This window comes from Pleurodeles waltl, chromosome 11 (genome assembly GCF_031143425.1).
Source record: "Pleurodeles waltl isolate 20211129_DDA chromosome 11, aPleWal1.hap1.20221129, whole genome shotgun sequence".
Taxonomy (NCBI): Eukaryota; Metazoa; Chordata; class Amphibia; order Caudata; family Salamandridae; genus Pleurodeles; species Pleurodeles waltl.
The window spans coordinates 123,297,025-123,441,203 of record NC_090450.1 but is presented as its reverse complement, the minus strand read 5'-3'; the positions used below and the strand labels follow the sequence as shown (position 1 = coordinate 123,441,203).

Sequence of the window (144,179 nt, the reverse complement as noted above, 5' to 3'; positions counted from 1 at the left end):
TAAGCCTGTATAATGCTAGATGGACCCTACACATCTGATTATAGAATGGATGACACCATTCAACAATGGCCGATCTGTTTAACTAAGATGGCGACTATTCTTATTCCACAACGGTCGCCATAGCAATGAGTATGCCACCTGTGTCAAATAATCTCGTTATCTAGATTGCCCAGGGTTTAAAAGCGGATGTCAAGCTGGGCTCAGTTTACTTTCTTTGCCGACCAGGACGGACATGGCTGATCCCTTATGTTATGGGGTAAGCGGTTACTAATTGATTGCAATTTCACGTGCTTCACGGACCTTTCAGGCAGTATTATCGATGACTAGGCATTTAAATTTAAATATACTGCAAATGCCTTTTCTTTGTAAATGTCATCCTGTGGAACGCTGTTTTGTAGTATGCCTATTAATTTCCTCTCCCATTAGGATAGTTTTGTAGTAATAACACAAATTAATAGCATATTAGTACATGTGTGGTGTTAGAATTTATAAATATATGTTTTTGTCTAAGCACTTGTAGGTTTGTGGGGTTATGGTTTATGAGCTGTGGTTTGTTGTAAAGTAGAAATAGCTATATTTATATATTTATTCTTAAAAGCTTTGGTTATTATCTTTAGAGTGCAATTTCTCGTGTTTTTTTAAAATTATATTATGGGCTCTTTTGGTAGTCTTTCTTAGTGGCATTTTTGGCCATTTATGTAGGGCTATTTGTTTATGGAGTTTGTTGACCTCTTTTTAAATTCTCCATCTTTTGAAAATTTTGAAAATATTAAATTTATGTGTGGGTAGTCGATAAGTTTGGTTGTTACTCATTTCTCAATCCGTGGGATATTACATAGTGTTGTCATTCTTTTTAGTAATAATAGGTTGGACATTTAATTCCAATAATATGGAAAGACAATCAGTTTAAAGACCATGCAATTATAAGGTGTGATGTTTTTGATATCATATTTATTTCTCTATATATAAAAAATGTATTATTATTATTTTTTCTTTTCATTATATTGTTAAAAATTACAGAATGATGGTGATATTATAAAAATCTTTAGAACTATGTAGATTATATCCTTTTTTTAAAAAACTGTGTTTATATTTTGTTTTTTGTATTTTGTCTTTGTAAATATTAGTAATATGTGTCATGTGATATATTAATATATATGTCTTCATCGACTATATGTGTGAATAACATTCCTGGTAGTATGTGTCCCTTGTCTCTTATGATTATGAGTTCTTTATGACCATAAGTATGTGTATTAGAGGTTTTTTTTTGGTATATATATTTTTGGTATGTTTTTGTACATTTTCTTTTTGTTGTTAAATTATTTTTGTATTTATTGTGTCTTTACTGTCCTGTTGTGATATATACATTCTTTTTGTGTTACATTTCAGCCCTGAAGAAGTCCTTTTGTGTAGGACGAAACACATTGGCTGATTGCTCGTTTGTTCAAGAAAAAGCCATAATAAAAAATAAAGATTTTAAAAAGGCAACGTTGTGTTACTGGACTTTACTGACTTTGCGCAGTGGTGCACTATCCATATCTTTTGTATGTAATCCTATCAGGATTGCCCCTGTGGTGGCAGGAGCCGTGATTTGTGCACAGGTATAGCCATAGATATTGGGCGACAATATAGTTCACGTATTAATATTTATGGTAGTCCAAGACAGGTGCATTTGTAAGGTTTAACCCGCCACCAATTCAGTAGCAGTTTTTTTTTTTTTTTATCCAGATACAAGAGTGGTATGCAACGTTTTCCCCCATTTTTCCAGGAAGATGGACAGCATACTAAAGGGACCTCCCCGAGCTTTTCCCCTCTATTTTAGATATGCATTCTTGATGCACAGGAATATTATCACATCTCCACCAAAACAAAGAAGCACTTAATGAGTACGCTGACCCCCTCACATATTTTCAGCATCGCCACAGGGAGGTGGTGGTCCCCAGGGTTGTGAGGGAGGAGAATGGGCCTCCCCCACAGAATTAAATATTTTGCCCTGGGGAGGTTGTGGGCCTCAGGGTGTTGGGGGAGGGGCAGCATTGCTCTGGGAGGAGGAGGTCTCTGGGGCTACGAGGGGAGCTGGGCAGTGGGCATTTACTTTTTCACATTCAATTATGAACTATGACGTGGGTTGTTGCATGCTATATTGATGACATACTGTGTGTTGTACTGAAGTAATATCTAATTTTCACATATATTTGACTGTAGTCCTGCATGAGGATTGTGTCTTGTTGCTGACAGCATTCTGCTTTCATTTACCATTGTGAGGAATAATTGTATGCAATGGACGATGATGTTATAATCTTCCTGAACGTATCGTACAGTTTGAATAACTTCACAATTTGTGTTTGAACAAAAGCATAAAACATGGCGCTGCCTGTGTCTCTGCCGGTTTTTGCATTTGAACATGCTGCCTGTTTTCTGTGTTTGGGGATGTTGTCAGGAATGATGCACTCATTTGGTGATCAAGGCCGCTACAAGACTGAAAAGCATCCATTTTTGCCAAATAAACATTTTGCAATTGATGACCCCAAGTGAGCGTTTCCTTGAGGATTTTGTTGTTGTGGAGATATATATATATATGTATGCCACATGTCTACCACTTGCAGATGCAACAGATGGTAGATTTATGTGGCATTGTGGCATTTGCCGCCTAATTTGCCTTTTCATTCTGCATAATTAAGGCAACCATGTTGCATAATTTTAGTGTTTTCATGTCACATAATTCCATTGACCCTAGTGATAGCACTGAGAGTTTCATAAGGAGCACTCCTGCTCATAAAGTTGCAGGGGCTACTATTTGATTGTGTGCTTCTTGAGATCAAAGGTAGATTTGTAGTTTTGGGGAATTACTTATATACTGGTGAATGCCCAGCAGCTCCACCAACAATAATGTTTTGAGTAAGCAATCTAAAAGGTATGCTGCAATATTGGGTATGTGGCAAGGTGAAGTAAAATTATATATTTTTTAGTCTTTTTTAGTGTCTTTGGAAAGCCTGCAGATTCAGGACGGAAGATAAGGTAAGTTGACTTTGTCTGTGTTTACTGATGCGCACATCTCACATGCACACACACACCAACTGTTTTAGAACAAAAAATCTCCCTTCTTCGTAGAACAGTGTTTTGGATGGACAGTTTTTTCCAGTAGCAGAGATTGCGTTTCGGTGGATGAATGCTACCCAGGCCCTAACTCGGGTTAAGGAGGACCTCTCTGAGGCAGGATTAGAAACTGTGCAGCAGATACTGAGACAGCATCAGAGAGAAAAGAAAATGGAGCAGAACCTAGAAGTGATTTTTCAGTTAGCAGAGTTCCATCTGGTGACTCATCTTCCAACAATTCTAGGGACATGATGGTGGCAGTCGTGCTGTCCCTTCGCAAGCACTTTCTGTGCTGCTGGGCAACCATAGCAGATTAGACCAACCTAAAGAGCAGGGAGGTGTGTCGGCAAGCACAGACGGAGTGCTCTCTTGGCAGAACCCCAATTTAGTTCAGTCCCAAATCCCGTCATTCACTGGCAACCCTGGATGTAATGTTGATACATCATTTTTTTTGCCAATTGACTAGATCCATTTCTTTTTGATTGTTGACTTCCTTGAGCAAATTGTGCAACAAATTATTTTGTGTGCCGAACAATTTGTGAAGGAGCATGGAGGCACTTCAGGGCATTATTCTAGAGTACACAAGTAGACTCCCACTTTTCTTGAGGAGTTGAAGATACTTTTGGGCCTTATGCTAAAAATAAGGTTAGTGCACAAACCAACCTTGCAGTCCTACAACAACATACGGCCCTGGAATCTGTTCAGTTTCTTCTTCTATGTTGTTGTATATACACCTGTTCACTATCTGAGCACGGCATCGTCTGCACAAATTTGGATATAAAAGTAAATGTATATTGTCTCTATATTTAAGATGTGTAAAGAATCATCATACAATATATTATGCCCTGTATCCTTGTTAGACCTGGCATCCTTGGTATAGTCTTCCCTGACTAATTGCCTCTACTTACCATGTTGTTGCTGTGTGTTGGACTCTTTTTTTCTGTTTTTGTTATTCTAGGCACTTTGCCACTGCTGACCAGTGCTGAAAGTGCAAGTGTTCCCTATGTGAAATTGTATGTGTTATTGGCTTTTCCATAATTGGCATATTTGATTTCCTAGTAAGTCCCTACTAAAGTGCACTAGAAGTGCCTAGGGCCTGTAACTCAAATGTTATTAGTAGGCCTGCAGCACTGACTGTGCCACCCACATGAGTAGCCCTGAAAACATGGCCCAGACCTGCCACTGCAGTGTCTGTGTGTGCAGTTTTTAAACTGCCAATTCGACCTGGCAAGTGTACTCACTTGCCAAGCCTAAACCTTCCCTTTTTATACATGTAAGGCACCCCTAAGGTAGGCCCATGGGCAGGGTGCAGTGTATGTTAAAGGTAGGACATGTACTTGTGTGTTTTTACATGTCCTAACAGTGAAATACTGCCAAATTTGGTTTTCACTGCTACAAGGCCTATCTCTGTCATAGGTTAACATGGGGGCTGCCTTTAAATATCCGAAAAGTGCAGTTTCCCTTTGAGAGCAGATAGACATTTGGAGTTTGGGGTCTCTGAACTCACAATTTAAAAATACATATTTTAGTGAAGGTGGTGTTTAGCTTGTTAGTTTGAAAATGCCACTTTTAGAAAGTGGGCATTTTCTTGCTTGAACTATTCTGTGACTGCCTGTTTGTGGATTCCTTGTCTGGGTCAGGCTGGCAGTTGGGTTGTTTGTGCATCTCCAGTAGACAGTGACACAAAGGGTGCTGGGGTGTAACCTGCATATCCTGATGGGCCATCTGGGCAAGGCTGGAGGGAGGAGTGCTCACTTCCACCTGAAAGGGCTGTGCCTGCCCTCACACAAAGCAGTCTCCAACCCCCTGGTGTTTGTCTGGGGCCAGGCCTGGGCATGGCAGAATCCTGTAAACAACAGAGTCTTTTCATTGAAGTTGGGCAACTTCAAACGCAGAAAGGGGTATAAGTATTTGATCGTAAACCCCAGACTTTAGATCACTTCAAGGATACAGTGGTTTGTTGGCCTATCCTGCAGCTGCTGCTTCTGCCTGAGGAAGGTGGCAAAGACTGGACTTTGTGGTATATTCCTGCTTGAGAGGTATCTCAAAAGGCTTGGACTGAGCTTGCCCCCTGTTCTAAAGTCTCAGGACTATCAGAGACTTCCTCTGCCAGCACCTGGACTCTCTGCTGAGACACCTGCCCTGCCAAGTGGTACCCTATCTATTTCCTCCGCTCTTGAAAGGAGAAGCTGGTGAAAAACAAAGAAGAACCAAGTGTGCCGACTTCTGACGACTCCAGACTGACGCCGCTGCTGGATCCCGTGACGCCACCTGCAACTGAAGCAATGGTGCTAGCTGGAGTGCGATGACCCCGCAGGCCTGATGCCGCCGCAGCCTGGCTGAAGTCTGCGACTCCGTGAGTCCTTAAGTGCCGTATGACAGACATCCAGGACACCTGACTTTGCCGCACCATTCCATGACCGCTGGATATTGAACCTGCCGGAAATGCGCGGATTCAACGCTTCGCACTGACGCAGCCTCACCTCCAAGTACCGCAGCAAGGACCCAACACCTTGCACCGACACCTTGCTTGGACAGGGGGGCAACCTGACTGCCAACCAAAGACCCCATTTCTAACAACCCTTTTTCAATAACTTTGGGTGTGATACAAGTTAGTAACTGAGTTTTCACACTTTCAAGGCAGAAGTAGAAGTGCCGCTGAATGAGTCCCATAGGACATTTGTTTGGTTTATTACTTTAGGAAACTTATGTAGTGTTCCCCAGCAGTTTGCCTTAGTTTCAATGATAGATATGTTCACTTAGTTCAAGGTACACTGATACTTTGTCTAAGTGAGGGTTTGGTGTGTGAGATGATAGCAGTAGTCATATACTAATTAAGGCCAATGTGTTTGTGTTTATGCCTATGTAACCTAGTTCCTAAGTTTTTACAGACAGGCATCTAAATGGTCCGGCTCAGGCTCATACCTCCTTCTATCACACACCACGAAAATGCCAGAGTACTCATTCTCCACTGTTGGCTTTGAGGTCTATCCATCAGGAAGGAGAGATTTTTAATTTTATCATAGTTACCAATTCGAGAACATATTCCAAAGACCATACTTATGGTCATGAGTGTGTACCTTTAATAGGCTTTACTCCATAGTGTTCCCTTCCTAACCCACTTCCCCCATACTTTGAGCCAGTTCTCCTTGCAATTTTATCCAAGGCTGCTGCAGCAAGGTACAGACAGCCAGTGCTTGCATTCTTTAACGGGCCATGACACCGGCATTCCTGTGAGCTGGGTTGGACACACACATACTGGAGGAAGGGAGAGCCAGGCTCTCTTGTGTACTTCAAAATGTTTCTTTGATTCTGAAAAGGTGACTAGTCTGTGGTTCTGTGGCACATCTCAGAAAGGAGATGGAACTGATAGGACAATCATAAAGATTTGGGTTTGGGGCTTTTGTAACCCTTTGATAGGCATTTATCAGTGAGGATGACATCCAGGTGTTATCCTCTAATCACACCTATGGCCTGTGTTGTTGGGCTAACAAGTTTGGAGTTTCTCCTGCTGTGACAGCCTGCTTCCTGGACAAAGGAAAAGACAGGAGTGAGCACTTCAAAAGTGGGCAATTTCCACAACACAACCTCAAAGATTAGGATGCTAAATAACACCTGTATCTGGAAACATTATTGTTCAGGACCCATAGTAGCTCAGGTCCCAGGAGGCTCCTAAAATTATCAAACTCTAGTTGAACATAAGTATAGAGAAGCTCAGTATGACTTCTGCCTGTTGTGACCACGACTGGAGTCAAGGACCGCTATTCTCCTTGCTGCATAACGGGACATCACCCAGGAGATTCAAGACCATGTGCCATGGAGACTGTAACACCAGCATCTGCCTGCCTGCCAAGACAAGTGGAGGAAGAGAGTGCCTGTAGGGAGAGAGGTCTAGTGGGGATCCTCTACAGTGGACCAAACTCAGGAAGACTTTCACATAACCAGAGGAGCACTGTGGAAGCCTTCTGCCTCACCCACAGCATCAGCACTTCTGCTCACCACCGGGTCACAGATGCGCACTCGGGCCTTTCGTACTGAAACTCCAGTGAGAGCAGGTAAGACTGATACCAGGCTGCTCAGCCTCTGGTGTAACTTGCTCTGACTGAAGCTCAATGTCAGTGAGCTACTTTAACTTTTGAAAAGCCATCATGGAACTTCTTAGACTTGTACTAACTAGCTGGATCTAGCGTGGAAGTTGCCCCCACATAAATGGGGAATAACCTCAGTCCCTTGACAGGTAAGTGGGATTCAGGATCCTACCCGGACATTGCTAGAAAGCCAGCCTTATGAGGACTGTGTATATGATATGTTGTATGCCATAATCCACATTATGATCGTATGTCAATACTACTTTTTTAATTAAAGCAAATATCAAGCTGGGTATTCATTTATTAGGGTTGCTGAGATTGTTTTAAGTCTTGTGCTTATGTAAACCTTGCACCTACCTCCCCCTTTGAGATGCTTTGGACTGCTCGATCCACACTACCAATGAGAGTCAAGTGTTGAATGGTGTGTCACACACTCACTTGGTTCCGACCACGGAGTTGATGCTGGACCTCTTATTTCCCTGGAGGGCAGTCTACGATCAAGGAACCCTAAACCCATAAATCATACACTGCCCTCAAGGGGAAGGGGGGTTGGGAAAAATTAAGAAAAGATAGACTTACTACACAGATCCTGCTCTGCTGCCTTGCGACACAGCATAAGAGGTTCTGCATTCCCTGGACCTTTTGTGTTGGTGTGGATTTAGTGCATTGGAAATAACAAGAATAGTTGACCAACAGTTCACAGTATACAAAGATTGCATACTAATTCACAATATTGTACACTTACAGGCTTTACTGCAAGTACTGCATGAGAGCAGGTACAAATCAAGATTCATTTTACATTAATTTCTCTGTACAAGTTTGTATACATACATATATAATGTGCTCTAATAAGTCCTCTTTTGTTCTTAGTACAACAATTTGTCAAGAATTACTCGTGGGTGGATTTCTGTTCTGATATAATTCAAGTTTAGAGCACCCACTCTGGAAAGGAGTTCAGAGCGCTAAAGCTATTGAAACAAAGGTAGTGTCAAATATCTGTAAAGGGAGCTTTCTCTGTTCAGAACTCAGTTTCATAGATAGTCTTAGGCTTAATCTAAGGACTAGCGCTCAATAACCTGTGATGAAGTACTTAGCCTAGTCTCTCCTTTTAAAACTGGAATCTGGAGAAAGTCTTTGTAGATGCAGGGCAGAGAGGCGAAGAGGATTGCTACCCTGGGAGGAAAGATCACAGAAGTGTTGACACTGTCAGTATCACCGGAGCTGCAGGGAGGTTTCGGATGAGGAAGACTAGAGCGCTGGAGGAATCCGATCAATTCAGGAGGTGGGTGCAGGGACGACGCTTGCTCAGGAGAAGAACAAGGCCAAGCACAGACTCGAGTTTCGGGTGCGTTTTAAATACTCTGGGGGTGTGGTTGACTCCTGAAAGGCGCATGGTTCACATGGGAGAGAGGAAGGTTCCAGTGGGCCCTGAGAGAGAACACCTGTCACCCTAATGGGTTTGACCTTTAATGCAAGCAGGTGCAATCAACCAACATTAGCAGGTGGAGTCAATAGGTCATGGCAGTTGAAACCAATAAATAGAAGCAGGTGAAATCAATTAACATTAGTAGTTAGAGTCAATAGGGCATGGAAGTTGAAACCAATAAACAGGAGCAGGTAGAATCAATTAACATTAGCAGGTGGCATCAATAGGTCATGGTAGTTGGAACCAATAAACAGGAAACACGTCTATTCTTCAAAAATGTGCACACCAAATTGAACAATGGTACCAGAATGATCTAATGGTCTGGGAAGGGGCCTGCCAATGGGGTTAAGTGTAGTGGGTCCATGGGGCCTTAGGGATGTTTATCCTGCTTTTGCAGGAGATCATGAAGTGCTATGGGGGAAAAAACAACATGAGCCCTGTGCGCCAGTTGCACTGTACAGAGAGCGCAAGAGGGTGTTGTGACAAAGGGGTAGTGTTTGGCTCTATTGCTCAGGACCCATAGCAGCTCAGGTCCCAGGACATCAACAATAAAGGGCCTCATCCCCCAAGGTTGGGCCCAGTAGCTCCTGCTTATCCAGTGACCATTTGAAAGGGATTCTGATAGCAATGCACCAGAAAAGTCCTGGAAAAGGAAGTCACACATACATTTCCAGAATAAGTAAAACATCTCAAGCTATTCCCTATTCCTCAATCAGGATTCAGTGAGGGGAAGAAACCTAGAAATTAGATATTCTATTCCTGTTAAATACACTCTGTGCTGGTTCATCGTAGGTTCTGAAGGGACATAAAAAGTAGGCTTTTCACATCTTAAAAATTGAAGCACAGTGATCATGATGTCTGTCAGTATGGCAGACTACTATAGTGCCAAGTAACACTCATTGTGTATGTATGAGCTTTATAAAATACCACAAAACAAATTGCAGCTCTCTTGGCACTAGATGAAGCCATCACACAGCACTCATCTTGTTAGATGCATATGCAGCATATAATATTGTCAACATAGCATCTTACTTAAAAAAAATAATTAAAAAAAATAAAAAAAGAATTGAGAGCTGAGATCTTCATGGGATCATAAATAAGCAGCTGGAAGCCAACTCTTCTTGAGACAATGGGGACAGGGAATACTTTCATTGGCCCATTGGAAGGCAAAAGTAAGTCAATCAGAACCAGGAGTCAAAATAAAACATATATTTTTGCAAGCTCAAAGGAACCCTAAATTGCCATATTTAAATCCAATGTCACCCTGAAGTGAACTTTAGGTGTATCAGAAATTTGCAAACATGTTGTACATTTTGGAGGTTCAATCCCTTCACACATGCCACAACTAAAAAGGCTATTTACCCCTAATTAGCAACTCTGAAACACTAGGACAATGGAGGTTTAATTCCATAAGAGATTTTTCTGCATGTGACGTGTAGTTTAAATTAGCCTTTTCAGCCTTTTCCCCTGTATAAGCAAGGACTTGTAGTCCAATGTAATCATATCTTAAGGTGCTCCTTGACCATATTTGGGCCCCACAGTTTCAGGGTGAAACGTTTAACCCCAACACAGGTTTTCAAGTAATGCCCAGGGTTAAACGGTGGAATCCCAAGTGCTGTCCTCGATTTCAGTGAATGTAGTCAATAAGGCTCTTGCATGGTGGGGAGGGGATCTTCCTAGACCTCTTCCACCTATGCCAGAGCGACACATACTTCAAGACCGCATTGAAGCATCATACAGCATCTTCAAGTACGTATTCCTCCCATCTCTAGCCTTTTTCTAAAGATTCCAAGACAGTGGTAGAGATTTTACTAAAAGTTAAATCCATTTCATGAATAACGCATGAGTGAATTGGAGGCGTAACTGAATGCTGCATTTGAAATGTGCATTATTCCTTTCTAAACTCTGCAAGACCCACGTTTGCTTGATTGTCTCGACTTGCTAATGCTAATAAATTCCAAACTGCTTTCTCTCAGCATAAATGTTTCTTTTGTAACTTTTGAATTACTTTTCATGATAGAAGCTTCCTATGCTAACAAAGAAGTTATAATTTCCAAATCATTATTAACCAGTTGACCTGCATAGGAATCTCAAAACTGGCTAAACTAATCTTAAAACTTGCTTCTTTATGAATAGGCTTACAGTGCGAAGATGTGTGAGAAAAGAGATGTATTGTGTGTTTAGAACACTCTTCGTTAGAACTAACCATCTCAATGGAAAATGATCCTGTCTCACGATGTTCCTGCATATTATCTGAAGAATTGTTAAACTTTTGTATCACTGTGCTATATATAAAATGTGTTCCAGGGAAAGAACTGCAGCAACCCTTTATTCATATGAATCATCAGCACTATAGGTTCAGATTTCAATCAGCAAGGATCAGATGCGTTTTACACAGCTCTGTGAAACCTCCAACCATTCTCTAAATGTCTTGCCTCAAAGGCTGTTACTTTTCCACTTTATGAAGTCTGAGAGTTTTAGAGGCTACACAGACTCAGATGCTTATTCGTTTTCTGATATTTTATGTTATCTTCGCCAAATCATGTATATTTGTTGCTGAGCCTTGACTGCTCCTTATTAGAAAACTCCTTAAGAGAAGACTGACAATGTTTTTCTGTATTAGAAACAGAGAATCACATTTATGGGACATGCCTTCTGCTATGTTCTATAAATTATGTTTGATTGATATTAAGAAAGAACCTATTTGAGAACTAATGATTAGGAAAGCTTTCAAAATTTAAATACAACTATCATTATTGACTCCTGAGAATAAAATTTACTTATTGCAAAATACATTGAATTTTGGAATGCAGTTTTTTATTTTATTTTGCTGTTCATTGGCAAGGTCCCCAAATTAAGGGCATGATTTCTGGAAAGTAACGGTGCACCCAGAGCAGCGCCTCTTTCATTGCTCCCCGTAGGGCCCCCCTAACTCTACCAGGTGTGCACCGTATAAAAGATATGGTGCACCTTGGTGGTAGTTAGGGAAACTAGCAACAAAAATGTTGACGCTAGTTCGGAGCTTTGCAGGACTAGTGTCAAAGATTTGGACACTATCCTGCAAAGCCAGTTGAGGCCAATTGAAACAATGGTTGGCTCCTTTTAACACCTGCTCAGAGCATGTGTTTAAAGTGCAGAAAGAAATGACATAGAGAAATCCTAACAGGGGGAATGCCCCCTTTGCATTCATTATGCGTGGCGCAGGCATAATGTAGCGCAAAGTGTTACAAAGTGGGACAATTCATGCATTGCGCCAATGCTTTAATGACAAGGAAAGAAACTGCAAAAATGAAAAAGGGTTGACATTAGATAAAGCCCGATTTCGTAGAACCTGATTGCAGAGATGGATGGAGTGTGGTTTATAAAACGATTGCAGATTGCAGTTGAAGAATTGGTGAAAAATGGGTGTGAGTACCAATAAGGTAAATCATCAAAATTGTGATGATTTATCAGTATGAATGACATTGAAAATTGCCTAATGTTTTGAAGTACACTGATATTTTTTTATATGTTATATTTGCCTTTGTTGAAGAAGAGAATAGTCTAAGATCCCGGGGTAGACAAAGAAGATATAGAATTTTGATATTCTTATCTGCTAAGAGAAGTGGAGTCGTGAGATGTCGTTCACTACACAAATAGATAGGGACCTAATAAATTGTTGTGATTGTACTAACTTTGATTGTTGTTTTTGAAACCTGATGTACAAAGGTGACAGAACACTAATTGGATGATTGTCCCTCAGGTCAAGAACATATTGTTATGAGTGGAAAATACTGATTGGTGTGAAACCAAATTCAAAATATTGATTGTACTCTTGTTCTCTTTAAAAGAAGCAGACAAAGATTGATGTTATTTTATGTTTTTAGACATTTCTTTTTGTCTTTTGCATGGTATCGAGAATTTGTAAAGGAGGGTGAGCTGCTGCGAGAATTGAGTTTTTACATCATATTGTGGCATGCTGGTATTGGTTAGTTTGTGTAATGCCACACTGTAATTGATTGAATTAAGTCAAGAGCTGCGCTGAGATTGATTTATTGAGCTACAGACCTCTATTGTGATTTGATAAAAAGGGATTCTGATATATGACGTACACTGGACAGTTTCAAAACAATTGAAACACTGCAATTTTGATTATCGATTCTATTTAAAAAATTGAAATCATGGCAGTTTTTAAAGTTTTTAGGAGAATAATGAGAGGTGATGCAGTGATTCCAATAAGGGTGAATGAAAAAAGCACCTCATGAGGGTATGTCAGCATATCATATGATGATTGATGAAGGGATACATAGATGTATTTGGCTTAGTCAATGTTCCAAGATCACTGAAAAGAGGATGCATTGAGTTTTCTTAGATGGGGTACCGTTAATTTGAGAATCATTGACAATTTATGAGAAAAACTTTATGAAATGAAGCCACCTCCTAGACTTACACAATTTGAAGTAATTAGCTCTTGGGAGAAAATGGCTAAAAATAAAGAGAAAAAAATGAACAAATAGGGCAATGAGGAATTATACAGATGCAATTTAGGATGATCAAAGACCGAGATGGAGGAAGACGGTCTTATATCGGAACTTACAAATGAGAAAAGTACAAAAGCTGGAGGAACTGAGAAGCCTAGAAGGAAAAAGATTAAAGGGGATATAGCAGCAAAAGCTGAAACAAAATCAGATACTGGTACTGATTCGGGTGATGATATTGTAGATGACCTATTAGCTATTCCTCTGCCACCTTATTTGGATCCTGTACCAAATAATGGAGCTGATTTGACAAATAATGTGACAATAGCTACAGCTCCCATAGATCTAGCTGTTTCACAAGTTACTAATCTGATGCAAGCCGTACCGCCTGCAAATGTACAACCCTTACTGACTCCGCTGATTGTGCCACATACTGTAATACCTCACCCGATATTTGCTCAGTCTGTTTCTATACAGCCTTTAAGTCAGCAAACAGTTGTAAATGATCCAGTTTAAATGGGAACTGCTCAGACAGTAGTACTAACATGTGCTTCATCTTCTGTGGTTATGACTCCAGTACAAATTACTTAATTGACTACAACACAGACAGTGCCTTCACAGGTTGTTCATACACCAACAACAGTAGTTCAGGAAACGACTAGAGGTTTACAAGTAAATGGGTTTATCCCAACCCCAAAATCCACAGATTGTGGTGTGGACACTCCCACAAACCATTCAAGTATCAGTAGAAAGAAGACAATTTGTCTTCACAACACAAACCATGACAGGTGAAAGTAATTTGTTAGAAGGTGGTATATTTCCTCCATGGTTTGAAGAGGCTGCAATAAATTGCAAGAAGACCGAGCACCAGTTCAAGTTCAAGTACTAGTCCAGTCTCAGAAAAAGAGAAACCATTAAATGTCCCTCACTTAAAAATCAAATTAGAAGAAATCCTTAGAGGATGTTTGGATCTTTATCACATAAACCAGTATCAAGAAAAAAAACGTAACTTTCCTGTGTAAAGAAATTATGTGAAAAGCTGCAGCTGTTCATGAAAAATGTAATGAATTGGCAAACAAATATGAGGTTGATATTTCTAAAAGTGTACCATTACAGAGAAGTTTTACGGTATAATTAGATGATCAATTGAAAATATGTGTTCTTTAGGAATGCAAATTCATTTAATTGAATTAATAAACTGTGTATGCAAATGGAGTGAATTTGACAAATTTGAAAATAAATGGTCACAAAAACATGAGAAAAAAAACAAACAGGCAGAAGAGTCTGAGGGAAAAAGAAAACAAATGACACTTTTAGAAAAGAAGGAGGCAACAACTGCTTATCCTTTCAAAGAGACAGCAGGTGGAGGCTATGTTCATGTCCCTTGGAGTAGGGGAGACCTTACATCATTTACAAACAATTTTCCGAAGCTGAGGGAACGTCCTATGCAGTGGTACACACAAGTCGAGAGGTTTGTCAAAATTTCAAAGGTGTTGTGGATTGATTTTAATTATTTTTTCGATAGTGTGATTTGGAGTGATTTGTGGGTAGAATGTAAGATTGCTGTTGAATGGCCATATGCAGAATCGGTGAGAGATCCTATCAGAAATGCACCTTTGCCTCTGGAAATATAATGAGGCAATAACATTTTTAAAGGGCAGAGTTCCTCCTAAGGATTTGGATTATTTGAAATTGAATCAAATTCAGTAGGAAGTTAGGAGCTTTTGCATGAATACTATGAGAGATTGATAAAGGCATTTCAACAACATACTGGATAGACGCATCTTGACCCAACAGATATGGGATTTTTCATTGCACAGTTTGTGCATGGTCTGAGACCTGGTTTTGTCAGCACATACAGAAGAATGGGATTTGTTAGCAGACAAGGGCCCTCATTATGAGTTTGGTGGGAAACACCACCGACCGCCATGCTGGTGGCCTCCAAAAGGCTGGCAGTGTCAGCGGAATGCATTCTGCCATATTATAAGAACAAAAAGCCAAACGGCCAAACATTGGCGAAACCTCCCACACCGCCAGGGCCAACGAGGGCAGAAATGCAGGACTAAGCAACCCGTCATCACCACACCAACAAAAAACCGCCTACCAAATTATGATCTGCAAATCAGCCCCGTGGTCATTCAATGGCGGTACGTACCGCCGCGGATAGTGATGGCACCCACCAACAACAACCTCATGCATTGGGTCTTTTAAAAGCCTCTCACCGGAGACACATACACACACACCACGCACAGCCACACACAGCACTATAAAAACACACAAACACACATTCCACAATCCTTTGCAAAGCCAATTGCACCATAGCTATTGCCACGAACACCACGCACACACTCTACACACCTATAACACAAGTCACACACACACTAACTACACAACCACCACCCCCCCCAAACAGGACCCACACTTACACACACACCGCACCACCCCCACCAACTCTCCCTCACAACACCACACACAGAACACACCATGACACCCCCTAAGAACCCCCGCTTCACTGATAGGGAAGCTAAGGACCATAGTGGACGAAATACTCAAGATCGAGCCGTAGCTGTTTGGGGCACGGGCACAGCAGATGTCCATTAACAGGAAGATGGAGCTATGGCAGAGGATTGCCAACAAGGTGAACGCAGTGGGAAACCATCCACACACAAGGGATGACATCAGGAAGAGGTGGAATGACCTACAGGGAATGTACGTTCCCTGGTATCACGACATCAAATTGCAGTACAGAAGACTTCCAGTGCCCCGTCTCCACCTCCCGAATACACTGACTGGGAGGAGAAGGTCTTGGCTATCCTGGACCCAGAGGGCCTCACTGGAGGACTGGACTCGGGTGAGTCAGATAATCAAACCTACCATGTATCCCACCTGTAATGCATAGCTACCCCTACCCCTCTCACTACTACTAAACACCCTATCCCATGCACATCCAACATCCCAAATTCAACACTACCTAGAATCCCTGCATGCCCACAACACCCCATCCAACTCACAAGACCTCCCTGTGAGCACAATGACCAAATTCTGTATTGGAATGTATGCTGCACTACATCACCCACAATGCACCACTGTTAGAAATGGGGTTTCTGGTTGGCTAGGGTATGCACCTCAGCCAGGCAGAACCTACCCACTCTAGTCAGGGCTTGGGAGTTACACGTCCAAGATAACCCCTGCTCACCCCCTTGGTAGCTTGGCACGAGCAGTCAGGCTTAACCTGGAGGCAATGTGTAAAGCGTTTGCACAACACACAACACATGTGACGCAAAATGTACACCACAAAGAGAACACAACACTGAGCTATGTAAAAATAATCTGTATTGCACAAAACATAATTAGACCAACATTACACGTAAGTAATACCCTGCTACCTTAGCAGTTGTCAGACTGTTACACAAGTTACTAATACTCTGCAGGAATATGCAGTTGTCACATTAGAACACGTAAGTACTCAGGATTCTGCAACATAAGCAGTAGTCAGGAATTACAATAAGAGGTATATGCACTTGTCATGAATAATCCCTAAGTACCCCTAAAAGGAACAGTAGTGAACATATGGCACAACATAAATAAAAATGTGTTTCTCTCAGTGGATCACCCTAGAACATCCCACCCTTCCAGTGACCCCAAGAGTACCTTAATTCCCAGTGTAAGGCCCTCCAGTGCCTGGAAGGTCGTAGTAGGGGTCCCCGGTTCTCCCATGCACTCAACGGGGGCCACATGCTGTTCTGTGGGGGAGAGGGGTAGCCAGCACCCTCTCTGAGATTCAAAACGGGCCCCTCTAGCCAAGAAGGGGGCCACAAAAATGCCCACAGGGTCAATCGTTGGCGGCGCGGGGAGCCTCTGATGAGACTTCCACCCCGTCCGCTCTTCCGGTTCGATGTTGGCCCTTCTGGGGGCCGCGTCCTCTGGGGGAGCTTCCTACTGGGCCTCGTCCGGCCCTTCCTCGGGAGGGGGGGCGACAGGGCCCCACACGATACTGTGGACCTGGTGGGGCAGGGAGGGGAGCCTCTGAGGAGGCTTCCGTCCCCTCGCCCGACGGAGAAGCTTTGCAATGAGCCTTCCCGGCTCACGGCAGCGGGCAGGCACCCGAAGCAGGTGCCTGCTGGTGCCCCGGGGGCGCTCCAGAGAGTGAGCTTGCCCCGGGGGTACGACAGGAGCACGCTTGCTCCTATTCTTTTAGTTACAAGTGCCCTGCGGGCACCGAAGACAGCGCAACTCCGACGCGCTGGATCTTACATGCAGGGGAGAGGCGCCGTGCAGAGCGCGAGGGGCACTCCGATAAGCCCGGGCTGCGGCGGTGATTTTTAAGGTTCCCAATAAAGCGCTTTTCACAGCACTCAGGTCAAATCTGCAGCCTGGGCTGGGGTGGTGATTTTTCCTTAGAAACGAAAGAGTGCACTTTGGAAATTGCTGTGGGCAAAGTGGTAGAAGAGTTGGCAGGGGTGAGGGGCCACAACACCCTGCCCCTGGGAGCAACAAAAACAAGAAGCACAGGACTGGTGGGCCCAGCTACAGGCCAGCACAAGGGGTGCAGATGGTGGCAGTTCCTCCAAGTGACCAGGCAGGGCACCGTTCAGCACAACAGCAGCAGTACAAGGTGGTTTCCTTTTGAGTCCATTCATCAGCGTCTGTGTCCAGTTTCCAGTTCCAAGAATGTTCAAATTGTGGGGAAAATTCCCCTGTACTTATCGTCAGTTCTTACAGTGTTTCACAATGGTAGGGAGAGGAGGTTCCAGCCAGTTACAACTGGTTCTGGGAGTGCCCCCTCTCTCCTTTCAGCACAGGCTCCAAACATCAGTGGGGGGTTAACGACCCTATTGTGTGAGGCCAGAGCACAGTCTTGACAAATGCAGGTGTACCCCGCCTCTCCCTTCTCTCAGCCCAGGAAGGCTTTACAATATGTAGATGCACCTCTGTGTCACCTCCACCCTCCCTGTGTTCAGGCTGTCTGAGAAGTATGCACAAAGCCCCAACTGTCAGTCTGCCCAGACGTTGATTGGAGACAAGCTGCAAAACATCAAAGTCATAAGCACAGATAAATGCACACTTTCTAGAAGTGGCATTTCTGTGATAGTAATAAAAAATACACCTATACCAGTAAGCAGCATTTCTTACCACTGTCACAACCATACCAAACATGCCTACGCTACCCCTCATAAATCAGACAATTCCCCTTACACATAAGTCAGGGCATCTCCAATGCAATCCTATGAGGGGGCAGCACTCACAGCAGTGAGACACCAGTTAGGCTGTTTGTCACTACCAGGACAGGCCACGCAACATGGCACATGTCCTGCCTTCTACATACATGGCACCCTGTCCAGAGGGCTAGCTAGGGCGTACCTTAGGGGTGACTTACATGTAGTAAAAGGGGAGTTCTGGGCCTGGCAAGTAAATTTAGATGCCGGGTCCCTGTGGCAGGAAACTGTGCATACAGGCTCTGTGCTAGCAGGCCTTAGATAGGTTTGACAGGCTACTTCAGTGGGTGGCGCAAGCAGCGCTGCAGGCCCACTAGTAGCATTTAATTTACAGGCCCTGGGTATAGGGCTACCACTTTACAAGGGACTTATAGGTAAATTAAATATGCCAATCAGGTAGAATCCAATCATACCAAATTTGTAAGAGAGAGCACATGCACTTTAGTACTGGTTAGCAGTGAAAAAGTGCCCAGAGTCAAAACGTCAGCCAACAAAGGTCAGAAAAATAAGGAGGCAAAAGCAAAAAGTCTGGGGAATGACCCTGTAAAAAAGGGCCAGGTCCAACAACCACCTATATCAAAACTAAAAATGCATCACACGTATCCCAAAGAACCCCTGCATAAAAATGACTGGGAAGGGAAGCACAACAAACAGGTGGTCAGTGCTGCAAGGGTAATGGCAATGACTGCATAGGGTGCAGGAAACAGAAGAGAAATACAACAATGGCAAAAACTACAAAAATTAACAAATAGAAAACAACAAAAATAGTCAGGGACACTATTATCAATGCCAAATCCCCTCCAGCACTGCCACTGCACCATCACCCACTAACCACAATTCATAACACATTGCAGGAAACTAAATACTCATTGATGTGACACACAGGGAACCACAGCCCATGCCACCCAGCCTGAGATGGCAAGAAGTGCAAGTCCCCCGCCAGAAGAAGAAGGCCTCAGTGAGGAAAGTGCAATTGCATGTCTGGTCCAAGAGGAATTCCCTGGCTCATCCCATAGCCCTAGGCAGTCATCCTCCAGAAGCCCCACCCAGGACAACACTGACACCCCACCACACAGCCACCATCATCACCAGTGGCCCAAGTCCCCACACCAGTGTCTCCAGGCCACGGACTGTCTGCCCACCTGTACAGGGATTGGAGTCACCACCCTCCACTAGGCAGGACGATGAAGGCCCCAGTGCAAGTAAGACTTGCCCACCTGAGGCGGGGACACAGACCCAGGGGGCTAGGCCCAGTAAGAGGGTGTCAGTGGCCGAGGGGGGTTGGCCAAGGAGGGATGCAGCTGCCCTTGAGGCCATGCCAGAGGTCCTGGGGGCATACCACCATTCCAGGACAGGATGGGCCAGATCCTGGCCACGTTGCAGGACAACCAGAGGCTGCATGTGTCACACCACCAGGAGGCCATGGAACAATGGAAACAGGTAAATGCTACCATTTGCCTCCATTGCAGGGGTGCTGCAGAGGTTGTCTTACATATTGCCAGAATTCACCACTCAGCAGCAGGACACTTCTACTATGCAGGACACCGCCAAGCCATCAACATCTGCAGCAGCCAGTGGAATGATGGGCCTGACAGAGGACACACAGGACACTAGCACCACTTCCCTTGTAGCCCAGGAAGTCCTTCGCAAACGTGGCTGGAGACCCAGACAAACCAGTGACTCTGCAGCCAAGACCAAGCCCACCGTCAAGAAGTGACTCTGCCCTCAACTGTCTTCCTTGTGTGCCACTGAGCCATCTTGTTGACTATCCACTGCCATTTGGTCATTTCACATTGACCCTATTGATTCTGCTTCTGTGCTACTAACAGCTGTGGGAATGTAACAGAGTATTTTGTTCACCATGTGCCCAATCCTGTCCACATTCCCATTCCTATTGTCTTGCACAACATCAATAGACAGCACCTGATCACACCAAAATATTGTTATTATTTCATACCAATGTAACTGACATCAAACATGAACCTAAGTACACACATCTTGCAGGAACACATTGTACAGCAGTGGTTTTCAAACTTGTTAATGTCGCGCCCCCCAAGTGGCAAAAAAATAAATCATTGACCCCCCTTCCCCTAGAATTTTTCATAACTATTCTATCAAGATGTTTAACAATGTCTAGACTTATTTTAACATTGCAGTTAAGTTATGTTGCCTTTTAAAAAATGCAATAAACATTTTTCTGCTTAAAACAAAGCAAAATTATCTGCATAATACTTCTTTTGGCCAGAGCCTGGTGCCCCCACCCCACCGAGATCATTTGAGGCCCCCCTAGAGGGGCCCACCCCCGTTTGAAGAACCCTGTTGTACAGAGAGGTGAATGGTAAGTACATGAAAATGTACACTCCAGGAGTGTTAAATTCATCCCTTTAACATCCATGATATAGCTCAGGGGTAGGACACTATAGTAACACAATTTTAACTGCATTGTACTAATACAACTTTATCCACATTTTCTGCCAGACATACACCCCCCCCCCATTACAGCATAGAGAACTAGGTTAAAGGTAGCACATATAACTAATTTGGGCTATGCACTACTCAGACATGTGTAAAAACACATTTTTGCATGGATGTGTATGTACAGTGACAAATGAAATTAGAACACTACATCCCCACCATAGTATATAGGAATGCCAACCTGCCAGGACAACTGTCAGCCCTTGCACCACCACAAGTGTCACATCCATGAAACATATCCAGATGAGCTCCAGACAACAGCCCTTTTAGTGGTATGTGGAGAAAAAAGCCATCACATTGTAATGAAGGTAATGATGATGTGTAAAACTACTGTGACCACTCTGTTCAACACTGTGTAGATGGCTAAAAGTGGATCCCCAAACATCCACACATGCATATACTTCTATCCACACAGCACTGTGGAGATACAGTCACCATCTGCCACTGACATCCACCCCAGTCTAGCTAACATCACAGTGCAACATGTACCTGAGAGTCACTGGAAGACGAGCTGTATTAGCTGGGTCCTGGAGTCAACTTCATTCCCCTCATCTTCTCCATCACTGTCATCCATCTCCTGAGATCCCAAGGGTGGCAGTGCAGCATCCTCCTCTTCCAATAGTGAAAATGTTTCCACAGAACCAAATTATGGAGAATGCAGCAGACCACTACAATCTGACACACCTTGTCAGGGACATTGCACAGTGATCCACCAAACATGTGCAGGCAGTGGAATCTGGCCTTCGTCAGCCCAATGGTCCACTCAATCACCCTTCTTGTGCAACCATGGGCATCATTGTACCGGTTTTCTGCATCTGTCCTGGGATTTCTCACAGGTGTCAGGAGCCACTACATGTTTGGATATCCTCAATTAACTGGGAAGAGGGCTAAAAGTTACTTCAAAACACACTTTGCTGCAATGCAAACAAGCTGACAGTCATGTATGACTTCAGATCTGTGTCATACACACCCATCTATTAGCCAGGCTTTCTCCCCCTGTAGTAGTGTCATCATGTGTGCCACATTGCTGTTCCTCAGTATGTAGGCATCATGGACAGATCCAAGGAATCGTGCAGCCACCTGTGAGATATACTGATCAGCAAGACAGACCAACTGTACATTCAGTGAATGGTAGTTTTTGCGATTCCTGTACACCTGTTCATAGCCCACTGTCACCTGAAATGACTCAGATAGTAAGAAATGTAGGACTGATAGTACCTGCAATGTTGGAGGGGTGGCATATGGGTTTCGTTTTGCAGGCATGAGCTTATGCTCCAATTGGGCACACATCTCACGGATTGTGTTACGGTTCAGGCGATAAGTGATGATGATGTGTCACTCATCCATTGTAGCCAGACCAACCAGAGGTCTGTAGACAGATGGAGCCCTCCCTCTCCACATGGGTCGGAAGCTATGGGGGACAAAAGGTAGATAGATGTTGGGTAGGACTAATTACTCTCTATTCACCTCTCACATCCACTGCATGTGTATTCCACACACACTACACAGTAACAGTTCCGAAGCAGGCTCTAACCCTCAATGGGCAATATGTCGTGATTGCTGTGGAAGGGACATTCAACAGTGTAGGCATACTTGCAACCATGATATGGATATAGGCGTTTGTCATGTCACCTCTAGCTCCCTGACTTTAGATAAAATGTCACCATATAGACTGCCCCTGTCCTGTTTGGGTACACGTTTTGTTCATAAAATGGCAGCCTCCAGTCATACAGGTTGTGGAGAGTAGGAAGTGACATCATACCACTGATGTATGTCGTCATGGCGGTAGGCAGTATTCACTGCCGTGAAAATGCTTAATGGTTAACATTGTTGTCTACGGGAAACAGGGGCCAATCAAGATCACAGTCGGCGGTGACAGTGCACAGTACAGCGGTCTACACCGCCATTTAGGTTTGCTTATGCCACTTGACTCCTGCACGTAAAGACGGCCATTACTCCACTGCGTGTGCTGCAGTGTCCTCACTCTGGTCCTGGAAATGGCACGGGCTACAGTGGAATGGGCCCCGGCCTTCACATCGTTGGAGTTGGAGAAGCTGGTGGACGGGGTCCTAGCCCTGTATGCAACGCTGTATGGGTGACCAGAGGACCAGGTGAGTGGTATTCATGCATCCTAGGAATGTGTGCCAATGCATGGGAGGTTTGTGCGCATGACTGTGGAATTGGGGCATGGATAGGTGCAGTGTTCCAGGGCGTATGTGCGTTGTAAGTTTGAATGGTAAATTTGCAGGGATTGTTGTATCCCATGTGTTAATGGTGAACCTCCACTTACAGCTACATTTCCCTCAGTGTATTACATGCAGGTTAGCTCCCATCAGAAGAAGGTATACTGGTGAGCCATCGCCAAAGAAGTGCGGACCCTGGGGGTATACAGGCGGAAGCGATGGGAGGACCTCAGACGTTGGGCATGGAAGATCGCAGAGGCCCAGCTGGGGACAGACTCCCAACGAGGAAGGGCCTGCATTCTGGCGGTGGCCAATCCTGTGTTGAATGGGTGCTTGAAGACAACACAGCAGCCACAAGGGGGTGAGTACCACCACTGTTCACACTGCTTATTGTGAAGTATAGTTGGGTACAAAAGGGTGGTTGGCAAGTAGTGGCTGGGTGGTACTCAGGTATGTCCATGCAGGTATCCCCCTTTCCTTCAGTGGGATTGTGTTTTCTGCGTAGAAGGGGTGGGTATTTTGCCATGTAACAGGTCCCATGGGTGGGCTAGTGGGTCTGATGTATGTCCTCTGAGACAGGACACATTGTGATGGGACAGCATCCCTCTTCCTTTTTCAAACTCAAACTATTTGGAAATGTAGGGGATGGATGGTGATGTAGTTGGCCAGTGAAGTGTAGGTAGGTAGTGTATTGTAGGAGCTAGAGCACCAATCTGAGGTACCTACCTTGATGTAGTGGGTGATGCTGAGGGATAGTGTCTGGGACGGATAAGAGTGCATTTGTGCCAACATGCCATTCAATGAAGTATTAACAGACTACATCCTTCTTTTTTCCAACCCCGTGTTCTTGTGTTCATGTGTACATTAGCATCATCTGGCGAAGGAGCAGAGGCACCGGTGAGTGGGGATGCTGCTGCCCATGGGACCCAGGAGGCTGAGACCATTGACACCGAGGGGACCAGTGGGATGGAGGGCGAGGACAGCACCACGGAGGAGGCAACTACCACTGCAGGTAGTGACTCTGACAGCTCCTCCAATGGCAGCTCCCTGGTGGTGATGGTGGACACTTCTGGGACCACTGGATCTGCAACATCTTCCGCCACCCCTATACCAGCATTGCCCTCCAAGTAGCTATTCCCCGAGGTGCCCGTGCCCGCTCACCCAGGAGGGTGGGTGTCTCCTTTGCTGCAGGCACCTCTGCCCCTGCCCCAGTCAGTCCTCCTGCCCTCAATGAGTAGGATATTGACCTCCTGAGAACCATCTCTGTAGGGCAGACAACCATTGTGAATGCCAACCAGGGGCTGGCATCCCAGATGCAGCAATGCAATGCCTACCTGGAAGGCATTCACTGTGCCAAGTCTGGCCTACAGAGATTTTTGTCAGGCTCTGGCCTCCTCTTTGACTGCAGCCAGTTTCCCTGGTTCTTCTGTCCCCCCTCCCACCTCCTCTGACCCTTCCATCACCCCACTCTCTTCACCCATCCCAATCACACATACAGACAAGCATGCACTCATGACAACACACAAGAAACTCAAAGAGGAACATTGGCACCACAAGTCCCACCACAAGCAGGCACACACCCAACATCCAAGTACATACACCACAACAGCCACTTCTCTCACCGCGCCGCCCACCCCCTCCACCCTGTCTTTCACCTCACAATGCACATCCACAGTCTCTGCACCCTCAGTCACTGCTACAGCAACCATTCTCACAGTCACCACAACTGCTGACATCCACTCATGCACCCCAGACACCACACCAGCACTCACCATGACAACTTTCACAGATACTTACTGCACACTTACCAGACCTGCAGACACCTGAACAACATCCATCTACACTAGCTGCTTGTCTACTCCCACTGTTTCCACCCCTCCTCCCAGTACAGACAAAAATACCCAAACATCCACGCAACAGCCATCCACCAAACATGAGCAGACGAAGCATGCACCTGCATCCACTAACAGCACGCCTAAACCACATACTTCCATTCCCTCAACTGCCACTCCCAAACCTGTCTCCAAAACCCCTCCATCTGCACCTAAGAAGCTTTTCCTTTCCCGTGTCGACCTTTTCGAACCCACTGGCCCACCCAGTATTATCCCTAAATGATCCCTTGGCCTCACCAAATCCACTCCTTCCTCGTCAGAATCCTCCCCAGTCCTTCCTTCAAAGTCCCGTGCCCCTTCCAAAGGGAGGAAAATAACATGTAGGAGGACTGATCCCACTCCCACCCCCCGTCCTAGCCCCCTTCCACGCCTTCCCAGGGAAAGCCCAAAACCCCACCCACTCCAAAACCTTAGCCAGGGAAACTCCCTCCCCGCCATCCCTACCCCTGCTCCCTGAGGTGCCTGCCTGCCCCATTGATACCCCTTCCCGGTGGATGCCATGGTTGTGGTAGGAGTCAAGTGGGGCCCTTGTGGGCCCAATGGGACTATTTGAGTGGACTGGCACATGGGCTTCGCTGTACTAATTTTTCTGCCTCCAGTATCTGGATCAATATATCCGGCCAACAGGCATGTTAGTGCAATGTTCTTCCGTAGTCCTGCGTTTTAATGTGGGAGGGTCATGTACACAGGTATGTGCTTTGTTTTCTCCTTCTGTGCATGTGTCAGGTAAGTGTCTAACTGTACAGATTGTGTACTTAGTTTGGGGGGGTGTACATTGGAGTGTGGTGGTGAGGGGGGGTGTGTGTGTGTGTATAAGGGTGTTGGTGTGCGTGGTGGCGTATGTGTGGAATGCATGTGCCATGTGGGTGTGTAATGTCCACTTCCCTCCCTTGTGTGCTAGGTGCCTGTACTCAACATTGTCGTCTTCATCAGTGGTCACAGTCCTGGAGGAATGTCTCAAGGATCAGCACTGGGAAGATTTCCAGTTCACACTCCATGTCGACCTCGGTGTCGTCTGTGTCCCTACGGTGAGTATTTCCTTTTGTATGGCTCACTTCCATCAGGCTTTGTGTGGCTGTGGTTCCGCACTGAAAATCCTGGTGGTGTGGTGTTTTGTAACACAGTGGGTGGGAAGGGCCTTTCCGCCGGCCTGAAGACGAGCCCCCATCGTCAACGGCGTCTCTCCCACTCTGACGGTAGCAGCGGTGAAATGGCTTGTCTGCTCACATTTTTCCACCTGACTCATAATACGGTGGTCCGGACCATCACCCTGTTGGCAGTCACACCTCCACCGCCAGCGGGGCGCTCCAACACTGCCAAACTCATAATGACCACCAATGTCTTTAGATGAGATTTTGAAATATGCACGGTATTACATTGATGAACAGGTGATGAAACAGCAGAAACTTAAAGAGAAGTTTATGTTGGTTCAGACGAAATTTGCACAAAGAGGGTTTCAGAATCAGTCATTTGTTGGAAATGGTGGTGCAGTACAGAATGTGAATGGTCCAAATAGAATCCAGACAGGTGGTCTTCAAGCAGGAATTCAAGGCGTTCAAGGAGGGATTGTCGCACAGGCTCTCATTATCCTAATGAGACTATTGGATTTGGGCAGCAGAATCACTTGCACTGTGGGGGACTGAGTCTGAACCCACTACAGGTGACACCTGTCGGCCTAATCCAGGTTTTGCTCCGGCTAACTAGCAGTGCCTCATCTCAACCCAAGAATAGACATGATTGGGCAACCGCGTGCATGACACAATTGACTCCTCAGGGAAATCGTGGTCACGCAGATCTCATCCGTTTCTCTCAGTTACATTAGTCTCACATACACAAAGACAATCAGGGTTCAATAAGGTTTTATTGAAGTAACTGCATTTTAGATAGTAAACCATGTATTGCAATAACTAGGACGATGAAGCATGACAGGATTGAAATTGTGACAAGGAGAGTAAAACATAAAAATAACGCTACCATATTGTCACTAGAATCGTTAAAAATAGCTCCTACCTAGGCTATGTTTGAGCACAGCATGTTAAGCTCTAATGCTGCCCTTCAGGTTCCCTGGGAAGACATCATCCTTCATACCTGAGCAAGAGGCCTGTATTCTATATAAGCAGATGTAGCAAAGCAATCAGCATACAGTCGTGGTCACCTGGCTGGAATCTCTCTCTAACATACAGGGGTCAAAGTAGTGTTTTTATAATAAAACAACTGATGTTCCAAGAAAGGATCCCCATGTAAGAATGTGTATGTTTCTATGAACACTAGAGACAAAGCGTTACCACGTTTGCCGGCAACCTATCTTAATGCAGCCTTGAGAAAAGCACAGAGTGAAAGAAATGTCTTGTTTAAGAACGCAGTGTTGGCCAAGGCAAAGAACAGCTAGATAGAGAAAAAGAAAACAAGACCGCAAATATGGCTATTGTTACATTTATAAAACAAAGCTGACTAAAATATGTCTAAGTTAAAGTGCACAGCGGCAGGCCTAGTTTGCTAAAATAACATGTATGAAGCTATAACTAAATGGCTACACAACAGGATAATGATGTCTTGAAGAAGAGGTGCTCCGATTGATCCAAGTACAGGTATTGATATTGCAACACTGAAGAAGATGCCTCCTTGTCATCTTTGTAACAGGCTTGGGCATTGGAAGCGTGAATGTAGGCTCAATCCAGATAGAACTAATAATCAGTTACAGGGAAGAAACCAAATGCAGATACGAAATGTTCCTATGCAGCAGGTACAAGTACTGATGCATAATTAGACTCAGGGGGTGATTCTGAGACTGGCGGGCGGCGGAGGCCGCCCGCCAGTCTTCCCCCGACAAAATACCGCTCCGCGGTCGCAAGACCGCTGAGGGTATTTTGAGATTTGCCCTGGGCTGGCGGGCGGCCGCCAAAAGGCCGCCCGCCAGCCCAGGGCAAATCTACCTTCCCACGAGATTCGGAGCCGGCGTAGTGGGAAGGTGCGACGGGTGCAGTTGCACCCGTCGCGTATTTCAGTGTCTGCTTTGCAGACACTGAAATACTTTGTGGGGCCCTCTTACAGGGGCCCCTGCAGTGCCCATGCCATTGGCATGGGCACTGCAGGGGCCCCCAGGGGCCCCGCGGCACCCCCTACCGCCATCCTGTTCCTGGCGGGAGACCCGCCAGGAACAGGATGGCGGTAGGGGGTGTCAGAATCCCCATGGCGGCGGAGCGCGCTCCGCCGCCATGGAGGATTCTCCTGAGCAGCGGAAAGTCGGCGGGAGACCGCCGACTTTCCGTTTCTGACCGCGGCTGAACCGCCGCGGTCAGAATGCTCGACGGAGCACCGCCAGCCTGTTGGCGGTGCTCCCGTGGTCGGTGACCCTGGCGGTCACCGAACGCCAGGGTCAGAATGACCCCCTCAATTTGTTCCCTTTCCTCAAGCACCCGTGGTACAAACAAATGTAAACAATGCAAGATTCAATCAAAATCAGTTACCGAAAGTGAATCAAAATGTGATCCAGAAGCAAAATCAGAATGCAATTTTGCAATTTCCTATGTTTAGCGATAGAGATTTAGATTCAGGCACATCACAATGACAGTGTTTGAGAGGAGAGTTAGATTGCATGCTTGGCACAGTATTAGAGGCAGGCTAGAGTGAATCATTTGTGGAAGGTGAGGTAAATGGCCATCATGTCTCATTTCTCAATGACACCGGAGCTTCCTATTCCATTGCCAGAACAGCTCAAGTACCAGACCTACTTCTCTCAGGAAAAGAGTTCCAAGTTGTGGGAGTTGCAAATAGACAGAGTACAAGCTCAATTTCAAAAGTGGTTCCAGTAAAAATAGGTTAATTTGAAGAAAACCATCAATTTGTTGTTTGTGATTCAAGTCCTGTAAACCTTTTAGAGAGAGACTTATTGTGAAAATTAAATTGCACCATCTATTGCACGCCTCAAGGAGCTGAGTCTCAAACTCATGATGAGGATGTAGATTTTAAAATTGTTCAACAAAAGAAAGTAGGGATGTATCCAATGCTGAAAACAAAAGATTTACTTGCAGTTGTAAAAGAAAAAAAAACAGTAAATCCATGTTGTCCTATGGTATCGAATCCTGCCACCATTCTTTATCTACCTACATGTACATTTGAAGGGTTCACTGTAATTGGTCTCTGTCAGGCTTTCCTCTCGATTCCGTTACATAAAAACAGTTACTACCTATTCTCCTTCATGTAAAGAGGAAAGTATTAGTATGGCGCTAAATCCCACAAGGCTACACTAAGAGCCCTACCATTTCCAATAAGATCTTCAAAACAAATCTGGGATCATTGGTAATGCCCTGCAACTCAGTCCTAGTGCAGTACATAGATGACCTTTAGGTAGAATCAGAAGTAAACAAATGTTTCAAAATTGCCCCCACTGCACTATTGAATCATTTACCAGTGGATGGGCATACAGTGTCTCCAAACAAACTGCAGTATTGTCAAAAAGAGGTCCAATATTTGGGACACATCATTGAAAAGTGAAATGAGGAAAGTGTCAAAAGAGAGAGCTGAACTCATACTGAGAATTAGTCCTCCTAAAACACAAAGAGAGGTCAGGATTTTGTTAGGGGTGGGTGGCTACAGTAGACAGTGGATACCCAACCTTTCCTTGGTGGCAAATCCTTTACTGAGGCACAAAGTTTAACCATCCTATGGAACAACACATGCATGGAAGCATTCTTAGAGGTGAGTTAAAGTCTCTGTCATGACCCATCACAAGGAATGCCAGATTGTTCAAAATACTTCATACTGTATTGCAATAGGAGGGAGGGATGTACTCTATCAGTGTTGAACAATTGCATGGGGATGCCAAGAAACCAGCCACATACTTTTCTGTGAGCCTTTATCCCATAGCCACTGCTTTTCCTACGTTGTCGTAAAGCAGGAGTTGCAGTAAGTGGGAATCTTGAGCAATGTGAAAACATAGTGTTGGGACATCCAGCGACAGTTATAGTTCCTAATTCTGTTGATGTTTTGCTTAACAAGACCCAGCACCTTACTAATTCAAGACTTACAAAATATGAGCAGCAGATTCTTGCAGAAGGTAACATTGTGCTTAAAAGATGTCAATGTTTGAACAACAGCATGTGGTTACACATTCCTGAAGGAGAAGAATCTGAGAACTTCAACCAGATTGCCTTGATGTAACAGACATATGCACCAAACCTAGACCAGACATAAAACATAAGCCATAATAAGTCTATATTATGTTCTATTTGTGGGTGTCTCATGCTTAAAGACATATCAAGGTTCTTTGAGAGCAGCTTATGTAGTCTGCACAATTCTAGAAATAATAGAAGTTTCATGGCTTCAAGGAATTCACTTAGCGTAAATTGCAGAATTGATTGCTCATACCAGAGGTTGCACCTTCACAGCTCAAATAGGAATGACTATATTTACAGATAGTCAGTATGAATTTGGTGTTGTCCATGACTTTGGGCAGTTGTGGTCACAGAGAGATTTCATGACCTCATCTGGTTCACCTATTCGAAATGGGGAACACATGAAGAATTTACTGGAAGCTCTACAACTACCAACCGAAATTGCTGTAGTGAAATGGGCAGTGACAGTAGTTACGTCACTGTTGGCAACAGTTATGCTGGTGAAGTGGCATGCTATTGTGGCATGTCGGGCACGCCACATACACTGCTTGTCGGGAGGAGCCGAGCAGTCCATTTAAGAAGGTAGAACGTGCACCCTTTATGTCTTTGTGCTGAACCATGAAGGAGTGCTCATCGTTCAGGAAGTTCCCTACTTTCCTTACACACCTGCATCCAGTTTCCTGGCTTCGTGGCCTGCGTCTCTGAGATTCTCCTGTTACCCGCATCCCGCTACTGTCCAGTAGCTCTCGCTCTCCTCTCCTCTGATAGTATTGGCATCAGGCTCGTTCGGGGTTGGAGCAAGTTCTCGGCTCTTGTTCCTTTAGCATGGGTGATTTATTGCATCCTGCAAAAGAGAAGAAACATAACATTTACACCTCTATGGATGGGTAACGTGCTTGTAGCACTTGCTGGAAACATTTATAACTACTTATCTGATTGGGATTGTTGACACTGCTGTTTATAATGTTTCTTCCTTCTGCTATTACCTGTAAAACATAAAAAGGGGAAAGTTAGTAGTGAAAAAAGCTGATGAACATTGCAAAACTGTGGCAAAACTAAAAATAATTTATGAACTGTGTATAATGAGCCTGCATAACAGGCGTATACAAGGAGCATTATTGAGTAGTCCTAACTATGTCCCTTTTTCATGGACTCTGAAGGAGCCTGCATAACAAGGTGTATACAATGCACAGTATTGAGCACGCATAACTGTTTTTCATGGACTTTGAATCAGCCTGCATAGCAAGTGAATATCAGGACCTAATATAGCATACACTATTACGTTCCTATGGACTCTGAATGAGATATATTGTGTAACTGTAACTAGGACCTCCATGGAAGCAATGTTGCTCCTCATTTGCTCCATGTGTTTAGGTATGTGTTAGTAACATTACCGACACTCATTAGTATCAACTACGTATATGTCCACTACTAGAATTGACATTGTAAATTTGTATTTATAGATCCAATGAACAGGTCCTAAACACCACATTACACCAATCAGAAAAGGGAGAGGGGATACTATGCAGATCCATAGAACAACTGTATCATTGTAATCCTTCATACTACAAGAAGTGCGTAGTACTAAAATGCAAAGACAGCCCAAAGTAGTGAGTGGCAGCCTGGTGTTCATAAGTTATTGTCCCTTTGTCCTGGTAGGTCAAGCCGATTTTTTACCTTCAGGTCTGCTTGCCCTGCAGGGAAGTAGGGAACCTTCGTCATGTCTATTTCACCCCTGCAAAAAGGTAGGAGCCTGACATGACATGTTCATTTAACTAAGCCTTCACAAATGGACCTCAGGAAGAAAATGTATTTTCAATGAAGTTGAGGGTTGCCAACACTTGGGATGAAGTGAGATGAATGCAAGACAAATGCACCAGATACAGAAAAGCAGAGCAGGATGTGGGAAAGATGGGTATGATGTTTGGGTTTCAACACATGGAAGATCAGTGCTGCCAGATAGTTTACTATCTCCAATGACAAGACATTTCCACAGACCAACTTACTTACAAAGGGATGCCATGATACAAACCTTTAAGCAATATTGGTTCAACCTCAGATTCAGAGCCATAGCAGAAGGATTTTGTCATCAATGTGTAATATAGGCAAATGAACATGAGTAACATTGAGTCACATAAGGAGATTGGATGTCTTTTCAACAGGAAATAGCTATTTCTAATGTGCTGAGATTCGTCCTGGTGATTTTGTGCTTTTTTTCCATATGGGGGGATGCTCGAAGCTCAGAAGTCAGATCGAGGTACTCACTCTAATAGTGAGATTATAAAAAGGTTGTGTGCACCATTGCAGGTTTTACAGTAGTTACATTGCATTTATTGACCAGAATCTTCAGGTATAGTGGAGAAGCTTAATGGGGTGAGTAAATCAAGACTAGAAAAAGTTTATGCTTCCATTTTACTGAAATGCCCTGATGCTTTGCCTCTAGTGTTGATAAGTCTACAAAGTGCACCTGACAGATATATTGGTTTAACGCCACATAAAATCTGAAATCTTAATTGGCAGAGCAATTAAACTACCTGTAGTTCCAGCAAATACACTTGTGAATATTACAGACATAGTACTCTGTCTCTCGCCAGGTCAACGCTGTCACTGTGACTCTACACTGTAAGCAGTGCCATGACCTAAGTCCTGGAGACTGGATCTTACTCATGAGCAAGCCCTGTCTAGAGCCACGTTGAAAAGGCCCCTCTCAAGTAATTTTGATCATAAGCACAGCAATGAAGTGCACTTTGATTTCCGTATTGGGTACATGCTTCACATACCCAGAGAACAAGAAATCCATATAAAGAAACAGTGTTCTATGAGCCACAACTGAGAACACTGATGAACGTACCACTGCAAGTCATCTGAAATCAGCCTCAGAGGAGACATTATTGTGATCAGAGACAACAAGAAGGAGTAAGGGGTGAGGAAACTCTGACAGGTGAAGTAGTCCAATTGCTGGACATCGTACAAGGTGGCATTAGAGCTCTTGCCACTGGAGAAGAACGAAGAAACCAAGTTGAAGATGTGACTTCTGGATCAATCACAGGACAAGCAGAAAATAGTGAAGAAGCCAGGAGAAGGAACAAGCTCTGGAGCTAGAAGAGAGAAATGAATAATTTGCAAAAAAAAGTACATATAAAAAGAAAGATGTCCAAAAGAATGTATGGAGAATAGAAGATGATGAGTTCAGAAGAAAAATGTATGTTCCTAAGATTAAATTAGATAAAAGTGTGTGTTCAGGAGAAGAATTTGTGCAGAAAGGTGCCAGTGGGAAATAGTAATTGTGATCATGGGTTTACATTGTGTGGAGGAACTTGGCAAATTTTACAAGAAGATGATCCAATAATACCTGGAGTATATTTCATATAAGGAGAGAATACTTATTTTAGATTGTTAGCTCATTGGGAGGGTATTTGTTATTTAGGTGTGCTTTTTCCATACGTGTACTATATACAGAGCTTATAAGCATTATCAATTACGCTTGCACATAGATACAGACATAGGGTGAATGAGGGACTTAGTGGGAGATATATTTGGAGCAATTATACCTGTTGTGGGAGTGGTGTTAAATGATGAGAAAAATAGGAAGCTTTCAACAGTAGTAGTTGATTAGCAACTAGAATCAGTGGGGCTTTATTAGTAGAAAACACTGAGCTTCTAGCAATCAGATCTATGGTTTTGCAAAATCAATATGCCGTAACTATTCTACTTGTAGAGAAAGAGAGTTAGCAAGATGTTGAAAATTGAAAATAGTTGTACATAATTTCCGGATGAGAGTAGAAAGACAGCAGATTATGCAAAAAATGTTTTTGATCTAAATCTTGAGCCTTTAGAGACTACAAGCATAGTTCAAAGCATTGTTCTGATAGCTTTAGTGGCTAGGCAGACTTCAAACGCTTGTTTTATCCTCACTTACCCAGATGAATATTTGTTGTTAAGCCTTGATTGCTTTTTATAAAAAATAAAAAAATCTCCTTAAGAGTGGTCTGATCTAAATGTCTTTCTCTATTAGAAATACAGAAAAAGGATCAGATTTATGGGACATGCCTTATGCTATGTTCTATTACTTAGGCTTGAAAAAAACTATCCAAAAAACTAATGATTAATAAAACTTTCAAAACTGGAATACAACTCTCATTATTGACTCCTAAGAATAAAATGTGATTAGTGCAAAGTATATTGAAGTTTGGAATGCAGTTTAAAAAAAAAAAATCCCACTCATTACCCAATTCCTCAAATTGAGAGCCTGATTACAACCAAATAGGATACTCCATTAGAAACATGATGGATATCTCGCCCGCTGTATTACAAGTTCCATTATATCCTATGGAATTTGTTAAATGGTGGGTGGTATAACCGTCACGTTTGTGACGTGGTATCCCATTGCCGAGGTTGTAATCAGGCCCTTAGTGTTTTTCAAGAGCTGCAGAGATTTTATAAAATGTTAAGACTCCATGCTCTCCCAGTAGTTCTGTTGGGGAACATAAGTCAACTAAATTGCAACTGAGCAGTGGTGGTGGGTGCAAATGGCCTTTAATTATTACAGACAGGGAAAGAATGTTTATTTCCATGCAAAATGCCTTAATTTGCCTTTCTGGAGTCTGGCACCCCTTCCCAAAAGACATAATGCTTTTCTCGTGTTTTAGAAGTGGATGTCTTACACCCTCCCAAGACACAGATTTACAATTCACAACAAAGGACATTGCAAGACATTTGAAATGAAGACTTGAGCATTCACTGCCCAGGAAGGTCGGAATGACAAATAATATTTCCCCAATATAAATCACTGTTAACAAGAGACTTTGTTATACATTCATCTTCCTATTGTGAAGTATCCAAGACACAGATAGCTGACTAATGAATGTATTGCTATCACTAGTTACTTATCACAATTCCAGTATAGTGAACATTCAGAACAAAACAGAGGCCTAGAAATCACCAGGCTTCCTTCTCATTCACATGAAGCACAAGAACTAGCCCTTCAGATTTTCCCCCATATATTTCTGGAATAATTTTTGAATTCAAGTCTCTAAAAATATTTTCAGATAAATTGAAGGTGGGTGAGGAGATTTGTTTTCCAGAGATTGAGGTGGTCATCACATGGTTTTGAGTAAGGAAATGTCTATTGCAGTTTTGAAAGAGAGAGGACATATGACTGATTTGAAAGAGTTGACATATTTCACCAGAGATTAGCTGTATCATTCCCCTCTGTAAACTCCAATGTAGGAGATTTAAGCTAGAATGGTTTAAGGGGAGGTTGACTGTCACTAGGTCTTGCTTCAGAAGCAAGCCTTGTGCCATGTAAGCCTATCACTCAAAAATTGGCATTGAGGATGGCAGCTGCACTGATGGGCAGTCGTTTGAGTTAAAATGTTATCTAGGCAGTGGCATCAGGGACAGCAATCCAATCAAAACCCTACCAAGAGGTAGACAAGCAAACGGATAGCATCCATTGTACGTGCAGAAGTTGGCAGGCCATGACAAAATGCAATTTCTGTATTCATTACACTGGTAAGTAATTCCTCCTTGATTAAGAGGGTGCCCCATTGTGTTTGGCAATGCCAATGTGATTTAGATCATACACAGGTTCATTGTTAGCGTACCCTAGCATTTCACTACATATGGTCAAAGTTTTTCAGGTGATAATTCACAGACATGGCTGATATCTAAAATATTGATCCTGGGAACTACAGAAAAGGGCATTTTTATATGCAGAAAAAATGGAATGAGTTTCTTTTCTGACAATGTACGTTCTGAACACATAATTTAACTCTGCATGCTGCAAAGCCAACCGGTTCTTTAGGCATTTATGGAAACTATTCAGGGTAAACCTCTTCTATACACCATTCTTTCAAACTTTCTAACTTATTGAAAGGTGTCATGATAATTGGAGGTTTCTTTGGGTCCACAAATTTGTACGATTGTTTTCCTCCAAATGTCTTTGAAGTTTCCTGAATTTAGGCTTTCAGTCCACAATGTGGTTTGCAGTATCTTGTGCAACGTTTTTCACATGTGGTGTATCTAAATGTGATAAATGGAATGTTCAAATGAATGTCTGATAATTACTCAGGACTGCAACTCAGTCCATCATTATTCTGCACACCATACCACCTCAATTTGGGCCGAGCCATACGAAATCAGCCTTGACACTGTTACAATAGGAACAGTCCAGCCTGAACTGCCAGGCCAGGTCCACCCTGAACTGGAACACAAGCAACCCAGGACCAGTTTCTCCCTTATTAAGGTTCATCAGTTGAGTATAGCTTGGTTCCAAGGCACAGTATGTTCAGGACCCATGCTTGGGCATACCCATCCCACTTGGGGCCAGTGCCTGAGATGAATTCAAGCATGCCATCCCTCGCTTTTTGGGTACTTTTCATGTAAAAGCATACTTGTGGTAAGAAAAGGGACATAAGATATCTAAAGTAGAATGATTCAAGCAGAAAATATCTATAAATAAGACATTTTCTGTTTGGACCAGCCTCCAGCTGATGAATATAATGTAAAATTGTGAAATGCTAAATTTTGAAAAATGTTAAGAATTTTGTGTAATGTGAAATTCAGTAATTTCATAGTTTACCAAAAGTAATTACAAATTTGCCTCCACTTATTTAGAAATGTTCCTCTTGTGTGAGTATTTATATGCCAAGGTTTTGGGGTGAAAATGAAGAAAATAACATAACTCACAAATGTTTAAGTGGTAAGCCTCTGCACGGATCCTGGCAATCATCTTTAAATTTGTTATCAAATGAAATTGGTTTATTGCACCACATAATTAAACTCATGTGATTTATACTAAAAGACAAAAAAAAATCAAGCACAATATTTTTGGACTGACATTGTTTTTAGATATGAAAAAATGAGTATATTTGGAAGAAATTTTTCAGAAACAGAGGGCTTGCAGTCAGGCCTTCTACAAAGCAGTAAGGCCTATTCTTATTCTTGCCTTAAACTTAAAGGGCACTATGTAGATCTGTTTAGAGGTAATACATATATACAGATCTATACCTAAACAGCCCACTATGGCCACTTGAGTAATTGCCCCTTGGTTACTGGGGCTACAGGGCAGTGGCCGCAGAAAGGCAAGGTAGTGGCAGACATCAGCATGGCAGTGCCTACATGCTCAAAGAAATACCTGAAATTCCTGTTTTGCTACTGGTTGCTGGCAGGGGCCATCCCCGGAAGGTAACCCTACAGACCATTGGAACAAGGAGGCATGCACCTCTGCCATGAGCATGTTGAGCAAAAAGTTGGAAAGCCTGAAAAGTACCTGAGCCGCAGGGAAGGGGGGCATTGTGATTCCTCCAGCCCAGAGCTGGGGCCACACTGTCATCCTGCCTCAACACTTCGCCAATAATTAAATTGGGTAGTGACTACTGTAATCCAGTTCTAAAACAGCTGCTATTTGGCGGAACACCAGAGAAGTCAAGGATTATGGCATGCAGCTGACAGTGCCATCACCTTCACCCTAGCTTTGCAATCGTGTCTGTTAGAAATGGGGTCTTTGGTTGGCAGTCAGGTTACCCCCTGTCCAAGCAAGGACCCTCACTCTAGTCAGGGTAAAAGAGAATCACCCTCAGCTAACCCCTGCTCACCCCCTTGGTAGCTTGGCACAAGCAGTAGGATTAACTTCAGAGTGCCAGGTGTAAAGTATTTGTACCAACATACACAGTAACTTAATGGAAACACCACAAAATGGCACAACGCAGGTTTAGAAATATAGAAAATATTTATCTAAACAAAACAAGACCAAAACAACTAAAATCCACAATACACAAGTCAAGTTATCAATAAAAATGCAAAAAAAGTCTTTATGTAATTTTAAACGCAACGCTAACGCTGTTAGAGTGAAAATATACCTTGTGCACGTCAAAAACAAGCATGCATGGGTGAATGTCCCTCAAAAAGGACTTGCGATGCGTCGATATCACTAACGAACGAGACCTTGCGCCGTTTCTCCTCCAGTCCAGCCGGAATGCATCCTTTCTTCTCTCCGCAGGAGTGCGATGCGTCCATCCGGTCAGCACTCTCTGGTCCGGGCAGGCCTTACATCGTTTTTACACACCCAGTGGTGTTTGCGTCAGAAATCCAGCCGCACGATGATCCGAAAACCACACAATACGCTATTATCATTGCTAATGAAGCAGCAGATAATCTGCTACTCTTGAAAATTGTCTACTCACCTTTGCGTGTCATTAGTTGCATTTAAAGGTATGCAGGTTTACATGGACACTAAACCAAGGAGTAATAGAACACAAACAAAAAAGTAAACAAAAACTACGTAAAATAAAAAAATAAATATATATATATATATTTAATCTGCAGTTAAATCACATACAGTCAATTAAAAATAAAGGGAAACGTGAACCCAATCGGTTATGATTAATGAGTATTCCACCGAGGTCACGGAGTTTCATCCGGCTTTTTCGGACTTTTCTCGTATCTGTTAATGCGAATGAACAAACAGAAGTGATCCGTGTTAGTATGTGTGCAGAGAGGAAGGTACCATGTCACTGCCGGCACAGGAGTACCGTGGGCAGGGTTATGTTATTGTTATCAAAGTTTTGTGACGTGTGCTGGAAAGGGAAGATGTTGATACTCTGTTTGCATTTCGGGTTGAATGTTTAGTTTGTGTGAACTTTGTTCATTTCGCATGCGCTTTTCTGTGTCTGTACCCTATCAGTTTCCATTTTTGTGTAAACTTCTACTATATTAATCTTCTTTGCGTAATATATTTTACTGTACTTTTTACATGCATCTTTTGCAGTTCAGTAGGACCTGTCGTGTGGAAAAAGTCATTCTGTTTAAGCTACTGAAGGGTTATCAAGGCAAAGTTCTTTTAAACCAAGGTACTTGTTAGCAGATTCTCTTTGTTGCTTTGGTTTTGCTAATCTGGGCCCCATTTTCTTCTTTCTCAGATTCTGCACTGTTTCTGGAACTCCCATCATACTTGTGCATCATGGGTCTAGCCTAATTCCAAAAATTCAATATGCCCCCATGGCATGCTAATTTTGAACAATTCATGGTATACTCATAATTTGGATGCACAAGGTCCTTTCCTGCTTTCTCGACACTAAAATATGCGAGAGTGCTCCATTTTATAAGTATATAAGGTAAAATGGGTGTTTTTGTTTCAGGACTGCAAAATAATCCTGTCGAAGAACATTCTATGATATTTCCTAGGCCTGCCTAAGGGTCAATGTCTGTTACTGCGCGTATACTTTTTTTTTTTTTAATACCTTTTTAATATTGTGTAATTTCATGTTTTTTTGGCACGTCTACATGTGCCTGATCACAAGAGTCTGGGTGATACCGCACCTAGGATTACTGGGTGCACATTAGCAGGCCTGATTTTACCAGCAAAATATGTACTTAGTATTAAGAATAGTCAGGTCCCAGCCCAAACTCTTCTCTGCTACAGTGAAAGATGGACGCTCCCACCTGCCCACCAAGAATCGTGCCGGAACTGGACGCCCTCTCTGTCCCCTGCTCCCACCACCAGCCCACAGCGAGTCACCTCTCCCATGAACAACCCGCTCAAATCAGGTGCCAAAGAGGAGCCTTTTATTCAGCCTAGAATGGAATTCTTGATCTGGCACGACCTGAGTCCCCATGTAGTTCTAATTGTAGCTGGATTTAGGTGCAAGGATATGTGTAAGTGGTATTTCTATAGTGCAAACCTAACCAAAAGACAGGGGACTGTTGTACACGGTGAAAGGCAAGCATAATGTCAATGTATGACGGGAGAGCTAGCTGGTTTATGGATGGTCAATACTAGATGGAATCATTAATTTCACTAGCCTACCACCCTGAACGCCTGTAACCAAACCATACGTATTTGTGATTGGGCCCATAATTGTGTAGCACTGTATTGTATCTCATTTTTGTGTTTCCTTACTTTTCTGGAGATATGGGATATGTTTTAAAACATTTTACATATGGTTAATAAAAAACATTTTCAGCATATCTAGTAAACCTGAGTGTGAGTTAACACATCTTTATAGGAGGTTCAAGACCTTTCACCTAACAAAAACGAGTAGCACACTTTGCATTTTTAAGAGTTGGTGAACACTGAGCAAAAATGACATACATCTGTTGCACCTTATTCCATTTCTCTGCTCTTCATGTACCCTTCACCTCCCTTTGCTTGCTCACCCTTTTCTCCCTTCCCCTGCTCACCTTTTGGAATCTTCCACTGCAGTGGATTTAGAATGTGATCTCGTCAGAGCCCTATCAAGCAATACTGCAGGCACCACTATTTCTCTGAATAAACGTGTTGCTTACCTGTCCTTCTGTTGAATTTTCCTTCAACAATTTCAGAGAAAGTTGGAAGTTTTCAGAAAATATATTTTATGAAAATAAACATCCAATGTAGTAGAGTAGCTTCAACAACTTATATTGGTAAAATTGAAAACAATTCAAATACAATTTTGAGGTTTTTTTGAGATTCTTCAAAATGAATGCTTGGAAAAATGAAATTAACTTTTAAGCACAGTAAACGGAATGCATTAGGCAATAGGCCTCAGCCAACTGACTTTTTAGCAAACAAGTATAAAATAGTTGATTCCAAAGCAAGAGAGACAATGCGTCTGTTTCCGATCATGCAGCCTCCGTTCTTTACTTCGGTGCAGGGGTAGATGAGAAAGTGATGCCCAGGAATGATGTGTGGAAAATCCAGATGCGCTGCTATGACGGCGCTGCAGTAGAACAGGAGCTGCGTCGATCCCACAGGCACTGCATTGATTCTTCAACCACAAGACAGGTGCTACATTGATTTATTTAGTCGCAAGAGAGGCGTTGCGTCGATTTTCAGCTGTGGCACTCCAATGCGTGGATTTTCTTCCAGACACCAGTTTCCACTTCCATTGGCCCAGGGATTGGATTTCTGCACCACTGGGCAAGTCACGACCCTCAGCAGAAGAGCCCAGGTACTGGTAGTTGAAGTCTTTGATGTCCCTGAGACTTCTTAACAGGAGGCAAGCTCCGGTCATGCCCTCAGAGAACCCTGGAAAATAGGATGTAGAAAGCAAAGTCCAGTCCTTTTGATCCCAGGACAGAAGCAGCAGGCCAGCACAGCAAAGCAGCGGGCATAGTGGAAGTTCCTCCTACATCATCCAACTCTTTTTCCTTGCAGAATGTCCTTTTTCCAAAAGGATTCTAAAGTTGTGGTCTCATTGGGCCAGTACTCATACTTATTTCTGCCTTTGAAGCAGGCAAACTTCAAAAGGAAAGTATTTGTAGTGGACAAGACCCTGCCTTTCCTTGCCTTGGCCTCAGACACTCTCCAGGGGGTTGGAGACTGCTTTGTGTGAGGACAGGCACAACCCTATTCAGGTGTGTCAGCACCTCCCACCACTCTAGCCCAGGAAGAAAGACCCATCAGGATATGTAGGACACACCTTAGCTTCCTTTGTGTGACTGTCTAGAGTGAATTCACAAACAGCCCAACTGTCATCTTGACCCAGACATGTATTCCAGCAGACAGAATGGTTAACCAAGAAAATGCCCGCTTTTATGAGTGGCATTTTCAAACTTAGAATCGAAAAAACAACTTCACCAATATATGTATGTTTAAATTGCGAGTTCAGAGACCCCAAACAACATTTCTCTATCTGCTGCAGGCCCGCTAGTAGTATTTGATTCACAGACCCTGGGCGTACATGAGGCACTATACTAAAGACTTACTAGCAAATGAAATATGAAATTCATGGATAAGCCAATCACCAATACAATTTAGAGAGAGTGCACTTGCACTTTAGCACTTTGTCAGCAATGGTAATACGCCCAAAGTCCTAGAGCCAACAAAAACAGGTCAGAAAAATATAAAAGGAAGAAGGCAAAACATTTTGTGATAACCCTGCAAAAAGGGCCCTTTCCAAAAGTGAGCATGTGTTCAACTTTCAAGGCAGTTCAGCTACAAACTGAAAGAAACATCGTTTTTGGCAGAAACAAAAATTGAGAACATTTCTTGCTGATTGTGCTAGTAGGACAGTGGCTGTAGCATATACAACTATAGAGAAAAATATTTAGGCTACTAATTCATTAAGTAGATTCCCGGATTAAATTGGAATTCTAGATCAGTTACATGATAGCAATGGAATTAGAGCCACTCTCCTCTGTAAGCTCCATAGAAAGTGCTATTGGAACAATGTGGACAGTGTTGCTCAGTGTTGAAAGAAAGAATATGAGCTGGTATTAGAAAACAGATATAACACTCCTCATAAAATTCAATTTGAAGGGCAAAGGAGGTTTCCAGTCATGACAAGTCAGAACAAAATTGTTTTCAGTGATAAAGATCCTTAGCAGTAGAAAAACATTCTTGTCAATTTCTCTGAGTTTTAGGCATACATTAAAGGCAGAAATTAGTTCACAGGTATTGATAAAATCAATCATTTCTTTAGACAAAACTGTACCCTTGAACCCTTGATGACATATCACAAGCAATGATCTTAGTGCAAGGAGCAGTGATATTAAGAAGAAATATTCTGGAACACAACCATCCACCCATTTTAGCGTGTTCAAAGAAGAATGTGAAGAAAAATCAAATCACTTTTGACTCTAACATCAATGATAACTAATTGTGAAAGAATAGAAAGTGAGATAACGTATACACCACAACCGTCTCTTACCAATCATTTTCTGCATGCACATTCTCATCCCAATGTGCAATTAATCTTATAACATACAGCGCTCTGCTACCACTCTGTGATGAAGCACTCTAGAAAAGTACTGCAAATAAATAAACAGCCCAATTACCTGACTTCAATATCCTTAAGTTTCATCATCAGCCATCTGGGTATAAAACATAGTCAAACCCAAGAGACACCACTTCCATTATTGTTCGGCTCTTATATTCACTCAAAACAAGATCTAAGGAACGTGAGGACTTTCTATTTCAATTCACCACATCAGTATTATACCACATTGTATTAAGCTTCTCAGCTGAATTGGGGAACTCGACTCTTGCTAATTTTCTTTATATTGGTACAGTAGCCCCACCATTAATATATTCAAGCTAACTTTAGTTCAGTAAGTGTCCACGTGTCAGTAGACATTGCTTGACAATGAAGGAGCATAACCTGGCTGTGCCATTATGCCTCTTTAAACGTGAGAAAGGGTGCTTATTTTTCTTTTTGTAATTTGTAAAAACGAATTGTTAAACATAGTGCACTGAAATATATTAGTAAAAGTGCACAATTAAGTTAATGTTTCATGCATGTCACATGTAATCTTTGTTTGAAAGAATGTCTATGTTATAGTATTTTAGAAATGCTATTCTTTATAATCATTTTATACTCAACGTTTAACATTTAAAGCATATTGAACTGAAAGTATATTCAGGTTCATTTTAGTTTGGTCGGAGTGAAGGCTGCATTCCTTTTGTGTGTTCTAATCTTCAGCGTGAAAGCTTGTTTTTCCAAAGTGCAGGTGCCGAAACTAACAAGGAGCTCATTGTGCACAAGAGATAAGAGAGCCTGAGAGAAGCGCTACAAGACAGAAGAAGTATCCTGACATTGGCAGATCTAGCTTTTAAGATTCCTGAATGCGAGGGTGTATCAAGGTTGAGTGCGAAGGCTTTGGAAGACTGACGTGTCAATTATAATGTATTTGCAGTTTTGTTTATCAAATGAGAGTTTCGGTTATGATGTCATAACACTTGGAAAAACCATGTTTTAAGTGAGGTTTAGTTGGGAAGAGATTCATATTCCCTTTGCCCCTTGCTCAGAGTGGACCTCTTTGGGGTACAGACCTCATAATTTCTAGGTAGCTTTATGCCACTGTACCTCTCTTGAACGGAATGTTCGACAGAAGATCTCTTTGCTAACCTCTCAGACTTTCCTTCCATATTAGGATAGTTTAGGAGCTAGATTCAATGGTTAGGCAAAAGAACTTAATTTTAGAAGTGAGACATAACATACTTTTCCTGATTTTCTGTATTGCTGCTATTGAAGTCTCGGTCTTTTATACGTTGGTGTGATTTAATATTGTGTGACACCCTAACTCTCCATTGGTGATTTTGTATATCTATACTATGGTGTTGAGACTCACCTATGGAACTTTGAGTTAAAGTCTGTAATAAAGCCATTTGAAACTTTAATTTGGGTTCTTAGGTTTAATGTGTGACTATTGAGGTGCACTGTAATTGATGTGAATATTCTGGTACAATCCGCTCTCCACCCCTCGGAACAGAGAAGAAAGTTTCATTGGGCCCCAGATAAAGAGACGGGGTGGGCTAGCTGGATAAACAGCAGGAGTTATTTTAAGTATTTTCTTGAAAACTGGTTAAGCTAGTTTCAATGAGTCAATGATGCTCAGCAACAAAAAGTAGTTGCAAAATAACACTGGTTTTGAGCTCGAAAAAAGAAACGCATGAATCTTGGGACAGTTCTTTGAATGAAAAATGGGAGTGCTATAGTTAACTTGCATTGTCTTTTCCAGTTTAAGTTTTTATTCTAATCACTTGCAAATCACAATTGATAATTCTATAATGGGTCTGCAGGTAAAGGCGTTGTAAAACAAGCGTTTAGAAGTATCTCACCATAATCTAAATACGTTTAAATATTTGTAATATTCACTAAGAAAGTTACTGCTCAAACATGTGGCCACATTGTTGTCTTCAGTTTTAGTAACCCGCATCCACTTCATTTAGTCTGGCATGGTCTATTATTACAAAAAACTGGTTTGTAATAAAACAGTGGGGGTTTCTATACATTGATACACCTAGCTCACACACAACTAGTGTAACACTTATTTATCATTGAATATTACTCAAAAGGTTTACATAAAATCATTGACTATTACATAAAAGGTGATGTAAGAAATGCTTACAATAATTCTAACCACTGACAATCGCTCAGGGTAGCAGTCCACCCCAATGTTATTTTGCCCATATTGCCACCTCATTTTGGATCCAGTCATATGCAAATGAGTCTTGACCCTGCTCCAGTAAGAACAATCCAACCCAAACTGCCAGGCCCTCCCTGCACTGGAACACAAGAAGCCAAAGGGTGGTTTCATCAATCAGGTGTATGTTGGTTCCAAAGGCACGTGAGCAAGGGACGTAAATCTGAGCATACCCCTGCCATTTAGGGCAGTACATCAAACACACAAGTTATGCCTGCAATGAGTTTAACCACTGGCAATTGCTCAGTGTGGCATTGCAATCCAAAGAACAAAGGGTTGGAATGCTTCCCCCCAGCAATTGCCATCCCAACCCAAAGGATGATGGGTTGGACACATTGCAAGCATTCTTCCCATCAACTTTTGTGTGTTTGAAATACTTAGTAATAGGTTCATTTTATCCATATAAAGAATTCATCATCATTCAATCTTCTATTTAGAAGTTTAGTCTAGCTACCAGCCTGTGTTTTATTTAGTGGAAGTATAGCGACTAAGTACTTCGTCATAGCTTATATTTCCTATTTTATTCCTGTTTATTAGTGCCACTACTAAGAGGTGATTATCTGTGAAATTGTGCAATGGGAGTTTGTTACAAATTGGGTTTCTGGTTGTCAGAGGTATGGACCCTGTGCAAGCAGGAATGACAATCCTAGCCAGGGTAAGTCACAAACATGTCGTAAATTAACCTGTGTTCACCTTCTGGTAGCTTAGCACAGAGCAGTTAGGCTTAACTTAAGAGGCAATCTGTAAAGTATTTGTGCAATACTTCAAACTGTAAAACAATGAAAACACCACAGAAAAATAATCCACACCAGGTTAGTAAAATATAGCTTAATTTAATAAATAAAACAAGACCCAAAACAACAAAAATCCAATAAGTATAAGCTGAAATATACATTTTTAAAGACAAAGTAAAAGAGTATTTAGAATCAAAATGGGACAACACCGCTTAAATGGGACATCTGGCTGTGTTGGACCAGGACAAATTCAAAAGTTCAGGCCGAATGCAGTGAAGCGCAGGACGTATACTTGGATCCACATGGGCCCTCGGATTCAAAGTACATTGATTTGGGATGCATTATTGTCAACGAAGATGCAAGGTGCAGCCGAAGTGATGCAGTGTTGAGCTGCTCAATGGACAAGATGCATTGCTTTTCTCCAGGTAACTGCGGCGGTTCTGAGTGTGACACGTTGGTTCCAAATGGGACGTGTGGCTGCTGCTCCCGCAGTAGGTGGTGCGTAGTCTGAAGGCAACGTGCGGTTTCAAGTGTGATGTGCCGGGCCACTCTGTGCAACAAGGATGCACTGGTTCCAACTCACCCAAAGGCGAACATGTGCTGGGTCTGATGAGGATGTGTGGGTTCTGAGTGAAGCAGCATTTTATACCCCCCTTCCAAGGGCCCAGGACTGGATTGGCACTACTTGGCAGGTCAATGCTTCCAGCAAGAACAGCCCAGGTGCTGTAGCAGAGTGAGTTGATGTCTGTTGGGGCCCTGAAACTTCAGACCAGTCAGCTGGTCCTTGGAGTGACTCTGGTTTTAGGGTTTATAGAGTTGTAGGTTCAGTCCTTCTCACTCCCAGGCAAGAGTGCAGCAGGTCAGCACAGCAAAGCAGTTCAGCAGAGTAGCAACTCACAAAGTGGTAGTCCTTGCAGCAGCACAGCAGTCCTTCTTCCTGGCAGACTATCCAGAGGTCCATAAGTGTAATGAGTTGGTGGTTTCAGAAATCCAATATTTACACCCTGTTGTGCCTTTGTGCACTTGCCTTGAAGTCTTCCCTCACTTCAGAGATCCTCCCTTCCTGGCCCCAGATTCAATACACAGGGGTATCCAGCCCAAGTGTTAGTGTCAGCTCCACCCTCCCATCTTGCCGAGGATGGCCCATCAGGATGCTGATGGCCGATCTGTCACACCTAAGTTCACTTTGTGTGTGGCTGTCTAGGGGGAATGCACAAAGTCCAACTGTCATCCCACCCCAGACATGCATTGGAGACAGAGTAAGCACCAAATGGCTAAGGTAAGAAATTGGCACTCTCTAAAAGTGGCATTTTCAGAACTGTAATTTAAAATCTGACTTCAACATAAGTTGTGCTTTTAAACTGTGAGCCCAGAGACACCAAAGTTGACAAATGTATCTTTTCCAGATTGTGAATTACACGTATACAATGTAATATGATAATCTCAATGTTATCACGTTTTAAAGAGAGGGCTTGATGTAGTGAAAAACGTTGGGAATTGCTTGCCACATGTAAAGCTTAAAAGTACATGTCCTGCCTTTTGAATACATTGCTCCCTACCCTCTTGGTTTTCTAAGGCCTACCTCAGGGGAGACATATGTATAGAAATGACTTGTTTGGGCATGGCAAAAGGGTTATTTTACCAGGTTGAAATGGCACCGTAAAACTGCACACACAGGTTCTGCAATGGCAGGCCTGGGACATGGCTAAAGGGCTAATTAAGTAGGTGGTACAATCAGTGCATCAGGCCCACAAGTAGAATTTAATTGACATGTCCTGGGCACAGGTAGTCCACTTGACTAGGGACGATTGTAGTAAGCCAATGTTAGCATGATTTAGGGGAGATAGCACAAGTACTATTGTATTGGTTTGCAGTGGTAAAGAGCACAGAGCCCTAATGCCAGCAAAAACGAGGTCAGAAAACTGGGGGTGGTAGGCAAAAAGATTACTGGGGGGGGACCACCCTAAGACTGACAGGCCTAATGTTCCTGGTAAAATAATCACGGTTTCTCTGTGGGAGGGGTATACAATTTAGGCTATCCGACCTTATTTGACCTTTCTGGAAATAAGTCCTGAGATGACCAAAAGTCAACAAATACACCCACAGTAATTTTAATTGGGTGTATGAATGAAACAAGTGAATGCAGAAAAAGTATTTTAGTCAGATGTGTACTCTGTTAAAACGGGCTCTCTTCCAATTTCCATTTCCTGTTATTGGCCAAGGCTTTCTTGTGTGCAATGAATCACTTTGGCTACTAGTTTCATGAACTGCGAAAAACCTAGGGATTTTCCCTCGGGCAACCAGTTGGCCACCGCTGGAAAAAGAAAGGCACCCACAATTTATCAAATCCCTCTTTCTCTTCTTAGGGAAAATATTTAAGCTCAAAGAAAAATCTACCACTAGGTCGGACTGAACTTCCTCAAACACTCATCATTCTTGCCAGTTCCATGAAAGCACAGTTCCACTGACTGCAGAAAATGTAGACTTTTATCCCATAGCAAAACTGGGTGTCAAATATGACCATATAATAAACTCGGACCGTCCAACATCTTGCATACTGGGCTTCCCAACAACCACCCTTCCAAAACAACAACTTGTGCAGAACAAAAATCTGAATAAGATTAGTTAAAGACAACAAATCTGAACATTTATTATGAGTTTAATGTGAGCAGCACTGGGGCCGATCCAAACACATCTTTCAAGGTAATCTGCATGTTCAAATATATATTTAGGATTTGCCCCCTGTCCAGGTCCAGGCGATCTTTGAGCTCTTGACAGAGAAGTTTGAATTCATTCTCAATGGAGACCATTACCCTAAAGTATGTACGGTTTTGGGTTGTAAAAGTTAGGAAAATTAAAGATCCTCTTTTGTGGAATCACCTTTCTGCCTCACTGAGATTGAACACAACTATTAATAGTTTAAATCCAAGAAGTCGTCTTTTCTTTTCCACAAGTCCCGGCACTCTTCCACCAGCTTTCTTTTCTCCTTCAACAAGTTGCGATCGACCAATCAACACGGTTGTCGAACATGCCCAGCTATTTTTTCCCTCAACATTGTGCCTTAAATCGATGTGCTACGGTGTTACAGGTTGGTGCTTAGCAGCAAAACACACACTGATGTTAGTGAGTCCAAGGAATTCTATTGTCTCTAAGACTATACATCCCTCAAAATTGGCAACGAAAAAATGGGCCACTGGCCATTAAGTGAAAACCACGGGACTAATATTAGACCAAACTCACTTTGCATAACATGACATTGATGCGATTGCTGAGTAGAATTGAATGTGTAAAGATTTTGAACAAGCAGTTTATGTTTGGTTTCCCAAGATTATATTCCTGAACCTTGCGAAAAACAGCCACCTATCCAAATATTTTAAAGACACGAAGGCCAGACTCAACTTTTACTTCGTTTAGAAGCTGTACGGGAAATATATGGGAAATGCACGACTGTAATTCTCTTGTAGTTTTGACGACCTGTCTAGAACTCTTTGTTTCTATAGTATGGTGATAGTTAACTTATTAAACATAGTTTATTATGCTGATGAATAGCCACTGTTCCCTGTATTTAAAATATCCCTCTGCAGAAATTGCAGATGCGGCTTTTGGGGAATGCTGTTGACGATAATAATATTTCAAGTGTGGACCAATTCATTTTTCGCATTTTTACATCCTCAGGATTGCGAGTCTACTGTTTAATGCGGGCCATTTTTTGATCGTTTGGGAGGCTGGATTATTTTGTAATGTATTATAAACAGATAAAGAATTCTGTTAAAAAATAAATACATAAATAAATAAAAGTTAATTCCTCCGGCAGTGAGATGTAGGAAGTGATGTGCCGAATGTGTACATTTTCAAAGATTAAGGGATAGATTTACCACCACAAAGAACCATGCTCATACTACATGGAAGAACACATAATCGAGCTAGTACATACAACTTAATGATTTATGAAGACGCAGAAAAAATAAAAACATATAGCACGTATTTAGGACTGTTACAAAATCTAATTCATGCACTCCACTATTCAGTACAGCACAGGATACACCATAGTTCATTAAATGTCGGACACCATATCACATTCATTTATGTGCAGATTTTTGACTGCCAATCAAGGTAGGAACATCTGGGAAGACACACTGTTCTAAATTGTGGGAATGAAGTGAGAAGAATGTTAGAATGAACTATCTGCTGCACCACTTGTATGTAGCTACATCCCATTTCTTTGTTTCTTTACAACTTCTGCACTTCTCGCTAATTAGAACTGTAGGACTACTATTTCAATACAACTGAACTCCCTACCTTTAATTTATGCTGCTCTTACTCCACAGACTATCTTCTCCCCTACCTTATTTTACTATGCTCTGAAACATAACATGGGGACTTCATTTTCTTAGTGTCCCATAACTGTAGTGCCCAGTGTATGCTATAAATTATGTTTAGTATTCTCACCCTACTTATTACCAGGCCCCCTTCATTTTGTGCTCAATTCTTCAACTGAATTTCTCTAATCTCCTTTTCCCTTTAGTGTCATGCAACTCACTATATCTCATGCTTTGCGTTGGCTGCCACTTCATTTTCAAATACACACCCTTCATTTCAAATACCTACAATTATCCCCTTATTGAGGTTACCCTATTTAGCTCTGTGTTCCATCTGTTCAAGTCCCCTTTTCAGTGTTGTTCGTTCTCCACACTTGCTTCCTTTGCAATTCTCTGATCATTCATCTGTTTTCTCGGATGCTTTCCCTGGTAGTTTTTCCAGGTTTGGAAACATTTCTGTGCATGGCTGCTGCATAAACATGTACCTCATTCCACAAATCCTTCCTTCTATATCCAGCCAACTGATACATCAAGAACTTAGAAACGGTTGACATTAAGCACAAATAAGTGCAATGTTTTCCCATTAGAAAATACATTATCCTGATACAAAGGAGTCCAGGACTGAAGTTTTGTATATGTGTGGGAGAGGCAATGAATGGAAGCAATTTTACTTGTCACTAACATTTGTTGGCCTGCTGTGTGGCCTAGGCCTGAGTATTTTAGTTGTAGGAAACTGATGTTGTGAAATATATAGTATAGCAATTCAGCAACAAGACGTGTTCAAGGTGAATGCTTTTGTCTTGACAACATCACAGTTATCTAATACGTGTAAGTATACCTGAAATCAATTTATTTCGCTTTATTTTAAAGACCAGCTTGGATTTCAAATGTATTTAATCAAGTGGTTTGAAACTCTTAGAGAACAATACTATCTTGCAGTAAGAAATGTATTTCACTAAAAGTCACTTGCTTCCCCTGGGCACAAACAATAGATGAAGCTATTACTTCTTAATTTTGCCAACTCAAAGTTAAGTTAAAAAATGTCTTACACTGATCCGAATTTCTTGGAGACCTTGATTGCCCCAGGAGTTGTCATCTGATGTATGCAGAAGATTACATCTGAATGGAGATCATTATCAGATATGGAAAAAATTCTGGTGGGTTTGCATGCCAATCTGGAGTTATCTAACTTTGTTTTTTACAGATGTGCTGTAGAGTCCCGTTTTCATTATGTATGCAGCCAGGGGATCAGAGAATGCAGAAAACATAATATTTATTTTTACACATTAATGATAACCACAAACATATGGTTCTTCTCATATACTCCATATATCAGGACACAAATGAAAATGACCAATTATCTACTTGTAAGATGAAGAATAGTTTTAGAATTATTATTTTCAACTTTTGAGGTGAGGGTATTTACAAAACCCTCTAAATCAGGTCACACTGTTAGAAGAATTTACACCGGGGTAGAACATTTTGTTTAGTAGTCATTTTTGACCTTATCAGTCAAGAAGAGCATTACTCTCGGTGGACGTGTTACTACTGGAGAGAAGAATTAGCTATTGCCTGAAACAATAGAGGATTCTGGTTACTGACTGTAACCGAACAGAGGAGTCATTGGAAACAAATGGAAAAAGCATGCATCAAACCCGTATGTGGTAGTGAAGTCACCACTAGGTCTACTGTCTGTTCAGTGACCACTACAGGTGGTGGGTCTAAATTACACACAATAAAGCAAACTGTTTGGGTTTAAGGTGTATAGATACAATTAGACACTTTCTAACATCCAAAATGGCTGCCATTTACCCTATAATTTCCAAAGCTGTTGTGTTAATGTTTCAGCAGTTACACATTTGACCTCAGACAAATAAAATGTATCTATTATTCTGCTTAACACTGCAGCCTTAATTTTGTTTTAATTTTTAAGAATGTTTCCTCCTGCCATGCACAATATATTTTCACAAAGATAGGCACTGATATTAATTTCAAACAGTTTGCTTTTTTATTGTAACAGGTACTTTTACTACATTACTGAGTGCCTCAAAACTACATTTCATCAGATTAATTTGCATGTAATCACTTCTCTGGTAGGCCATTTTTTCAATATATATATTAGTGGCTTTGTGGAATAACTGTAAAATAGAGAAGGTTAGCAGAACACTAAAACAGTGACTTACAATTTGTTTTGATGTGGATATTATGATATTTAAAATTAGGTTTTCACCACTGAAACACTGGAAGTTCAGGGTCTGGTTTCTTTTGTCTTTCACCTAGTCTTTAACAGCAGAATATTTTTTATAATGTGCATGTATCTGAACAGAGAGCAAAGCTATATGTGCAATTAATTTCAAATCATACTTATAATATTTTGGAGGTTAGAAAATGTCCTCTCTGTGCTTTTGTTCTGTTTTAAACTTGACTAACAAATATAAGAATTTATTATAAAAAAGTAATTGTGAATAAGCATTATGAAATACATACCTCTTAGTTATTAGTGTTGGTTTATATTTGTTAGTGTATATATTGGACCATATGGCATTTGAATGTGGGTAATTAAGAATGGTGCCAATTAATGCAACTCTGTCCAGGACTGGTAGTTAGACATTATGGAAGACAATAGTTAAAAAGAACACACACACACACATTCATAACCAAGAGAGTGAAATACTATAATTGTATTCTAGAACTCAATTACAATTGATGAAAAATGAGCTATTTAAATATAAAATAGCTAAATGTTACCTTCACCTTACTTGCATAGGGATTGGAATCTACTGCAGCAATTTCTCTTCCCCCTCTGGAGTGAATTTCATACTTCTATGAGTAGTCATAATTCCCAAAAGACAATCACATATGCTACGCTTCAAGAGAAAACGGTATGGCAATATGGCATATAGGTGCACATTTTCACATTCTAATTTCTCTATTAAAAGTTTTCCTAACAAGCAATTATCGATACATCCCAATGAAATATGTTTTTTACCTCACATATCCCATACAGGATAGGCACTTACTCCTGCCTTCCAAAACATGTATTTCACCTGTGTTTCCAGGATTGAATGCACTTACAAAAATGTTTGTGAATACCCATAGCTGACAAATTTGCGGATGCGCGCTCCACTTTGAAGCGCCCCGATTCCTGTAATACTCCACATCCCTTTATTTTCCAGCAGCCCTAAATTGATGACGGTTGGATATCTGCTGAATTTTCATTCTTAGTAAGTGAGGTTTGTGCTTCATAGGTTCTAAATCATGAAGTGGAAGTTTGAAGCACAATAAAATCCATCTTTCAGCAGCCAAGAACAAAAATGATTTCTAAGTTTCTTTTGAGAAAGCACTTTTTCAGTTGCCAAAAGCATCCAAAAACTACAGCGGCCAGTTTTGAAAGGAGATATAAATGCTGGATGAAAACAAAGCTGCAATACATTTTTCGTTTGGTTAAAAATTATATTGCCCAGGCATATAACTTTCTGACATATAACAGTGTGATGATACTTCTATCATGTAAATTGGCCTACAGATCGAAGTGTGGGTGTTCTGTCATGAACTGCTGCAATAAAATGAAACGTTTTACTTTGTAAACAACTGATACTTTATTTGTTTCAGTAAAACTGCATGCATGTAGAAATACATTTAGATCCTGTTCATACTTTGTTTCTCCCAAGATCAACTTCGTTTTCACAGAAACAATTGGAACCTTATAATTTTACTTGCAAGTCCCTCACCGAAAATATTTTATTTGGCGAATATTAAACAAGTAATTTAGTAAAGGCCCCGCACAATGTAAATATGATGCGTCTGCACAACATCCAGCCTTCTAAAAAAGAACATAGTACAAGCTTTACTATTTGAAATTCACATTTGATTTAGCATTACATAAAAGTTATGGACTTTTCCAATGGCATCTTAATAAATATCCCTGCTATACAAACTAGGCCATTTCAAAGTTTCCACCACAATACTTTTAACAATTATTAATCCATATTTTCTATAAAAAATAACATTTATATTAATTACTTCATACGCAGTCCAAACAAGTTGGCTGCCAATACCTGATTTCAATATATCTTGATACAGTAGATATAATCGAATGTATGTTTTATTCAGTAGAAAAGTACACAATGGTATGTGTGTTCCGGAAAAGGGTACCTTTTAAAAATCTCTCTCTCTCGAAAACAGGCCATTTATTGACCATTGTTTGTAACAGTACATGCACACTTTGCCCAAGACAATAAGTGTATAAAAGACTGGCAGAGTACTCTAAGCACTCGCATAACATAGTGCTTCAATATACTCTGTGCAAATTGTGCTTCATCTGTTATGGTCATCTCCGTACTGCGCGCATTACGTACACACCACAACTGCAATTTTGAAAGCCAGTTCCTGTCCTCCATCAGGTGTACCAGTATTGTATTTACCAATAAGACAATCTGTCGAAAATGAATCCCCTTCATCGTCCTGGTAGTTTCCAGAATTTATGTTATCTACTTCACCTAGTTTTATTTAAGTGGACACTAGACCAATCATAAACCTTATCTTTAGCAAGCTCGGGTACTTTTTTTTTTATTTTTTTTACGTTGCATAGTTACAGGTATGGAAGACAATTGAGAACTATTTGGTGAACATCAGGGAACTGTCAGAGCAGAGGCAAGCATTCAATTTCCAAATTATTTTGACAACACAAAGATATGTAAGAATGACCTGGCATGTTTTGGAGAGGAAGAGTTGGCTTAGCTGGCATTGCCCTCCCTGATACCAATTTTAAAAATTAAATGCAGTGAAGCCACAGGCTCAAAAAGCTTTACAATCACAGGCAAGCCTGACAAATATGAATTCCCAGTTGATGATACTAAGCAACTCCTTGGCGGAATACTACAGAAGTGTACATGCACATAGCCCAACAGTGGAACTCGCAACTACATACATTTTATTTTCAGTGCATTCAAGAAGAAGTCCCACTGTCAGTACCAAAGGAAGAGAGGTTACTTTGCAATTGTAGAGTGTGATGTCCATGCATATTGAAAAATTGTTAAATCATCCAGCTACAAAAGGGAAAATGCAGGAGAAAACCATTTCCAAGCAGTGCATGTAGGTCAGGCATATTCAACAACATTTCACCGGAGAGCAATTTCAGTGTGGGTATCCATGGTTCAGTTTATGAGAGCAACAGTACTTTCATGCTGGCCCCCACATATGCTTGAAAAGAACTCCAAAGCAAGTCTGACATGGATGGGAATGAAGACATAGGATGTGTATATAACCATGGCGATGACCGTCAACAACACAGTGTTGAAAATGTTTTGTTCCCAGGGCTCCAAGACATAGCTGCATGTAATCAGAAGGTACTGGTAGTAAAGCCAGGACAGGTATTCCTTCATGTGCTTCATATCCATTTTATGCAAGAGGGGAGATCCTAGATGTCAAAACACAAACATTACAATTAAAATTGGCTTTGATGACATACCCAGTGCAAGACCATGTGACTACAATAGATAAATGGTAATTGAAATTATCTACCAAAGTATTTAAGAATCCTTTTCCCTATTCAAAACATACTATCATGAAAGGAACAAACCAACCCCGCTGAATGAAGGATGTGCTGTTCTTTTTGCAAAGAAGCCTTCATGAAATTTCGACATCAAAGCAACAAGATTAAAAGCACAAGAGATTTCGAAGTCTGAATACTGTTTCGAGAAGTCTTTCCAACCAGGAATTGGGTGCATTTTCCACAAATGAGCAATACGGTACTAGTACAATCATAATAGAACACCTTCCTAAAACTGGACTGCCTATACCAGGGTTCACGGCTGTACGGGGCTGTGGACTGCCTGCCTGACTTCAACTGGGGTAATATACTGAAAATGGAAGTGGTCTCAGTCTTCATTAAACACATTTCTGTACTGTTTGGAGCCCCTTTAGCATTCCAGTGGTAGCGATTTAAAGTAAATGCTGTACCAAACAAAGTAATTCAAAAGATAATATTGAAATACAAGGGCACATCTGAAAGAACCAAAAAGTGGTTCCACCCCATACAACTGTCACATGTAAAACCATGCTATTTATTCAACGGCTGCGAGTGAGTAGTTCAATTAGACTGAAAATCGAACTTCTTTCCCAACCCTCAGTTCAATCAAAATAAACAATTTTAATGTTTTTGCTTTGTCTGAATTGTAGTTAAGTTAATTAAGTTCCAATCTCAGGTATAGGTTTGTCAATCATGCACCACACCAATATCTCTAATTCCACAGAAAGTGTCGACCCTGCTAATACTCTGCATTGGTTGAGCTATTAACAACACTAAGGAATAACAGAATTATCATTAGTAATGGGATGGATTTGAAGATATGGAATGCACCCTACCAAAGTAATGTTTAACATCCGGTTCAATTGGATAGTAAATTTTGTTTACAGCTACATAAAAGTTAGATCAGTGCTCAAAAAGACATGGGAGAGTCCAAAAAAAATCTCTCAAGATTCTGATCCATCTTTACATCTAGAACACCGAGGAGACCTATGGGATACTACACTGCAACCTTTCAACAGTCCATTAAAGCCAATACAGGACAGAGATTGCATTTGGCAAGGATTAGAGTCAGACACAATTGTGTGTACAAGCATTCAGAACTATTTTTAAATCTCTAATACAGATAGATTTAGCTCGGTGTTGGCTTTGGGTAAGCACACTGTTTATCAATGGTTGTTTTTTTTTTACAGTTTAATTTGCTTGCTTTGTATTTCGATTTCCCTTTTTGTGTGTTTTCACTGGAGCATCGCTTCTTTGGGCAACTTGCATCCTTCAATCGAATAGCTACTTTTGTCTTCAGCACTCCAGAGGAGTGAATAAGCTTTATTGCTCTCTCGCCAGTCTTATTTTCTTGATGCACTGCTTTAACAGTTCACTTGAATTAGTTTTCTTACTTATTGCTCTCTTGTATAGCAGTGTTTGTTTTCACAAGGGATCGCAAACCATTAACTGTTGATGCGGTCATCTGTGCTTTAAACTTTTCATCTATCTTTGTAAATTCATCTTGGCCTGTAGTTTATTGTTCTTTTCCGGTCCATAAAATCTTTCTTTGAGCGAGAGGCACTGTACGTCCATTCATACACAACGTATTCTTTTAACTAAGGTTAGTTTGTGATTGTATCAGCTTCATATAGTGTTATTTCAGAGTCGGGCCTTTGCTTCCACCAAAGACGAGTTCCTTATGGAGTTTAAAAACTGGATAAACTCAGCTTTAGATTTAGAGCTTCCTATTTCGTCTCGCTCTTCCCACTATTGCCCCAAAGCTCCATGTTATAACTGTGCTCAGACATTAGCTAAAATGGAGTGTAAAAGATCAGAGCAAAAACGACAGTTTGAATAAACCCAGTCAAAACGGGGTAAAATTGAATACTACACTTAAGGATTACAAAAAGGTGGTACCGTCCACTGAGGAATATTACTGTGGTACTAGATTTCTTAATACTCGAAACACTACAAAGGGAGTTTTTTTTATGTGTCCGTTCCTAGGCAGACCAGTACCGTTTCTACCATGGAACATTCCCTTTTGCTATGAAACAGTTTCTGGCTACCTTGCTAACAAGATTGAATTAATCTGTGATGCTCTTTTTCATGCTTCCAAGGCCCCAAAGTTCCTCATCTAACTATTGCGCTAACTCCAATCTCTGCAGTTTGAACTGATGCCTTCGAATGATATGGTTTCCTCTAGGTCCCTTTTGGACCCTTGTCCCCCCCTACATAGATTATGGAATGGGAGTCAATCTTGCATTCTCTAATGGGAATATGTATGAAGCCTATCACAATTGATACAATGTCTTGGAGATATGTATCAAAAACACACTGCTCCGCTGTCAGCAGAGGAAATGCAGCTGAAACAACATTGTACGCCTTACGCTGGTGCATAGAATGTGATTTATTTAATTATCATTGTTGCTGAATGCCACAGATCCAATGCCTGTCGGCTCCTGTCTGCAAGCCTTGATCACTGATAAACTCTGCCAATAGAACCACATGTTCAAAGTGCTCATATGCCTATGTGAACAAACAAAGTAAAAACAGAAAACGTACTATGCCCCACATTGTCTTTCTTCTAATTTACATATCTAATAACATCTAATCAGAAAGCATGGATTGTTATTTTCAAGGGTCTTGGGGTCAAATCATTCCACATTTGCATCAGGTGTATAATGTTTTCTCTGCTGGCGACGGAGCAGTGTGTTCTGGATGTTAGTGGGTGATTGTTCCTGCATTCCAGAACCACCCTGTGAGGGTAGGGATTTCCTATTAGTAACGGAGAATGATGGTGTTTAGAGATCCATCTATCTACACACATACACACACACACCACCACACACCTCTCCCCCACCCCACCCCCGTCACCAGCAAAGAAAACACTATCTGCCTGATGCGAATGTGCAAATATTTCACCCTAAGACCCTTTAAAAAAGGGGGGAGTCTAAAAAGCAATTTCCACGTGCATTTTTCATAAACCTCTTTAGGAATCGCTCCTGGAAAAACTTCTGAAAGAAATTACACCAAAGTTTTGCAGGAATCTACAACTTAGTTCGCAGATTGTATTTTTTCTTTTTGGGGGGGGCGGTAAATTCTCAGTAATTTCTCAAAAACTAAGTTTTAAAATTATTTTATATCAGAACAGTTGGGTCTGCAACAACCTCGCAAGAGTCTCATGGGAGCACTAATTTAGAAATATAGTGTTCTGATTGGCCCAAGGAGCTTTTATTCCTTGGGCAAAATCACTCCCAGGAGAGTCAGACTCCAGCAGAAGTAAGCACTCTGACTGGCTGCAAGCAACATGGAATAAAAATGTTGCTGGCAGCCATTACAGGCCTTAGGGCCTTATTACAAGTTTGGCAGTTGGAAAACCAGACCGCCAGACCTGTGGTCAGGAAACCACTGTGGACCTGGTAATCTCCCCAGCTGCTCTATTACGAGTTTTCCACTGGTCTGACTGGACGAAACCAAGATTTCTGCCGGTCAGCTCAGTGGAAAACGTGCAGATGGCATTGTGCTAGACTCCACATGGAGCTGAGGGCAATGCCATCGCACGGGGGCAGACCAGCATCCTCGGAATGAGCACAGTCCGCTGAGCAGACAGTGCGCATTCTGACGGTGCTGGGAAAGGGGGACCCTGACCTACCCACAACAATGTTGTGGGCAGTGCAGGAGCTCCCCTGCCATCCTCAGGATGTGGTCCCCTGGCAGTCCGACCACCAGGGTCATTATGTGGCGGTCTTGCAGCCACCGTGAGTCTGGCAGTCTTGAGACCCCCAGACTTGTATTCATGCCCTTAGTCTCTTATCCTGAAGTTTAAAAAAATATATATATATTAGGCTTTAAGAGGGCAGAGTAGGGATACCCTGCCCCCCAGGCCCCACAGGGGGAGGGAAATCCCAGATGGCCTCCCGCTTATGCCAAAATACAATTCTGCATTTTTTGCCATAATCCTATGCGACACCTACAGGGTTATGGCAAAGATATACTCTGTATCTATATATACACATACACATTTATACACATACATACACCCGCTCGATCCCCCTCTACTGGTGATGGGCAGCAATAGTTAGGACCAGCTTTTTCCATAGATGAGTGCTTTTGTTTTTGCTAATAACTTTGTCGCAGTTTGATGAACGTTTCAAAACTCGTTTGCTAATTAGTTCTGCAACTGTCTGGAAAATGCTGGGGTGATTTGTCACGTGTGGGCTGTGAAAAAAGGGGCCACCAAAACAGTTTTCCCCCATGCAATGTCTATTGGGATTTTACAATTTTTTTTAACAAGACTACAGCTTAAACGGCTGCACTAATTTACACCACATTCGGAAGAAAGCTAGATCCTGGTCCACAAAGATGTCTGTTTGTTATTTGGTGCAAATCTTTTCAGTTGTTTCAGAGTTATCAAAGGAAACAAAAATATAGATATCTAGGGACGCAGATCTGCGAGTAGCCACGGGGGGGACCCCCATGTACCCGTGGATCCAAAGCCCAATGGGAAATAAAAAAGTAAAATAAAAAAAAAAAAAAAAAAAGACATCACCCACCATACCTCTACGTGCACAACTTTGGGTTGGGTGCACGTGGTGGGTTGGCCGCAGGCCGTTTGGCCAACTGCTGCTGCACACGGCAGTGGTTGTAGTAATGTACTATATTTATATATTACTTTACATTTAAAATACATAGAATTTTACTTCAAAAACTGAAGGTTATAGGGATATCATAGTAAGGATCACAATATACCCCCAAAAACCATAGGAATTCAGCAGTTATACTTATCGGAAGAAAATATAACTTGTGCTGAAAATAGCTTTAGGCTAAGAGGTACCGCTTCTTAACATAACTATAACTGCTGAATTTCTATGGTTCTGTGTTGATAAAACGTGAACTTAACTAGAACATCCCTGTAACCTTTGAGATTATATGATGAGGGCATGAGTATGTCCCCCCCTCCCTCCCCAGACCATGCAGAGCCCCAGGGACCACTCCCTACCCCTTTAGGCTGGTTATCGTTAAGGGAAGGGATATGCATTGCCCCCTCCTGAGCAGTTTTCAGTCCAAGGAACCCCATAGCAGAGGCCCATAGTTTTTTTTTGTAAGGGGTCCTTAAGGCGGATCTGGGGAGCCCATCCCTCAGGGCCATCATTTTAAACAAAAGGAAGGGTGGCCCCCACTCCCTGAACCTTTAAAGGGAACCCTATCCCTCAGGACCAGCTCACTTACTGTGCCCTGGTGAATCCATCCCTGGGACACAGTAGTTTCCCTGCATGCACTAGTGGAGGCAGAGGAACGTGTTTGGTCCTGTCTGGTGGGAGCATTTTCAACTCTCCCACCAAACAGTAGCAAACACTAAGTTTGCTCCAACCCAGAAGAAACTTTATAAATGTTCTTGCACACTGGGACTAGGCTTACAATCTATTTTCCTGCCTGCACTGATGAGGAAAGGTAAACAGAACAACATATTTCTCCAACCCAGAAGCTGCAGTATGAATAGCTGCTCTTTCCGGCTGGGAGCAATGCAACCTCCTGCACCATTCTGGGAGATGGCTGGGGCCATGGTGTCCTGGGACTCCCCCCACAGCTCTCCAACATCTGCTTGGTGGATGCTCCATCCAGGCACCAGGTCACCCACCTATTTAAAATGCAGCTCCAGTGGGATGGGGCCAAAATAAGCTTTAAGGTGTGGCCATAACCATTTAAAAAAAAAAAACACAGACAGCCCTGTGGGAAATTGAGTCCCCGGAGCCTGAGAAGTAATAAAATATTAATTTACATAAAAAAAAAAAAAACCTAGAAAATTCACGGAAAAAAAGCAAGGTTAAAGTAACGTTTTTAGTTAGGTGACTATGTGAGCGACAACATTAATGTTTTGAATGCAACAAAACCACATAAATTCACCAGTTCTAGATCGCACAGCTAACTATAACTTGTGCCCCCGTCATGCACTGCATATGACCTCACATATTACACTCATGTTCTAGGTCATCATTTATGAAATCACTCATGACATCTAAAATTATATTATTGATTACATCACGGATGACATTATCCAAGCTTATTTTGGACTTTCTAGTCTATGAGCTAGAATGGCATTGGAGGCCTGAAAGTAATACAGAATATATCAAAATAATATGAAGCATCAATAAGGCTGTCACAGAACAGATATAACTCCCTTGGGTGTAGCAAGCATGTGTTATGTGCAAAATTTACCCTACACCATACACTTCATGGGTAGCCTAGTTCACATTAACAATCAACCACAGATATATGGGAAACCCTCATTGTACACGGTGATCAGAATACATACAACTGTTCAGAGTAAGCCAAGTTCTTCAAGATAATCAATGTCTTCTTTAAAATTAATGCTCTATTATGGACAGCTTTAATTCATAACAAACCCCTCACAGTCCTCAACCTTACAAGGAAAAATGAAGGTGATATGAGTAGAAAAGTGGGTACTGTAAACAGGATTTACTCTATGGGAAAGTGTTAACTCTGTACCACACTATTTGCAGACTGTGAAACGCTCATGAGAAATACACCACAAAGTATTGAAAATGCATTTTCTAAGGACAGCCTACACTCAATGCAACACTTATGATCCTTAGCAAGAGAGAGAGCGAGCCCTTTTTTTGGCGTCTCACTCAGGATGGTATAGCTGTCAAACTGTGTGTACCAGAGTGTTTTTTTTTTTTGAATGTGTGTTTTGCTGCGTTGTTAATGAAAGCGTGTTTTGTTCATATGTTTGAAATGCATTTGTGTCCACATGTGTTTTAGGAATATGTGCTGGGTTGTATATATTTAGAATATGTGAATGACTATGAATATATTAGGCTCTCACATCTAGAATTTGTGTATGACTGTGACCATGTTAGTCACACACAACCTGCCCGCACTCCTAAAAAAAAAATACACACACAACTATGTTGTAACAAAAGGTGAAACCAACACACATTCCTTAAACAAGTAGAAAAGCACACATTAAACAAAAACACAGGGTTACACCCTCACAGTTGGACAAATATATCATTCAGAGACACACAAAGACAATGCCACTCTCTCCAGAGGCATGCTAGTCAGCAACTGCAAGCTGAACCCCAGGGGCTATACAGAAGAGGTGTGAAATGTGAGGGGGTGCCCAAAGTTGAGGATGGATTGCTGGGAGAAATTTGAGAATGCTTTGTACCTACCTATTAATGAGCACTATGTGCAGAATTGTGACTCAGGGCCTGTGTGCCTGTGTGTGAGAGGGGGATAGGTGCACCTAGTCGGGCCCCTGTATGGAAAAAGATGAGGGGGTATATTTTGGAGTGGTAAGGGCAAATTGGTCAAAGAAGGATTGGGTTATACAAGTTATAAGGCGGTATGCACACAGGTAAGAATAGTTAAAAGCCCATATATGAGAGGTGGTTGTGTGCACAGAAATTAAAAGGGAACTACAGGCATACAGGGTTACCCTGGAACCCTTAAGCTGTGGTGGTTCTGCTGAAAAGCATGGTGCACACAGCTGATAGTGATACAGGTGCACAAAAGTGCGAGGTTCATGACTGCACACAGATGATGGCTACTATGTGGATGCAGGTGATATGAAGGTTTGCATACAGGTAAAAGGGACAAGGTGTACAAAGGGGAGATGTGTCTAGGTGAACACAGGCAAGATGTGGCTAGGTGCACACAGGAGAGTGGGTCCCACGCCCTCACACGAAAGAGATTTAGCCAGAACATGCATATAGATGGGAGGTGACTTAATGAAGAAAGTTGCTAAAGCTCCAACTGCACTGCTGAGAGAGATGTCTATACGCACACATGGTGGCAGTGTCACAGGTTTAATGTTTTTTTCAATGGGTGGTATCTGACATAACCCAATTTTTTAAAACATTCCAAGAGGCAATGTAATTTGAAACATCAACTGGATATAAGGCTAACATGATTCATGAATATAATTGGTGACCAAAGCAGGTCGCAGAAGACCCACACTGTGCAGTTGCTTTTAATATGTACATAAAATAAACAGATAGTCCTGATAATATCAACTCATTATAAAATATATTGTTTTTGATTCAGTGTAAGTATATTCTACACACATAAATGATTGAGCTAAAAAGCTTATCCCTGAATAGGTGCACAGATCTCCTGTGCATGCAGTCAGATTTGATAGAAGAAAAACCTATGGATTGGACACTGTGTGTGAACAGAGTGACTATGTTTTAGGGTGAGAATGTTTGCTCTTTGGACTCAGCAGATACATTGTGTGTGCAGGTTACCCCTATAAGGAGAGCTTACACATTTACCAACCAGGGACAGCCTCTGAATAATGGTTATGTTATTATGAGTCAACACAGGCATATTGGGATTTGCTTAGAATCTACTGGTTTTGCCATGACACACTGAGATCGATTCTGCTTTTGAGGCTGTATTTTGGTCTTTGAGGCTATATCTAAGCTTGTTGTGGTTTGCGTATGCAAATTATGGTTGACAAATGAAGGCCAGTGCCAAGGATAGCCTGTGTATGAACATTGGAAGCTATTGCTAAGAGAAAGATCGTGGCTGTTCTCTTGGTCTACGGTGGTTGTTCTCCTGGTCCGTGATAGCTGTTCTCCTAAGCTATGCTGCTGGCTCTTTTGTGGGAGAGCCCATGGAACAGCACAACAGCCTAATGAATTTTGCTGATACCTAAAGCAGAATTGAAACTCCTTCGCTGCCAGGCCTTTTCCCTCTCAGGTGCAAAGCCTTTTTTTGGCTGTTTAGGGCAGTTCGCGCTTAGGACCTCATAACTTTTGCCTACATAAGCTACCCATGCCAAATTTGCATCCTTTCCCCCCCCCCCCCCCCCAACATCCTAGGGATTCTAGAGGTACCCAGACTTTGTTGGTTCTCCTGAAGGAGACCAAGAAATTAGCCAAAATACAGCAAATATTTCGTTTTTTTTCAAAAAATTGGGAAAAAGGGCTGCAGAAGAAGGCTTGTGTTTTTTTCCCTGAGAATGGCTTCAACAAAGGATTTGCCGTGCTAAAATCACCATCTTCCCAGCTTTCAGGAACAGGCAGACATGAATCAGAACACCACATTTTTCAACACAATTTTGGCACCAGTTAGTGACAGAAATGGGTATAAAACCAATGCTGGATCCCAGAAAGCTAAACATTCCTGGAAAGTAGACAATGCTGAATTCAGCAAGGGGTAATTTGTGTAGATCCTACAAGGGTTTCCTACTGAAAATAACAGCTGAAATAAAAATTGAGGTGAAAAAACAGCAATTTTTCTCCAGGTTTTACTCTGTAACCTTTTCCTGCGATGTCAGATTTTTTAAAGCAATACTCTTTTACGTATGCTGAACTCTTCTGGTTGCTGGGATATATAGGGCTTGTGAGTTTATCAAGATTCCTAGGTACCCAGAGCAGTGGTGGCTGGTGACTGAAAGCAGTGGTGGGGCACAAATACAAGACGGAATTGCACCTTGTGAGAGAGCCTCACTACCCACGTATTTCCATTCACCTACTCACCCACTGCCTTTGGTCACCTACCCATTTACTCATCCACATTGTCATCCACTGTCATTCACACAACTCTTATACACAGACACCCACATTTTCTCAGCCACTGTGTCAAGCCCTGCAAACACATTCAAACAAACACACATTGCCTCACCCATCCAGTATCCAGCATATCACGTCATTAGTCTGCAGAAGAAATAAAACAATAACTAGCCATGATAAATTACTGGAACCATTACTGCCTTTTGAGAGACGAAATCACCTACAGAGGCAGTGAAAGGAGAGGAGAGCTGAGAGAACAGATTATTTTCTTATTGTCTGTAAAAAAGATAGAGCTCCAACTTACTTGTGTGCAGGGTTGTCTTTGGCATATTTATGACTTGAGGTCTTCAGGTCACACTCCTGTCTCCCAGAGAGCCCTGGATGGAGTTATTTATTGTATTTATTCCATTTCTCTGCCACAGACTGGGGATTTTCTTTGCGCAATGCCACATTCTTTTAATATAATGTGACCTCTGGTACGTAGACCCTTCTGATCACACCCCACCATTTGAATAAATAGGAAAGGGTGGAGAATAATATTGGAGTGACATGAAGTTTTCAGAAACACGGGCTGAAAAAAAACCTCTCCAGACTGTTTACAATCAGGGCTTCTGGTGGAGGAGGAGATAAGCCAGGGACGTCACTGCGTTCTGAGAAAACGTAAGGGATTTGAGCCCTGTCAGCCCTACTGTGCAGCTTTCAGCCACATACTGACACAGGCGCAGTGGGGCTTTTCAAAGTGCACAAATTTCAATTAAAAAATGCTGTGCAGAAAATGTTTTACTTTCATCATGTAATTAAATTTATGCTTCCCTAGAGAGGCCAGAAAAGGATAGGGGCGCAGCCCCTTAGCCCTTGAACACCAGCCGCCACTGACCCAGAGCCAATAAATGAGCTGCACCTTGCAATGGGTTTTCATTCTATACTGGGTATACAGCAATTCATTTGCTGAAATATAAAGTGTGAGAAAACAGGGCTGATTGCAGAGGCCCCATAACTTTTTGCCCCCATTTTCCTCTTTTTGCTGGTGTTTTCCTGACTTTGATGGTGCCCTGGGTACTGCTAACCAGTCCCAGGGCCTGTGCTCGGTGTAAAATGGATATGCAAATTAGGCTAATTATAATTGGCTACGTTAACCTACCTAGAAGTCCCTAGTATATGGTAGGGCATGTAGGTTTAGGGACCACAGCATAGGTGGTGCACAACTAGGTGCACTGCAGAGGTGCCCAGTGTCATTTTAAAGGCAGGCCTGCCTTGCTGGCTGCTTTTAAATTAAAGTTATATGCAAATTCGACTTTGGAATTAAAGGTACTTCCAAAGTCTTAAACTACCTTATTTTTACATATAAGTCACCCCTAAGGTGTGCCCTATGTGCCCCTAGGGCTGGGTGCCATGTAACTATAAGCAGGGACTTTATAAAAATAGATTTATAAGCCCTGGTGAGGTAAAAACAGCCAAATTCGTTTTTCCCTCATTGAAGTAAATGGCCTTCATAGGCTAGAATGGGCAGACTTTATTTTAAATTTTAAAGTCTCCTTAAATGTTGCATACCAAGAATTTGGTATCAAATTAATTGTTGTAATAAATCCTACAACTTCCAGTTGTTGGATTTAATATAACTAGTTCAGGTAAAAAGTTTAGACTTTACCTAAAAAGTTGCCAATTTCAGCTCTGCATTGTTTTTGCTGCTGTGCTCTGATTGGCCAGCCTGCAGCAGCTTCTGCCAGGCTGCCTTGATGAGGTGTGAAGTGGCCAGGCTTCACACAAAGGAATGTGCTTGGGGGAGAGAATCTCCCCTCAGCAGATGGTGAGGCAGGAAGGGTGGAGGGCTGCCAAACTGGTCTTCAAAGGCAGAGAAGGACATTTGCAGCACCCAGCAACACCCCCACATCCTGCAACCCCAGAAAATTAGGTGCCCCCTTGATTAGATTAGGAGAGGGCAGGAGAGGGGTGTGTTTATGATTTTTAGCCACACCAGTGGGTGGGCTCAGCCAGATGTAACCTCCAAAAATCAGATTCATCCATGTTGGATTTTTAGAGACTGTTGCCTTCTGGGATGGATTTTTTGCCACACTTCCCAGGAAGTGGTCATCACAGGGGGACGACCCTGTCCCTGATTGGAGAACCAGGGCCCCCCTGCTTTTCACCCAGGAGCAAGGATAAAACTGGCAGACCTGCACCCACACCTCAGATCCCCTCCAGAATTCAACAAGAAAGGAACTAAAGAAGAAGGACTGCCCTGCTGGACCCCTGGCCTGCACCTGGACCCTGCACTCAGAAGGACTGCACCAGCTGCCCACTTGGGCTTCACCACAAGAAGGACTTTGCCTGGCTTCAACTGGTTCAAGGAGGGACTCCCTGTTTGCTACAGGTGAAAAATTGCTAAACCAGAGTCCCCTGCACCAACTCCTGAAGAAAGCGACCAGCTGACCACTGTCCAGTGGCCAAAAAGGAGTTTGCGCCAGGTGCATTCTGGGAGTTGAAGTCCGCACCCCCCAAGGACCATCACAGAACTTCTGGACCCTTGGGGTGAGCTGTGGACCCCAAAAGAACCTTAAAAGAACATCTGGGTGAAGCCCCAGAAGTTTGGAAAAGATTTGAGAATTTTTGGAAAAAAGCTCCAGAGAGGGACCGACCCGCCGCGGAAATTCTAGTCGGCTTGCCTCAACCGCGACCCGGCCTGACTTCGTGGTTCGTCCCGGTAAAGAAAAACATCCAAAAAAGAGACTAAGTCTGAACGTAAAAAGTTGACCGGGACCTCCCAGCCATCGTATCCGAGAAGGGCTCCATGGACGTCGGATCAAGATCCAGGTTTACCCCGGTCGAAGGATTTTCATCTCGAAAAAACAACTAAGTCCGAAGGTAAAAGTCTCCACCGAGGAAACCCACATTGCGTATCCGGACAAGGGCTCCAGGAGGTCGGATTCAACTGGCAGGTTCGTCCCGGTGAAGAAAAACTTCAAAATAAAGACTAAGTCAGAAGGTAACTTTTTAACCGAGGCCTCCCGCGACCTGTAGCCGAGCAGGGCTCCATCGCGGTCGACCTGAAAGTTTGACTTTGCCCCGGTCGAGGTGCAACCAGATGACCCGATTGGCGCTTTTTGTTTCTAAGCGCTAGAAAAGTAATAATTCTTTAAAAATTCATATCTCCGGTTCCCCTGAACCGATTTTAATCGTTTTTGTGTCATTTTAAAGATAAAAATATAAACTATTTTTATAAATTGGTTTTGGATTTTTAAACTGTTTCCTGTGTTTTATTTAATTACTGATTTGTGATATTTGAATGCTTTACACTTTGTCTCCTAAGTTAAGGCTTGACGCTCGTTGCCAAGCTACCAAGGGTTGAGCTGGGATTAATTTACTGAGACCTAACTGTACCTATGTGGAGGTTAGTGGCTTGTTGCTAGGTGTAGGTACCTACCTGCCCTACCAATAACCCATTTTCCAACATAATTGGAAGCAGCGACGGGATCCTGTACTTGTGTTCAATATCACGTTACAGTTTTAGGTAAAACAAATTAAAAATCCTTTAAATTGTCCTAGTGCAAAAATTGTTTTTAATTTGGATTAATTTCAATTATTGAATTTTTGTAATTTTTCTAAATTCTTGTTTCCAATTTTTGCGAAGAGTTTTTGTTGACACAAAACTAGGGAACCATGGAGCTTGATCTGGCTAGCCTACCCACACTGACAGTAGTCCAGCTTAGGGGGTTGTGTATTTAAAGAGGGTTGCCTGCAACCACTGATCTCAGGAAGAAAATCCTGATCACATCCCTGACAGCATGGGCTGAGGCCCAAGAGGTAGAGTCAGAAGAAGCTCCAGAGGAGGGAGAAAGAAGGGAGGATGCAAGCTCTAACCACTCAGGGGAGGGAAGGCATCTGAGCCCAAGTGAGGATGAGGAAGAACGGTCCTCAGTAAATACAGTCACTAGGGGCAGATCCAAAGCTAGTGGTGGGAAGGGGGTCCTTTCAGGAGGAGAGAACCCATCCATCAGAGAAAGAGAGCTGGAGGCCCAGCTAGCATACATAGCTTTGGAAGCAGAGAAGCTGGCCCTAGAAAAGAAAAAGTGGTCATACAAAGAGAAAAGAGATGGAAGCAGCGATAAAGAAGCTGAGGTGTCCATGGGTGGGGGAGTTTGCCCCAGGTTACCCAAGGGGGTAGTTCCTGCTTATGTAGAGGGGGATGACATAGATAAGTGGCTGGGGGCCTTTGAGAGGGCACTCCAAATGAGAAGGGTTAGGCCTCAATACTGGGGTTCCCTTTTGTGGGAGTTGGTCCCCAACTCAGGGAGGGATAGGCTTCTGACCTTAAGGGGGGAGGAGGCAGATTCATACCCTAGTATGAAGAGGTGCTTAGCCAAGAAGTTTGGTCTGACCCCAGAGCAATATAGAATGAAGTTCAGGGACACCCAGAAGGTCAGTACCCAGTCTTGGGTTGACTTTGTGGACATTTCACTAAAGGCACTAGAGGGCTGGATTATTGGTAACAAAGTAGATACTTATGAGGGGTTATACAATCTGATCATGAGAGAGCACATCTTGACCAATTGTACCCAAGAAAGGTTACGCCAGCATCTAGTGGACTCTAAGCAGACCAACCCTAGAGAGCTAGGGGAGGCAGCTGATGAGTGGTTGAGAACCAGGGTGGTTGTCAAGTCCCAGGGGGGAGACTCCAAGAAGGGGGGGACAGGTCCCCAAAAACCTAAGGAGGGAGTTGTAAGCCCACCACAGAGACTCCCTCTGTACCCCAGAACCCTAAGAAGGAGGAGAGTAAATCCCACTCCCACTCTGACCAGCAGAGACAGTTAGACCCAAGGTTAAAAAAGCTCTTGGACAGTAGGCCTTGCTTTGACTGTCAGCAGACAGGTCACTTCAGAGGAGATGCAGCCTGTCCAAAGAAGGTGGTTAGCACTGGGCTGTCCAGTGTAGCCATAGAGGAGGATTCCTCAGATGATGAAGTCCTCCTAGCATTGTGCTGGGAGACAGGACCAGACGGTAAGCTGGTGATCCCCGAGGGTGGGAGTAGGCACTTCCACCACATTCAAGTGAATGGGATCCCTACCACTGGGCTGAGAGACACCTGTGCCAGTCACACTATAGTGAGTGACCGGTTAGTGACCCCAGACATGTATGTCCCAGGAAAGACAAAGAAAGTCAGGATAGCCACATGGGAGGTCACCTCCAAACCTGTAGCCATAGTGCCCCTAGAGAGGGAGGGTATCCTTGACTGGTTTAGGGTGGTAGTCAGTGCTGACCTTCCCCTAGATTGTATCCTGGGCAATGACCTCCCAGAGGTGAGTCTGGTCACAGATGGGGTGGTCGCCCAAGGCGCCCCCCAACCCAAAGTCCTGGGGAGTCAGTCCCTACAGTTAGGAGACAGGGGTCCCCAAGAAAAGGAAAGAAGAAAAGGAAGGGTAGGCCACTCTTAAAGAGAGTTCCAGGGAGCCAAAGGCCTTCTGCCCCAGTAGGGGGGGAGCCCAGAGTTGGCACTGGTGAGGCCTCACCTGACCCCAAGGAAGTCCTGAGTAGTCAGGCAGCTGTCCAGATGCAAGGTGTTGCCCCTGCACTGACAGAAGGGAGAGTGGAAGGAGGGTGTCTGCCACAGGAGGTGGTAGCCCCCCACTCTAGACAGCAAGAGGGGTGCCAGGACCCCAAAGATGCCCCTAAAGCAGCTCAGCCACCTGTCAGTGAAGAGCTTAGGGTGTGGTTCTGGGTACTGACAGCTGTCAGTAGCCTCTGCTGGGTGCTAGCCTTCCTGGCAGCACTGTACTTGGCCTGGGAGGCAGACCCCAAAGCCAATAGCAAAGTAGGCCCCCTGACCCTATTGGTCATGGTGGGGTTGCTCAAGTGTTGGGTGACCTCTTTGGGTAAGCTAGGTGTTGCCCTAGCAAAGTTTGGAGTAGGGGAGGTGGGCACCTCACTACCCAAGTTGGCAGAGAGAAAGGAGGAAGACCCCCCTAGAGGGAAGTTTCAGTTTGAGTTGGGTCCTTTTACTGTTGGGATGGCTTCACTACCCAGAGGGAGTGACCCTGACAGGAGGATATAAGGCAGAGTAGGCCCTGCAAAGGGACAGCCAGTTTTCTTCACTGTCTTCCTCGCCTAACAAGCCAGGAAGACTCTCCCAGGGTTGGGCTGAGTCTCCTGGGCGTGTGGGCTGGGGGGGGGTTGTGTGAGAAAACAGGGCTGATTGCAGAGGCCCCATAACTTTTTGCCCCCATTTTCCTCTTTCTGCTGGTGTTTTCCTGACTTTGATGGTGCCCTGGGTACTGCTAACCAGTCCCAGGGCCTGTGCTCTGTGTAAAATGGATATGCAAATTAGGCTAATTATAATTGGCTAAGTTAACCTACCTATAAGTCCCTAGTATATGGTAGGGCATGTAGGTTTAGGGACCACAGCATAGGTGGTGCACAACTAGGTGCACTGCTGAGGTGCCCAGTGTCATTTTAAAGGCAGGCCTGCCTTGCTGGCTGCTTTTAAATTAAAGTTATATGCAAATTCGACTTTGGAATTAAAGGTACTTCCAAAGTCTTAAACTACCTTATTTTTACATATAAGTCACCCCTAAGGTGTGCCCTATGTGCCCCTAGGGCTGGGTGCCATGTAACTATAAGCAGGGACTTTATAAAAATAGATTTATAAGCTCTGGTGAGGTAAAAACAGCCACATTAGTTTTTCCCTCATTGAAATAAATGGCCTTCATAGGCTAGAATGGGCAGACTTTATTTTAAATTTTAAAGTCTCCTTAAATGTTGCATACCAAGAATTTGGTATCAAATTAATTGTTGTAATAAATCCTACAACTTCCAGTTGTTGGATTTAATATAACTAGTTCAGGTAAAAAGTTTAGACTTTACCTAAAAAGTTGCCAATTTCAGCTCTGCATTGTTTTTGCTGCTGTGCTCTGATTGGCCAGCCTGCAGCAGCTTCTGCCAGACTGCCTTGATGAGGTGTGAAGTGGCCAGGCTTCACACAAAGGAATGTGCTTGGGGGAGAGAATCTCCCCTCAGCAGATGGTGAGGCAGGAAGGGGGAGGGCTGCCAAACTGGTCTTCAAAGGCAGAGAAGGACATTTGCAGCACCCAGCAACACCCCCACATCCTGCAACCCCAGACAATTAGGTGCCCCCTTGATTAGATTAGGAGAGGGCTGTGTTTATGATTTTTAGCCACACCAGTGGGTGGGCTCAGCCAGATGTAACCTCCAAAAATCAGATTCATCCATGTTGGATTTTTAGAGACTGTTGCCTTCTGGGATGGATTTTTGCCACACTTCCCAGGAAGTGGTCATCACAGGGGGACGACCCTGTCCCTGATTGGAGAACCAGGGCCCCCCTGCTTTTCACCCAGGAGCAAGGATAAAACTGGCAGACCTGCACCCACACTTCAGATCCCCTCCAGAATTCAACAAGAAAGGAACTAAAGAAGAAGAAGGACTGCCCTGCTGGACCCCTGGCCTGCACCTGGACCCTGCACTCAGAAGGACTGCACCAGCTGCACACTTGGGCTTCACCACAAGAAGGACTTTGCCTGGCTTCAACTGGTTCAAGGAGGGACTCCCTGTTTGCTACAGGTGAAAAATTGCTAAACCAGAGTCCCCTGCACCAACTCCTGAAGAAAGCGACCAGCTGACCACTGTCCAGTGGCCAAAAAGGAGTTTGCGCCAGGTGCATTCTGGGAGTTGAAGACCGCACCCCCCAAGGACCATCACAGAACTTCTGGACCCTTGGGGTGAGCTGTGGACCCCAAAAGAACCTTAAAAGAACATCTGGGTGAAGCCCCAGAAGTTTGGAAAAGATTTGAGAATTTTTGGAAAAAAGCTCCAGAGAGGGACCGACCCGCTGCGTAAATTCTAGCCGGCTTGCCTCAACCGCGACCCGGCCTGACTTCGTGGTTCGTCCCGGTAAAGAAAAACATCCAAAAAAGAGACTAAGTCCGAACGTAAAAAGTTGACCGGGACCTCCCAGCCATCGTATCCGAGAAGGGCTCCATGGACGTCGGATCAAGATCCAGGTTTACCCCGGTCGAAGGATTTTCATCTCGAAAAAATGACTAAGTCCGAAGGTAAAAGTCTCCACCGAGGAAACCCACATCGCGTATCCGGACAAGGGCTCCAGGAGGTCGGATTCAACTGGCAGGTTCGTCCCGGTGAAGAAAAACTTCAAAATAAAGACTAAGTCAGAAGGTAACTTTTTAACCGAGGCCTCCCGCGACCTGTAGCCGAGCAGGGCTCCATCGAGGTCGGCCTGAAAGTTTGACTTTGCCCCGGTCGAGGTTCAACCAGATGACCCGATTTGCGCTTTTTGTTTCTAAGCGCTAGAAAAGTAATAATTCTTTAAAAATTCATATCTCCGGTTCCCCTGAACCGATTTTTATCGTTTTTGTGTCATTTTAAAGATAAAAATATAAACTATTTTTATAAATTGGTTTTGGATTTTTAAACTGTTTCCTGTGTTTTATTTAATTACTGTTTTGTGATATTTGAATGCTTTACACTTTGTCTCCTAAGTTAAGCCTTGACGCTCGTTGCCAAGCTACCAAGGGTTGAGCTGGGATTAATTTACTGAGACCTAACTGTACCTATGTGGAGGTTAGTGGCTTGTTGCTAGGTGTAGGTACCTACCTGCCCTACCAATAACCCATTTTCCAACATAAAGAGTGAAAAATAGGTATCAAGAAAACCTTTGTATTTCCAAAATGAGCACAAGATAAGGTTTTGAGAAGCAGGCATAATTTGCATATCTCTGAATTCTGGGGTGTCCATACTAGCATGTGAATTACAGGGTATTTCTCAAAAAGACATCTTTTTTACTCACTGTCTTACATTTGGAAGGAAAAAATGTAGAGAAAGACAAGGGACAATAACACTTGTTTTGCTATTCTGTGTTCCCAGAAGTCTCCCGATAAAAATAGTACCTCATTTGCGTGGCTAGGCCTAATGCCCGAGACAGGAAACGCAACATGGACACATCACATTTTCCCAAAGAAAACAGAGCTGTTTTTTGCAAAGTGCCTAGCTGTGGATTTTGGCCTCTACCTCAGCCGGCATCTATGGAAACCTACCAAACCAGCACATTTTTCAAAACTAGACACCTAGGGGAATCCAAGATGGGGTGACTTGTGTGGCTCTCACCAGGTTCTTATACCCAGAATCCTTTGCAAACCTCAAAATTTGGCCCAAAAAAAAAAAAAAACTTTCCTCACATTTTGGTGACAGAAAGTTCTGGAGTCTGAGAGAAGACACAAATTTCCTTCCAACCAGTGTGCCCCCCAAGTCTCCCGATAGAAATGGTATCTCACTTGTGTGGGTAGACCTAGTGCCAACGAAAGGAAATGCCCCAAAACACTATCTGGACACATCAGAATTATCAAATACAAAACTACCTGTTTTTTGCGGGGGCACCTGTGTTTTTGGTCCTGGGCTCAGCAGCCATCTAGGGAAACTTACCAAACCCAGACATTTCTGAAAACTAGACACCCAAGGGAGTCCAGGGAGGTGTGACTTGCGTGGATCCCCCAGTGTTATCTTACCCAGAATCTCAGCAAACCTCAAATTTAGCTTAAAAAAAAAAAAAAAAAAAAAAAACGTTTCCCACATTTCTGTGAGGGACCACTGCACCAGGACACATTTCCTACCACCTAACGTTCCCCTCAGCCCCCGTTAAATATGATACCTCACTTGTTTAGGTGGGCCTGTGACAGGGAAGAGACAAAAACATGTTGAAATTGAGGAGGAACCAAAGCAGGTCCAAAAGGGCAATTTGGGGAAAAAAAATATTTAGGCTGACAAGTGCAGCAGAATTTTTATTGGTATAGATGAGACAATGCTGGGTGGTAGGAATTTTGTGGATTCCTCCAGATTCCGGAATTTTCCATCACAAACATGTGGAAAAAATGTACGATTTCCAGCAAAGTTGGAGGTTTGCAGGAAATTGTGGGTAAGAAAATGGTGCGAGGTGCATGTGAAGGACACCAACCTGGACTCACCCAGATGTTTAGTTTTCAGATGTGTCTCAGTCTTGTGGATTTTTCTACATGGCAGCGTCCCAAAGTCCAAAAAGTTGAGCCCTCACCATTCCAAGTGGGACAATTTGGAAAGTTAGTCAAGCTCTCATGGTCCAAATGTAAAACCAAAACCCAAAATAATCAAATGTCCTATTGCTTGCCGTGGGATAAGATGTTTTAGTGTGTCGGGGAGAGCTGAAAGACTGTTCACCCCTTCAGTTGGGGAGGGGGCATAACCAGACCCATACTGGTTGGTAGCCACCACCCTACTATTTTTTTTTTTTTTAATTCCCTGGCATCTAGTAGACTTTCTGCCCCCCCAGGGGTGTGGATTGGGGGTAATTGTCCCATCTGCCCACTGGTGGGCAGATCAACTTTGGCCCCATTTATTTGGGGTGGGGGTATGGCCATAACCCCACCCTGTTATTTTGAGAGAAAAAAAAATCTTCCCTGGTCTCTGGTGTGCTTTCTCCCCCCCTTGGGGGCAGATGGGCATTCCAAAAATAGGCCATCTACCCCCAAGGGGGGCAGAAATGGCCAACAGTAATTTGCCCCCACGGGGAGAGACTCTTGCCAAGGCTGCCCCCGAACAAAACACACATACACCAATCCCTGGTGCTTCAGTGTTTTCTGCCCCCCCCCAGGGCCAGATCGGCTCAATAGAAACAGGCCAATCTGCCACCAAGGGGAGCAGAAATGGCCTAAAATAAAGTTCCCCTCAGGGGAATGACCCTTGCCCTAAGGGGTCGCTCCCCTTGCGTGAAATTGACAAAAAAATAAAAATCCCTAGTTTCTAGTGGTTTCTGCCCCCCCCTTCGGGGTAGATTGGCCTAACAAAAATAGGCCGATCTGCCCTCAAAGGGGGAAGAAATGGCCTAAATACAATTTGCCTCCCAGAGGCCTAATGGGTCGCTCCCCATAAATAAAAAATAAAAGTAAACATAAAAATATATATATCCCTGGTGTCTAGGGGTTTCTACCCCTCCTGGGGGGCAGACCAGCCTAATCATAATACGCCAATCTGCCCTGGGGGGGGCAGAAATGGCCTAAAATAATTTTGCCCCACCTCCGAGGAGTGACCCTTGCCCAATGGGCCGGTCCTCTCATTCAATATTATTGAAAAAAAGAAACTCCCTGGTGTCTAGTGGTTTCTGCCCCCCTTGGTGGCAGATTGGCCTAATAAAAATAGGCCGCTCCATCCCCCAAGGGGGGCAGAAATGGCCTAAAAGTAATTTTGCCCCCCGGGGAGCGACACTTGCCTAAGGGGTCACTCCCCACATTTAAAAAATAAATAAATAAAAAAAATATCCCTGGTGTCTAGGGGGTTCTAATGGCCTAAAAATAATTTGGTCCCCTGGGGAGCAGCCCTTGCCCAAGGGGCCACTATCCTCGTAAAAAATAAAAATAAAAAATTTAAAAACAATCCCTGGTGTCTAGTGGGAATTTTGGCTGCCCGATCGCATCGAATCGCGAATGATGAGAAAGACATTGAACTTAAGGAAAGGCCTTTCCTTTCCTTTGATGCCTTTCTCAGCCTGCCATGTGATCGGAGGAGAAATGCAAATGCATTTCTCCTCTGATCCGCGCTAGAAGCTCAGCTTCCAGCGCGGCATGGCAGGCCTCTGATGTGGTCAGCGTGTGATCGCACGCTGACTTCAGACACCAAGGGTGGTGGTGGTGGGGGCGGAAGTGATTCCCCTTCCATCCCTTCAGTGGGGGCGCTGAGGCGAGGCTCAAGGGGGGGGGGGGGGGGAGAGGAGGGGTCGCTCCCCCCATGAACCAGACCCAGGACATAACGGTTTCGTCCTTGGCACCTCAGCGCCACAGCCAAGGACGTAACCATTACATCCTTGGCTGTTAAAGGGTTAATATACATTTGTTGTTTTTCAATATATATTGTACGTTGTATTTTTAGCACTTTCTATGGCCACATTTGTTAATGACATCAGGGTCAATGATTAAGTAACATCTCTTTCTGAGAAATCACCATGGTCAAACGACAAGTGATGGCACTTCTTGTAAGGTCACTAGGGTCAAAAGGCATGTGATGTTACATTAATTAACCCTGGCATTTTGGGGGATCAACAACCATGGAAATAGGTCCTTTCACAAAATACTCAGTCGTGGGGTGGGGGGGGGACAGGACAACCTGCCTGATGAATATTTATTAGGCATGTAGAAATTTGCGACCACATGCAAACATGGATGACTACTTCCCTTAAAAGAAACTGGACTACATTTAAAACTCCCAATCCTAAATCGCCCCAAAAAGGGGAAGGGGTCAAAGGGGATCCCTTCATCGTTGCAAATCAGATACCACCCCCCCTTGAAGTGTTTGTATCTCTTTTTTTCGCAACTGTAGTTTGGATCACAAACCACTGATACATTCCTCTCAGACTCAAAATAGGAAGGGGGCACTACTTTCACGCAGATTCCTATGACACAGACAAGGCTGCAAAAGCCCTTTCAGTCTGGAAGAATTTTCCAACTCATGAAAGAGGTTTGTACATAAAGGAACTCCTATTTCCAGTAGCAAATCTTTTGATTTTGCGATTTGCAGGGTGTGCTATAGCGAAGGCTCTTTGTAGATGTGAGATTAAATTTTGTCACAACATTCAAGGTTTATTTTTTACAAAAGAAGCCCAGCACACACCTTTGGCCCTTGCACTAATCCACATTTGCGCTTAACAAAGGTCAGAAAACTCAATAAAGTAGATAAAACCTACTGCTAGATCAAATGCAATATTATCCAAAGAGGCTTACCTGGCACAAACAAGTAACTGACACTAATGATACAGAAAATGGTAAGTAGCGCTGTCATATCAAACTCTAGACAACATTTCAACTATCAAAAAGCAAAGAGCATGACAATGGTACAAGGAATCTAATAAACAGGACAAGGAGCTGGAAGGAAAAAACCATGGAATGAACGTGACAATGTCCCTTTAAGAATGAGAAGCAACATATACAGTAGACGATATTATAAAGTTGTGATGTGGACAAAAAGAGTACATTATACCAGTTCCAACAATGAGTGATAAGTTAATAGAGGGTAGTGCTTACTATCTTCAACATGCTAACCGTCACCAAAGCCTTGAAAGAGACCCTAGATCAGGCTTCACAACACAGAAACACACTTTCCAGTGAATCTAAAATTTGAGAGAACATAATTCACATTCACTCTGCCTTCCTTCATATCACTGATAACCAGGAAGGCAAGTGGGAATATGGCAGAAAACGTATAGGCTTAAAAATGACCTCTCTCTCTATAACAAGCATTATGTAAACTATAAATTCAGATATTCCACCAAACATTTGTGCAAATACTTACTCCCGTCATCCGTGCACACCTTTACATATGGCACATGCAAAAATGCTTGATGAGGCGTACAAATTCTTTAAAAACAAAAACAAAAAAAAAAACAAAGGCTGACCTTGGAATCCTAGCCAATAACTGTCCAATTATGAATCATCCCTACCATAGCAAACTCCTCAAAGGGTAAGTCACTGCACGACTCCTAAACATTATGGAAAAATGTAAGTGAGCCCATAACAACCAAATGGATTTCAGGCTCATTACAGTGACTGAAACAGCCATAGTCCATATTAAAAAAAATCAACTCATAATTTTCCAATTTGAAAAAGGCCCAGCAGCTTGAATGCTCCTCAACCATGGCCATGTTCTTGTGCCCCAGAAGGCAACGGCTTTTATTCAAAGGATTAAATGTCTAATTCAAAATACTATTTTTCCTCCAATCTACACAAGCACAACTCTTGAAAGAAATTTGCGTGCATTTTAAGTGTGGCATAGCTCTCAAGGTACTTCTTATAAACATGAAGAGCTCACTGACAAAGACTGGAAGGCAAACTCAGATCAATCAATACAAATCAGTACTGTATCAATTTAAGCTCTTTAAAAAAGTATGTAAAATTCCAGTCGCATGGCACTTTGATTTACTACTGCTATGTATACAAAACTAAGAACCGGAAGTTAAAATCACGTCCATCACAAAGTGAGGCCATTTTTTCTTTCCCTCAATAGTGCTAAAAACAAATGTTAGGAAAAAGGAAAAAGGCAATGTGGTTATATTTACATGGTCTTCAGTCTTGAGTGCAGCCTAATCAAAAATGTGAGCAAACTCTGCAGTATTTTTGTATTCTGCTCCCCAACATTCCAAAATAACCAGTGTCCTAAAAGAGCCACATTTGACATATCCCCGCTTTTCAATGTTATACTACAAAAAGAACACTGAAATAAACTAGCCACACTACTAGTCATTGCACAGAAGGGCTAATTCAACTTAGTCTATTCTAGTGAGGAAGCACACAGACAGGCTAAAACATACATATTTCCAAGCAGCAAGATAGACCCTCAACTGAAAGAAGAGGGTGTCATCAAGTGTCTTAGGAATAATTCTGAGTGCAGCGGCCCATCATGGTATGTAGGGTAGACTTTATTAGTAGCCTTACTAATGCACAATGTGTACTGGTACAAGTGTTCAGAGTACATCCATAAGAGTGCCAGAATGCAAAGACAGTTCTTGAGGATCCACTGTCTAGTAGCTGAGGGACTTTGGTCTCTGGGTTTATTGTAGGTACACTGGCGTCAAACTAGAGTTTATTGTTAGATGTGGGAGGGGACTGGAATTACCATAGTACAATCCTAAAACACACCCCAAGTCTTCAGAGCCCAGGGTTAATGTGGCAGCAGGCATTTTTGCCATCTTGTAAATGCCCAAAGAGGGTAGGTTTGGCCCCAGAAACTTTTGTCATATTTGTTAGGGCATGCCCAAAAGTCATTTTCACCCACTAGATAGTGCCAGGCATAAATGTGGCACCTCCAGGCACCCACTTCAGAACACTTTCTGGACCTATGCAAGATCAGAAGAGGACTGGGTCTTGTCTCTCTTGTACCTAGGATAAAGAAGTGGGTGATAAAGCTGGCCTACTGTTCAAGCTATAGGGATACAACAAGGATATGACAATCTAGAAGAGGCCTTTTCCTGAAGTAACCAGTTGACCAATGGCAACAGGACCTGGACCGGGCCCTGCTGCTGGCCTCTGCCCGACACCCTACAAGCCCCTACATGCCTCGCTTGGGAGCCTAGGGGCGTTAGAAGTGCAGTCCTGTGAGGGATTGGGACTTGAGGGATTAGGTTGGAAAGTAAAATCTTTGACAGGGCGAACATGGTTAATGTAGCCATCCTGTGTTTCATCAGAAGTGGCTTCAAATTGTGCGTAGGTCCAGGTCTACTGGAACCATTGACCATCATTGGTGCTTAGCGTTATTTGGCATAATTTCTACTTATAACGTTAAAAATCATCTCTCCGATTACCTAACTGGATTTATGTTCATTTCTAACTCAGTTTGGGATTTTTATTGTTTTACTTTATAACTGCTTTGATACTGCACAAATACTTTACACATTGCTCTCCGTTAAGCCAGTCTGCTCTGTGCCGTGGCTACCTAAGTGTTGAGCTCAGGCAAACTTAATGACGAACGGTGCACCCTGGCAAGGGTTGTGATTGTTCCTCGAGTGGACTAACCACCCACCCCAAAGACAATTTAATACAGCCACCCAAATATAGATACTCTGGCGAATCACTCAACCCCATCTCCAACTTGCTACTAGGAATGTGTTCACAGAAACAAAATTCTGTAGAAACTGTTTAGAATATCTTCATTGGGCGTGGGAATAACTATCCTTTTCTATAACAAATTCTTCACACCATATTGATGCCCACTTACTACATGAGAATTGCGGTGGTCAAGAAACCAGGATCTGCAGGCAGATATAGGGAGTCATTCAAATATCCTACCTTTTTAATATTTCACCACCCAATGATCCCGTGTTGACCTCTCGTGAGCAGGGTTGAATTGTTTATTATTCCCCCCACATGAAAAAGCAGAGTTAGAAAACTGTTTGAGGTGTAGTCTTGAGAAAGCAAGACAGAAAGGTGCAGCTCGTCTCTGTAGATTTCTCTCCTCATGCATGTAAGCACTAGAGAGGTTAAAAAGAAAATCTTGATAAGTCTGCAGACATATAACCTACCTCTGCGCTGAAAGTGAAGGACATCGAATGCACCTTCTTGAGCTTTAACAAAGAAGCTACAAACAGGTTTGAGCGTCTGAAGGGTACTTAAAGTGGGTTATTCTTTGGCGAAGGATGACACCTGTACATGTTTGAGCGCACTTCTGCTAATCCTGTCAAGTGAATAACAAATATAGGGTGAAAGAGAGCCTGTAAGTTTATCAATTCCAACATTTCACCGGACATTCCTCCCACTTTTTGACTTCTTTTCATTCTTTCAGGAAGCAATATTCATACAGTTTCGTGCAAACAAAGGAAGGACTCTAATGAAGGAAGAGGAGATTACAGAAAGCCAGGTTCCTTCCTCAGAAGCAGAGATCGGTCCAGAATCCGCCTTCCAACGTCACCAGGCACCAGGATGCTGGCTCGCTTACAGGTATTTTTCTCCTGTTCTACCTCTGCATCTGACAATGACACAATGACTGTTTCCCAAAGGAATCACAATATACTCTAAATCATATTGGAATCACGAGAAGAACAATTGAAGGCGAGGAGAAGAAAAGGTGAAGACTGCAGAAAGAGAAAGCAGAGAGGAAGGAGAAACACAGGAGGATGACGATGCTTAATGAAAGGGGCCTCAGGCTTTTGCACTAGGGATGCCAGAGCAGCTCTGGACTGATAGAGGCCATCACAATTTTCTGAAGTAGTCAAAGTAATACTTTATCAAATTAATGTTTGAGAACACATTTGTTTTTTATTTCTTGTTGAATTATCAAGTTTGTCATAGTGATGGGTCCAAACCCGCAGATCACACCAAGAACTGGATAGATTATACGTGCAGACTTCTGCTTCAATATTTTATGTAGACAGTTTTCCAACATACATGCATTGTGCAGTACCACCCCAAAACGCAAAATAATCTGGTTAAGGTTACAACTATATAATTAGCGAACTACACTCTGCGAAAATTGATTTGTGGGCTAGGTCACAGCATTTTGTTTTCCCGAGTATGGGTTTTACAAAATAAATTGAACCACCACCAGGATGCAAGGAGTTACATTTGTGTAGTAAGTCAACATTACATTGAAGAGGCCATGTGAGTATGAGGAGAGTAGCTTCCGTGTTTACCGTAGTTGTAATATGCAATCTGCGTCAGTAAACAGTGTTCTTGATTTTCTTACACCAGCTTTGCTATATTGGGGTAATAAACTGAAACTTGACCTTTGCACTGCGTTTGGGGACACTTCTTTTCAAAAACAGAAGTCAATTAGCTTCCGGTATGGACAGGTTTTGCCACATCAAGAGCATTTGTTTGTTTGCACTGCAATTCAGAACTACGAGCAAGAACAAAAGTTTTTTTTTTTTTTTTTTTACTAAGTGTCAGTTTAACATGGTCGGAATCTCAATTGCTTGGTTACATTCCACTGTGACAGAATCTGGTTTTGTGCGCCTAGGTACACCTACTGCAGGTCACGTACGATTCTACTTCGTGCCTGCATTGGAAGTACCAGGGCATAACTAATGTAAGGACTGTTAAACATTATTATATGAAATTGATAGGATGAACTCTATATAGATCAACGTTGAGAAACACCACCTTTTGAAATCTACCTCGTGTTACTCGAGGTGAGGTCTCCATGTTGGGTTTACCTAAACCAGATGCAAATAGAAATTATAAAAAATAAAGATGGCGAGCAATCAGGCATATGCCGCTAAGCCATCACTTTTTTGGGCAAACCAAGAAGCATGAACTTATTAAAACATTTTCAGAATGAAAAAAATTATAACCACGGGTGCAGTAAGCCTTTTTTTTTGGAGCAGGTCCCACACAAAAGCCTTAATAACTTTTTATTTCTCACTAAAGATAACCAGGCTGAATTTGTGTTCAACCCTTCCCCGTCGCCCAACATGCATTATTTATAAATGGGAAATAAAGTGAATAGTGCTCACTTTCTTTTTTAGAAGGGGCATCAAGAAAATGTGTGCTGTGCTAAGTTTCCTACCTCCCAGCCAGGTTTCTTAAACAAGGAGAGTTGCAAAATGAAATCATTTTTCACTAGAGTTTTTTCAGTTTTCTAAGTTGAATAGTAATCAATATTTTCCTTTTTTTGCAGTTTCTATCTGCTTTGCAGTTTGGGAGGGTCAGAAGTCTGAAACCGATGGGTGAACATGGAAAGCGATAGATATCTGGAATAAAGGCACAATTCTGAGTCTATATCTCATTGATGTAGATTGCTAATGGGTTCCTGAACTAATTGCTCTAACAAAAAATAATGAATCTAAGAATAACAGAAATATTTTTTTCATCTCCATCTTCTGCCCTTGTGTCAGATCTACAAACGTAATGTGCTGTTATATCTGTTGGACTCGTCCAGTCACAAAGACCTATTGTATTTTGTCAGGTGTTTAAAAAAAAACAAAAAAAAACGCACAAACAATACCCACAGCCAGCAACTGATCTGCGGTTTATAGTTTTCCATTACGTTTTGACCATGCATCAATTTAGAAGTCAATTTAGGGAATGAAATAGAGGTTTGATGGAAAGTATAGCAATTTGAAAATGTGCCCAGGTACAAGAGTTTAGAAAAGGAATATTTTTGCCACATTGAATTTGGGTTTACGCACTATAGCATACGATTGCAACACCATTTGAAAAATGACATGTTTGCACACAGATTTATATTAGGAGTCCAAAAATGTACATGATATCAAAAGTTCTAGTATTCTGCATGCCAACACTTTACCTGATAAAAGCAATAACCTGAATGTGAAGTTACGCCACCTGTTGCCCAAGACAGTTAGGCCCATCAGCAAAGCAAGCAGAGTCGATATTTTTTTATTTCACTCACCTTGATTTTTGGGATAGGGAAGTTGTAATATTTGGGCATTAGGTTGGCAAGCACCCAGGATAACCTATATACTATAGACATTTTTGAAAACTAGACACCCAGTGGAGTCCCTGATGGTGTGGCATGAGTGGACCCCACTATTTCTTATCAATAATGGCCTGCAAACGTCAAAGTTTGGCTGAAATCACTGAATTTCCACAAATTTCTGTGTTAAACATTTCAGGAATCTGTTGGTATTCAAAAAGATTCCCATGTGTGCCTTGATCAAAACATACCCCATTTGTGCAGATGGGCATATCACTTAGGACAGGAAAAGCTCCAACAAGGCTACATGGAAACATCAAGATTTTTCCTTTGAATTTCAATATTTCTGAGGACGTGGGTATTTGGGCACGAGGCTGGCAGACACCTAGGACAACCTACCAAACTCAGCCTTTTTTTAAACTAGATCCCTTGGGCAATTGTGAATAGTGCAGCTGGAGTCTATCGCACTATCGTTTCTTACCCAGAATACTCTATGAAGGTCACTACTATGTCTAAAATCACCCAAGTGACTTTGCCCATGGGGGGGTGTGGCTGGAATATGTGGGTCCAGTTGTGGGAACCATACCAAATCTATACTTTTCTGATAATTAAAAACCAGTGGTAATCCAGGGTGATGAGTCCTGCATTTAAGCAAATACATTTTCTTATCCAGAATGCATTCCAAACATCATAACTGTGCCCAAAAATCCAGGTTTCTTCCGTTTTCCATGAGGGAGGCAGCTGTAGTATTAGGCTCTGGGGTGGCTGTCACCCTTTGAAATCTCCCAGCCTCAGGGACTTTTCAAAAGGTTGAATCTAGGATGGTGTGGGATGCATGAACCGCACCAGTTTTGTTTCACCCATAATGCCTGATAAATGCCAATGGATGGGCGAGATAATTCAATTTTCTCAATTATGTGACAGAAAATGTCTTACACAGCAGCCAACAGCAAAATTGCTTCTTTCTTTTATTTCCATACTTCTCCCAGTGAAAGCATTATCATCCCATATTTGTAGGTGGGCTTATCATTCCAGACAGGAACAGTACAAACTTAGACTGTGCAATGTCAATGTGGTCTTCACAAGTTTATAGTTTGGTCCATATCTAGAAGACGGGGGGCGGAGTTTGTTTTGGAAGGGGGGTGGAAACAGGCGAGAATGCTGGTTGGCAACATGTTTGCCACTGGTTGAAGTGTCTGAGGTTTTTGTCACATAAATGGGAGAAAAACTGCATTTTAACCCATACTCTTCAGATGGCCCTGCAAATGTCAAAGGAAAGCTTTGAGAACCATGCAAGTCACACCACTGTCGATTCCTATGCCTCTAAAGTTTTCAGAAATGCCCTGGGCTAGCACAGCCTTCTGGGTGCCAGCTGACCCAAGGCCCAAATGTTTCAGCCACCTGCCATGGAAAGAAGGTTTGCCATACATTCTGAGTTAGACAGCATGCTTCAATACATGAAAGCCATCCCACCCTTCATTTCACACTTCACTAGGTTTTAACACCACCTAGGGTTAAAAAGGCTGCGCGGATAGCAGCCGACCCACAGCACGAGTACAGCTAGTCATTCCTGTGACAAGTTGACTGCCATTTATTCGGGGGTAGTTCAGAAATATTAGCTGGAACAGAGGAAGCAAACCACATATTCTGCATCTGCCATGGAGGAAGGGCGGGTGAGCCAGACTTAGGCTGAGAGTTGAGGTGGCAGCCCAAAATGTAGGTAATTGCGAGCCCCCGCCCTATTCTACTTTTTTTTTTTTTTTTTAACCCTGATGATCCAGTGGGCTTAATGCCCCACTAGGTCCAGAATGAGTTCTCCCATCTGATTCTGGAGGGTGGGGGTCAAAAAGAATTGGGCCATGGGGTACAGCCCAATGCTAGGATGGACCATCCTCTACCCCATGCATAAAAGGTAATCAATTGATCCCTGGCACCTATTGGTGGTTTCTGCCCCATGGGTGGTTGGCTTATGGATATTGTCTCCCGAGTTTGCCTCCTGGTTGAGCAGACCATGCGACCAGAAGGTGGTGGTTTGTTGCCCAATAAAAGAATGGGCCAGCCACCACTCATACATAGTTATAAAACAGAATCCCTGGCCTCTAAACAATTCATCTCCTGGGGGAGGCAGATTGGGACAAGTCCCCCAATATGCCATCAATGGGTGTAAAAAGAGTGTCTGGAACTTGTGGGCGTGAGGGAAGTCTAATGCTAAGTGTGCCATTTCAAACCATTATATTTCCAAACACCTGTGCTAGTGGGTAGGTTTGTCTTTAGATGATGTTGCTTGGAAGAGTGGCTATGTTCTACCTCACAAGAAAAGTGAAAAATTTTGGCCAAAGGGTAAAGACTTCATAAACACATAAGCACAACTATTTCTTAGTCTGTTAGGCATAGAATGGCACTTTGGTTTACAAATATTCTTTAAAGTGAGATCAGGCCAAAACTGAATCTTAAGCTTGAACATAGTTGGTATCTGTGTATTTTGTCATGCCTAACTTGATGCGGTATTCATAGAGAATTCCAGCAGGATCTTCAAAAAAGGAGTTACCCCCCCAAAAAAAACATTATTAAATATATATATATATATATATATATATATATATATATATATATAGATGGATGGTGCCGGTGTAATTCCTGCCATGAGAAGCTGGTAAATATTGCCTCTCTGGTGCTTTGTAGTGATTTATATATATATATTCCATTCGAGGAGTGCTAACATAGATGCCATTGATGCTTTGATACTCTTTTAAGGCTATATTCCCCAGAGTACGGAGTAACAATATGTAAAATGGCAAGGTTCAGGATTCAAGTTCCCCCTCACTTGAAATCCCAAATCCAAAATGAGTGTCCAAAAAAATCGGTCCAATCTTAGATTTATTACAATGTTGTAGGCCGCCTAAATCAGACAGAAAAGACTGCCCAGAATAAGATCCACCAAACCTACGGCTTTTAGAGACAGTCTTTGATTGACTGAAAGGCATCCATGTGTTGAGAAGAAACTTAGTTATTGAAAAAGCTTAACTGAAGGATAAACAAATACAGGGAGTGCAGAATTATTAGGCAAGTTGTATTTTTGAGGATTAATTTTATTATTCAACAACAACCATGTTCTCAATGAACCCAAAAAACTCATTAATATCAAAGCTGAATATTTTTGGAAGTAGTTTTTAGTTTGTTTTTAGTTTTAGCTATGTTAGGGGGATATCTGTGTGTGCAGGTGACTATTACTGTGCATAATTATTAGGCAACTTAACAAAAAAAAATATATACCCATTTCAATTATTTATTATTACCAGTGAAACCAATATAACATCTCAACATTCACAAATATACATTTCTGACATTCAAAAACAAAACAAAAACAAATCAGTGACCAATATAGCCACCTTTCTTTGCAAGGACACTCAAAAGCCTGCCATCCATGGATTCTGTCAGTGTTTTGATCTGTTCACCATCAACATTGCGTGCAGCAGCAACCACAGCCTCCCAGACACTGTTCAGAGAGGTGTACTGTTTTCCCTCCTTGTAAATCTCACATTTGATGATGGACCACAGGTTCTCAATGGGGTTCAGATCAGGTGAACAAGGAGGCCATGTCATTAGATTTCCTTCTTTTATACCCTTTCTTGCCAGCCACGCTGTGGAGTACTTGGACGCGTGTGATGGAGCATTGTCCTGCATGAAAATCATGTTTTTCTTGAAGGATGCAGACTTCTTCCTGTACCACTGCTTGAAGAAGGTGTCTTCCAGGAACTGGCAGTAGGACTGGGAGTTGAGCTTGACTCCATCCTCAACCCGAAAAGGCCCCCCAAGCTCATCTTTGATGATACCAGCCCAAACCAGTACTCCACCTCCACCTTGCTGGCGTCTGAGTCGGACTGGAGCTCTCTGCCCTTTACCAATCCAGCCACGGGCCCATCCATCTGGCCCATCAAGACTCACTCTCATGTCATCAGTCCATAAAACCTTAGAAAAATCAGTCTTGAGATATTTCTTGGCCCAGTCTTGACGTTTCAGCTTGTGTGTCTTGTTCAGTGGTGGTCGTCTTTCAGCCTTTCTTACCTTGGCCATGTCTCTGAGTATTGCACACCTTGTGCTTTTGGGCACTCCAGTGATGTTGCAGCTCTGAAATATGGCCAAACTGGTGGCAAGTGGCATTGTGGCAGCTGCACGCTTGACTTTTCTCAGTTCATGGGCAGTTATTTTGCGCCTTGGTTTTTCCACACGCTTCTTGCGACCCTGTTGACTATTTTGAATGAAACGCTTGATTGTTCGATGATCACGCTTCAGAAGCTTTGCAATTTTAAGAGTGCTGCATCCCTCTGCAAGATATCTCACTATTTTTGACTTTTCTGAGCCTGTCAAGTCCTTCTTTTGACCCATTTTGCCAAAGGAAAGGAAGTTGCCTAATAATTATGCACACCTGATATAGGGTGTTGATGTCATTAGACCACACCCCTTCTCATTACAGAGATGCACATCACCTAATATGCTTAATTGGTAGTAGGCTTTCGAGCCTATACAGCTTGGAGTAAGACGACATGCATAAAGAGGATGATGTGGTCAAAATACTCATTTGCCTAATAATTCTGCACTCCCTGTATAGGTCAAAAACAAGAGAAAACACGGGTCTTAAAATGAATCTTCGAACAGTCATCATCCTTCCTGTTATCTCAGAAGGCTGCTCTAATGAGGCTTCACGAACAGAGGATCATAGCAAGAAATGTGGTGTATTTGTTATAATTATATGATTAATCATGTTTTTGGTATTTTTAATGGAACCTGGTCAGATTTCATTTGTTAGGTAATTTCACCACCAAATGTTAACTAGAAGAATGGGTTTCTACGAATTAACCAGGTGTATACAAATAAAGAATCAAAATATAGAACTGAAAATTATAAGACATTCTGTAAATATGAAGGAATTCGACTCTGGAGGCTAAAACTTAAGGTAGTATACTCACAGACCTGCCAACTCATACAGTACCACAGTGTGTCACACGATTTCAGCACTCTTCACACAGTCACCTGGTGAGGGGCCAAAATCACACAGTGGCAGGCAAGAGGAGCTGAAAACCACGGAAAAATTTGAATTTTCAGCTCTGCCAATATCCATTTAGAGGTGTGAAAACACCCCAGGACATCAGCCCGAACTGCTTTTGTGTTTTTTGTTTTATGGGCGGGGGAAGGAGGCCAAAGGGGCCAGGGCACAGGGTCAGACGTGCCTCAAAAGGTAGCTTGCAGCAAAAAGCCCAGTCCTTTCAAGTCCACAAGGCGTTTCACACTGCAAATTTTATTCTTAAATTGGCAGGTCAGAACTCAGATTGATTGAGGGGAGCAGTGTAAGGGAATCAAGTAAGGATGATGAGTGGCCTCAAATGAATTTAGCAAGGCTCGAAGCTTACGATCAATTTTTTTATGTTTGTGAGTCAAATAATGTAGTGGTTAACTGGGGTTCCACAGAAGGCAAAGGTTTAGAACCACTGTTCTATTGCTATTAGGATGGCCACCACATGGACAGTGCATGTTACAGTAGATAAACAGCTGAGCCACTGTGGTGTGATCTCTACATCCATCCCAGTTGTGATCCCGCTGTGTATCATTTGAACCACTTCTGGGCTTGCCCCAGAGTTGGTAACTCTCCATTCAAGGGGGTGAGGACAATGTTGAGTGGAGTCTAATTCGTAATATGTTGTTTTATCCAGCATACTTCTGCTGCTCTCCAGTGCTTGCACAGGTACTAGCTCTGTGGCATGTGTAGTTTAGTGATCCTGCCTTCTAGCGAACCACCTGCTCCAGCCACGATTGACTGTGCTGCACGTATGCCATGGGTATGAATTGGGAGCTGGAGTGGTTTTCAGCTTGGTACAGTGGGACGGACATCAGCAAAGGAGAGCAGCTGCTAGAAAAGTTTTTTTATGAGGCTATAGGCAGCATCCGGAGAGGAAGGCAAGTGCTTAGCAGCACTAAAAGATCTGGGAAAGGAAAAAGAGACTGGAGTACTGGTTGTTTGGTAATAGCAGAAAACATGACCAGTAGTGCACATGTGGGGCCGGCAGTCGCGTGGTCCGTGCAGGTGTTATTGGGCTGCAATAGGCTGCCAATGGCTGCTTGCCAAGGGTTCTGGAAAGTAACTAAACGGATATCCTCTGGCTTTATTGCCCCACCCAATCATTGGGCAGTCTCTTCTGGAAAGCAGACTATCAAGGCTTGCACTGTTGTTCAAACACCAAGGCTCCTCCATCAATAAATAAGTAAAGTGGGTCTTCATTCAGTCAAGGCCTCAACAAAACCATGGGGTGTTACAAGCCCCTATGGTGGAAGGCAAAGCATTCTAAATAGCAACAGTAATCTCGCACCTCTCAGAAAGTATCAGTCACAAACTATCTGAAGAAGTATTACGCCACTCACATACCCATAGTCATACAGCACCCCGCACACGTGTGCAGGATGAGATATCCAGTATATATGTCAATAAGAGATTAATGAACCGATGGAGAAGTAGCTGCATGGATAAAAGCATTCAAGCACTTTCAGGTATAGGTCAAACTTAACGGCTTTACCAATTTTGTTCAATCTTGGTTCTATTTAAAATGGTCAACTTCACAAAGCAACCATGCAAATATACGCTGCATTTTATTAAATACATTTTTTCCAATCTCAAAGTCTCAACCTGTTGCCAAGATCTTACACGACAGGATCTTCAAATGGACTTTCACGGCACATTCCAGGTCCAGAGCTGGGCACTTATTTTTCAAAAACATGCCTTTATAGTGCCTGTATTAACTCGGTAAACCTTAGAGAGCGCATGAGCCGGATAGAGCGCAGTAGCGTCTGAACCATGTTTCCCCAACAATGGTGTTGGCCGCAGCCTATATTCCAACTCGCAAAATTATAGGGTTGGTACATGCGATTGGCAAAGCAAAAAATATATATATATATATATATATGCCCGATATTGTTAACTGACGGCGTAGCATTTCAAAACTAGGCTCAATATAAAACATACATGATGTGGTGTCTTTAATATCATGCGAGCGAGGACCGTCACTGTCATCTGCTGCAGAGCTTCGTGTGTGGCATACTCATTCCATGCTTCCAGGCTGGGGAAGATACTACACCATACATGACTCAATCATTAACCGAAAACGAATCCAAACATTAAAATATTCAAATAGGAGATCATTTGATGTATTTACAAGCAAAGCACTGTTGATTAACGAAAAATCAGTGTCTACTACAGACCCAAAATAAGTACTGCAGGTGAACTCAGTCTGTTGTTTTGAGAGAACAAGTTCCCAAGGAACCAATGTATGTTCTTCAGGGGTGGGTCAAGGGTGTGGTAAGCACATGTCTTGCAGCAACCTTCATTCACAAAAAGGCTGCAATATTTTGAGCATCTTGGGGCCCGTCACGTTATTGGCCTCTGGTCCCAGTCTGCATTGTGGGCACCTTCATTGGGGGTTACAGTCCACCATTCATTTGAGTTTTTGCAGATGAGAACATTTTATCCTAAAGAATTGTTTTTACAAATTTCTCACATACATACACAAGTATGCATTAAAAGTGCACAGTGTACTATGCAGTTTCTTACATTTGGTGCGTGTGAGAAGGGGTCGTAACATAAGAGGCAAAATATTGCATAGGTCTTGATGTCCCTACCTCAACAATGATACTAAAAAGCATATACACTTTTAGGTTATGATCTTCATGTTAATCAAAAGAGTATTGAATGAAGACAAGGAAGCAAGGGGTGAAATTGGTGCGGTGAAGTGAAATCACATTGCAGAGGTCTCCTTACTGTTATCCAAGTTGCATCCATGTGGGATGTCTTTTCAACGTCCAATCCATGTGGTAGATAACAGTGCTTTTCTCATGTCAGTTTTGCTGTACTGTGGTATTAATATGCAATTTTACCTTTGCACTGTAGTAATAAATGCATGAATGTGTGCTTATTAGTACAGTTGCTATATATATATATATTTTTTAAACAAACAGATGCAAGCAACTTCACCACCGCACTCCAGGAGGAGATTTTATCCTTTTTCCTTTATATTGCAGTGAAAAATAAGTCACCATCCTTCACCACCAACGCGTTTCGACCAACTGGTCTTGATCACAGTGCTTGCAACTGTTTGTTTTTGAATTTATGGGAGGAAATGGTCCATTCCTCAGACCTGCACCAGCATGAAAGAGCGCGCCATAAGGAGGACCAGTTTGTGTGTGTGTGTGTGTGTATATATACATATACACACACACACACACACAAAGGCACACCACATATGAAGATATATATATATATATGTTAGAACAAAAAGCTAATGAAAGACAAGGCAACTCTAGCACTGAAAAGTAATAGAAAAGGATCCTTAAAGTTCAGCAACTCAGCAAATTAACCAGAAGCAAACTGGACTTGTAAAGTGTTGTTTTCTGTATTGATTTGGAAGGCAGTGTGTGGTACGATGTCTGGTTCACTTGCTAGAAGTGATTATCTCACTAAGAAACAAGCATTGGCAAAGCCAATAGATCTGGCGTTGGCAGTCAGCCTTCTGGCAAGTTTTGTTCTGACATGATTTTTTGCAAAACTTTATTGTTTGGGTATGTGCCAGGTTCTCATCAATATAAAAAAAGCTCATGAGATTATGAGAAAGTGAGAGAGAGAGACTTTAATACAGAACAGTTTCAAACAAACACAATCTGAACTGGTATGTTGTAAAAAAGCAGCAGTCAGAAAAACAAAACACTCCAAATGGAATTTACAACCACATTGGCAGGAGATGTGATCCACTAAACATTATGTGCCTTGTAAGAGTCCTGTTATCATATCAAGGTCTAAACTCAAACACAACACATAAATAGGCTTTGAGTTGTCCATTGTTATTGATTTTTACAAATATATACAGTCAGAAAACAATTTATTTCCGGTCTGTAATTATTTTTTTTTTAAACAGAAAAATACAGAAAGATTGTGCTTCTTATGAGTGACACTCCTTGTTGTCCTTCAAGAATTCCAGACCAACTGTTAGGCAGATACACCCTATGGGGCTTAAATAACAGGATGAGTTACTGTTAAATACATGTATGTGTTAACAAATATAGGTATATAATGCTAGTATTTACCTGTTGGTGTAGTGTTTTGTTATATTTGACTGCTTAATTTGCTATGGGACAGGCAAAGTATGAATGCATGTTAATCAGTTGATTATAACAAGTAAATATACCAATTTACAACTTTATTTGTTCCAAAACAAAAACATAAATACGGATAAATATAAACAAATAGCCAAAAAATAAATATGGATAAATATAGACAGAAACGTTAAACAATAAATACCATAAAACCAGGGGCCCACATTATAAAGTAAAAACAAAAACATGCGCACTGAAGGGAATTAGCTTTTGTGCAGATGTGCTCTTTGAAAGTCCCTATATGAAAGTATATTATACTTATTTTAGTAATCAAAAGGTCTTGGCTAACGCTAGACCTAAAAATAAAAAAAATAAAATAAAAAAATACAGTGGGTATTTCACTTGCTTTGAATATGGTGATTTAATGGCAGCGATCCCTGTACAAGAACAGCAGATCTGATGCGTGCACAGGCTTAGGTGTAGGAGTAGATGCTTGCAAAGATTCAAGCACTAGGACAAGAGAAGCGTTTGGCCAATAGGTACTGCAGACCAAGATTTAATTTATCTTCTGATCTGTGTCAGGGCTGTCTTTAGGGAGGTGTGGCTGCACTGGGTGCTGACCTGGAAGGGGATGTGGTGGGGGAGGGGGAGGGGACACTGACCACATGGGTGGGTGTGGGGGTGGGCTCTGTGTTTACCAATAACTTACAAGTTGAAACCCGCTGCAGAGTTCCTTGTTCGTCCAGCGTCAGGCAGCATTAAAAATGTCATTACCTCTTGTGATTCATGTTCCTGCTAGTGAGAGAGATTTGGAGTTTAGTCTAGTGTCAGTTGTGACGCACCATAAAGTAGCACAGAGGGTTAATATGCTTGCTGCAAAGAACAGATCTGTATTTTTTGTGGATAGCTGAGGACATTTCTAACAGCATTTTATAACAAATGAAATGTAAGTGACAGAAGGGCTATGGAGAGATGAGGGACACTTCTGTGGGGTGGTAGTGAGGGAATCCAAGGAGATGGTCATGGGAGGAGGGGTGGCAAAAAAAAAAAAAATTGTCGCACCAGGCGCCACCAGCACTAAAGCAGGCCCTGATCTGTGTTGTGCATTTGATCATAGGACTGGAAATCCGGAATGCTAGTCTTCATAAACAGTACCCTGATTCAAAAGGAGTGAATGAGCCTTTGTGGTCAGGGACGATGATTTATTTATTATGTTGCAAATGCAGAGCAGGATAACAACAGAATGGGCCTGGGCCAAAGGGCCTAAACAGGGTGATGGGGATCTGGGACTGAGTTGGGATTTGGCTACAGCAAATTATCAATTACTAAATGGAGATGGAACAGCTTGGGAGAAATTACAGATACACACCACACACTGTTACCAAAGCCACACACATCCACAGTCCTCACAAAGACCAACCATATCTCCAACCATTTATTCACCCACATTTTTTCACAGCATTGCAACCCAAACCCACTCGCCTTGGTACAAGTGTAGGGCACATTGCGGAAATGAGCTACACCAGAAGCTTAAGGATGTAAAGTGTGGAAGACCCAGCATGGGGCTAAATGTCTTCATCCTTCAGGTGTGGGCACTGCAGCCATATATACACTCTGTGTCAGTGACACCACACAAGTTAGTCCCTAACAATGTCACACACAGTGACAAACAATCTATTTGCCGACTGTGGTCAGACTTTCTCACTTTTATTGACCCTGTCAAACATACGCGATAGCTCATATCCGCACTCGAATGACAGAAGAAAAAGGAGCAGTAGAGGAGACCAGGATCAGAGCCAAACATTGTACCTTTCAAGGGTCTGTAAGGCAGCACAGGAGGGTGCAGGTACATACTACATATCACATACCAGATTGTCCCCAGCTCAATGGTACACACATCATGAACAGTTCTGCAACTCAGCCATTGTGCCGGCTTCTGCTCACATACACAGAGATGAGGAATGTGCAGATATTCCACAGAGAAGGTGTAGCAGCACATTTGCTTCTTCCTAAATACCACAATGACAGGTGCTCACACCAAGTGAAATATTTATGGAAAGCAGGCCAGAGGGCCTGTTCAGAAACTGGAAATGCTTTAGTGTTTAGGTTGCCATTGCATTACATATACCCATTGGATTTAGCGCCACCAGGTCAGAGGGGGTTTACGGTAAGATGGAATTAGCAGAACAGTTGTACAAGGGTATGATGGCCTGATGCAAACTGATAAAGAAAGGCTAAGGCTAGGCCCATGATCTAGTTATTTGCTTCATAGATACCATTAGGTGGGAGGTGGACAAAGTGTGGACTGAGACAGATGAATGTATCACTCTATAGCCCAAAACAAAGGTCAGGAGCATGAGGGGTAATGGGTTAGTTCCAAGAAGAAAAATTAGGTAGCGCTATGCAAGCACATTCCATTGTAACCCTGATGACAGAGTGGGCTGAATAAAGGACCTAGAAATTGCAGTGTAGGAAGAAGATGGGTTAAGGGCACCCGTCTTCACACGCAGCCCACCCATTTAGGGTCAGATAGCTTATCAACCCTTCAGCCAATCCAAACCTTCCAGATGGGCTAGAAGGCAGAAATTGCAGTTCACTGTACCAGGGCATGTTGGTCAAGAAAGCATAGATCCTTCCTGTCCCTCAGCTATGCCATCAGGGTTAACACATTCCAGGAGTGGGTTTACCTTCAAAAAGCAGTCTCTGGACTGTGATGCAGCAGCAACTTCTATTTAGTAGCATGTCTGAACTGTTAAGAGGATGGTAATACAACAAGCCAACAATGGAATAATTTCATGTATTGAGCCACCAATGACTCAACTGATCTGCCACGCATCATTTTTCATGTTCTTTTTGGCCCAGTGCAAGAACATGAAATAATGGGAAAAAATCAAATCAATTATTCAGAAGAAAAGATGGACAAAGCAGGTTAATCAACAGTATGTGGCGACTTGATTCTAAATACCATGAAAGTAGAGAATAGCTCAAAGCTTAGTATATTTTAGGAGTGGTCAAAGTGGCCCCGGAAAATTCTTCATAGTTTGAAAAAATATGGGAATGTTTAACCTAGAATACATCTTCACTCATGGTAGTCTCCAGTGCTATAAGTGGGCAGACACTTACAGGTACTGTGTACCTTCACTTTATTTTATCTTAAGGGGTTAATATTTGCGTTTTGACCACTTAGCCTAGCAGCACTAGTGACTACCAGCATCATTATGACCACCAGCTTCATTATGCCCATTGACTTTATTTTAGCATTAGCCACTGCCATGCTAAAAGCCGCAAGTAGTTTTCCACGTTGTCATGTTTTTATTTTACTTGTTTTTGTGTTCTTTTCCCTCCAAGGGCTTAAGCTGATAAGAATGCACTAAGACAGCAGGGAACGGTTTTGTTTTGATTCAGGGCACCTCAGGATTGTGGCCAAGTCCTGATGTTCTCTTTTCAAAGCTGGCCTAAAGTAATGAGCATTTTTTGAATAATAATCTTCTGCAGTGAGAGGGAGGTTCTAGAATTTTCCTCTTGTTTGTTCAAAGTATAAGAGGCTGAGACCAGATGGACTGGGGACCGAGAGTGATTCAGATCTCAGGCATGCCCAGGACGCTGGGGTGTGTCATCCTTCCTATGAGGATAATTGATCTATCTCTCTCCATATTGTTTGGGGTCAAGGGCAACACGTTTTCATGTTTATTTTGTCCTTGGGACAAGTAGACCCAACCCCCTGCAGCACAACCCCTTTGGCTGCCAGTTTACACAGAAGGGAACTATCTGCAGTTGAGGTAATGTGTGCCCATATGTTACTGCTGTTCAGACTTGTATTTATGGTTCATTAATGAAAATCCTTCATTATTAGGGTGAGCACTGTAAATAAACGTTTTAAGGTCACATTGCACCAGTGACAGTTGTTCCAGTAAAAAAAAAAAAAAAAAAAAAAAAAAAAAAAACATTCACACGTTTGAAAAGTTTAGCAATATGACGCTAAGTATAATGCTCCCAGAATGCTCTCTGAGTAGACGCAAATATTTGCAGAACCTTATAGGCAAGATCCATTTCTCTAAAGCGTCATTTAATAAAAATGTGTTGATGCATGTTAGTATTTCCAAAAAATATTCCTAATGGAAAATCAGCGTAACCATTTCCGACAAGATTACAGGAAGCATGAAAATAAACACGCAGTGGCAAAGCCAAGCGATCCAACATATTTATGAGTCTTTTGGTTTTGTCAATGTATATCTTGTTTTGACATGGCTTTTGTAACACTTTATTGATGTGGGAGCTGTCAGCCCTCACCATTGTAACAAACACTGGCAAAAATAATAAAGCTTTTGTTCTCAAAAAGCGCACATTGCCACCAGTGGCTTAACAAAGGCCCTGCAGCCCTCCTACAGGACCCCCCCCTCAGTAAAGCACCTACCCTCAGTGAGTCTGGAGGGGGGCCCCTCTATATTCTTGCGTGGGGCCCTCCATATTCTTTGCAGGAGGGGGGCCTCCATATTCTTTGCAGGAGGGGGGCCTCCATATTCTTTGCAGGAGGGGGGCCTCCAGTTTTGTTATGCCACTGATTGCCTCAGTAGTTCCTGGCACTGAACAAAACTACTTTGAGCACTAATATGCTCCTGTGGAAGAGTAGAATGTGATCATTCACAGAAAGGCCAGCTGATAGAAAGAGAAATAGAAGTTTAATAAAAACAAAATGTCTTTGTTAACACCAGACCAAATTAAGGACCCAATTCTTTACAATAAATCTCAAAAGGGCACCCATTGGCATAGGTCTTTGAATTAGTGGTGTTCATGAATGCAGAAGTAGATCAAGAAATCGTACTCCTGGAAAATATTTGTAAACTGTATTTTAGCACGAGCAAATATGCATATGCAGATTTGCTCATATTAAAATATATTGAGCATTTGCAAGTTCACTTTCCCTCCAACCACTTTTTTCCTAACCCTGGAAAAACCTCTAGTTCTGCCACTGTCAGGAGTAAACTTGCAACGGTTCTCATTATGGGACAGGATTAGAGAAGAGCTGGGGGAAAATCCTTAAAACATGCAAGTTAGTAGATTTGCAGACTCAAAGGCATTCCAGCCCTGGAACTTCTGCTGCTTCCTCCAGCCCCGGTATGTAGATCTGCAGACAGGTGGCAAAATAAGGAAATTGCTATAGTAGGGATTGAAACTGCAAGTATTCAAGCCCTACTATCGTAATCAGAGAGGCTATTGTCAGAGTGCTTATATAATTGTATTGCTGTCATAATTTGTCGCCGCACTACATGGCTCCAAAGAGACAAGTAGGTTTGTTTACGGGACTAGTAGATTTAAGAAGCAACCTGCCCCTTGGACAAGTAGGTATTTTGTTAAATTTCACACCCCTGACATATTTGCTGCGTATATTGCAGTGGAGAATAATTTGTACATGTTTTCATTTCATTGCTGTGACCTTTTTTAAATGCGTGCTTTCAGCATGCTGACCTTCTTTTAAAAACCTTGCGAAGTGAATTAATAAATGTCTTCTTTAGACTAAGCAGCTCATTCCAGAGATTTTTGTAAGTGCATGAGTGTTTCAGCTCGGTCATTAGTGAAGCAAAACATTTTGCCGTAGTCGGACAGTCTAAAGGGAGGTTGGAAGTTGAAAGTGTACGATTTAAAAAGTGAAAAGATGTTTTTGTTCAGAGAGTTAAAGGAAGCACCACAAACCAGGTCTGAAAATGCATGTGAAATTAAAATACCTTAGGATGTCTTGGCAACTGTGTTTTCTTGTTTCTCAGGACTTTCTTAATTTTGGGATGGGTGCTTGGATAACACAGAATTAATAACTGTACTTATATGTTTATAAAAGGTGTTTTTTTAATGGAATTATGACCCTTTTGTTCTTGACAGGAGAATTTGGATACTTTTGTCTGCTTACAGAAAAATGCATTCGAGATGTAAGCAGTTAGAATATGAAAATCAGAAATTAGAGAAACAGCTTGTTGACACAGAAAATACTGTAACTATGCTGTCTTGTCGGATTCAGTTATTATAAGATAAGGCTGATATCTACTGAGCTGATTTTTTACATTCCAGTAATGAGGACGTTAAAAAAAGGTGGGGGCCAAGGTGAGCTACATGGGCAGAACGTAGTTCGTGCTCAGCCAATATTTAGACAACAAATACAGAGTAGCCCACAGATTTTGGCAGGAGTTGAAATGCATTTTTTGAAAGATTACATCCAGCAATAAGCGAAGGATGTTAACAATATATTCACAGAGCTTTTGCAGGGTTAAATGTGGTTAGGACTTAGAGAGATGTTGCTACAGGTAAAACAAAGGATTTTGGAGTTTGCTACTCCTCACACTAAGCAAGAGAGACAGTGATTCATGGGATTGTTTGATTTTTGGAGACAGCATGGCCCCCATCTGAGTAAAATCTTAACCCTTTGGTACAAAGTGACAAGAAAAAAAGAGGAGTTTGAATGGGGTAAAGAGCTGCAGTGTGCTTTTGATTTGGCAAAATAAATAATTCAACAGGCTTTAGACTTGTGGACAGTGCAGGAAGGAGGCATTGGGTTACATGTAACTATCCAGGGACAATATGTAGGTTGGATCAGGTGGCAAAAGCAGAGAAGAACAGGAGTGTCCCTGGGGTTCTGGACTAAAATATTATCTGATGGGACTCTGAAAAACTGGAGAGAGCATTTAAATGAAGCTCTCCAGATTCTAAATAACAGACCATTACAAAATGTTGAAACTCTCCCGATACAACCACATGTGGCCACCAACACCATTATGTACTGAGAAATAAAACCTGGAGCTTCAGCTCCTTACAGAGCCACACCAGAATCTGCAGGTCTTGACCTACATGCTTATAAAATTGCCCAACTTGTCATAAGTCCAGTGTATGGAGGATTGGTGATGAAGGGTACTGCCCCAGCCCTTCTGACAGTACAGGGAAAGGGAGGTTTTGGTTCTACTGACAAAACCCTGGTGCTAAGGTGTGGGTAGAATCCCCAAATGACTCTCCAGAACCTACAGAAATTATAGACAAGGGCCCTAATAATGTCCTGCTGATCATGAAAGTAGAAAAGGAAAATGGGAGCACATTTCAGCTGACAAATGTTTTTTGCAAGAAAGATCATACTTGTTTGTTTTACAGATCATACTACGACTTACCTGCGACCACCAGTGTGCTGTGTGGTCTCCCTTCGGGCGTCTGCGGTCGGGAAGGACAGCACCCCCAACCTGAACCTAATTCATCAATTACGTTGTGCAACAACCCTGCTGCTTTTAAAGGGCAATACATGTGGATCCATTTGGTGAAAGTCATGCTCCACAGATCAAAGTTCTGCATGGGACTAATGCAGAGTACCATGGATGTCCTATCAACCTGTTTGATTGCAATTCTAATGGAACCAACAACATGGCTTGTTATCACCTGGTGACTGCTGACAGTCACATTAAACATATTTAAGTTGCCAGTTGGCTGACTATTCTTGCATGGGAACCTCATTTTTACCTACATTCCAGCAAACATTACAAGTGGACAGTGTACCTTTACAGGATTAGGACTCATGATGTTTCAATCTAATTCTATACCAATTTGTTATCCTAGAGACACTATTCAATTAAGTGAAGACTGTGATTCAATTATTATCCCAATCAGAACATAAGGTTAAGTCTTTCTATTGTAGGTGTGCCTGATTTTGGTGTTTATAATATCTGAATGATAAATAAGTTAATCATACCTCAATGGCTTTATAGTGATTGCTCGTCATTTCATTATGTTGCTGTGTACAATGCATATCTAATTTGCTTGTAATGTTTTAAAAGAAAAAAAAAAAAAAAAGAAGTTGATTTTAGGACTAGATGGTATAGGAGTCATTGGTCAAAAGGGTGGAGTGTAATAATATTTGTGTTTTGACCATTGACTCCACGTTGCACTTAACCTAGCAGCACACATTCACATTAGTGACCACCAGCTTCATTATGCCCATTAACTTTATTTTAGCATTAGCCACTGCCACGTTAAAAGCTGCAAGTAGTTTTCCATGTTGTCATGTTTTTATTCTACTTGTTTTCGTGTTCTTTTCCCACCAAGGGCTTAGGCTGATAAGAATGTACTACGATGGCAGGGAACGGTTTTGTTTTGATTCAGGGCACCTTGGGATCGTGACCAAGTCCCGACCTGTTCTTGTCAATGCTGGCCTAAAGTAATCAGCATTTTTTAAATAATAAACGTCTGCAACGAGAGGGAGGTTCTAGAATTTTCCTCTTGTTTGTTCAAGGTATAAGAGGCCGAGACCAGATGGACCGGGGACCGAGAGTGATTCAGATCTCAGACATGCCCAGGATGCTGGGGATATCCTCCTTCCCGTGAGGATAATTGATCTCTCTCTCTTCTTGATCGATTCTGGGATCTGGTGATATGATGCTGATAGGAGGGAGATGAGGCAGATGTGACTGTGCCTCATGGTGATGCATATTTTTTAAATTCATTATTTGCTTTGCATTGTCATATATGTACATATATTTGCTGTGTATATTGTAGTGGAGAATCATTTGTGCACATTTAAAAATGGTCACAGCAATTAAATGAAAATGTGTGCTTTTAGCATGCTGACCTTCTTTTACGAACCTTGCAAAGTGAATTAATAAATGTCTTCTTTAGACTACGAAGCACATTCCAGAGATTTTTGTCAGGGCACGAGTGTTTCAGCTCAGTCATTAGTGACGCAAAACGAGGGGAGAGTACTTGCACATGTCTGCAGGGGTGCAATACATTTAATGGGAGATTACTAGCACTTCTTAGGAGCAAACAGGGAACTCTGGAATAGTGAGTACATAAACCTTAAGATATAACATACCAGTAGAAAATAAGGGGAACACAAACCAGACAATATTTATATGTATTTTCAGGTAAAGTTGCTCTTTAGTTGGTTTTTGCCTCATTCTGCAGCAGAGGATGTGTCAGCACAGTTTTAAAGAGTGGCCAGTACGGATGTCAGATGGTAAAAGAGTTCCAATGACATGGGGCCAACACATAGCAGCCACTGAACTTGGATATGGTGCACTGTGGTTTAGGTGATGATAGGAGATTTGGGCACAGTAATCAGAGGATACATGATGTGTTTTTGTGAGAGTTTGGAAGAAGTAGCTGGGAGCTAGATTGTTTATGGATCTGAACACTAGTAATTGCAACTTTTAAAGAGCTCCGCCTTTGACATTTAGCCAACCAATTTGTATTGATATGCAGACGGGAAGGTGTGCAGTGGTAGAATGAAGAGAACCCATGTGCAAAATGTGTGCCTCTGTCAAGGGTGTATAGGAGTAATTTGGCTGGCCAATATGCAGGCTTTTCCATTAATAAATTGTGATCACATCAGTGAGTGTTTTGACAGAGTTAAAACGCTAGAAATGGGATTCGTAGCTGTTTTAGAGCCTTCATCTTCATGGATGTGCTGAACAGAATAGGCATTTGGCAGATGGTGCAAAATTGGGATGTACGCCTTTACCACGAAGTATACGGCAAGTAAGTAAGACTAAGTATGATATATATCTATATATAAATAATATATATAGATATGATATATATACACATACATATACACACACACAATTATATATTTACTTCTATATTTCTGATCAAACCCTAACCCCTGGACTCACCCAAAAGACCCTTTCCATTGAAATACCCTTACCAACTCCAAAAATACCATTACCCACCCTAAACCCTACAAATACTCCTACCACCCATATACCCTTACCCACCATGAACCCTAAAAAACCCTTCCCACCCAAATACCCTTACCTGCCCTAAAAAACCCTTCCCACACACCAAATACCCTTACCCTGATATATATAGCTATCTATATATATATTACTTACTGGTTGTCGCCAGTAGGTAGTTATAGCTGTGACCATGTTTCCATAGGAACATCTTTTTTTTTTTTTTTTTTTTTAAACTAACCCCTATGTTTGGCGTTGATCAATTATCACAAACTTTTAAAAAAAAAATAGCTGCCAATTCTTGTTGCTCATGGAAAGTTTCTGGGTGATCTCTCAAGCAGGGGCTGAGAAATGTGGGGGGTGTAAAAAAAAAAAAAAAAGTGTGTTTCCCATGTTTATTTCCATAGAAGTTATGAACAGGACTACTGCCTGAACCGCTATACGGAATTACACCAAATTGGCTAGCTTTAGGTCTGCAGATCATACTTGTAGAAGCTAATTAAGTTTACCAAACCAACATATTCCTGGGTCCCCTTTCCTCAGGGAGACTCCAAAGCATACACATTCAGAGTTACAAACGTACCACAACGGTACCAAGCATACAATATCTTGATTACTTATCAAGAACATCAGAACTGGTTTAATGGCGCCCTACCACACGCAATGTAAGATTAGGTTACTTTGGTAATGATGGACCAACATGGCTTATGTTTGCCACATATACACCACATCCTGGAGTACAAAACATATAGGCAGCTGATCTGCATAATCTTTACAATGAGCAAGTAACATTATATAGACAACTTGTTCAGTTGGTAATGCAAACTTTGAACACAACACCAGAGCATCAAGCACCATCAGCACCGACGGAATACCAGCTGGCCATTACTGGATTTAACCCACAAACAGTACATTCTATCATGGGCAAGGTGCCACCAGAACTAAAGAAAATCCCTTTCTGGATAGCCCAGAAACTAATCAGATGGAGCTGTGTTTCCCCATACAGGACCACAGGAGTAAAACAGAAATCTCACAATGTGTTTGCCATTCAGAATGGTTCCCTCAGTGGACGATTGCACCACATGGGGTACCGTCTTCGCTGCAATATATACTATCACACATGGTAGTCTTACACTTGCCAATTTACAGGAAGTGTTAATTTCTTCCCCAAGTCCAGGGCTGGTGCAGCCCCATGTTGGTTCTGGATTTGTTTTAAGGCGCAACTTCGACGCAGTCTCCTCAATAATACTCAGTAACATTAAAGGGGATGTGGTAACATTGGCTATATGCCAGCGGGTCCATGAGATTCCACACCTGGAACAAGAAAAGCAGCTACCAAAAATGATTTCCCATATATAAACTAGTATAGGATGGGATAGTTTGGGAGCCAAGCCAAAAAAGCCTGAAATTTACAGTACCACCCCTACAGAAGGTAACAAGCACAGGAGGGCTCTAAAAGGTGATGGGATAAACAAAAACAGAATAAAGACAGGCATAGTCGGAGAGAAGACTCTCCACAACCGGAGAACTCCAAAAGGAGATATAATCTCAGAAACAGAGATAATATAAGAACTCCTGACAGATATACTGATTCACGTCCCTCCCGTTCCTTCCAGGATTCACCGGGTAGACGCAATGAGAGAGTGGGCTGGTCAGAGCAGCGTACAGACTACGTGAAACAGAATAAGACTCTCAGCGGTCTTCAGACAAGTAAGAAGACAAGTCCCCACAACAAACCCCACAATTTAAAGAGAAAAAAGGTGGCAGCACTTTCAATCAAAAATGCCAGTAAACTTGAGAACATTGCTGAAGAACAAGACGTGAGCAGTGACCCTGCTGGACAGCGCTGCAGAAGTCATGATATGTCGCCAGAGTCTGAAAGATCATCTCAATGAAACAGTAACTAATGTCTTTATTGCAGTCGAGCCTGCGGACAGGAGTATTCTTCCACCAGACAGGGTTTATGATTTAAATATCCAAATTGAGGGAGACGGAGGACACCATTAGTGTAATATTCTGGGATTAACCTAGTTGTGATATCCTATTGACCAAAAGAGATTGGCCACCTGAGCACAACTCTAAGCTCCCACATGGGGGAAATGTAATTTTGCCATCTTTCTCTGATCTTGTTCCAGAAATGTTTTTTAAAAAAAAGCCTACGCTGGCGACTGGGCTTTGGCGCAAGCACCCACGCTATACTGCAACCACGTAGGGTGGGATTGAGATGCCCCACTACCATGTAATATCTATTAGGTCTACACCCCAGCCTCAGCCCCAATATCATGTTAAAAACTAAACCAAAGCTTCGGTGAAGGTCGACTTCCAGGGTATAATAGAGCCTTGTGTCTCTGTAATGAATAACCCGTTAGTCTTTGATTACAGACACTTAAACAGTCACACTCGCACATATGCAATACAAAATTCACACAGTACAGCACTAATTAACAACATAGTGTGTACAAAATACAGAACAACCTTGGATATTTCCAACAGTTTCTTCTGCCAGAACTTAGCGCATGAAAGTTGGAACCTGAGTGCATTCTCATTCAGCTCACAAAAATGCTTCTATCATTTTCCCCAAAGCTATAAGAACAGCCCTAGGATGTTCTCAGCCCGTGTAACATCAATATTGCATGATACTGACCCGGAGGCATTTTCCTATGTTGGTGACATCTATCTCACAGGTAATGACGTAAACATTCTTCTTGCCAGGGGCGATCAAATTGTTCTAGGATTCGCAGCCCTTGGCTATAAATTCAATTTTAGGAAAACCTTTGTCAGTGTATTGTTTCTGGATCTGAGCTATCAAACGATGGCAAGAGCTTTTACCCGCACTTTCTGAAAAATGTGCTCAACTACAACCACCAAACACTATCAAGAAACTGCAGTCTTTACTTGTTTTCTTTAACTATGGCAGACCATACATTCCTGGGTTCACTCATATCACCTTTAACGAAGGCGACACAATGCCCATAGCATGTAAATCACATTTATATTCCAATGCAAAACAATGCTCTTCACCCACAGAGAAAAACTTTTAACTGCTGTACAGATGGCTGTCATCAAGGAGAGGCCACTTGCCCAAGGGAAACACATTTTTGTCGTTACCTCGGTGCCAGCCTTAGAAATTGTTCCATAATGCTAGTGTTCCTAACGCTAAAGCACTACATCCACACTTGTTTCAATGGGCAATTTCCCTGATTGCCACTGATTGTGACCCAAATCTTAAAACACAAGAATTTCTCCAATACGAACAGGAGTATCCCACGCTTCCTAGCATCTTGCCACTTGACAGATACCACACTGTCATTAACACTGATGATTCAGCACAACCAGCTGTAGGTACAAAACATCACACAGATGTTAGCGGAGTGGTAAAGGATGGTGTATTCCACTCTCAATACCTACACACAGACCCTAGATGACTGCACAGCACAACTAGCTGAACTTAAAGCTCTTACCCTATCGCTAGAACATACGGATCCAGGACAAATCACATTGATTGCGTGCAATACGTATTGTGTTCAGTCCTACAATGATTATCTCAATCACTGGCGGTTGAATGGGTTCAGAGACCCAAAGGGGAACACCATAAAGCACAGAACTCTGTAGGAGAGGGTAGCTGATCTTAAGGATAAGCTACCCGAGACTCATGTAGTCCATACATTGGATCACCAACATGTAGGAGTACATGTTATTGGCAACATCTTGACTGATGAAGCAGCCAAATCTGCAGTGGCATAGGGCTTCTGTTGCTGCAAGTGACTCGTTCTCAGATGAGATTGGATAAGAAATTCAGGCTGCCATGAAAGCCTTGGCTGAAGGTAAACCTCTTCCAAAAGCATACCCTACTAAATATTCTTAACAAATCATTGTACAGAATGTTGCTTTTGCAGCAATTCCTGGGGTTGGAGATAGAGCAATCCCCAACCAAGACCAGAGATTAGATCAAATCAAAGCAGCGCATGAGAGTGTTGCCTCTGCACATGCTGGTGTTGCAGCCACAATATTACTGCTGAAGAAACGTTTCTGGTGGCCAGGTGTATGCAAACAGACCAAGCAATATGTCCTTTGTTGTGACATTTGTCAGCAGGTAAAGGGCTCCAACATCAAACACCCACCACAGACATCCCTCTCAGTGTCCAACAGGCCACTACAATGTGTGTACCTGTACCATTGTGGTCCCTTACAAACCGATGGTGCACACAAATACATCTTAGTCGCTGTAGATTCTTGTTCCAGATTCCGGTGGGTATTGCCACAACTGTCGGCCGATGCTCGATCCATTATAAAAGACTTGCTGATCTTTATCGGTACATATGTGGTTGCAGCATTCCATTCGGATCAGGCCCTGCTTTTGCCTCTAAGGCAGTGTAGTGAAATATGTGTTTTGACCACTGACTTTGTGTTGCACCACTTTGCATCTGGATTAGCTGTCCAGTGTTCACCAGTTACAGACTACATTTTGTATTCAGTTTAGCCTTAGATTTATTCTGCCTATTGACTTTATCGTAATATTAGACACTGCCATGTTAAAGGCTGCCAGTGATTTTCTCCATTGTAAACTGTGCATTCTGTCTTGTTTTCGTGCTTTTTCTCACCAAGGGCTTTGGTTGATAAGGATGTACTCAGAGGGCAGGGAACGGCCTATTTTTGACTTGACATCTTGGGATTGTGGCCAAACCCCAACGTGTTATTTTCAAAGCATACCTAAACTAGCCAGCATGTTTGAAACGCAAAATGAGGGTTTTTGTCCAGAAAGCTCCTTTGGTTTTTAAGATATAAAAAGACTCAGTGCAACAGTGAGGGATGGAGTGGCCTCAATCAGGATTGAGACGTCAGATGCCTGATATAGAGGTCCCGTGAGGGCGGAGACTTCTTTCTCTCAGTAGAATGGGGTCATCGGCTTACTGGCATGAGAAAGATGAAGCACCTCACAGGCCCTAAGGTGATGCCTTTTTAATTCATTATTTGCTTTGCCTTATAAAATAGATAATTATATTTGCTGTGTATATTGCAGTGGAGACTCATTTCGGTATGTTTTCATCACATTGCTGTGACTATTTTTAAACATGTGCTTTCAAAATGCTAATCTCCTTTTTGGAACCTTGCTTAGTGAAATAATAAATGTCTTCTTTGGACAAAGATTTTTGTCAGCTCGGTCCTTAGTAAAAAGCAAAACAGGCAGGGGTTCCCAACCTGTGGTCCGGGGACCCCTGTGGCTCTACAAAGCCTCCTTAGGGGGTTCATGACTGCTTGGAAAATTTTATAATACTAATAGATTTGGTCCCCAGCTTTCAGTAATTGCTCACTGGGGGGTGGGGAAGGAGTCCCCGTATTCCAGTGGAGGTCCACGGGTTCAGTAATGATAAAGTCGGGGTCTACAGAAGTCAAAAGGTTGGGAACCACTGCTCTAAGGCATTCAGGGACTCAGTGAGGACCGTGGGTGTTAAACTCTATTACTCCTCACCCTACCATCCCTAGAGTAATTCAGTCGTGGAGAGGAGTGTAGGAAAGTACCATCTTGCCTCGCATGTTACCCCCATTTTCACATGTATGTCAGTTTGGTTTTGCCTGTCTCACTGGGATCCTGCTAGCCAGGACCCCAGTGCTCATAGTTTGTGGCCTGAATGTGTATACCTGTGTAGTGCCTAGCTGTGTCACTGAGGCTCTGCTAATCAGAACCTCAGTGCTTATGCTCTCTGCCTTTAAATTTGTCACTATAGGCTAGTGACCACTTTCACCAATTTCAATTGGCATACTGGAACACCCTTATAATTCCCTAGTATATGGTACCTAGGTACCCAGGGTATTGGGCTTCCAGGAGATCCCTATGGGCTGCAGCATTTCTTTTGCCACCCATAGGGAGCTCAGACAAAACTTTACACAGGTATGCCATTGCAGCCTGAGTGAAATAACCCACAAGTTATTTCACAGCCATTTTCACTGCACTTAAGAAACTTATAAGTCACCTATATGTCTAACCTTCACTTGCTGAAGGTTTGGTGCAAAGTTACTAAGTGTGAGGGCACCCTTGCACTAGCAAAGGTGCCCCCACTTCGTTCAGGGCCATTTCCCCGGACTTTGTGAGTGCGGGGACACCATTACACGAGTGCACTACATATAGGTCGATACCTATATGTAGCTTCACAATGGTAACTCCGAATATGGCCATGTAGCATGTCTAAGATCACGGAATTGTTCCCCCCATTTCAAATCTGGTATTGGGGAGTCAATTCCATGCATCCTGGGGGCTCCACTATAGACCTCCAGTACTGCCAAACCAGCTCTCTGGGGTTTTCTCTGCAGCTACAGCTGCTGCCACCTCACAGACAGGGGTCTGCCCTCCTGGGGTCTGGGCAGCCCAGTCCCAGGAAGGCAGAACACAGAATTTCCTCAGAGAGGATGTTACATCCTCTCCCTTTGGAAATAGGTGTTAAAGGCTGGGAGGGGTAGCCTCTCCCAGCCTCTGGAAATGGTTTGAAGGGCACATATGCTGCCCTCCTTGCATAAGCCAGTCTAGACCGGTTTAGGGAACCCCCAGTCCCTGCACTGGCACGAAACTGGACAAAGGAAAGGGGAGTGACAACTCCCCTGTCCATCACCACCCCAGAGCTGGTGCCCAGAGCTCCTCCAGTGTGTCTCAGACGTCTGCCATCTTGCTTTCAGAGGTGTGGAGGCACTCTGGAGGCCTCTGAGTGGCCAGTGCCCACAGGTGACGTCAGAGACCCCTCCTCATAGGTGCATACCTGACTAGGTGGCCAAGCCTCCTCTGAGGGCTATTTAGGGTCTATCCAGTGGGCTTTTCCTCAGATTATGACTTGCAAGAATTCATCAGGGTTCCCCTGCACTTCTCTCTTCGACTTCTGCCAAGGATCGACCGCTGACTGCTCCAGGACGCTGCAAAACTGCAACAAAGTAGCCCAAAGACTACCAGCGACATTGTAGCACCTAATCCTGCCGGCTTTCACAACTGTTTCCTGGTGGTGCATGCTCTGGGGGGTGCCTGCCTTCATCCTGCACTGCAAGCCACTAAGAAATCTCCCGTGGGTCGACAGAATCTTCCCCCTGCTCCAGCAGGCACCAAACTTCAGCTTCACTGGTACTCTGGGTCCCCTCTCATCCTGACGAGCATGGCCCCTGGAACACAGGTGGTGGACTCAAGTGACCCAGACTGTTCAGTGGTCCAACTGTCCAAATTTAGAGGAGGTAAGTCCTCTCCTCCCCTCCCCAAACAGTAATCCCGTGCACTGCGTGTTCTGCAGCTACAAGGGCTTCTGTGCACATTTCCAAGAAATCCTGCATGCACAGACAAGCCTAGGTCCCCAGCACTCTTCTCCTGTGATGCTCAGCTCCCTGAGTTGATCTCCGGTGTTGTGGGACCTCCTTTTGCAGTGTTGAGATGACCGCTGTGTTCAGACTTCTTGAACCCGTGTTCAAGGACATCTGTGGGTGATTTCTGCCTGTGCGTGGGCTCTCTACATTCCTGCGGGGGCCCCCTCCGTCTCCTCTCTTAAGTGGTGACATCCTGGTCCTTCCTGGGCCCCAACAGCACCCTTTTTCTCCAACCGCGACTCTTGCAGCTAGCAAGGCTTTTTTTGCGGTATTTTGCCAAGGAAACACCTTTGCATCCTTCAGCACGCCATGGGACATCTTCTGCACAAGGAAGAAATTCCTACCTCATTCTGATGTTGCAAAACCTGCAGCTTCTCCCAACCAGAGGCAGCCATTTTGTACCTTCATCTGGGGTTTAGTGGGCTCCTGCCCCCACCTTGACACTATTGCGACTCTTGGACTTGGTCCCCTTCCTTTGCAGGTCCTCAGGTCCAGGAATCCATCTTCAGTGCTTTGCAGTCTGTTGTGGTCTTTGCAAAATCCTTTATCACGCCTTTAGTGTGTTTCTGGGGAAATAGTAGTACTTTATTCCTACTTTACAGGGTCTTGGGGTGGGGTATCTTTTACACCCTTAGTGTTTTCTTACACTCCCAGCGACCCTCTACACACTACACTAGCCTAGCCTAGCCTAGGGGTCCATTTGTGGTTCGCATTCCACTTTCTTAGTATATGGTTTGTGTTGCCCCTAGGCCTATTGCATCCTATTGTATTCTACAGTGTTTGCACTACTTTCTGACTGTTTTACTTACCTGATTTGGTTTGTTGTGTATATTTTGTGTATGTTACTTACCTCCTAAGGGAGTATATCCTCGGAGATATTTTTTGCACATTGTCACTAAAATAAAGTACCTTTATTTTTAGTAACACCGAGTATTGTCTTTCTTATGATTATAGTACCTATATGATATAAGTGATATTGAATGAGCTTTGCATGTCTCCTAGTTCAGCCTTGGCTGCTCTGCTATAGCTACCTCTGTCAGCCTAAGCTGCTAGAACACTACTACTCTACTAATAAGGGATAACTGGACCTGGCATAAGGTATAAGTACCATTGGTACCCACTACAAGCCAGGCCAGCCTCTTACAAGGAGGAATTGAGACCTAAAGCAGTCCTTAAAAGCTAAAATATTAGGTTCAGGCCGCAGTTGGTTTCATCACCTATATGAGGTCCAGAGAGCACTGACTAATCTGCCAAGGCGGTCCTTGGAAGGACCCACTCCGTACGAGGTCCTCTTTGGGATATCCATGTGTGTCCCAGATTTGGTGGCAGCAGACACACTTTGACATAAATGAACGTCTCACTGTCTTAAAAGGAGCTTCAGCAATTTCGTCATGATAATTCGTCTGCCAGTGCTGCGACCTTAGGAATAATGGATTTGCAAATAACTTCTACAGGCTGAATTCCTAAAGTCGGGGGAATCAGGTTTGTGAGATGACTGCTGTGAAGAAGAAATTTAGCCCATCCTACAGAGCACCAGTCCCAGTCCCAGTCCCAGTCCCAGTCCCAGTCCCAGTCCCAGGAATACAAGGCACCAGAACAATTATTTTACTTGCCTGGTTCCAAAGGCAACAGATTTGTCTCCATCTATAACATCAAATTGCACCTTGAGGCCGATCCTGAACAGTATACCCAGAGGTCCCTTGGGTAGGTCCTGGCCCCCTCTCACTATCCAACAGGACAGAACTCTTCAAAGAAGAAACAACAACTCTTCTGACTACACCAGGATGTACAACAATGCTACAAATGCCTCCTTGAGCACGGGGAGGGCGGAAAATGTGTTTCTGCAGATTCCTGTTACCACTTCACTGATGACAACTGTTCAAGATGTGTCTGTCTTCTATTCCAACTAATCACAAACAGCAGATATTGTAGATATTGTCTACTATGAACCTCCACGCGAGCGGATCCATCCACCAATAATGCACCGGCTCCTGTTTGCAGAGACTGCTTCCAGTTATTTCATCGACCTTGATGACTTTTCTTCAGCTTCATCCGCACCTGCAACTGAAACAGTTTCAAAGACATGCAAACTGTACATATGCCTTAAAAATAACCATTTGGTTTATCCATGGAATTATCTGTGGATATTTCGGATATTGCTTGCATTTCTGTTTTGGGGTGGTTTTGTGACTGTTTTCTTTCGCCTGATAAATGGTCATTATTTTCCTGAACACTCTGCTGTTGAGTCAGTGGAGGAAGTTCTAACTCCATACCTTTCTTCACATAAGATCCTAAGAGACTTGTCCCTTGTGAATATTTCACCAGTACCAATTCCATATGGGATTGTTTTGGACAGAATTCCTTTTGATATATATGGGCCTACTGAGGTTATCCAAATTCCTTATGTTTTCAAAATTGCAATGACTGATGTAATTACACCCGGTGTTGATTCTGATGACTGGGATGTTCAAACAGTTGATTCAATGCTTGATGAATTACAAGATTACACTGCATTTGAAAGTGATGATGGGTACAGTAAGACAAAGAATTATGGGTAAATGTTCTGTTATAATAATTGGGTACATTACTACCTGCACTGAGCAGCAAGACATAGATCAGTATTTGATTACACACAGTGGTAACACTGTTCAAATTTACCTGTGGGGAGCACAAAGCATTATTCAGATAAATCTGCATTCTTTTCTGGGTATAACATTAAAACTGCAGAGACATATTTCTTAAAGTTACACCTTGTAAAATTAGGAAGACTTTGCTAAATAACACTAAATTGATTTATTCAGATTCCTTTGTCTCCTGACGTGAGGAAAGTATACGGATACTCGAAGAACACTTTCGATGTAAAAAGCGTACAGGAAACACAAGATTGGCAAATTCAGGATAGGGAAGCTTTATTTAGAACATTCCTTATTCCTGTTCAAATTATCTTTTTAAATGATACAATTCAATGGACATCCAGTCTAGGGTTAGCAAAAATAAAATAAATGTATGTGCCCAGTATCCAGACACCAGCCAAATTCACCAATTAGCAATTACTCCTCAATGTCACAGAGGAGGATCTGAATGCTAAGGTTCAGGATGGTACCTATAGTTCATCACTTTACAGTCCCTGCAGCTGGTTTTTGTGGCCAGTAGACACAAATGGGAGTCAGGTGTGTTTTGTTAATTCCTCAGGGTGTTTCAAGATTAGCCAGCCAGATCCTTGCTTCATCTCAGGTCAACACTCTGGTATAGTTACCACATACATTGTGGGTAATCTGTGCCAACAATGGTTATAAACTAACAACATAGCAGCAGTAAAAGACTATATTCATCTCCTTTTAGAGGAAATGGACTTGCAGGAGTTCTTTCTGGTTAGGTCCCAGAAAGCCTTGCTCTAAGAGATTCTTGTGTGTAATACACAATGAGACCTGGAAGCTTTGGCAAATAGAAGCTGCTGCACGTTTGAGGCAGGTAGATAAAGAAAATGTTGAAAAGGCTTTAGCTGTTGTCGATAATGGCATGAATACTCTGTCCAACAGAATTTATACCATTAATAACTGTGTCATCAGCGATTGACATCATTCAGAATGACATATCCCTTCTATACCATGGACAGACTCAGCTGCATTCTATCATGCAGTTAGGTTGGTAATTACAAATTATGAGGAATGGCCACGTTCCATGGAATTACAATAACAGTAGTGACCTGTTTGCTGCTTTTAATTTATCCAGGGAACAACATATAATGGCTAAAAGGGACGCTAGGGTCACCATGCTTCACATAGAAAAGTTAGAAAAGCTGCCTTTCAAGGTTGCAGAAAGTCCATCAACAGTATGGCTCGAACATGGCATTATAAATCTGCCTATTTCCACCTTTCGTTTTATGAAATGCTTGAAACATCTTGCTGTGGGAAGATACTAGCGGCTAGGAGATAGCTATATTAAAGAGTAGTGGGAGTTCACCTTCAAATACAAATGTCTGAACGGTGAAACATGTCTCTCAGCAGAAGCGAATGTGAGACTACGGTTAGCCATACTATGAATGGCAAACAGGTGTCCCTTCATGGCCTTTGCAATGCTGGGTCGCAAACTTGGGCTGTTTTCTGAAGGATACTCCAGTCCATTTGATTTGTCCAGCATTTCAAATACTTTCAAATGGAAGTTAGGTGGTCCTGAATGAACAGAGCTGTTGCGGGAGCAGACCAGGAATTGTCTATGCAATTTCAGTCTCTAATTTGTAACTTGTTGTGGAAATCAACAAATTTCAAGAGTAGTTAAGGGTTTTTCACAAATACCTACTTAGCAACTAAAAGTACAATAATTGTTATTATACAGTGCTCACTACCCCAGATGAGTTGGTGAAGTGCTTTTTGGCGAGTAGCATGCTACTCTGGACCACCAAAAGGATTAATGGTGGATTAGTATAGGGAAATAGGAGTTAACTTAAGTGGTGGACATGAAAGTCTGCTAGTTAAATTGAATAAGATAAGATAATGGAGGGATGGAAGAGTCTAGAAAATGTTGTTTGGGAGATCATGGTAGTTGGATGAGTTGTGGGATGAGTAAAAGGAGAGGAGGAGGAAAGAGTATCTAGAAATGGTTTATGGAGATCATAGTAGTAGAATGAGGTTTGGAATGAGTCAAAGGAGGGATACTTGAGGGAAGAATTTAGAAAGGGCTGTTTGGGAGATCACAGTAGTAAAAGTTATTTTTTTTTTTTAAATGAAGAATATTTAATTATTTGGGGTTATTTGTATAGCGCGGAGATAATCCAAAGCACTTTCTGCATGACTTGGGAGGAAAAGACGAATATTTACATATGCTAAACATTTACAGATATACCTTAGATGGTTATACTAACAAGGCTTCGTAGCGCTAGCAAAACACACACAACTTTGGACTATAAAAAAAAATTAAAAAAAATTGTATTATAGTTAGTTACATGCGAGCCTGAATGCACATCGTGCTTGCAGGGGATAATTAATTTGCCAATTTCGACCCGGGAGCTGGAACCATATAGGAACAGCCTGAAATATATTCTAGGCAGACAAAAATAATTGGTCACCCTTCCGTAAATGAGGTATGCAAGATTGACGTTGTCCACTCTAGGTTTGTCCAATTTGTGGTCTTCACCGAAGTGAGTCACCTTGGCGAAACATGTATTTTGGGAGAAAGCACCCGCAAGTCCTGGTTTTCCAGGGTACTGCACGCTCACTTGTAAATAGCTTCTTAGAAGCTAAATTTGTCCCTCATTTTAAATTATACATGCATAAGATTGACCCACCTTTTGCTAAGGTCCCGGAAATTCGATTTAGGCTGAGTACCCTCCCGTTGGCGTCTTTGACTTCAAAATGGATGGGTCTCAAAGTAATACCTTGCGCCCAGCATGTTCCATACAGACAGAAACAGTTAAACACTTTTTTCTTGCATCCCAAATATATTAGACAAACGCAAATGCTAGACTGTTCCATTATTTCGTGTATGCGCGAACTGCATTTTGCTTGGAGAATGTTGGTTTGACACTACATCTTGTATTGTATTCTCAGTTGATAAATATTTAGAAAGTGCATGGCATGTCCGGATGAGGACCTTATCAGTCTGAGTTGTGTGACTTTTTTATATCATGCTTTGAGCTTTTTTTTCGTCCTAAGTGCATGCTCTTAGGAGGAGGACACAGGCCAAATTTTGGCAAGTACTGTATTGAAATAAGTCCTTTTTCTGAAAGCTTTTAAATATTGCATCTCATTGCTCTTTAGAAATTCGTAAAGTATTTCGGTGTTGTTTTCTTTTCTCCCTTTCGGTTTATGTGATTGAGAGTTAGATTGACTTTTAGTATTATGTTTTGGGTCAAAATATGTTACACGTTTGTGCATTAATGGTCCTCGACCAAAATAAAGTATCAAAATGAAACTTTATTTGGCACTGTATCATTTTAAGGGGAATGGCTAGGCTTCTGAGGTTGATCTACCAGTTCTCAGCCATGGAGCTATGTGTGTCATGGCTTAAGACAAAAAAAAAAAACCCAAAAAAACTCAGGTTTACTTTTGTTTTAAGTCCAGTGAAAATATCACATTCTATGTCCTGGAGAAGCAGCCCCTGAGGCAACGAATGGATATCTCATTATCTTTACGTTGATCTGTTTAACATCTACATGGGTGGTACTGTAGGTTTAAAGACAACATGGGAAACCACAAATGGTTCCGTTGGAATATCAAGTTTTAAAGAATCTGCCATTTTAATTGTTGACTCAATGACCACAGAACATTGCAAGTTAGGCGACCGCTCCGTCAAGCCACCAAACTAAACAAGAGGGTGGAGAAGGACAGTCGTATTGTGCAAAATAAGAAATAAATCACATGTAAGTTCATGACTACAAAACTGCCGGACTAAAGACCACATTTAAGAAAAGCAACCACACATGTCTAAATAAAGGGTAAAAAGAACAGCTATTCAGCTTAAACAGAATATAGATTGACAATTTGGGGCTAGAATGGGTAAATCCCTTTAATACGTTTGTACATTTGACTGGAAATATATATGTACCAATAATTAAGTGTTCATGCACAGGAAAAAAATAGGGAACTAATAAGGGCTACTTTAATTTACACTTAAACCATACCTCAGAGGATATACATGTTAAATATACTGCCCAATGCAAAAAAAACATACAAAGCATTGGTGAGCCAACACAGAAAGTGGCAGCAGGACTGTGTAATCATTATCAATATGGACACAAAAGAGGGCCTAAAAAATATTGCCAAGAGTAGATTCAGTTGGCTTGGTTATTGCTGGACGGTTTCACACAGTAGGGAACGCATTTAGCATCATCCATCCTTTCATTCCGCTTACTTGATTTGAAGATATTGTGCACTTCATATTTTGTGAGTGTGAACGTAGTGTCAGTAGTGCGCTGTGCAGCCAGAACCAGTTGGAGTTTTCAAATGATCAATCTCATGTGAAAATAGTGGTTGCAGTAATGTCAATCCTTTTTGTGATATTTAGGGCCATAGTAGACCCTTTGTTTCAAGTACATTAGTCAATAAATAAAAAATCCTGTTTAATATAAGATTTGGGGCCAGAGGTATCAAACTATTTTGCATTTGCAAACGGTGCGAGTAGAAAAATTCTATCGTTTGCTAGTGCAAAATAGCCATACAGAATGGATGAAAGGCATTTGCAGTGCAATTTTAAGGAATCAGTAAAATAGAGATTCCCTAAAATTGTGACTCAGTTTTGCGAATTACAAATGGTGATTCGCAAAAAAGGAATCACAAATTAAATGCATGAATCATTGGCAAATTGCAATTGGTCACAAAATGGGGATTTTGTGTGTGCAATTCACCATCCAACTCAAATCAGGTGGTAATCCAGTGCAACCTTTAAAAAGAGGCCCAGAGTGCATCAGCCTTTTTCAACAATGGCTGCATTCTACGTCATGGAAAGGAGGATGAGGATTCTGGCAGGTTTGAGGAGAGGGAGGAGACGACAGAAGCGCATTTTCAGAGTGCGCATTACTTTGAACAAACAGAGGAGGAGATATACGATAATAGATTGAATTCTGCCATGATACTAGACCTAATAGCAGATTTACAAACACAACTGTGGCAACACACACAAACACACACAAACACACACACCCAATGCCATACCCACTCATGTGTAGGTGTTATGCTCATTGCACCTCTTGGCCTCAGGAAGCTATCAGGGGGTTATAGCAGCAGCTGAAGGTATGCCCTAAAGTGTGCTCTCATGCTTCTTCCATGCAGTCCTGTATACAATGTTATCTAAAAATCAATGAGCACATTAAATTCCTCCAACACCCCACAGGACTTCCAGCTCACAAAATTAAATTTTTTTGCCACATGTCATTGGTTGCATTGATGGGACACATGTTGCAAGCTGTCCACCATCTGGCACGGAGTACATCTACAGGAATAGAAAAATAGCCTTTCCATGAACATACAGGTCATCTTCAATGCCTCACACATCATCACTGATTTAGTGGCCAGATTCCCTGGTCGCACACGACTCGTACATCTTCAGACATGGTGGAATAGGCACACAACTACTTGTTGTAGAGTTTGGAGAAGGATACCTACTTGGTAATTTCACATAGAACAATGTAGCATATTGTACAGGTAAGCTCAGTGACAAGAATGACTCAATTTTAACTCTTGTCACTAGGAGACAGTATATATGCAGTGTGGCCCTTCATCCTCACACCATACTTCAATCCAGCCACACCAAGTGAACAGCGTTACAATGCGGCACATAGTAGAATGCGAAGTGTCACTGAGAGGACCTTTGGCGGCAGAAGAGTCACTTCCGGTGCCTGCACAAAAGTGGTGGGACACTTCAATATAGTCCTGAAACGTGCTGTAAACATTGGGGCCACACATGCTATGTTGCACAACATTGCAACAACAAGAGCCTTACCCCTGGAACCCACAGATACAGAGTCACATGAGGATGATGACCCATTGCCACCCCCTCCCCCAGCAGACCGATCCAAAACAGCAGACGGCAGGCAAAGATGTGCAGAAATAACGCAACTATTTTTGACGTAAGTAATGAAAACACCACATATTGTTCCTTGTTGCTACAGGTATTACATGTATTGCCTTAACTTTAGGTCAAATATATTGGCATACAACATAGGCAGTCCAAAAGCACTATATGCACTTAAATCAAATGATATACTATTGATATCATATAAGTAACACAATGTCACAAAATATGCAAGGCCCAGCACATGTCCACATTACTTTTTGCGCCCGTGGGCTCAGCGGCACATCTTCTTGCGGGTTCTGAGACTGTACTGGAACTGCGACGCCTAGGATCCATCACAGGAGCAGTCACACTACTGAGCCTAGAGAGATCCTCACCAGCCGCACCACCCAGGTCGCTGTTCGCAGCACTCCGGGCTGTCTGCATGGTCTCCAATATATTGGTAAACTGCACCAAAACCTAGGACAGGAGTACTACACACATCTTGGATAAATGCAGTCATTTGATAATCTCAATGATACAACCCCTCCCCTAAAAGACTCCATTGATTTAGGATTTAAATAAACACGTCTAACTGCTGTAATTCTCCAGGTCCATGCCTAACCTACTCAGACCATTTCCTGGCAACATGGACAAGAAATGTTTAGGGTATCTAATAACTAGGCACAAGGCACATCTCAGACTAGTCATTCAAGCGCTCAAGAAATAATCCTTTCATGCCAGCACCACCTCTGGCAATGTCCCCAAACTCTGGAATGCAGCACCAGCACAAACATATGCACTTTTTCCATCCCTTCAAGCGTCAATAGGAAAAACCAAACACCCGGGCATAAAGATAACCTAGACTTCTTTCTGTTGATCTCTCGTGTTTAATATTTTCGTATTAATAAATAGGAGCCACTCAAGATACTTGCTAGAGATCTCAAGCCTTGTACCTAATCCATCTAATTTATTTGTTTGGAAGCACTTCTGTAAGTCCCGTCAATGTGAATATTCTTTCATCTGCCTCTCAATCCATTTTATTTCCATTTTAAAACTCTTTCCACATTGATCTTGCACAATCCAGGATGTTTTAATCTACATTTAATAAAAAACACTTATAAATTGTTTTGATGTGTAGTCTTAAATTCATAGACATTGAGGGCTATGCTACTGGGGCGGTCCATCGATAGGTAAAATATCTAGTCACCTAGAGTGCTCCCCAGGAGCATTTTAAGCAGGGCACCTAACTGGGATAAAAATCAAATTAAAAGTGAAAAAATATATATAGATATACTACACAGGAGAGAAAAAAAGAAAGTGGTACGCCGCATACGTGGTTGGCTACCTGAAACACATTTTACAAATAGTGCAGCAAAACAAAGGTTTAAGACATGTGAAATATATTCCTTCTTCCTCTCGATCAAGTACAACACCACTTGTGATAACTAAATTCAGGATCAAGTAGGACAGCAAGGGACAATTTTTTTCCGATTAATGAATGTAGTTAGCTGCATGCCCAAGTGAGTAAGATGGTTCAGCCTTTCGGAATCTCCAGCCTGCAAGAAGGAGCAAGTACCGGAATACAGAGTAAGACAAAAAAGGTTAGCATCAGCTTACCTGTTTCTGTGGCCTCGGCTTCAGCTACTGCTACCTTCTGATCTGTGGGGATCACCATAAAAAAAAATATCTCAGAAACCTGGATGTCTGGAAGAGAGCACAAGTTGAAAATAACACTACTTTTCGAACCATTATGCAATTCTAAGACATACAGCCTCATTATGAGGCTGGCAGTCTTAGGATCGCCTGCCTTGTGGTGGCGGTCAGACTGTCGTGCTCTCGGTGGTCCAACCTCCAAAATTACAACCTTGGCAGGCGGACCCACCTAAAGACCACTGTCCCTGCAAGGAACAATGCTCCCTACATGGTGACTGCGTTGGGATTGTAACCAGCCAGGGAGGTACCTAACTAAGCACCACCTGGCTGATTACAACCCCACTTTCGACCATCTGGTGGAAAGCCAGTGCAGGAGGCCACGGGGGGTGCTGCATTGCCCATGCCTTGAGCAGTGCAGGAACCCCAATGCCCAGCACCGTTGGAATACGCACTGTCTGCTTTGAAGAGTGCACATTCTGAGGGTGCTGATTGGCCCTCTCTGTGTTATGGTATAAGACTCTGCTCCCTTAAGTTAGCCGAGTCCTATATCGTAGCACTGTTCCTGCCGTACTGACCAGATGGTGGGAACATTATAATACGCTTGGGGTGGCATCACCGCCATGGAGGTGGCGTCCTCCCAGTGAGGTTGGTGGTCCCACAATTCAACCACCAAACTCATAATGAGGCTCATAGTTCTTTGCAAAGCATGCTTTCCTTGTAATATAACCACTGTAGTGCCTCACTGCAGGAAGGGAAGGCAATCACACAAAGCATAGTCAATGAATTGGAAGAATACATGTATCTCCCTAGACCTGGGACCCTTTCCTTTCATAAAGAGCAAACGAGGGAAAGTTAATGGGGTGCCCGGTGTGAAGCTTTAAAGCAGAGAAAGCCAGTATATCACTGCCAATAGAACTCACTGCTGAAAGTCTAAGGTGGCCTAAAATCGGCACCTAAATTATAATAAATAAAAAGTATATAAATAAATATAATGAGAAGACTGAAGAGGCCCAAAGTTCCTCTTAGGAATGCCGGAATTGCTGACTACCAAGGCTAAATAAGTCTTAATTGGAGTGACCATGCCGCTTCATTCCATCAAAGTACACTTTGTTTCCATCCCTCTCACAGGTTCTATTTCAGTCCAGCTTTCCCTCTGTGTCATTGTTTTCGTATCATTCCCTTCATGCTTTTTTCGCCCCTTTTTGTTATTCACAACCTAATGCTGAATCAAAGACTCATTATGAAAAGTAAGTCCAAGTACTCATAAATGAGTGCTGGGACACCCACTTACATAAACTGGCTAAAGCCAATCAGTTACCTTTACTCAGCCAGATTTTTTCAAAACCGTTAGGAAGGTGGATCCCAGCAGGGCAGTATGTGTATGCACAACCTTAAACAATATTCGGGGAGGGGAATGCCTTTCCTTACTATGGTGTTCAAAGAGGTTGCACACACAAACCTACTGGGTGATGTTATCAGCATTAGTGTAGCACCTTTGATCATCAATACGGCACTGTAGTGTTTTCATACTCAGGACACCATTTTTGTACAGTTTTCAAAAACTTTCCACTGACTCATTTGTTGCATATGGTTGCTTGATTAATGAAGATATTCTAAATAACTGGTTTAGTTATGGACCAAGCTCATTCATGTGAAACTAAAATTATTTTGATCTTGCTAAAAAGCGTTTATGCTTCAAGTGTAGATAGACATCCCAAAAGAACTTTGCCATTTTTTGTTTAGGTGAGTGCTCTATTGTCTATAACACTGCAGTGAGGAATTTGGTTGCATGTTCAGTGGGGGTGCAAACCTACTCAGGCAATAGCCACAGTCCTTGTCAGGATGAAACACAATAGTCACATGAACCTGTGCTTAACCCTCTGGTATCTTGGCACAAAAGCAGTCAGGCTTAACTTATAGACAATGTGTAAAGTATTGATGCAGCAAACAAACAGTAATAAAAGTTAAAACACATAAGAAAAATCCCACACTGTTTAGAAAAAAACAGAATGAATGTTAATAAATTATTAGACACCAAAAATCAAATCAGTGGAACCAGAGTTATGACTTTTTAAAGTTGGCAGTGTAAAATAGCACATAAACGTTCAAAGCACCAACAGCGGACATCTAGTCATGTGCGATTGGCCCAAAGTTATGGCCGAGAGCAATGAAGCGCTACACAAATACACAAAGTGGACCGGGCATAGTCACCACTTACCTTCGGACTTTTCTGGAAATTATTCTTATGAGAAGGTAAAGTTCAGGTGGCAAGGCAGCTGGTGGGGTCCAAGGAGGAGTCGTTGTAGGGAAGCCAATGAACAAAGTCACGGTGAAGATCTGTATATATGGACTTAATTACCCTTATGGAAGTTGAATATCTCCAGCAGGACAATGTTGCAGGATGTAGCAGACAAGGGCTCCAAAAGACCAGATACCCCTTCTGGAACAGGATTTGCTGATGTAGAGAAGAGCGTAGTCTGCGCTGCCACAAAGTCAGGCCAACCAACGATGCACCTTGGGCAGATCGGCATGCAGGTAGATTTTGGTCACATCTAATTTCTCAGAGCCTTTTTGGCCGGACAGTTTTTAAGTCCCAAGTTTTGGATTTGGACTCTATGGGCTGCTTCAGCACCACTTCCAAGGGGCCACGGCTAGAGGGCAAGGCTCTGTCAGACTGGGCTAAGGTTTGTGTTCAAGATGGTTGGAGCCTTTCTTGTCCCCAAGGTTCTGATCAGGATGTCAGCCAACTAGCCCTTGGAGTCACTCTGGAAGTCTTGGGTTCAAGCAGGTTTCAGGCAGCAGGACATGGTTTGTAGGGCACAGGACAGGCTTCAAGCAGGAAGGCAGCCCTCTTGGTGCAGTACAACAGTCCTTTGAACTGCATAGCAGGCAACAAACAGCAAGGCATTTCTTCAAGAGTTCTTCCACAGGTCCAGCAGTGAACTGAAGAAAGAGCCGAGGATGTTACTTTTCTTCCCAATGCCAGATTTGAAACGGAAGGAAATTTGAGTTTTCACCCCACAAAAGTGTCCTGTCCTACACCAGTCTGTGGGCATAATAGGCTACTGTGAAGTTTTGTGTGTGAGCTGAGGCATGGCCTTTGAATTGCAAGTAGGGAAGTTCAGAGCTCCGCCCCTCCAGCATGCTGGAATAGCCTATCGTGCCAGCAACGAGTCCCTCTATTGTGTGGCTGGCGGGGAGAAATACACAACGGCCAAGTACACCCAGTCATGTTACCGAGGAAACAGGCACCAAATGGTTTGGACTAGAAATCCAACTTTCTATAAGTGTCATTTTCATAATTGTGATTTAAACTCCCACTTTAGCTTTAAAGAGGATTTAAAATTACAATTACTTAGACACCAAGCAGAACACAGTCACCTGTTCCTAAAGAAAGGTTATCACTTATTAAATGTAGTAAGATAATCAGTTGTTATCCTATGGGAGAGGTAGGCCCAACAGTAGTGACAACAAATGTGAGTTTTTATCTGCCAGGACATGTAAAACTTAAAAATGTATGTCCAACTTATTAAACATAAAGCATTCTGCCCTATAGACTGTTTAGGGGTAACTTTAAGGGTGACATGCATTCAAAGGGGTTTAAGGCCTGGCAATAAGGTTATTTGATACGTCAAACTGCCAGTGGTCAAATGCTCACAGACTCCAGTGGCAGCCACTGGACATGTTTTAGGGGACTATTTAATTGGGTGGCACAATAGGTGCTGCAGGTAGACTAGTAGCATTTAATTTATTAGCCCTGGGTATTTAATATTACTAGCACCTTATAAGTAAATTAAATATGCCAATCAGGTCTAAGCCAATTTTACCATGTTTAAGGAAGCGAGCACAAACACTTTAGCACTGGTTAGCAGTGGTAAAGTGCTTAGAGTCCTATGATCAACAAAAATGAATTCAGTAAAACAGGAGGGGAGAAGGCAAAACTCTTAGGGAAGACCATCCTAAGACTGACATGTGTAACAGCGGCCTATTCAGATTGCCTTGCAGATGCAACTCTAGCTAAGTAAACAGTTTTGAGGCAAGGATATGCACATGACGTTGGGCTATGTTTAGACAGCAACTCTAGCACAGCATTACTACTTAGCTAAAGTGTGAAGTATGTTTTAAGGAAAATTTATCTGAATCAATCGAAGATGTTGGGCCACATGTATGAAATGATTTTGAAGTTGCAAACCTTGCAATTTACAACAGCAAAATGGTGTGTACCATAATCTAAATGCCCTTTGTGATTTAAAAAGCATTTCTGACACACAAAAAAAGGGGCATGTAAATCATTCCAAATTGCAATATTGTGGGGGCGGGCATGAAGAATGTGCCTCTCCTAAATGGAATATTCAGTGGCATGTATCAACTGAGGTTGCAAACCATTGAAATTTTATCAACACGTGAAATGAGATGGGTACTAATTTGCAAAGAGGAAGTCCTTTGAAACAATCTTTTAAAGCAGCTCCTTTTAAGGAGCATGGGCTGCTTAATAAGGAAAACAAAATGTGCCCCAATTGGGAATATGAATGCAGAGATGGAGGTCTCAGTCTGAGGCAGGCCACCATCTCAATGTTGGCCAAGAAGCAACCTGCCTACTTTATCTTCAGTAGGCTGGCTGTTCTGCAACCTCCTTTTGAGGGGCATTTTGAGATGTGGCCTACAAGCCGAGGCATAAGTGGGGGGGGGGGGGGGGTCAATAACCCTGCCCCCACACTTACTAACTCCACCCCCATCGTGCTCAGGATCCCAGTTCCCAATTTTTTTCAATGCATTTTGACTGTCTATAATGGGTTGTACAACAAAATGAAAGGCACAGCACAAAATGTTAGTGTCCATTTTGCACCCACCATTCACAACATGCCTGTTAGTACATCTGGCCAATATATGTGTGGTACAGAAATATGGCAGACAGTTTATAGACTGGCAGGAGACTTTCAAGCAAGTTGAATTGGGAATCCAGACAGGCAGTATTGTTAAATGACACCCAATATACATTCTCAATGCCTAATGATTTTAATGAAGTCAAACACCAGGCAGTGATCACAGGTCTTGTTTTCTATACCCGACGACAACATCTGAAATTCCTCAAAGGAGCACTTCACTTTGTGGAGGCTGAACCGATTTCCCCGGGACAGCTCATCTGTTTGACTTGCTGGCAGTAGAGTTGGAGCAATAGCTTATTTTATGGAGTTGGTATGGGTTCCAGAGTAACTCCAAAATGCTCAGGGCTATCAAAAGACTATTCAAGCCAAGACAGTACCACATTAAGCACAATATAGGTTTCGTCAATAGCATACAAAAAGAACAAAAAAATGCTTTAGTAGTAGGGATAACCGGGTTAAATTATTTTATAATAGTATTTCAGCCATTATCCACCCCAGTGGATAACAGACACATGAAGAACGAATCTGGTAAGATTAAGATAGCTCAGTACATTTCTTACTCAACTTTCCTATGTTGAGTGCATCTAGACTAAGATATGCAGAGGAGATCTGTATACAGTCCCTGCTCCTTTCAGGGGTATCTTAGCCTTTTCAGCTTCTGAGCTGGATAAAATTAAAAAGTTTAATTTCATAAAGCCCTTTCATCACATATGTTGAAGTTCGTAGCACATTCAAAAACAGGTCATAACATTGCCCAGTCAGATGGTACTCAATTTTAGGTCTTGCTACTGACGGCTTTAGTTATATACCGCTCTTTTCTTACTAGTCTATTAAGTATACTTGGAGCAGCCTACTGCTCTACCTAGAGGAGGACACCTTTCACACATCATGGTGTGGGCTATTCAGTGGAATATTTTGCCTCCTATGGAGTACTTTTACTGTAACGAATGTGGGACCATTTTACAGCTAAAAACAACTCTCAACCATCACACTTTTGTTGCATTTAATTGCTTACCGCAGACATGTTCTATCACTACCGACACCATACCACAACACTTAACACCACAACTACCACCAGCAAATACAATACAACCAATGCTACCAGCAATACCACAGTGCCACTGCTAACACTACACCAAACACCAATATACCAGCACTTACAAAGTATTGACAAAGCCAATACTTCTGGTTGTAAAAAGATATCACATGAAATAAATAAATTCTATATCTACACATACATACAACCTATGAGAGGTCACCAGTAAATAGTTATAATTAGGTCTGCTTTTAAATAGATGGGGTTTTTTTGGTCTGCTAATAACTTTGGCCCGGAATCTTCATGAAACTTTCCCCCCCAAAAAAATAATAATAAAGTTCTTTCACCTCAGCTCCTCCCTGGAAAGTTTCAGGGTGATCTGTCAAGTAGGGGCCGAGAAAAGTGGGGTCCTAAAATATAAAAACCCTATGCATTTTCCATAGACTTCTTTAGATGAAGCTACAGCAAAAACTGTTGAACGGAATTACACCACATTCTGCAAGAAGCTAGATCATGGTCCGCAGATTGTGCTTTTTGTGATTTGGTGTAAATCTGTTCAAAAGTTTTTGAGAAATTAAGGGTCAAACATAATTGGATATTTCGGCAGTTGGGCTCACAAGACTCTCACCAGAGAACCAATTAAAAAAAACAAAAAGCAGAGCATTCTGATTAGCCCAGGGAGCTTCATTTTCCCTTGGGCCAAGGGCTTCAGAGGGAGTCTCACTCATTCTCTCTGATTGGCTGCCATCAATGAGAAAAATGTTGCTGGCAGCTATTACAGGACTTGGTTACGGAGTCCCCCGTCCTGAAGTTGGAAAATAAATAGATATATGGGGATAAGGTAAAGATACCCTGTCCCCTAGGACCAGGGAGGAGGCCTAGAGGAACAACCTCAGCCAAAAAAAAAAAAGAAAAAGAAAAACCACCACCACAAGCAAAAGTGCTGCTATTGTCCAGTCAGAAAAGGCCACCCCCAAGGGCTAAAAAACAATTCATTTAGGGCAGGGATATGCCGCCCCTCTCCTAAGCAATTTGAGGCTCCCGGGAGCCCTCCCATGGGGTTGGAAATATATAGTACGTGGAGGAGGGTACACAGCAACCCTCCCCTAGCCTTGAAAGGTCAAGGGGAGCCCACCGTGACAGTTTTTTTCTTTTTTTGGGGAGGTGGGAGACTAGCTCACAGGCTGTGTCCCAGGGTAACCCCCCTCCCGGAACCCCCCCCAACCCCCCCCTCCCTCAACCACCACCACCTTAGACATTGCATGCATAGGTGCTGGCAGAAAAACCTGTGCTTGCTCTCACTTGGTGGGAGCAATTTCAAATCTCCCAGCAGGCGAGAACAAAGAAGAAGTTTGCTCCCAACTGCTGGGAGCAGAAAAAATGCTCCTGCCTGCTAGGGAAGGACTGCAGATCTGTTTCCCTGCCTTCAGTGATGTGGGCAGGGAAACAGGGCTGAATATTTCTCCCACCCACAAGGAGCAGCATTTTTAGCTGCTCTCTGTGTGTGTGGGAGCAATGGGTGGCTCCAACTGGATGCGGGGAGCTGCATGCTCACCTTGCAGCCCCAACAAGGTTTTGGTGGGTGCCCTGGGTGGGCACTAGGGCATCCAGCCCTTGTTGGCCAGGACCCTCAAGATGGGGTCTCCAGGGCAGAAATCAATATGGGGGGGGGGGGGGGGCACTTTCCCGTTCTCCAATCAAATAGATGCCAGGGCACAGAGGACATGGTTCCTCAGGTCAAAAACGGCCAGGGAGGAGAGCTGCATGCCTCCATTTAAACAGGTGTTGGGACCCAGGGGATGGGGTACACGGGCCAAAATCAGACTGGGGAGTGAGGTTGTCAGCCCTGTATGCCCCCATCCACAGAAATTCACTGAAAAAACAGAGTAAAGTAATGTTATAGTTAGGTGTAATAAAAATATGTTTGATGCAAAAATACAAATCACACTTCTAAACAACTATAGAAATTCAGTGGAAAAACAAAAGGTTAAAGCAATTTTACAGTTAGGTGGATTTCTTAGTGACAACTCACTTTTTTTAACTACAAAACAAGAAATTCACCAGTTAGCACTAACTATAGCTTGTGTCCCGCCATGCACTGCTTCTGAACTCACATGTGGTATTATCATGTTCTATGACTTCATTAATCATATCACTGATGACATCTTCCAATGAGACTGCAAGTTTGTTGTATGTTTTATATTTTATTTTGGAGCTATCAAAAAAAAATAACAAAAATAAAAAGGGGGGGGGGGGAGGGAGGGTTGAAAGGATCATCCAACCCACTCCTTCCTGGAAAGTTTTGTGCCAGTCCAGAGTGCCCAGGAAAAAAGGGGGAAAAGAGGGTCCCATAGGAAACTCTGTCCCTGGACACAAGAACAATAGCTAAAAGAAATTATGCAACATTAGGTAATAATTTAGAATTTTACTCAAAAAGCATGCTTTTTGTGATTTGGTGCAAACTTTTTCAGCCATTTGAGAAATTTCCCTTTAAAGAGTTGCTCAGGTCTAGATTGAAGGGTTAATAAAGTTTTCAATATCTGGATGGTTGTTTGGTCTCCCAGGAGTCCCGCAGTACTGAAAGTTCAATTAAAAAAATAATAGGGCTCTCTGGTCGGCTGAGGGGGCTGTTTCTCCCATTGGCTATTTGTGTACCGTTAGACCAGTCCAGTGAGATTTGATTGGGTGACCTCAACTTGGGTGAAAATTTTGCAACTGTCATTACAGGACTATACTACAGAAGGGAGAAAAGCGGAAACACTGACTCCCTGGAACTGGTGGGGAGACCCAGAGGGACACTCAAGAGGCCAAAAACTTTTTTTTTTTTTTCATGCTTCAGGTTCTGCAGTAGTCCCACAGGACCCTGAGGAAGTCCTCATGAGGTACCACAGTACTCCCATTGGGTCAGCTCTTAAGCTTCACCCCTGTGGTGATGTAATAAACTGCAAGCTTCCTTGGGGAAGCTTGCATGGTACTGTGGTATCATGAGGGTAAAGCCTCAACACCGATACTGCTGGAGCACCGTTGTACCAGTGAACACCAAACTTATTTACGAAACAAACTGACATCTGTCTTATGAGGGTGGAGCGCAGGGACTGGCTGAAAACCATGCACAGCAGGAGGTTTGCATCCCGTGGCAGGACAGGCCACGTGACCAGGCCCATGTGGGCAACCCCCAGCTGCAAAGGGTTGGGTGCCCACGGAGGTGGGCAGCGGGCCTAGCTGGAGGCCAGAGTCTGTGAGAAACCCCCTAAGGCTATGCACAATGAGGGATTTAACTGACTATGATTGGGAGAAGAAAAAATGTTAGCATGGTGTTATAGTTAGACATGCTAATAAGCGTTTGACATATTTAAATTACATTAGAGTAAGTGTTGAAATAAAATCAAAACCAATGTTTACCACCCAGAAAAACAGAAGTAATGCACTTATAGTTTACAGGGCTAACTAGGCCTTGCACCTCTGCCATGATGTGCTCAGGACCTCACATATTACATCACTGGTGACATTATACAATCACTGTAACACTTTTCTATTGGGTTTGTGGACAAAGTATTTTAACCAGCTGAAATCGGTGTATAATGTTCTATTCATCTTGGTGGGATTACCTTTTTATAAAACTTCACATGAAGCCTAATTTTAAGTCAAGAGATTGACAGGTACACTTTCTCTACTGAAAAAGCACCTTCTTTTAGGTCCTGTGGACAACCCTCTGTAGTTTAGTAAAATAAGGTACACACATTCTTCAGATGGGCACAATGTCCTACAATGTTACTGTCTTAGTTACTAGACCAGTGTGAGATAACCCACCTACAAGTGGGTCACCTTTATATTCTACAATATTCATCAATCTGCAATACCTCAAAATCTTCAGCAAGGTTGTGGAGGTAAACATCAACACCATGTAAATGACTTCGCTAAAGAGAAATTGCTTATCTCTCTTTTTTTAAACGATTTGACATGGGCACATGCTAGGATATCCACTAGTGAAAAATCTATTGACAACAGAAGCTTTGTCCTTTCACACAGATTTTGTGCAACAGGCTTTGGTGTTAAACCTCAACCTACTTTCAAACAGACCACTGTATCACACATCAGATGAACACAGCCTTTACCTTGTTTAACATGGAATAATACTTGCACTCCACACTTTAGCGTTTTGTAAACAGTGTAGGACAGTGCCCCTTTTGGCATGGTTATCCCCCCACTTTATCCTGATATCGGATGCTAACTGGACTGAGTGTGTGCTGGAATTCTACTAACCAGGCCCCCTGTCTTCTTTCTTTAAACTGTACCATTGCTTCTGCAATTGATGCACCTCTGGCACACAGTTAAATCCCTTGTAAAAGGGTAACAAGGGCCCAGTGGCAAGAGAGGGTCCCTAAGGGCTGCAGTATGTATTATGTCACCCTAAGGGACCCTCACCAAATATATGCACACTGCCATTGCAGATTGTGTGTGTTGGGGAGAAAAGGGTAAAGTCGACATGGAATCCCTCTCGGGGTGCCAAGCCCCCACACCACTGCCTGTGGCATTGGTAAGTCACCCGTCTAGCAGGCCTTACAGCCCTAAGGCAGGGTGCACTATAGCACAGTTGAGGGAATAGTTGCATGAACGATATGCCCCTACAGTATCTAAGTCTATTCTTAGACCCTGTAAGTGAAGTGTAGCGATGCTGCGTACACGGGCTGGGAGTTTGTCACTAAGCACTCCACAGCCCCATGATGCCTTTACTGAATGCTGAGAAGTTTGGTATCAAACTTCTCAGCTCAATATACTCACACTGATGCCAAAGTTGTAAAATGTACACACAGCATCTTAGAGATGCCCCCTGTAACTCACCCAACTCTCTAGTGTGTGGCTGACCGGTTTGTGCCAATCTGCCACCACCAGACAAGTTTCTGACCCCATGGGGTGAGGGTCTTTGTACTCTCAGGGGTCGGGACAGAGCCTGCTCTGGGTGGACATGCTTCACACCTCCCCGTGCAGGAACAACAACACTCGGTGATGAGCCTCAGAGGCTCCTGCCCTTTGTTCTGCTGCCTCAGGCCACTCCAGCTAGTGGAGAGGCCCACCACCTGGACCAAGCCCCACTTTTGGCAGCAGGTCTGGAGGGAAAATTAGTAAAAACCCAGGAGTGTCCACTCCAGCTGGGACCATCCCTAGGATGCCCATAGCGGAGGTGAACCCCTCCTGGCAGAATCCTCCATCTTGTTTTGGAGGAAGATAAACAATAGGGTTAGGAATTTGCCCTCTCTCTCTCCAAAGGGAGTGGGCACAGGAAGGGTGTATCCACCCTCAGGGTCAGTAGCCATTGGCTACTGCTATGTGACCCCTGTCATGCACCTAAATCTAGGAATTAGGGGCACCCCTGAACCCTGCTCTTCTGATTCCTGGTGACCTGAAAGAAGAAGGTCTGCAGAGCAGCTCCAGCTTGAAGAGTCCAGATGACAACTGACTTGTCACCAGCCCCACCGTCTAGTCTGAAGCTTCAAGACTCCTGCTAGAAAAAGGTGATGCATACTGCTGGATTAGTGACCTCTACAAACCCCCAGAGGACTGCCTGCCTACCCAAGGACCAAGATCTCCCGACGACAGCAGCCCTGCCCACAAATAAACCTCCAAGAAGGACTCCAGATCTGCGATTCCTGCCCACTCTGGACCAGAAAAGGTCCCTAGACAATTCAGACCTTCGATACACCCTGTGTTGACCCCCCTCTTGACCAACACGACGATGCCTGCAGCCTAAACCCAGAGCACCCTCTTGTTCGTGACCAGCTCCGGTGAAGATTCCCGCTGCATAAAGGTACACCTGCACCCTGGCCTTTTGGAACCCAGCTTGACGGTCCAGCAACATCCAATGGGCTCTCTACTTAGCTATCCAGGCATTGGTCTTCTTTAGCTGACTACCTATGTCAAGCCTGCAGCCTCTGTGTGACCCCCCCAGTGGTTCCCCCATTGAAAATAATTGGGCGCTCTAGGCTGTATTCTGTGTTTGCACCTTGCAACCAGCCGCGCTTGTGCTGCTGACGGTGTGTGTTTGGTGCTGATCTGTGCCGCTTCCTCCCCCCAAGCTGTTTCTTTTTAATTGCGCACCCAGTCTCCACAGCATTCCATTGGGCGTACCACACCAACTTTGAGCTCCGCCCCAGGCCGTCCCCGTGTTGGTCTTGGTGCACCCTTGGTGTCTTCCTAAACGTTGCCATGTGGATAACCTAACCCCTGAAGATTGGGATTGTAAGTCAAGTGCCTACCTGCAAACTGTGTTGATACTTTTCCTCACCTAGGTCTGCATTCCTTTCTAAAAAAATTACACTGTCAACTTTTGATATTGAAAAGTATCACTTACCTGATAACTGTTTTATCTATGAATCCTAAACAAAGTGCATTTGATACTTGAAAGTGATACATTCTTGAAACTGTACTTACCTGCGACAAAGATCCTTTTGGCTCTAGAAATAAAGTAACAAAGTATATTTTTTGATACATAATTATTGGCCTGGAGTTAGTCAATTAGCGTGTGCCTCATTTCTTGACTGCGTGTGCACACCAAATGCTCAGCACTACCCCTGATAAGGCTAACTGCTGAACCGCACTACCACGTAGGAGAGCATTAGTATTATCTTCTTTAGCCTCTGTGCACACTACACCTTACTTTGGTGTAGTATATACAGAGACAGCTTCCTACAAACAGTGCACCATATAAAACTTTCAACGTGCACAAGCACACTTGCCCCAAAAGGCTTGTGACTTTCCATACGATGGACCCACACTTGCACACTCAGTATCTCTATGCTGTGTATGACGTTGGTATTACCAGTGATCTCATCAATGGTGTCATTTGAGATGCGATCAGTGATGTCCTCAATGTTATTTGACATGTCGTGAGTGATGTATTATGTAATGTCATAAGTAGTACATGGCACAAGCACAAGTTATAGTTAGCTCAGTAAAGTACAACTGGTGAATATAAATTGATTTTTGTTTTTTAAACGTTCAATTTTATTCTATTTAAACATCTTACCATATTGTCACTTTAGCCCTTGTTTTTATAGTAAGTATATATATATATATATATATATATATATATATACACACACACACACACACACACACACACACACACACGACTCTGAACGCACGCATTGTCACCTTAAAGCCAGCTCTATTGTTTTTTCAATCATTGCTCTGACTGCTTCCTACAAAGACACATTTAGGTACCAGAAGCGCAAATTGTATGCAATGGGTGACCAGCTCTGCTTGATAAAAATTCCCTTTGGTATGAATAGGACTTCAGAGGTTTAAAAAGATCTCTGAAAACCCCGCAGGCCCTTTTATTGTTAGGTAAATTAAACTTCACATCCCTATACATATGAGTACAAATATTATTATTTTTTTTTTATCTATCTCCGGTCCCACATTCCTAATTAGAAAACCCAATCATGTTTTAGTACACCAAGAAAGCAGTTAGCTTTTCTGCCTGGTCAGTGGGTGCATAAGCAATGTTTTCAAAGTAATGCAATTTCATCTTTGGGCAACAGATACTCTGAACCAAGCTAATGGAAAACAGATCACCAGGCCATAAAAATATGCAACCCAAAAGAAGGAGATCAAGAAAAACTGTACTTTCTGGACCGTCTTGTAGCTGCACCGCCAGCAGGAGCTGCCACCTCCCAGCATCCCAGAGCAAGACATGAGGAAAATCCGGACCTGCCGGTTTCATCTGCGCTTCCAGCCAGCCCTTCAGGTTTCACGAATAGAAACGCTTGTAACCCCTGACTCGCCAATTTACCATGTGCCACAAAAGGATGAAAACATTTACTGATAAACACCCAAAAGAGGACTGTGTGATAGTTTTATACGTGGAACAACAGCAAGGCTCGCCTTTATGCGCGTCGTTAGAATCATGGGACAATTATAATTATGCGGTCTAATAACAGTTGTGTATCTGCACGCACATAAATATCTTCCAAGCTCTGAATACCACTCACGTTCCGGTTGCATCACCGAACATCATTTACATGCCATACATTAAAAGCAGATTAGGTTGTAACTGGGTCATACAAAGGTATCCTAATAACTACCTTATCGCCCAACTAATGTAACACAGTTGTATTTGCTGTACGGTTTTTAAAGATCACAGACGAAGTTTTCTAAAGACGGGCGTGGGCAAACTCGCCTACGTTTGTTTTCTCCTTTGTTTTCTGGTACTTGTAGTCGCGTCAATTTGTAGAGGGAAAATTAATACTACAGACACCAGAATACGAACAGTATACGGGGCGAAAAACTCACGCCTAGAGCGACACCTCACTGTGTGTGTGTGTGTGTTTATCAAACTAAACGTCAGAAAGCAAATAACCCTGCAACATAGTACACAAATCAGCACTGCAATATGGGTCTGCAAGCTTACACGAAGCGCATAACGGTAGGCTGGGCATTTTTGCTGCATAGAGTCCTGGTTCCTCACAAACCAGAATCCTCGAGTTGCCCAGGTTCATTAGCGAGTACCTCATCCAGTACAGCCTTTTAATTTCCATCGTGGCACGCGTATGCCGGATTGTATCCATTGGCACCCCGGACTGCAAGTCCCAGAATGCACCGAAAAAAAAACCTAAGAAAGATGAATTACCCAGACGTGCACCCGAGAAACTGGAAAGCTCTGACAACACGTGAGGACATTTACGACAAACTCCACACTTACGCAGAAAAATAATACATAACTTTTAAACTGTGTATTTTCTGCACATCCGTACATTTTACAAATCGCGTGTTTATGTGGCACCTACGTACACAGTAGTCTTCGCCATGGAAACTACACATAATAAAAAGCACACAAAATGATCCGTGTCCTCAACACAAAACTTCTCACGCAACGCACCACTTCCACAGTGTGCCCTCCATACAAACAGGTTTGTGCATCAATGCGGCATACCTGACCCGCAAGCAAATCTGACTGGTGTAAATTCTCAGGTTGTGATGTTCCAGGGGCTGATATAGGCACTTATTTGCCAACGAGGTAACGCAGCCCCCTCCCCTCTTCCAGTACTATTCTGCCCACCATTCCAACCAAACACGATTCCCGCGTTGTGGAAAGGCTCACCTCGGCGTTTGGGCGTACTACACTACACTGGCGCCGCTGCCGTGCCGCGCGCGGCTCCCCGCTGCATGCACAAGTGCGATAGACTTGCTTCGTGCAAGTAACTCAGGTGTTCCGCCCCACCCCGTTCCTCCTTGTTCCAATCCACCTATGGCTAGGCTGATTCTGATGATTAATTATTGACTGAAAGACAACGGCACAGATAGTTTCCAACGTCACCTTGGAGATAATGACCGCTTTTTGTGTTTTCATTCCTGCGCTTGCCTCGTAGAGCCTCTCTGTGTGAAACGAGGGTAAATGGTGACGGGGTGGAGGAATGCATCGCTTGGCGTTTCTGTGTTCACCTACCAGCCCGCCTCGGACAGGACCAGTGTTCTGTCTGCCCAGCTGCAGTGCTTTGTCTTTGGCGAGGACTGCGGGCTCCAAACGACGCTGCAGCAAAGCCGGCTGGGGCATTCCTGGCCGTCACCCTGATACTGCAGCAAATCCCACCGCGGAATCAAGCTTATCGAGGTAGATAGACTACCCATCCTCGCCGACACGCACACGTCCATCACTGTGTGTGCATCCTGCAATAAAACGAATGCGTGTATATCAATAACAATTATTATTTCAGCGCTTTTTGCAGAAATCCTTTTTTAACAACGGGTCACAAATAAAGTATGGACTTGTATGTAACGTAATATATTTATTTAAAGCTTTTAGGGGACAGGACTCTGAGGCACAGAGGCCAAAGTCCTTACTTGAAACATTTATAAACCATCTTATTTTACTCTGTTGAGTAGACCCTGTATTGGCAATGCCAGGCCATTTCAAGCAGCGTTAAACACAGGACACAAGCCCTAAAAAACGTTAGGCAGTATGCAAGTGACATCTTGGTGCGTGACATCATGGCACATGACAACACACATGGAATCACAGGAAGCTGCATCAAAACCCATGACCTCAAAGGAAGTGACATCACAAGAAGTGACATCAGTTTTTAAGACTGCACACATATATTTAGCAGGTCTATCATGGGTACATTGGAGCGCATTACAGTATTTAACAAGTGAGATTTTGCTTTGAGTTTTTGCCCAAAAAAGTGACACAGCCCAACTCAAAATCTGAGCCTCAACTCACACATTTCCTTCTTTTTTTTGCTGAAAAGATCTGTGTTTTGTCTAGTCCTAGTTTTGAATCAAAGTAGCATAAAGGGTTAGGATGTCTCATGCAAAGCACATTATGTAGCACGCAGTTGACAGGTTTTTATTTGATATAGATGGGTGAAGTAGGTTACTGTTAAAACACTGAAATTGTGTTACTTGCAGTTCATAAATTTTAACTGTCGTATGTAACATCCTGCACACTGATAATTATACAGCTGTCAATGTATGTATGATGTGTGCATGCATGATGTAAAGCACCCTGACACCTGAATTGGGTTGACTAGCACTATAGAGCTATAAAAGAAATAATACAAAATAGTGGTATTTCAATTATTTGTGTAAAATAAGGTGCCAGAATAACACATCTAACTTTCCCACTGTGCATGCATATCTTTTATATGAAGGGACTGAACAATGTCAAAAGCACGCCCGTCCTAAGTACCTGTGAATTGATAAGGTGTGTGCTTTTGTTTCCCCTTCCTTCCATTTGTGTGTGAGGCTCACAAGAGCTCCCAGCCAGGAAACGCCAACAAAAGGAGGGCTGGTGGCTCCTTAACTTCGGCCTTTGTTTTGGGCACAGCTGGAACTTGATAAGCCCCTTGCGCATCTGTACAAAAGCAGGCAACATGCAGTTGCTGCTGAATGTGTCCCAGTGTCTAAAAATGACACCCTGCCAGTGCTTTAAATGGGCCAGTACTGGCCAGAACTGAGTACTGACACTTTTTTATTTTGCGAGGGAGAGTACCTGCACTTCTCAAGAAAAATGTATTATTTTTCATTGGAGAGTGCCGCACTTCTCAGAAACAAGCAGGTACTCTGATACAGAGTACCTGCACTTCTATTTTTCCATTTCAAGCACTGCACCCTGCAAGTTTCACATATTTCTGTGGGGCCCAATGACTTGCAGGGTGAATGGCATCCACCCTCTGAAAAGAGTGGGTAGCCTCTGTCTACCCGACTGTACCCTCGATTTGTGGCCTTATTAAACATCTTAACAGTTGCACTGTTTAAAACAATGTGCCATGATAACAAAGAACAAAATGCACACTGTGTCCTTTTACGGTCAAATGTTCCCATTACCCGTAAAGTTTGTTATTGCATGACTTACATTTTATCAGCCCAGCACTTACTAAATGAGGTGTGTCTACACCTGCCAGATAGCAAAATTGTCACATTTCCAGGTTCCATACGATTATCTCATCTAGATCAGGTTTTTTCTTTTACTATAAAGATTTATAGTCCTGCAATATATAAAAAAAATAAGACAACAGGTCCCATAGTACAAAGGAAAACCCAGACTAGGTAAGCTATTTGCAAATGGACATAGGGAAGTTTCAGATCTTTGAGACAAGAAGCTGGCTCCCAAATAGATACCTCGAGTCATAATTTTGTTCCACTCTAGGGATCCCCACTAAAAGTGCCCTGTGTCCTTTACCCTTCCCTCTATGCGTACATACATTCTGTAGCCTAATACAAGAGGAGAATTCTCAAGTTTCTTAGAACCATGACTAAGTGGATCATCCAGTCTAGATTTTAAACTTTGCACTCTGAAATTTCTAGGCCCGCTTATCACATTATTAATTCAGGAATACAACTCCCAGAATGCACAGTTAATTACCAGACTGGATGAGCTGCTCACACATGGACCTGGTAAACTTGAGAGCTCCTTCCCAAGGTTTCCAGTTCACCTCTTGTTGGCAGGGCATCTTTTTTCCAGTTTTGGATTTTCCCTTTACAGCTCTTTCTCTTTTGTCTGCTACTTTATTTGAAGTGACCAGCGGCTACAGCCCCCAGAGCACATTACACTGCAAAAAGACAACATAGGACTGGAACAGTGGTGTCTTGCCTGCATGGAACAATGTGGGAACTCTACTGAACTACGTATCTCTATAATGATTCCCAGTCTATGACCACAGGAACACAAACCACATCCTCACAACACTTAGGCACTACCTCATACACATTCCACAAACCGCAAAGCACCCTCAAACTATCAACACAACCACCAACTAATTCTCATTATAGCACATTCTGCAGTAGATCACCTTCTGATATTGCACGTTTAATCACCTATGACAAGTTTAACACACTCTTCATCACAGAAACATAGCTCACTCTCATATCCTAGATGTACTTGTTCCCAAACTTTTAAAAGAATGGACCCAGTACCGTACTCTGCCCAGAAGCCTGCGGACAGCACTATTAAATGTCCGCAAGCCCTTTATCAAGCGTGAACATTCTTCAACCCACCTTATGCCTCTTTAATCCACTACCAGACACTCCCTGCCTCTTTATTTCACTCTTGCAGGATCATGCTTTCTCCTTTTGTGGCTGTTTTTTCCATCTTTCTCGTACTCCTTCTCTTTCCTTTGTGTATTTTCCCCCTCATTGTCACGGGAAATGTAAAAAAAAAAAAGAAAAGAAAATGAGTGCTGGTACGCAAAATGAGTGCCAATGGCCTCCACCAGCAACTACTGCCTCAAATTAAGCACTGCTTGTTTTCAGAGACTACTGCATCCAATGAGTGGAGCATACACATATGGAGGGAGGAGGCCTTGCATTCAAAAATCTTACTGGTCCTGCAGCCCAGGCAAGCAGTGAGCACTCAGCCCAATGGTGCTCCTGACGTGCTTCTTCACACTTTCTGCACTTCCGTCTGCCATATTCCACCTCATGTACAGGCTTCATGGACAGCACAAGGACTTCATAGATGAATTTGGGACCTGGTCACCACCTCATCTACCCACTAGGCCCACACCTCTCTCCTCTGTGGTTTCTGTCTTCCAGACAAGAAAAGCTTGAAAATGTAATAAAAACTTCCTCAGCCTCAAGGAATACTCAATGTGGTACTGAACATGAGCTACTCAGCACACTCTGCCAAAACCTCCAAACCTCTTCTCTTCTTGACATCACCAACTATTCAATGAAAACTTCACATACATATTGATTTAATCAAATAACCTGCCATTCCTCTCACTCTACTCAGTGTCCAACCCTCACACCAGGCTCAATCTAACAGAACAATACATTTTCAGATCATTCAATCTTCTCCGTTGACAACCTAAAGTTCAAATTCATCCCTCACCCTGCCACTTCCACAGCTGACGTCAACGTAATTGTAAACCAGTTCAAAGCACTTTTGAAAAAAGTGTGTGAACATCCATGCTTCATCTAAACCACAAAAGCACAAAGCAAACCCTTTAGCACCTGGTACTTAAAAAACTTTGCTAGCAACAATCCTTCTCTCCCGGTGATTTCCAAAGTTTTTAAATCCTCAGCCCAATTTTTAGACAACAAATTTTCGTGACCCACCTACCTTTAATGGACATGAGGTGGGCCGATTTTTGAATGTAACTAAAGCATATATGGCAGCACTTCATCACTTACATATAGCACATTTTCCTTTGAAACTGCCTCTAGATTTGCACAGAGATACAGTTTTATTAATAAAACTATATAGCACAAAAATGATAAGGCGTGGAAAATGGGTTCTTTCCCGTGAATATTTATTGTTTGTGCATCACCAAGTAAAGTGTCTTGATTTGTAATAAAATTTCTGTTTCCAGCACACTTCAGAGTTACAAAGAAAAACACTTTTTTTCATTTTTGCTTCCCTAACTGCTTAATGTATATAGTTCATTTACAGGTATTTACATTTTGTTGTGTGTTGTAAAAACGTCTTACAGCCTTTCGTTTAAGACTCCCTTTACTGCAGCAAGATTGTCACATAATTCACTTTAAACACTCCTCTCACTTTGCAGTCACAGAAAGAAAAGTGAACACCAACCCCCATGTTAAAAGATATGCAGCAAGACATAGCCTCATATTTGATTTCTGTCTTTGAAGCAAAATTTGGAGGCATCTTTGTTTATTGCTCATAGTGGTCAGGACCCACAGTCAGAAGGGCTCCTCTATCTGAAGACAGAAATGAAAATGAGAGAAAAAAATTGCTGACTACCTCTGCTACAGAAGCCGCTCCATAAAAAATGCAGACAACTCATCACGTCAGCAAAAGCGAAGTTCTAAGGCGGCACAATAAAGAACTGCATCTACCCTCTGTCTGTCCTTCCAATCCCACAATCTGCAGACAACTGCATTTTCATTAACCTCCTCTTTATTGAAATATTACAGAGTATCCAACAGCACAATGACAACACTAAGCTTTCTTCTTTTCTGACACCCACATCTCTTTGGTGCATTCAACAGTAGTCATCCTGCAAACCTTGTCTGCCGCAGACCTCACCTACGTCCTCAAATCTTTCAAATCCACCTCCTCTGAAGATGATGTCTTACTTTCATCCTTCAACAAAGCCCTCTCTGGGGAAGCTCCCTCACCATTACCATCGTCAGTACTTCCCTTATTAAGACATCGGTAGGAAAGTGGAGTATTATGTTGTGTGGGGGTAAGTCCTCACTGTGTAATACTCTCACAATACCCCAGAGATGGCCTTGGATTTACACTAGTAAATCCTTAATTCAGTCTTGGTGGTGTGGCAATGAGCAGTCAAGCTTTACTTAGAGGAACACATGTTAAGCATTTCACAGCACAAACATGGACAATAAGCAATTGCATGATTCAAAAGAAATCCGACTCCAATTTATAAAAAATAGAGCTTTTTTTAAATATAAATTTAGACACCAAAACAAACGGTATAGGTTCGGGAGAACCAGAGATATTGATTTTAGATGCAATAAAAAATCACTGCATAAATGACATTTAAATGTCGTATTGATGTAGATGGAAAAATGTCATATGTTGCAAAAATGAAACTTAAAGGACAGGTTGCATGAAGCCTTGGAGGGTTAAGTTAGTGCAGTCCCTGGGACAAGATCACAACAGTCAGAGCAGTTTTATCTTTCAGTTTTTCAGCATCTTGGTGCTGGATAGGACTCATGTTGAAGTCAATGGCAGGGATGCCACTGGTGATAAATGACCACATGGAGGTTGAGCTGTGAGGAACCCTGGCAGGGTTAAGGTAGTGCGGGCCCTGGGGCCAACCCACAACATTAAGTTCACTTCTACCAGGTCTGTGTTGTCTGGATGCATAGTTGTCCTGGCTGTTCGTGGTGCTGAAAGGGGCTAATGTTGATGCTAATTTTACAACCAAAGCGGCGATTCTGACAAGGAGATGCAAAATCTCAGCTAGGTTGCAGATGTTAAATGCAGGTTGCAAGCTGTGCCCTGCACCTGCAGCGTGGAGTGAAGGGGTTAGTTACCTGACTGGCAGCCAACAAGCCTTGGTTGCGGTAAGGGTGCAGGAATCCTTTTGGAAGTTGCTGCGTTCTGAGTGAGTGAGGTAGAGGCCTGAAACGTAGAGTCAGGCTGGTCTACGACTCACAGAAGATGCTGGACCACCTGGTTTTCGACAATCCCATGGCGAGCCCAATGGCCGGTAAAACTTTGGATCCTGCTGTTGTTTTTACCAGCAGTTTGCAGGGGACTAGTGCCACTAGTCCAAGAGAGCCTGAAGGTGCTTCTGGCTTCCACAGGTGCGCCTCTGGTCAGGAGTGATGAGTTTAAGCGAAGAACGAAGATCAATCACACAGTTCTCAGTCTTTGCCTCAGGGACAGAGTTTCCCTTTTTTGCTTTAGAGCACTGGGTATAGTCCAGTTGTCAGTGAGGCAGAGCTTCTTTTGGTCCTTTTTTGAAGTTGGTCAATCAGATCTAAGATTCTGGTGTCAAGGGTGTCCCTTAATCCTTGATTTAGGGGAGTTAGGGGTGTGGAGACTAGTGGCCAATGGGCAGCTAGCTCTTACAGCTAATCCGCCCGTGAGGTGACCGCATCCAGTTGGACAGGTCCCCTTTAGCTACCTAGAACACTCTATTCTGCCACTCCTAAGATGGCAGAAACTAAAATTTAATGCACAAACCGGACATTTCACCAATCGACCAGACACCTCTGATCAGCTTCCCACTCCCTCACAGACACCCGCGTATCTGTCGAGCCACTAGCGGAGCGTGCTCCTTCTTGCACCTGGCAGCCAAGGCTTGGAACAACGTCCCCCTGCACCTCAGGACCACACTCCAGCAATTCAAAAGAGAGCTAAGGACTTGGATGTTTGAATGATCATTCCTCCATGCAGCAGCATACAGCTCCATCGCCTCGAGACCCCCACAGGTTATTAACTGTGCTCTATAAATGTTTTATTGATTGATTGAGACTGGACTGCTCACCCTAGAAGTGTAGTCAGCCTCCTGGAGGTTGGCACAGTCCCACATACCTAATTTCCCACCTGTCCACGATCAATGTGCCTGAGGCAGGGGAAGGGCTGTTTCTTTGCTGGAGGATAGCACTGATGGCTATCAGGGGCAGTGCAGCCTTTGAAGCTCACCAACCTGATGGCTCTATTCACCAGCTTTGCTGGGGGCAGGAGGTGTGACCTCCTGCCCACCTCAGGTCTCTGTTCTGACCTATGGGAGCACCCAGGCTGCCTGACAGGAAGTCAGTACTCTGTCTTGCCTGGATCAAGTGCGGGGAAAATTGCGGGCTGCTCAGCCAGAGCACAAAGGAGGGTGGCTAACAGGTGGGAAACCTCTAGTGCTCCTCTTGGGTGCATGCCAGCTGTTCCTCAACACAAGATACATGTTGGTGGAGAGAAGGAACATTGTGTGACACCAAACTCAACATATATAGGTGGTACCATAATGGAGCTAACAGCCCTGGTCAACCGAGACTTAAGTCCTATATTATCCTGTGGACTCGCCTGCACTTATATTGTACCTTCATAGAAAAAAAGCTATAGAGGTATATAAACTGGTGCTTCCATGCCTGCACCGCAAGAATAATGTACCCTGCCTTTTGGGCTGCAGAGGCCTTCCTTAGCGGTATCTGACATATGTAGGGGCACTATTGAACTCAAGCAGTTGGCACCACTCAGGCAGTCTGCAATAGAAGGCATGCCATCATTTGCATGTGTCCTCTAGGGCGTCACAACCCAGTGCTGCAGCCCTGGAGACCCCTTTACCACTTATGCCCTGTACACCATTTACTAGGGGCTTACAAAGGGGTAAAGTTTTGCCAATCAGGATTTCACCATGTTGACATGACAATTTAGAGAGAAAACACATACACTGGGCCCTGGTTAGCACGTCTCAGTGTACTATCAGAGTTGAAAAACCAGCATCTATAGGTTCAATGCATAAGCACCACTCTCAGGTCAGCCTACTGAAACTGGAACTTCACCACTGACAAGAACTGAAACATTGCTCTCAACACCCACCGACCCGAAACACAGAAACAGCCTCCCCAAAGTCATCAAGAATTTCAACAATTGAATCACCACCTGTGCCGACTCCCTGGCCCCCCTCAAACACAGCAATACAACAAGATCATGACCCCAGGCCAGTTGGTACATGGAGAAATTCAGACTGATGAAACTCCACTGCAAACAACTCAAGCACAAATAGATTATGAGCCAGGACAATGCAGACAAGAGCATGTTCAGATCTGCCCTGGGAGGTGACGGCCAAATGACTCGGGCCACCAAACACAGACTGCATCGATGTCAGCACCAAGAGAAGCAAAGAAATCCTTGCCAATGTGAAGGATTTCACCTCATCAGCTGTAACCTCCAACTTGATCACCCACTCGCTGGACCTCTGCAACAATCTCTCTCATTTCATCACCAACAAAATCGCCACCATTTATAGCAATTTCAACCCACAACTGGACCTGTCAGACATCAAATGCCTCCTGTTCTTATCCTGAGCACCATTGCTAACCACACAGCCCGTCATCAACCCAGGAGATATTGCCATCACCATGCCATGCTTGGCAGGTTGCAGGTTCAGGTTCAGGGTTTCTTCTCCAGGAAGTGTCTGAGTTGGTAGGGTCA

General features: G+C 42.8%; 1 protein-coding gene across 5 annotated transcripts; it reads right to left on the bottom strand.

Annotated features, from left to right (window-relative positions):
- Nucleotides 1–53,481: 53,481 nt before the first annotated feature.
- SPTSSB (serine palmitoyltransferase small subunit B) lies at nucleotides 53,482–135,322 on the bottom strand. 5 transcript variants are annotated; one of them, XM_069213232.1, is made up of 4 exons: nucleotides 135,198–135,322; nucleotides 120,140–120,181; nucleotides 81,016–81,167; nucleotides 53,482–55,326 (listed from the first exon to the last, which is right to left on the bottom strand). In XM_069213232.1, exon 4 carries the CDS (start codon nucleotides 55,304–55,306, stop codon nucleotides 55,064–55,066), a length of 243 nt encoding a protein of 80 aa, XP_069069333.1. In that variant the 5' UTR covers nucleotides 55,307–55,326; nucleotides 81,016–81,167; nucleotides 120,140–120,181; nucleotides 135,198–135,322; the 3' UTR covers nucleotides 53,482–55,063. The 5 variants fall into 5 exon arrangements, with proteins under 5 accessions (XP_069069333.1, XP_069069331.1, XP_069069332.1 ...); XM_069213230.1 differs by lacking the exon at nucleotides 81,016–81,167; XM_069213231.1 differs by lacking the exons at nucleotides 81,016–81,167; nucleotides 135,198–135,322 and adding an exon at nucleotides 135,030–135,101.
- Nucleotides 135,323–144,179: the final 8,857 nt, after the last annotated feature.

Coding starts and splice junctions, on each gene's coding strand:
- SPTSSB (XM_069213232.1), bottom strand. CDS start 55,306: ATGGATATGAAGCACATGAAGGAATACCTGTCCTGGCTTTACTACCAG.